This window comes from Cervus elaphus, chromosome 21 (assembly GCF_910594005.1).
Source record: "Cervus elaphus chromosome 21, mCerEla1.1, whole genome shotgun sequence".
NCBI lineage: Eukaryota > Metazoa > Chordata > Mammalia > Artiodactyla > Cervidae > Cervus > Cervus elaphus.
The window spans coordinates 17,808,327-17,952,505 of record NC_057835.1 but is presented as its reverse complement, the minus strand read 5'-3'; the positions used below and the strand labels follow the sequence as shown (position 1 = coordinate 17,952,505).

The following is a 144,179-nucleotide window of genomic DNA, read 5'->3' as shown; positions in this document are numbered from 1 at the left end:
ATGAAAAGGATAGGGTCTCCCTGACTAACACAAACCAAGAGAGAGGCAACGAGGTAGCCCAGACTGAATGCAAGCGCCATCCCAAGAAAGCTTATCCCCAGGAGTTTAACCTTTTGGATATTCATCAGAATGACCCTCACCTGTAGTCCTGAATAGATATCGGAGGTCTTCCAGAGGCTCTCAGGTACATCGGGTATCTTCTGTTTTATTCCATGACTTTACTTGAGAGTGGTGAATCCAGGTGTCATGCCTTGGCAACTTGGCTGCTGTGGAGTTCAAGAGTATTATGGGGTAAGGCCCTTCCGTGTGGGCTGGAGTTGAGCTTTTGGGGACGCATCTTTCTAAACCGTAATGAGTAGGTAGCGGTATATAGTGGAGGTCCCTCAGATTCTTTTGGGTCCTGGTTGACACCCCACAATCACATTTCTTATTGGAATTGCCCAATGACCATAGTGTAATTTCTAAGGGTTTGAGTCTCTGGATCTAAAAAGAGGTCATCAACATAAACAAATGGTCTCTGATATAATCTCTCATAAGCGCTAAAGCCAGCCTGTTCTTTTGGAGCAATGCGAGTATGAAAGGGGCTATTGGTAAAGCCTCCTTCCATACAAGGGAGGTCTCCTGGATTATCTGAGTGCCAACTTTTAATAAGAATTGGTCGGCTACATTTTAGCTGTGCAGTTTCAAGAAATGTACTTGACCTCTCTGTAATTTTTTTTTCACTAGTAAAATCAAAATGCTGATTGTATTTACTTCACCAGCTTGTTGTGAGGATTAAAGTGTTTTGAACAGAAACTGGCTTCTAGAAATCAGTTATTAAGTTTTTGAAATAAATTCTGACGAGTCTGGGAATCACTGGGTCACTTGGATAAGGTCCTAGCTTATCTGAGTCATGAGCATAGTTTTGCTAAGCACTGTGTTTAGTGGACCAGGTTATGCTCTTTTCAGGTCCTTCACACCTTTCTCACAGAATCTCAGTCCTAGAACTAGCTTGTGTTATCTATAAAATGGGGGAAATTAAGCGTTATCCAAAGTCAAGCATTTGAATGAGAAGGTTTCTGGAATATCCATCCCATCTCCAAAACCTCTGATATTTTGAATCATTCTGGATTCTTACAAACTCATTGTAGCTTCTTTGGCTCTATAAAATATGAAAAATTGATTTCATCCCCATTGTATTACTCAAATATTAGGTGAGGATTTAAGAAAGATGCTTCATCTTTGAAGAAGGAGTACTTTGTAAGTCAGGATAAAAATATACCTTGATTGATTGGTTAAACTCGTGGACTCACTTTTCTTTCTCCCTTAAGATTTTTCTCTCCTTTTACCTGTTCTCCTGTATGTCCCTTCCTCCGCTATTTTCTCAAGTCCCAGTCAATATCCTTCAGAATACAGGCTTCTGATAATTCTTCTCTGTCAGAAGCAGGGCATTTAATCTCAGTGCATACTTGCCTGCAGTGTCTAGGGTGGCAGTTATCAGAGAAGCAGAATGGGGGTCTTGTAGAGCTGTCCATCACGCTTCTCCTTAACTAGTATAGACAGCCTGTGTCTGTTGATTGTTGACTTGAGACTTAAACATGGCAGGATATCTGCAACTTCCTGAGTTTCCTTATGCATCTTATGGTTACTTAATCCTCTTTGAACCCAGGTGAAGGAACTCAGAATTCCCATGGTGGGTGTGAGCAATATATTCACAAATTGATTCTGAAAGAGAAACTTCTTAAGGGTCAGGAAACTAGCATCCTGTGCAACCATAGTTCCCATTCTCCTGTATTAATGAATGAGGCTTCCCTGAGCACTATGCCAGGCTCTGTGCTAGGTGCCAGGGATGTGAGTGAGCAAAACAAGTCCAAGTCTCTGTGATCACAACACTGGTTTTCTGGAGGAGACTTATTGGGTAAGGAATTACACAGTTCAGTTCAGTTCAGTCGCTTGATCATGTCTGACTCTTTGTGACCCCTGGACTGCAGCATGCCAGGCCACACAAAGTATTTATCAAATTACAGTGGTGTTAGGTGCTATCAGAGAAAAGTTGCACAAATAATTATTTACTCCTATTGATGTGGAGTGCTAAAGAAGATTACAGGGTGATTGGTTCATCCTGTAGTTGTACTTACCCCAAGTCCTTACACACACCCAGGTGACAAAGTTTCAGTGTTGCTTCTTGGTTCAGGAATTTTTGCAAAGAAGAAACTTCAGATCATGGGTCTAGATGAAATGGGGTTTGAGATTTCAATAAGGAAAGAACCTGGGAACAAGGGGTAGAATCTTCTACCATGAGCTGATGCCTCTAGGTGATTGGCTTAGCTCTGGGGACTGGAGAAACACAGAGCTTGGGTGGTGACTGACATCTGGACTCATCAGATTCACACAGGGACCCTGAGAAAAGCTTTGAAGTTTGTGCAGGGGAATCCCAGTAAAAAGTATCCTCTTGACTGAGGAGCTGACATATAGCTAGGATGGGTATTCTCTCATACCTGGCTTGCAGCTTTCAGATGGACATTTAAGGAGTCGGGGTGGGGGGTGGCTTATCAGGTGTACCTTTCCAGGGAGCCACACAAGGCATCTCAAGATCTGTAGGCTGACCAATGTTGCAGCCTTCTCACCTGGCTGACTCACTGACTATTAGGAACAGAAACGTGTTTGGGGTGATTCAAGTGAGTGGTTCTCATACCTGGAACTGGAATCACCCTGAACTTATAAAAATAGAGAAACCCAGGGCAGAGACTTACTGGGACAGATTTAGGATGATCTCAAGAGATAAGGGTTAGGAATCTGTATATTTTTATATGTTCAGACTAAATGCCAAGTAAGGGGAGTCTGTGGGCAAGCATGAGCCCTGATGGCTCAGATGGTAAAGAATCTGCCTGCAATGCAGGAGACCTTGATTCGATCCATGGGTGTGAAAATCCCCTGGAGAAGGGAATGGCAACCCACTCCAGTATTCTTACCTGGGGAATTCCATGGACAGAGGAGCCTGTTGGGCTACAGTCCATTGCATTGCAAAGAGTTGGACATGACTGAGTGACTAACACATTATTCTGTTCATTAATTTTAAATATAGTTATCACTACTGGAATATTACTTAGGAAATCACAATTTAAATCTTTGCATAAATGTATGATTCTCAGAACCAGATCAGAATACTTTTAATACTATTTCTCTTTGGGAAACTAAATGCCTCTTCCTAATCCTGAGGATGAATTTTTAGTTAAGGTGCTCACTATTTCTGTGGGGAAAGTGTGTGTGAGTGTGTGTGTGTGTGTGTGTAAGCATGCTCACAGAATGTTTTCAGTAGTTGTTTCCAAAGAGCAGGTGAGGTGAGCCCTGTCATTTCAGATGTCATTTGATATGGCCCAGTGTGGGTTCTCTCAGCTCCATCTGGATTGCACAGAGGAGAGGCAGAGCAGCATATAAGTGAGCTGCTTTCTTCAGTGTTAAAGGCTATTGTCTGTATTTGCTCAGTCATGTCCAATTCTTTGCTACCCCCATGGCCTTTAGCCCGGGGTAGTCCACCAGGCTCCTTTGTCCATGGAAATTTCCAGGCAAGAATACTGGAGTAGGTTTCCATTTGCAGGTTTCCATTTCCTTCTCCAGGGATCTTCCCTACCCAGGGCTCAAACCCATGTCTCTGCGTCTCTTGCATTGGTAGGTGTATTCTCTGCCACTGGCCCCACCTGGGAAGCCCCTTAAAGGCGATTATTGTTGACCTAAAAAGGACACTATTTGCCATCATAACTATTGTAAAAGGCATTCATTGATTCCATCAACAATTAACAAATAGTTAGCCCAGGTCACATGCCAGATAACTATTTCTGTTCTAGGGATTCAGAGATAATCAAGGCCTGGACTTTAGTCATATGGGACCACCAAGGTTTTGAGTTTAGTTGGGGAAGTATATTTAGGTTAAAAGGTTGTTGCTCCACTGCAGTGTGGCTAGGTGTTTGTACTTAATTCTCTAGCCCCACTGCTTACAAAGTGTTCACTGAATGCAAAGAATACACTGAGAGTAAAGTGGACCGAGCACTGGGAGGTCCAGCACCTCTTTCAAGCCCTCTGTTCCCCACGGGCACTTTGGGGAACTAATTCATTCTCCACTAGTAACCCAGTCTCTATGGCTCCTGTAGAGCAGGGCTGGGAGCTTCTAATTCAGACACACACATGCTGTTTTCATAGTTATATGATCAGAGTGACTAATTTATCAAAAGTAAGTTTCTAAAGCCTGGTGGAATAGTATCTATGAGCTGATACACACTTCCTTTAAAATTGATACATTTTTTTTTATTAAAAAGTACCAAAAATAATCTGGGAGGTCTTTAAAAGTCATTCAGTTTATTCCCATTTATTCCATTGCTATGCATGAGGAATACGCTAAGAGTTTTACATAGGTGATTTTAATTTACAACAATTTTGTGAGATTTTTATTATCTCCAGATGGGGAAATAGAAGCATAGATCGCTGAACTAATTTGCCCAAAAGACAAAGAGAAAATAACAGAATCAGGATTCAAATTTAAGTGTGTCTAATTCTAAAGTCCACAGTTTAAAAAAGAAAACTTCTCTACGCTGTCTATTTGATTATATATACACACATATGCATGTAGTATTAAAAGCTGTCATTCATCATCTGAATTTAGGACCACTTAAAGAATATCTGATCTTGAGTCTAAAATATAAATCCTGTCCATAAAGATTTTGATTTGTCTTCAGACATATAGCAAGCATCTACTGAGCAAGTATTTGACATTGTGTGTACATACATGCATGCTCATGTGCACACGCATATGGATACAGCCATCAAAAGAGCAACTGTGCAGCCAGAGACACAAAAGACAGGATAAGATTTTTTTGTATTGCAGAAATATCATCCAGATTATCAGGCATCCCCTATGTTGGACTTTGCAGATTATCAAGATTTCTTGTTAGTCTTATTGGTCATGCTTTCCATGTTCCACAAACAGTGTGTATAATATTCTACATTTTGTGGAAAACAAAGGATGAGATACACAGACACACATACACACATATGTAATTTTTTTTCCCATGATTTTTGCACATATAGACTATCTGTAAGTTTACTTAAAAAACTCATAAGCATGGTTGCCTCTGTGTAGGAAGCTAAGTGCCAAAGGTGGGAAAGAGAATAACCATGCATTACGTTCTCTTTTCTAATATTTAAACCTTTTAATCACAGATATGGATTCTTTATTCAAAACAATAAACTATTAAACATAGAAACAAACAAAGATAAAAACAAACTATGTTCCTGTGTCCATTTTACCCTTTGATGTTTCTATATTGATTCCTGTGAGTGAAAGGTTGATTCTGAATGTGATTTACTCTGAGAGCATTTATGATATGGTTGGAGGCTGTTTATAGTTCAGGGGAGAGAAGCAGATTAATGGAAGACCGTTGGAGGTGGGGAGGATGGAAATACTCCAGAGGAGGAAAATTCCTCCAGCCTCAGCCAGGAAAGGCCTGGGAGTGATGTGTCAGTAATTCCAATAAACTGGTTAAGAAATAAACTGGACTCTTCATCTTGATACCTGACTGAAGTGGGAGTATCTAGGAGTATTAGGAGATTTGAACTCAATTTAGAGAACTTTTTTTTTTTTTTTTTTTAAGATAAGATGACTATACACTCCAGAAATTTGTCTCTGGACTGACCCATGGACATATAACTGAGATGCAGACTTTAAAAGGACTAACTGACTTTGTTCAGTACTTGCATGTAGCAGGACAGCTGAGTTGTCATTTTGCTGGTCTCATCTCATTTAACCTTTAAATAATCATATCAAGTAATATCCCATTTTACCTGTGCAGAAATTAGGACCCCAGAGTTAGGGGTTGATCAGTTGGCCCAAGATGTCACAGATGATATGCTGAGGTCCCAATATGGCACCAAGGACTCTGATTCCAAACCCGGGGCTCTACCTAATGCTGCCTGGAAGAAAAGAAGCCAGGGCTTACTTAGTCACAAGAAACTGGCAAATAATTATTCTAAGGTAGTGGCTGTCAGACAATGGCTACATCAGAATCTCCTGCAGAGCTTTTTAAAGCACTTATTGCTAACCCCCATGTTAGGGAAGTGAAGCAGATAGTCCTGTTTAGGCTTCAGAGACAAAGCAAAACAGGCCTCTGAACTTGCTTCTAACCTGCCTGGACACTGCCCTGACTGTGAGTGACTGCTTGCTGTGAGTGCAAGACTTGCAGCTGCATAGATAAGATGGGGGATGAATCTTGAGATTGTTGAGCCCCTGGAGGGGGGCTGGCCAACCAAGCCCCAGTCTTGACAACATTCGAAGTTGTACAAGACAAACAGCATTAACATGAACCCAGGCTTACAATTTGCTCACAGATTGATGATATCAGTTTGGGTCCTGGGATCATAAGCAGGAACCCCTGAACTACAGTCTTGGAAGTCTCACCCACTGAGCAGGCTCGCTGCCTGGGACCTTTTCCCAACTGGTGCTCCAAATGTGCTGTGACACAGGACTTCCCAGTGCTGTTTAAGTCTGGATGTCGAAACCAATTTGGTGATGTATCCTCGGCTGTTTCTATTTCTATCTTCTTTTAATGTTAGTATATTGAAAGTAAGCTCTATAATTCTCTAATAAATATTTGTATTATTTATTTGTATAGAATGAGTGGCTTATTTTGTTAACAAATCCTTTGAACCTGAGAAGAAAGTGAAAACTTTTGGCAAAATACCCCACCACCATGGTTTGGATTCAGTAGGTTTGGGCCGGCCTGGGAATTCACATTTCTAACAAGTTCTCCAGAGATGCTGATGCTTTGGTCTGGGGCCTCCACTTTGAGAGCTAGTGCCATAAAGTAAAGAGATTAGGGGCTCTTAAGCTTTTTTGGGCTGTTTTAGGATCACGTATGGGAACACGGCAATTACACGCTCTTTGTATTTCTTGTATGTGTGTTTTATTTATTTATTTGGACTTTAATAAAATACTTTTTGGAAGCATCCACTATCTCATGTATTTTAAGAGGGAAAATGAAAATGACTTTGTGTCTGCCGGCAAATCAGAGAGTAAAGGGGGGTCAGGCACCTTAAGGTGTGGAGTTCAGAAGCAGCCAGAGGACTCCCCAGAGGAAAAGCCCAATCACTAGTCAGGACGCTTCTGGCCACAAGTGACAAAAATCTAACTTAAATCACTGTGTTTGGCTTTGTATAACTGAAACTCAATCTACACAGTGGTCTTGGAACCAAGTTTCTGATTATGTTGTACAGTAATGAAACCATTTACCACAGATTGGGACTTGAACCCATATCCTGGGACTTGAAGCCAGCCAAAACCCAGTTTTGGACTCGAACCCACATGGCTGGAACTCAAATCCAGTCACAACCCATGGTACTTGGTTTCTGGATCTAATGAAGCTCAGGTTCTTGATGTCTCATCACAGAAAGAATTCAGTGAGAGACAAAGTGATAGGTAAGAAGTGGATTTATTCAGATTTAAAGAGAAACACACTCCACAGACAGAATGGTTTTTATAGGCTGGGTAATTTCACATGGTAATGAGTGGGAGGATTATTCCAACTATTTTTGGGAAGGTGTGGAGATTTCCAGGATTTGGGCCACCACCCACCCTTTGGTCTTTTAACACTGCCTTGGAACTGTCAGGGCACCTCTGGATGTGTCATTTCACTTGCTGATTGAGGATCAAGGTCTAGTCTTGCCTGCCGTCTTGGTCCAATTTAATTCTAATTGGTTTATGTTGTGCCCCTGGGGTGTGTCATTCTTTGAGAAATTGTGCTCTGCCACTTTCCCTCCTGTTACAGTAACACTTTTGGAGTTAGATGGTCACCGGCGTTGTTTTAGAAGCTCAATAATGTCAGATCTGATGTCTCTTTTATATTTTACTCATGGCTTATTTACTCATTTTCCCCCCTTCATTCAATCAAAGTGGCTGCTGCAACGCCAGTCATCACTTCTGTGTTCTAGTAAGAAAGAAGGTAGAAAGTGGAAGAGGTATGGTCTGTCTCATTGATTGTTCATATCCTTCTCTAAGGCTTCAACTGTGTCATGTGATCATATCTACAGAAAGAGAAGTGGATGGAGTGAGTAGTTACTTAGGTACATTGCTTCCCTACACAAAATGAAGATTTTGTAGTCAAAGGAAAAGGAGTGATTGGCCATTAGGAAGGCACTTAATCCTACACAGCAAATTGGACAAAATGGGGAATATATTGCCTTTATGAGAAAGGCAAGGATAGAGTACCTTCAAGAAGGCTGTATGAGCCAGCTTTGTCTTCATAACAAGCCACTTCAAAACCTAGTGACTTTTAGTTTAAATTCAAACAAATATTTACTTGATGATGAATCTGTGGATTGGTGACTTGGGCTGGGTTCATCTGGGAAACTCGTCTCTGCTCCACGTGGTATCACCTGGGTGTAGTGTTACTGCTGTGACCTTAGCTAGATGGCTGGGATGTTTGGGATACCTGGGCTTTTTCTTTTGCCTTCCATCATGGCGTGACTGGGACCAAATGGTTATGATGATCTTTTTCATGTCTGGCAACTGTTGCTGCCTTTTGGCTGGGTCATCTATCTCCCCAGGCTGGAGACCAAGTTCTGAAAGCAGCGAGAGAAAGTGTAGGTCCCAGTGTGCGAGTGCTTTTCAAACCTGTGCTTGCATTGCGTTTGCTGATGGCCTATGGCCAAAGCAAGTCACTTGGCCAAGACCCAACTAAGTTAATGCAGAAGGGGACTGTGCAAGGCTGTGTGTCCCAGGAGGCATGGCTTATTGGGGGCCATTATGTATCAATCTACCAAATATACCCTAGACCAAGGACCAGAATGTCTCCTTATCATGTCTTTGCCTTTCTCTGCAGGTCACCTTCATTCCTTTACACAAAGCACTTGCCCATATCTGGAGTCCAGGGATCACTTCCTCAGCTTCCCACTCAAAGGGAACAGATGTTTCCTCTTTAATTATATTCTGAAAATCACTGGAAGAACTTCGATTGGCCTGCTATGGGTCAGATGCTAACCCCGGCGTTAAGCAATTGGGATATGATCACTGGTGGTTCCCAACGGAGCCTCATATTTGGCCAGAGGTTGCAGAAGGGGCAATTTTAAGAGACATCATTCTAAAAGTGAATTGAGATCCTTTCTGGAATAATGGAGATATACTGACCAGAAAAGACAAATAGATGTGCAATGTTGGGAGGAACCATCAAACAGAAAACCTCACATGCTCTCCTTCTGGATTTTTTTTAAAATATTTGTTTTGTTAGTTGATTGAGAGAGTCTGGATTTATAAGAACTTAAGCTAATTTAAAAATCAATTTCTATTATTCTCCAAAACTTTAGCTTATTAAACCAATCTACATGTTTTCCTTATTTTCTTTGGAAAAATTCAGATTAACATCCACCATTGGCCCCCATAGGAAGCTTTCTGAGTGTTCTTTGTGGCCAACATACAACAGAGATTACATTATTTGTCACTCACCTCTGTTTGCAGTTGTGTTGGGAAAAGAACACAGAAAGCTAAAGAATAAAGGCTTGCGTCCTTTAACTGGTACATCGGTCACATCACTGAGGATCTATTTTTTCCCTCCAATCGTGTAAGGAATTTAAGAGCATGCTCACAAGGCATCCCTGGTGTCTCTCTGTGTGTGTGTAAATTTTCTCTTCTTATAAGGACACTGAGTAGATTGAATTAGATGCCCATGTACCATGTGAAAGACCACGTAAGACAGCAGGAAAGCTGCTGTCTGTAAGTCAGGGAGACACCAAACCTTCCAGCTAGTGCCTTAACCTTGAACATCCAGCAACCAGAACTTCGAGAAAATTAAGTTCTATTGTTTAAACCACCCAGTCTACAGTACTCTGTTAGGGCAAACTGAGCAAAGTAACACACACTGATATAATTTTCTGGCAAAGACTACCTTATTTTAACTTAATCTCCTTTTTAAGGACTCTATCTCCAAAGGTAGTCACATCCGGAGGTACTGGTTGTTGGGGTTTCAATGCATGAATTTGGGGGGCACCCAATGCAGCTCATAACCCTGTGTCATCTTGAGGTCGCTGTCTGTTGATGGTCTTTTCTTAGTGGATTGAGGATTTCCTGGGTCTTCATATGCTGAGTAATCTTGAATTGTACAATATCCTGCACATTTCATATGTTACATTGGGAGACTCTCGACCTCAAAACATAAATATTCTTGTTTTATCAGACAAGTGACCTAGTTAGGTTCAGGCTACAAGTTCCAATCTGATAATTAGGGTAGTGAAGAACAGAAAGAAGAAAGCTGTGAATGCTTGAGTCTCCTTAATGGGAAGAATAGAGGTCTGAGAAAAAACATAAATCGTATTATTCCTTGGTGACCATGTGGTGGCACTGGTGGCATGAGACAGCTTAGTGCTGTCATGTCCAAAATAGGGTGTGTACATTCTAAGAATGTGCGAGGTTGTCCCTTAAGGTGCCTGAAGAAAACATTTCGTTGTTGTTGTTCAGTCGCTGTCATGTCTGACTCTTTGTGACCCTGTGCACTATAGGCTGCCAGGGTCCTCTGTCCATGGGATTTCCCAGGCAAGAACATTGGAGTGGGTTGCCATTTTCTTCTCCAGGGGCTCTTGCCCACCAAAGGATTGAACTAGTGTCTCCTGTATTGGCACACGGATTATTTTTACCACTGAGCCACCAGGTATTAGAACTCCAATTTCTATTTAGTTTCTATTTTGGGAAAATAGAAATACACTATACTTTGCTAGTATTGAATATATGATTGATACTGGCTCCATCACTCAATAGCTAGGATGGATGATTCTGTGTCACTGGTCTGCAAGAGAAGTGGGAGCTCTGTAACTCAGAGTTGGCGATGGCGATCTCATTCTGAACATACAGTGACATGTTGTCATTTACATGTTCTTGGTGAGATGAATCTATACACTATATTATTGATTATGATAAATGAACACTTTAAAATGTACGAGTGACTTAAAATATTTTCTGCAAAGAATCTACTGGTCAAGATGATCCTAATAATTTAAGTCAATAATAACAACAATGAAAAAATGGAAGAAAAGCATGGCCCCTCTGGGTCTGAACTCTTTCTCAGATACATTGTGAGCTAAAAACAATAGCTATTGGTGATATGTTATCTAGCAGCAATTTTTTTGGACAAAATATGCCCGCTTAACCAATCTTTTTGAAATGAAAGTGACATTTTTCACAATAAATGAGAAAATAATGGCTTTTGAAAAAAAAAAAAAACTCATGCTTTGGAGAAAGAATTTTGAAAGCATATGTAAAGAAATATTTTCATCACTATGGGACTTTTGTTCCTGATTAAGACTGATTCATTTTACCTGTAAAACTCTCATATTTCAATGTTAATAATGTTTTGAAAGTGAATTTTCTAATTTCTTAAAAATTGTCCAAATGAATACTTCAGGTAGGTGTTAAGATCATCTGTAAAAATATAAATATTAAATACTTTCTTTTAATTTGTAAAAAAAAGAGATTAACATTATAGAGGATGGAAATTTATTGATCAAACATAAGACTTATGTGAAAGTGGAAGTTGTTCAATCGTGTCTGACTCTTTGTGACCCCATGGACTATACAGTCCATGGAATTCTCCAGGCCAAAATACTGGAGTGGGTAGCCTTTCCCTTCTCCAGGGCATCTTCCCAACCCAGGAATCAAACCCGGGTCTCCCATATTGCAGGTGGATTCTTTACCAGCTGAGTCACAAGGGAAATCCAAGAATACTGGAGTGGGTAGCCTATCCCTTCTCCAGGGGATCTTCCCGACCGAGGAATTGAACTGGGGTCTCCTGCATTGCAGGTGGATTCTTTACCAACTGAGCTATCAGGGAAGCCCCAAGACTTGTATATGAATATACTTTTCCATAAGGACCTGTGTTTCTTTGTGAAGTATATTTTTCAACTAGACAGCCATTAAAAAACTAAAATAAATTTAGAACCAAGCCATCAAATCACTGTTTCACAAAGTTTTATACCCAGGCTTTAAAAAGCAGTGGCACGGGGGGAGGAGCCAAGATGGCGGAGGAGTAGGACGGGGAGACCACTTTCTCTCCTACAAATTCATCAAAAGAATATCTGAACGCAGAGCAAACTTCACAAAACAACTTCTGATCGCTAGCTGAGGTCATCAGGTGCCCAGAAAAGCAGCCCATTGTCTTCGAAAGGAGGTAGGACAAAATATAAAAGATAAAAAGTGAGACAAAAGAGCTAAGGACGGAGATCCGTCCCGGGAAGCAAGTCTTTAGAGGACGTTTCCAGACACCGGGAAACCCTCGCACTGGCGGGCCTGGGGGAAGTGTTTGAATCTAGGAGGGCAACCTGGCTGGGAGGGAAACAATAAATAAAACCGACAGATTACGTGCCTAAAAGCAACTCTCAGCAGAAAAGTGCCCCGGACACCCGCATCCACCACCAGCAAGTGGGGGCGGCACGGAGAGGAGCGGGCGGCCTTGTTTGGGGCAGGGTCTGGGCCTGAGTGCCCTGAGGACAATCGGAGGGAGCTTTTGTGAGTTGCCGGCTTGAACTGTGGGAGAGCAGGGAAGAGAGAAAATTGACCAGCCCGAACTCGCTGCCGGCCGTTCGCGGAAAGCGGGGACCGAGAGAGTCCGGAGAGGGGCTCGCAGACTGCGGGCCGGCCCGGACCCGCCAGAGGCAGGAGCAGGTCGCGGCGAGACACAGCGCGCAGGCACCCGACCGACGCGGGCGGGGACGGGCTGGGGGCAGAGGGCAGAAGGCGCACACACCCGACTGGCGCCGGCAGAAACCGAGATTGGGACCGTGGGAGAGGGTGCGCCGCACCCGGAGAGAGTGCGCCGGTCAAGCTACTGGCTGCCTGGAACGCTCTGACGGGGAAGGCACAAGAGCGGACTCAGCCTTTTGTTCCGCGCTTTTGTGGAGCACCCGAGGGTGTGGCGGGATCCTGAGCAGCGCAGACCGAGAAACCAGCGCCAGCCTCTCCCGGCAGCGCCAGCCCATCCCCGCAGCGTCAGCCCCTCCCAGCAGCGCGACAGAACTAGCTACCTGAATAAGAGTCCACCTCCGCCCGCCTGTGTCAGGGCGGAAATGAGGCTCTGAAGAGACTGGCAAACAGAAGCCAAATAAACAAAGGGAACCGCTTCAGGAGAGAGCGGTGCAACAGATTAAAATCCCTGTAGAAAACACCGATTACACCGGAAGAGGCCTGCAGATATCGAGAACTGTAAGCTGGAACGAGGAGATATCTGAAACTGAGCCGAACAGACACTGACCGCAAAGCTCCAGAGAAATTCCTAGATATGTTTTTACTCTTTTTTTTTTTTTTAATAAGAAAAAAAAATTTTTTTTTAAACTTTTTCTTTTTTCTTTTTTTTTCTCTTTTATTTTCCTTTAAAATTCCCTATTACTCCCCCATCACTCCTTAACTTTCATTTTCATAGATTTTTACAATTTTTTTAATTAGGGAAAATTCTTTTTTTTTCTTTCTTTCTTTTTTTTCTCCTTTTTCTCTTCTATTTTCTATTTTTCTTTTTCTCTTATTTCTTTTAAAGTCCTCTAGTACTCCTCTACTACTCCTTAATTTTCATTTTCAATACACTATAACCTTACCAAAAAAAAAAAAAAAAGAGAAGCCCTATGTTTTAAACTGAACTTCATATATATTTAAAAAAATTTTTTTGTGTGTGTTTTGGTTTTTGTTTTTAATATAGTATTTTTAAGAGTCTAATCTCTACTCTAGATTTTTAATTTTTGTTTTTCAATATATGATATAAATTGTGAACATTTAAGAATCCAATATTCAGTTCCCATTTTTATTCAGGAGTGTGTTGATTTTTCTCTCCCAATCTTGACTCTCTGTTTTCTACCTCAGAACACCTCTATTTCCTCCTTTCTCCTTTTCTTCCCAATCCAATTCTGTGAATCTTGGTGGGTGTCTGGGCTACGGAGAACATTCTGGGAACAGACAACTGCGTAGATCTGTCTCTCTCCTCTTGAGTCCCCCTTTTTCTCCTCCTGCTCAACACTATCTCCCTCCTCCCTCTCCTCTTCTTCATGTAACTCTGTGAACCTCTCTGGGTGTCCCTAACGGGGGAGAATCTTTTTGCCACTAACCTAGAAGTTTTATTATCAGTGCTGTGTAGTTGGAGAAGTCCTGAGACTACAGGAAGAATAAAACTGAAATCCAGAGGCAGGAGACTTAAGCCCAAAACCTGAGAACACCAGAAAACTCCTGACTACATGGAACTTTAAGTAATAAGTGACCTTCCAAAAGCCTCCATACCTACACTGAAACCAACCACCACCCAAGAGCCAATAAGTTTTAGAGCAAGACATACCAAGCAAATTCTCCAGCAACGCAGGAACATAGCCCTAAACGTCAACATACAGGCTGCCCAAGGTGACACCTAACACATAGACCCATCTCAAAACTCATTACTGAGCACTCCATTGCTCTCCAGAGAGAAGAAATCAAGTTCCACGCACCAGAACACCGACGCAAACTTTCCTAACCAGGAAACCTTGACAAGCCAATCGTCTAACCCCACCCACTGGGTAAATCCTCCACAATAAAAAGGAACCACAGACCTCCAGAATACAGAAAGCCCACTCCAGACACAGCAATCTAAACAAGATGAAAAGGCAAAGAAATACCCAACAGGTAAAGGAACATGAAAAATGCCCACCAAGTCAAGCAAAAGAGGAGGAGATAGGGAATCTACCTGAAAAAGAATTTAGAATAATGATAATAAAAATGATCCAAAATCTTGAAAACAAAATGGAGTTACAGATAAATAGCCTGGAGACAAAGATTGAAAAGATGCAAGAAATGTTTAATAAAGACCTAGAAGAAATAAAAAAGAGTCAATTAAAAATGAATAATGCAATGAATGAGATCAAAAACACTCTGGAGGGAACCAAGAGTAGAATAACGGAGACAGAAGATAGGATAAGTGAGGTAGAAGATAAAATGGTGGAAATAAATGAAGCAGAGAGGAAAAAAGAAAAAAGGATCAAAAGAAATGAGGACAACCTCAGGGACCTCTGGGACAATGTGAAACGCCCCAACATTCGAATCATAGGAATCCCAGAAGAAGAAGACAAAAAGAAAGGCCATGAGAAAATACTCGGGAAGATAATAGCTGAAAACTTCCCTAAAATGGGGAAGGAAATAGCCACCCAAGTCCAAGAAACCCAGAGAGTCCCAAACAGGATAAACCCAAGGCGAAACACCCCAAGACACATATTAATCAAATTAACAAAGATCAAACACAAAGAACAAATATTAAAAGCAGCAAGGGAGAAACAACAAATAACACACAAAGGGATTCCCATAAGGATAACAGCTGATCTATCAATAGAAACCCTCCAGGCCAGAAGGGAATGGCAGGACGTACTGAAAGTAATGAAAGAGAATAACCTACAACCTAGATTACTGTACCCAGCAAGGATCTCATTCAGATATGAAGGAGAATTCAAAAGCTTTACAGACAAGCAAAGGCTGAGAGAATTCAGCACCACCAAACCAGCTCTTCAACAAATGCTAAAGGATCTTCTCTAGATAGGAAATGCAGAAAGGTTGTATAAACATGAACCCAAAACAACAAAGTAAATGGCAACGGGACCACACCTATCAATAATTACCTTAAATGTAAATGGGTTGAATGCCCCAACCAAAAGACAAAGATTGGCTGAATGGATACAAAAACAAGACCCCTATATATGCTGTCTACAAGAGACCCACCTCAAAGCAAGAGACACATACAGACTAAAAGTGAAGGGCTGGAAAAAAATATTTCATGCAAACGGAGACCAAAAGAAAGCAGGAGTCGCAATACTCATATCAGATAAAATAGACTTTCAAATAAAGGATGTGAAAAGAGACAAAGAAGGACACTACATAATGATCAAAGGATTAATGCAAGAAGAAGATATAACAATTATAAATATATATGCACCCAACATAAGAGCACCACAATATGTGCGGCAAACGCTAACGAGTATGAAAGAGGAAATTAATAGTAACACAATAATAGTGGGAGACTTTAATACCCCACTCACAACTATGGATAGATCAACTAAACAGAAAATTAACAAGGAAACACAAACCTTGAATGACACAATGGACCAGCTAGACCTGATTGATATCTATAGGACACTTCACCCCAAAACAATCAACTTCACCTTTTTCTCAAGTGCACATGGAACCTTCTCCAGAATAGATCACATCCTGGGCCATAAATCTGGTCTTGGAAAATTCAAAAAAATTGAAATCATTCCAGTCATCTTTTCTGACCACAGTGCAGTAAGATTACATCTCAATTACAGGAAAAAAATTGTTAAAACTTCAAACATATGGAGGCTAAATAACACGCTTCTGAATAACCAACAAATCATAGAAGAAATCAAAAAAGAAATCAAAATATGTATAGAAATGAATGAAAATGAAAACACAACAACCCAAAACCTATGGGATACTGTAAAAGCAGTGCTAAGGGGAAGGTTCATAGCATTACAGGCTCACATCAAGAAACAAGAAAAAAGCCAAATAAATAACCTAACTCTACATCTAAAGCAATTAGAGAAGGAAGAAATGAAGAACCCCAGGGTTAGCAGAAGGAAAGAAATCCTAAAAATTAGGGCAGAAATAAATGCAAAAGAAACTAAAGAGACCATAGCAAAAATCAACAAAGCTAAAAGCTGGTTTTTTGAAAAAATAAACAAAATTGACAAACCATTAGCAAGACTCATTAAGAAGCAAAGAGAGAAGAACCAAATTAACAAAATTAGAAATGAAAATGGAGAGATCACAACAGACAACACTGAAATACAAAGGATCATAAGAGACTACTACCAGCAGCTCTATGCCAATAAAATGGACAACTTGGATGAAATGGACAAATTCTTAGAAAAGTATAACCTTCCAAAACTGAACCAGGAAGAAATAGAAGATCTTAACAGACCCATCACAAGCAAGGAAATCGAAACTGTAATCAAAAATCTTCCAGCAAACAAAAGCCCAGGACCAGATGGCTTCACAGCTGAATTCTACCAAAAATTTAGAGAAGAGCTAACACCTATCTTACTCAAATTCTTCCAGAAAATTGCAGAAGAAGGTAAACTTCCAAACTCATTCTATGAGGCCACCATCACCCTAATTCCAAAACCAGACAAAGATGCCACAAAAAAAGAAAACTACAGGCCAATATCACTGATGAACATAGATGCAAAAATCCTTAACAAAATTCTAGCAAACAGAATCCAACAACATATTAAAAAAATCATACACCACGACCAAGTGGGCTTTATCCCAGGAATGCAAGGATTCTTTAATATCCGCAAATCAATCAATGTAATACACCACATTAACAAATTGAAAGATAAAAACCATATGATTATCTCAATAGATGCAGAGAAAGCCTTTGACAAAATTCAACACCCATTCATGATTAAAACTCTCCAGAAAGCAGGAATAGAAGGAACATACCTCAACATAATAAAAGCTATATATGACAAACCCACAGCAAGTGTCACCCTCAATGGTGAAAAATTGAAAGCATTTCCCCTGAAATCAGGAACAAGACAAGGGTGCCCACTCTCACCACTACTATTCAACATAGTGTTGGAAGTTTTGGCCACAGCAATCAGAGCAGAAAAAGAAGTAAAAGGAATCCAGATAGGAAAAGAAGAAGTGAAACTCTCACTGTTTGCAGATGACATGATCCTCTACATAGAAAACCCTAAAGACTCTACCAGAAAATTACTAGAGCTAATCAATGAATATAGTAAAGTTGCAGGATATAAAATTAACACACAAAAATCCCTTGCATTCCTATATACTAACAATGAAAAAACAGAAAGAGAAATTAAGGAAACAATACCATTCACCATTGCAACAAAAAGAATAAAATACTTAGGAATATATCTACCTAAAGAAACAAAAGACCTATACACAGAAAACTATAAAACACTGATGAAAGAAATCAAAGAGGCCACAAACAGATGGAGAAACATACCATGCTCATGGATTGGAAGAATCAATATTGTCAAAATGGCTATTCTACCCAAAGCAGTCTATAGATTCAATGCAATCCCTATCAAGCTGCCAACGGTATTTTTCACAGAACTAGAACAAATAATTTCACAATTTGTATGGAAATACAAAAAACCTCGAATAGCCAAAGTAATCTTGAGAAAGAAGAATAGAACTGGAGGAATCAACCTGCCTGACTTCAGACTCTACTACAAAGCCACAGTCATCAAGACAGTATGGTACTGGCACAAAGACAGAAATATAGATCAATGGAACAGAATAGAAAGCCCAGAGATAAATCCACGAACCTATGGACACCTTATCTTTGACAAAGGAGGCAAGGATACACAATGGAAAAAAGACAACCTCTTTAACAAGTGGTGCTGGGAAAGCTGGTCAACCACTTGTAAAAGAATGAAACTAGAACACTTTCTAACACCATACACAAAAATAAACTCAAAATGGATTAAAGATCTAAATGTAAGACCAGAAACTATAAAACTCCTAGAGGAGAACATAGGCAAAACACTCTCCGACATAAATCACAGCAAGATCCTCTATGACCCACCTCCTAGAATATTGGAAATAAAAGCAAAACTAAACAAATGGGACCTAATGAAACTTAAAAGCTTTTGCACTACAAAGGAAACTATAAGTAAGGTGAAAAGACGGCCCTCAGATTGGGAGAAAATAATAGCAAATGAAGCAACAGACAAAGGATTAATCTCAAAAATATACAAGCAACTCTTGAAGCTCAATTCCAGAAAAATAAATGACCCAATCAAAAAATGGGCCAAAGAACTAGACAGACATTTCTCCAAAGAAGACATACAGATGGCTAACAAACACATGAAAAGATGCTCAATATCACTCATTATCAGAGAAATGCAAATCAAAACCACAATGAGGTACCATTACACGCCAGTCAGGATGGCTGCTATCCAAAAGTCTACAAGCAATAAATTCTGGAGAGGGTGTGGAGAAAAGGGAACCCTCTTACACTGTTGGTGGGAATGCAAACTAGTACAGCCGCTATGGAGAACAGTGTGGAGATTTCTTAAAAAACTGGAAATAGAACTGCCATATGACCCAGCAATACCACTCCTGGGCATACACACTGAGGAAACCAGATCTGAAAGAGACACGTGCACCCCAATGTTCATTGCAGCACTGTTTATAATAGCCAGGACATGGAAGCAACCTAGATGCCCATCAGCAGATGAATGGATAAAGAAGCTGTGGTACATATACACCATGGAATATTACTCAGCCGTTAAAAAGAATTCATTTGAACCAGTTCTAATGAGATGGATGAAACTGGAGCCCATTATATAGAGTGAAGTAAGCCAGAAAGATAAAGAACATTACAGCATACTAACACATACATATGGAATGCAGAAAGATGGTAACGACAACCCTATATGCAAAACAGAAAAAGAGACACAGAAGTACAGAACAGACTTTTGAACTCTGTGGGAGAAGGTGAGGGTGGGATGTTGCGAAAGAACAGCATGTATATTATCTATGGTGAAACAGGTCACCAGCCCAGGTGGGATGCATGAGACAAGTGCTCGAACCTGGTGCACTGGGAAGACCCAGAGGAATCGGGTGGAGAGGGAGGTGGGAGGGGGGATCGGGATGGGGAATACGTGTAAATCTATTGCTGATTCATGTCAATGTATGACAAAACCCACTGAAAAAATAAATAAATTAATTAAAAAAAAAAAAGCAGTGGCACATGTTCAATTATACTTTCTTGCTAAAATTAATTTTATTAGTAATAATTTTAGTTAAGACAGAAAAGTTTATATCATTAATCAGTACACTAAAATAAAACTTATTTAGCTCATATTTCTCATTTTATTTAAGGTTTATTTTTGTATATTTTCTTATAGACACAATCATAGTTAATTTTGGTGTTTTATCACTTTCTTGTGTACCAGATACTGTTACAAATGCTCTACTTATATTAATTAGTTTAACTCTCACAGCACCTAATATATATATATATATATATATATATATATATATATATATATATATATATATACTATTGTCCCCATTTAAAGAATTAGGAAGCTGAAGAACAGATAGGACTAACTAAGATCCCACATACTGTGTGGCATTGCCAAAAAACGAAATCAAAATCACCCACATAAACAACAACAGCAACAAAAAAGGTTAATAGGGATGAATTTGGGTAGAATTAGAACAGGAAAAATTGAAGAAGTGAGGAGACAAAAGAGAAGTTTGTTGTGCTCACCTAGGCATGAGAGGTAAGGGTCAGAATGAGGGAAACTTGAGGGAAGGAAAAAGGGAGTGCAGATGAAAGATAGCCTTCAAAAGAGAAGTCAGCAGGGTTTGGACACATTAAATGACAGGTGAGCAAATGGAAGAAGACAGAATGACACCAGTATTTTCATTTAAGTTGGTATGGTGTGTACGATGACATTGAGAAATGGGAAAGTAATATTTAGACGGGCAATGATAGGTTTGACATTTTTATGTTGAATTTGAATTAATAGAGAAACATATTTAAGTAAAAATGTCTAGGGGCATTTGGAAATCTTCGATTGCTCTGGCCCAAAGATAGAGTTGAAAGTCATCTGCATGGAGGACAGAACTGAAGGAGGTCTTTATTATCCAGAGATATATAGTAAAAAGATTATTTAAATAGCTTTATACAGAGCACCACTATATACCAGTATATAGTGGAAAAACATAAAAAGAAAAAAGTGATTACAGTTGTATCCTATATTTAAAACAATTTATATCCCAATTCCAACTGGCCATTAATCCTTAGAATGAACAAAGAATTTCTTGTTGTTGCTGTTTCCATATACCCAGTAAGTCTGTGCACTAGTCTCTGAGAATCTACACTCCGTCTTACTTTCTAAAAAACTGTATAAATGCAGACTTATTTTCTAGTCTTTTTGTCATCACCAAGTGTTTTTATTTAAAGAAATCACTGGTATATTGATTTGAGTTTTGTGGTCTTTTATGCACAAATCTCACACATAGTAAAAAAGTCAGTCTTGGACTCTTCGACATGGAGTGAAACTTCAAAGACTTTGGTAACCTATCTGAATACAAGATCCTTTTAGATTTTTATCATTGTTTCCCTTGAGCTATCTTCTTGATATTTTTAAAAAATTGTGGTAGAAGACACATAATATAAAATACATTAATACCATCTCAGTCATTTTCAACGGTGCAGTTCAGCAGTGTTAAGTACATTCACATTGTTATGCAAACAATATCCAGAAAGTTTTAGTCTTGCAAACTGAAACTCCATAAGCATTCTCCTTGCCCTTAGCACCTAGAAACCACATTGCGACATTTTCTTTTCTTTTTTTTCCTCACTTTTTGACCACACATGTGGGATCTTAGTTACCTGACTAGGGTTTGAACCTGGGCTCTCTGTGGTGTGAGTGCAGAGTCTTAACCACTGGACTGCTAGGGAAGTTCCCATTGCATTATATTTTCTGTTCTCAGAGTCTGAGTACCTAGATACTTGCTGCAAGTGTAATCAATCACACAGTATTTGTCTCTTTGTTACTGGATTATTTTAGTATAATGCCTTTTAGGTTTATGCAGGTTATAGCACATGTCAGAATTTCCTTTTTTATGGCTGAATACTATTCTTTTGTATGCATGCATCACATTTTGTTTATCCATTCATATAATCAGTGGACATTTGAGTTGCTTTCACCTTTAGGCTTTTGTGGGTAGTGCTGTTAGGAACATGGGTTTACAAATATCTCTTCATGACCATGCTTTCAACTCTTTTGAGAGTATACTCTAATTGGTGAACCAATCAGAAATTTAATTTTTAATTTTTTGAGGAACACCATACTCTTCCATTGTGACTGCACTATTTTACATCCTATTAATAGTCCCAAAGGCACCTTCCTGATGGAATGGTTAAGAATCTGCCTGCCAATTCAGGGGACAAGTGTGCCACAAGGGTTCCCTGGTCCGAGAAGATTCCACATACTGCAGGGCAACTAAGCCCATGGGCCACAATGAAGACTCAGTTCAGTCATAAATAAATAAATATAAAATAGTGCACAAAGATTCCAATTTTTTTACATTCTTGTCAACAGTTGTTCCCTTTTTTTATGTCTTTTTATAATAGCCACTTTAATGTGTTTTTGATTTGCATTTCCCTAATGACTAGAGATATACATCTTTTCATGTGTTTATTGGCCATTCATATATCTTATTTGGAGAAATGTTTATTCAAATTCTTTACTCATTTTTGAATCAGATTGTTTTTGTTTCTGTTGTTGTTGAAACCTAGAAGTTTTCTGTATATTCTGGATTTTAACTCATTGTCAGATATATGGTTTGCAAATATTTCCTTCCATTCCATGGGTTGTCTTTTTACTCTGTTGATTATGTCATTGATGGACAAAAGTTTTACATTGGTGTAATCCAATTTATCTCTTTTAACTTTGTCTATGCTTTTGGTGTCCATGCTACACTAAAATATGTTATCTTGGCATATTTTGTACTCAATAAATGCCAGCAAATTTGGAAAACTCAACAGTGGCCACAGGACTGGAAAAGGTCCGTTTTCATTCCAATCCCAGAGAAAGGCAATGCCAAAGAATGCTTGAACTACCGCACAATTGCACTCATCTCACATGCTAGTAAAATAATGCTCAAAATTCTCCAAGCCAGGCTTCAGCAATACGTGAACTGTGAACTTCGAGATGTTCAAGCTGGATTTAGAAAAGGCAGAGGAACCAGAGATCAAATTGCCAACATCCGCTGGATCATTGAAAAAGCAAGAGAGTTCCAGAAAAACATCCGACTATGCCAAAGGCTTGGACTGTGTGGATCACAATAAACTGTGGAAAATTCTTAAAGAGAGGGGAATACCAGGCCATCTGACCTGCCTCTCGAGAAACCTGTATGCAGGTCAGGAAGCAACAGTTAGAACTGGACATGGAGCAACAGAATGGTTCCAAATAGGAAAAGGAGTCCGTCAAGGCTGTATATTGTCACCCTGCTTATTTAACTTATATGTAGAGTACGTCATGAGAAACACTGGGCTGGAGGAAGCACAAGCTAGAATCAAGATTGCAGGGAGAAATATCAATAACCTCACATATGCAGATGACACCACCCCTATGGCAGAAAGTGGAGAGGAACTAAAAAGCCTCTTGATGAAAGTGAAGGAGAAGAGTGAAAAAGTTGGCTTAAAGCTCAACATTCAGAAAACTAAGATCATGGCATCTGGTCCCATCACTTCATGGCAAATAGATGGGGAAACAATGGAAACAGTGGCTGACTTTATTTTTTGGGCTTCAAAATCACTGCAGATGGTGATTACAGCCCATGAAATTAAAAGATGCTTACTCCTTGGAAGGAAAGTTATGACCAACCTAGACAGCATATTAAAAAGCAGAGACATTACTTTGCCAACAAAGGTCCATCTAGTCAAGGCTATGGTTTTTCCAGTGGTCATGTATAGATGTGAGAGTTGGACTATAAAGAAAGCTGAGCACTGAAGAATTGATGTTTTTGAACTGTGATGTTGGAGAAGACTCTTGAGGGTCCCTTTGACTGCAAGAAGATCCAACCAGTCCATTGTAAAGGAGATCAGTCCTGGGTGTTCATTGGAAGGACTGATGTTGAAGCTGAAACTCCAATCCTTTGGCCACCTCATGAGAAGAGTTGACTCATTGGAAAAGACCCTGATGCTGGGAAAGATTGAGGGCAGGAGGAGAAGGGGATGACAGAGGATGAGATGGCTGGATGGCATCACTGACTCGATGGACATGGGTTTGGGTAGACTCTGGGAGTTGGTGATGGACAGGGAGGCCTGGAGTGCTGTGAGTCATGGGGTCGCAAAGAGTTGGACACAACTGAGTGAATGAACTGAATTGAAGTTGAAAGAATTTGAGAAAACAGCAGAAGCTTATTTTGACCCTCTGGTCACCTTTCACCCTGAAGTAGGTCATAGTACTCTTAAGTGAGAAGTGCTTTCCCTGTAGAAACAAAGGTGCGTCCTCACCTCCAAAGACAAAATGATGCCAGAAAGACTCCAAATAGGCCTTGCTAAGTTTCCCCCAGCATACTACACTCAGCTCATGCTCCTCGGCCTGTTATATTTCTCCATGAGTATCCACTCTTCATCAAATCTAGTGTGAAAATTACTCAGGTTTCACTGTTTCTTCAGATCTTGATTTTTTTATGAAGACTAATGTTTCTTAAGACTTACTTTAAGTAAATTTACATGTTTTCTCCTACTACTCTATCTTGGTCAATTGAATTTTCAAAGCGAGCCAGGGATCCCAAGAAGGTGGAGTAAAAAAAAAAAAAAAAAATTCCCCTAAATTTCTAAGAAATTACAATGAAATATGTCCTGAAGCTTTTCTTTGGTCTTTTCTTTTAAGACTCATAGATTTAGGTCTTGCATTTAGGTCTTTGATCCATCTTCAGTTAATTTTTGTGTATGGTGTAAGGTAAGGGTACAATTTATTCTTTTGCATGTGGATATCTAGTTTTCGCACAACCATTTGTTGAAAATGTCTTTTTTTCTATGGAATGGTCTTGGCTTCCTTATCAGGAATCATTTGACTATGATTGTGAGAGTTTATTTCTGGGCTCTCTATTCTATTCCATTGTTCTGTCTGCATTCACGAAAATACCACACTTTTGATTACAGTGTGAAAGCATGATAGTCACTCAGTTGTGTCTGACTCTTTGCTACCCATAGACTGTAGCCCTCCAGGCTCCTCTCTTCATGGTGTTTCCCAGGCAAGAATACTGGAGTGGGTAGCCATTCCATTCTCTAGGGGATCTTCCCGACCAAGGGACTGAACCATGGTCTCCTGCATTGCAGGCACATTCTTTACTGTCTGAGCCACCATGGAAGCTTTGCAAGAAGCTTGAAATCAGAAAGTGTGATATCTTTAAGCTTGTTCTTCTTTTTCAGAATTGTTTGGCTATTCAAGCTCTCCAGGTTTACTGTTATGACACAGTTATAAAGAGGACAAAATTTGTAAAACATTTGTGAGGGTTCATCAGTTTTTTCTAAGAATCTTTCTTAATTTTTTGATACTCAAATCAATGTGAAGTCTTTGAAGTATCTGTCGTGTCATCACCCCTGTAAATTTATCTTCATTTGTTCACTGGAGTAACTCTTCTATATGAGTGCCTTTCTAAGTGTCTGAATTGTGCTTTGATATCATGAAATCCTGCATCTTTTACAAGATGTAAAATTCTTTTTTGAAATAGATTTGCTCTCATATTTTGTGGTGCTAATAGATGTATACCTGTGCTAACCAGTGTGTGCTGCCTCAGTTGTCTCAATACATTAGCAGATCTTTTGTTAAGTAGGGAGGGATCTTAAATGTAGACTAATTGTTATAAATTGTCTCTTGTGTAGTGAATATTTTTTACAGAATTAAACTTTGTGAGTTTGGGGTTTCTGATGGTAAGTACTCAAATTAAGGATAAGTTGTCATTGTTGAGGCTATGAGAATGGATATGTTCCTGAGAATAAAGTGCTTTGGGAGAGCTGGAAAGAAAACCAAAGTGCTCACGAATCCACTGACTTTTAGAGAGTTGAGGGCAAAAACATTGAGCATTCATTCCTGGGGAATGAGTTCTTAAGGAATTATGACAAGAATTTGACTAATTAAATAAAAACTGATATTAAACAAAGAATTTCAGATTAATTTCTCAGGAAGAATGATTACTGAGGAAAGAGAAATGTGGGATGTGGTATCATTCTGTAAGAAAGAAAGAGGAAAAAAGGATGATAGATGGAAAAGAACCTTGGGTTTCAATTTCTTTTAGAATAAAATGGAGGTAAGATATGTGTCTCCCATTGAGCTCCCATTGTCACACATGTTCTTTTTTTTCTTTCATGTTCTTATTTTCATGCACAAATTTTTTGCAGAGAGACGATTAGAGACCATGGAAAGCCTCTCACTTTGAATTTATCTTGAGCACTGTCGCATCTCCATGCTTCCTGCCCCGTGAGCTACTCCTGCAGGGCTTTCCTCACAGCTCGCATCCACCCACCCTGACGTTAGTTACTAACAGCTGAGAGTATTTCCCCTCAGAACTACCTGCAATTTAATGAGGGATTCTAGACATTTAGTAGAACCATATACAAAACAAAAGTTATAAATATATATGGAGGCGTTTCAAGCACATGTATAAAGTCATATTGTTTTATTCATTCTCTACTCATTTCTACTGAGGGTGTTTATTGAGTTTTGTGCTCACAGTATTAGACTGAGAACACAAAAATAAATCAGTCCTTAAGAAGTTTGCTACCTAAGTTCTCAACCAGGAGGCATAATAGTACTCTCCCCATGTTTGAACATATCTGGGGGCAGTTTGGTTTGTTCCAATGACTTGGGGGACATTACTGGTATTTAGTGGGCAGAAACACTCTGGAAAGATTTGCATAAAGAAGAATTATCCAGCCCTAAACAGTGGTGTCTCCATTGATAAACAAATGCTAGAAAAAGAATAATACTAGTAGCAGTGATTTATTATATACCATACTGTCTTAAGCACCTTACCTGCATTGTTTAACTTCAACTTGACACGTTGGACTTCCCTTATGGCTCAGCTGGTAAAGAATCCGCCTGCAATGCAGGAGACCTGGGTTCAATCCCTGGGTTGGGAAAATCCTCTGAAGAAGGGAACAGCTACCCACTCCAGTATTCTGGCCTAGAGAGTTCCATGGACTGTATAGCCCATGGGGTCACACAGAGTCGGACACGACTGAGCGACTTTCACTTTCTCACTTTCACTTGACATTTTGGAGTTAATACTACACTTTTTTGAATAGCTGAAAGGATAAACAAGTCTTTCATGGTTATGCTGCTAAGTAGATGGTAGAACCAGATTTTAAACCATGTTCTAGATTAGACCCCAGGACCTATAATTTTAATGACAATTAAATAACTTTTTATTATATTATTATATTCATAATTATAAAACTTATTTTAATAATAATTTAATAACAATTTTAATAACTGGCACATAGAGCTTCTTAAGGTAAAGGTAAAACAGAACATGGAGATCTGCATGCATGAGCATGCAGAACATGCATGAGCAAACCCAGAGGGCACAGACTATGATTCATTCATCTCTCTTCCTTATGCCTAGTGCAAGGACTGCCAAAATTCCTCTCCTCTACCTGTCATTTTTGCCTGGAAAATCCCAGGGGTGGGGGAGCCTGGTGGGCTGCTGTCTATGGGGTCGCACAGAGTTGGACACGACTGGAGTGACTTAGCAGCAGCAGCAGCAGCACCTGTCATTTTATTTAGTTCAATAGGCTTTAATTCACATAAAAAAAATTTAAAAAACACCTCACCTCAGGGTGCCTCCCCATGGGGGAAGGAGCACGCCCAGCTCCTGCAGGATATTCAGGAAAGGCATCCACACAGGGACCTGAGCACACTGCACACTGGCTGGTTCACAGGACTTATTATCCTATCCTAGACGTCCTGGTTCTATTAGCCCTAGCTGCAGGGACCAAAAGTTTCCTCTGCTCCTTCTGAAATATTAGATAATGTCAGTGCAGGGGGATAATACACTCTTTCTGCATTTCTGCCCTGCAGTGCAGCAACTGTTGCTCTTGGGGATGATTGTGCTAATTCTTAGCTCATTAACGCCAAGTACTACATGCCTACACACTACTCTAACCAGAGAGAATGCAAAACAGTGCAATACATCTTTCTGGAGCATGAAGTTTAATAAGATTGAACCAAGGGAAGAACCAAGGAGTTGGCAATAACTATCCTCTCCCGCACCACATGGAAGACAGAAGTGTGGGGGATGGGGACATGCCCCAGGGGACAGTCCAGTCTCTGAAGTTTCACCCAGCAGGGGAGGAGGGGCAGCCAGGCCAGGGTGGCGCCTCTTCTGGTCGCCCAGGTCCCTTCAGAGCATCCTCTGTGCTGGCCAGGGTTTTGGACAAGAGGCTTCCTGAAGGGGTGGAGGTGCTGGGTTTGAGTCCCATCATCCAGGTGGGAACATGCTCAGGTCCCAGAGGGCTTGGCAGGTCATCCACTGGGTGTTTCTGGGCTCACTTTATTATTACCCCTCTTGCTGGGCAGCCCAAAACAAAGATGTTTAAGTATACCTCTCCAGATTCTCCCAGCCACCCCCTTCTTCTTCTGGGTGAGGCCAGGGGGAGTGACTGTGGACATATTCTTGGGCTGCCCAACACGGGTGGAGCTTCCCGCATCAGGCACATCTGGGGGGCAGTGGGTTCCTTCAGGGATTTTACTGATGTCATGGGTGTTCCAGATGTCACAGGTGCCCCTGGTGTCCCGGGTGACGGTGGCATGAGGATCGTGGGTGCCGTGGGCACCACCGGTGTCATGGGCGTCTCTGGTGTCCCTGGGGACACTGGTGCCGCAGGTATCGCGGGTGCCACGGGCATCTTCTATGTTGCAGGCCCCAGTGGTGTCCTGGGTGCTTAGGGCGTCATGGGTGAGGCTGGTGTCACAGGTGAGGCTGGTGTCACACGTGAAGCTGGTACCACTGGTATTGCAGCTCTCGCAGGTGCTGCTGGTGTCGCAGGCGTCTCTGGTGTCCCGCGTGAAGCTGGTATCACGGGTGTGGCTGCTGTCACGCCCACCGCAGGTGTCACAGGTGAGCCTGGTCCCGCATGTGTCGTGGCGGTCACCGGCGTGATCGGTGGCTTGGGCGCTGCTGTCATCACGGGTGTTGCCAGTGGAGGGGGCTGAGCTGGGGGTGACGGTCCTCGCCTCTGGGCAGGGTGAGGGAGTGGCAGGCTCTCTGGTCTTCTCCCTTGACTCCTCGTTCTCCTGCTCCATGGTCTCCCAAAGCCAGTCGGGAATAAGCATGGACACTTCAGGGCTGGCGGGAGGCGTATGTTCTTGGCTGCTGAGGTCGGAGGAAATGGCCGGCCTCACAAGGATGGTGCGGGCCCCCACCTTGGGTTTGTTCGTGTCAGTGCCACTGCTTGTAAGCTAGCCCTGGATCTGGTCCCTCCACCAGCCCAGCATCATCCCCACTGTCACCCCAGGGTGCTCTTCACAGGCTGGCGGGAGTGGTTCCTCCTGGCCCATGTTCACCCATGGATGCTGCCAAACCTCATCCAAAGTCCCTCTGTTGGCAGGGTTGAGCATTAGCATCCTCTGTATTAAGTCTGTTATTTCCCTTGATAGGTGTTTGGGCACATGGTATTGCCCTCTGAGGATGCATTCCCGCAGCTCCCAGAAATCTCGTCCCATGAAGGGGAGGGATCCAGTTACCAGGGTGTACAGGACGACGCCGAGGCTCCACACATCCACCTCTGGGCCTGTGTAAGGCAGCCCCAGGAAGAGTCCTGGGGCTGTGAACATGGGGCTGCCGCAGAAAGTGTCTAGCTTCTTTCCTGGGTGCCACTGGTTGCTAAGGCCAAAGTCTGAGATCTTGACGTTGTTGTTGGCATCGAGGAGAATGTTGCCCAGCTTCACGTCCCGGTGCACCACGCCCCGCTGGTGGCAGTGCTGCAGAGCCGAGACCAGCTGGCGGAACGCGCCTCGGGCCTCCCCCTCCGTCAGGCAGCCTTGGGTCTCCAAGTAGGTGGATAAGTCTCCCCCACTGAGGTACTCCATTACTATAAACAGAGTCTCCTCTGTATCTATAACCTACAGGAGTTTGACGATGTTCGGGTGGTTCATGATTCTCATAGTGTTAACCTCTTGAAACAGTTGCTGGAGGTTGGTGAACGTCTGATGTGTCTTCTCAATGACCTTGATGGCTACCACTCCCTTGGTCAGAACATGCCAGGCCAATTTCACTTTGGCGAATTGGCCTTCACCAATTGTGTGAAGGATCTCATAATTTTCGATACGAGCCATCTTGTTAGCGGAGATGGCTATGAAGTCCTGCATCCCTAACTACACTACCACTAAGCTATACTAATGACCTAACTATACTAACTCTACCACTAACTGTACTACCACTAAGCCCTCACTAAGAATGCTAACTGTTCTAACAATACTGCGTATGCTAACAGTACTATACAACTATTCTAATGCTAACAACTAGTAACAGTGCTAATACTAACTATGCTAGGAAACTGTTAACTATACCTACTGCACTAACTATGCCGAGAATACTAACTATACTACCTATGCTAACAAACTATTAGCTATACCAACTATGCTAACTATATCAATGATACTCTCTATACTAATACTAGCAACACTAACTAAAAATAATAATAATAAGATAAAATGAGAAAAAGAAGTAAGGGAAAAAATGGGGAAAAACAAAAAATGAGGAGGAGAAACTAAAAATGAAAGAAAGAAAGATAAGACATAAATTTAAAAAATGAGAAAAAGAGAAAGAAAAAAAGAGAAAAATAAAAAAGAGAAAAAGGAAAAAAAATCAACAAAATGGCAAAAACACGGAAAAAAACTCGCTAGCTGTAGGTCCAGCCGTCAGGTCACCAAAATCAGCTTCCTGGGCTCTGTGGACAAAAACCTGCACCAGCTGGGGTCTTATAAAGGGTTCTGGTGAGTTTCACGACAGTGATGCCCTGTGAGGTCAGAGCAAGAAATGGACCAGTCGTGGCTGGGGATAAACCCAGTGGTTTTTCTCCCTTTTCAGCTTTAAGGCCCCTTTACACTTAGGTAAAAGGTCCCAAAGAGATTTTTCTTTAAATATATTAGAGACTGGTATTCACTTTGTTAGAAATTAAAATCTGTAGGAGGCTTCAGCAACTTTTTCATTTCTAGTTTGAAAGTTAGTAATAATTTTACAGACCTCATAATGTCTCCACTTGAAATATTCAATTCTTTTTCCTTAAACTCTGGTCGCAATGTGATGATTTAATTGACTTGATGAAACTATAGGAAAATGTTCTATTGTGTGAGACACTGGTAAAGCACATTATTAATGTTTATGAAGGTGAGAGAAGATTTGCCGGGAGGATCAAGAGCAGATTTCTCATCGGGAGCCTCAGAAGTCAGATGACATGGGTCAGTGTCTTTGAAATGTTGAAGGAAAGAAGGAAATGTTAACCTAGAATCCTATGTTTAGCAAAACTGTCATTCGAAAATTAAACAGTGATTAAGGCATTCCCAATTCAGGAGAGTTGAGAGAATTCTCAACCACCCGATCTTCCTGAGTCAGGGAGTCCTTCAGGTTGGAATGAAAGATCCTCAGCAGTGACTCTAAGCTTTATGAAGAGATCAAGATCTCTGGTAAAAGGAGGTAAATGGATGATTAGAAAAGCTAGTGCTACACTGCTGTAATTAAAATGGATAACCAGCAAGGACCTACTGTATAGCATAGGGAACTCTGCTCAATGATATGTGGCAGCCTAGATGGGAGGGTAGTTTGGGAAAGAATGGATACATGTGTATGTATGGCTGAGTTCCTTTGTTGTCCACCTGAAATTATCACATTGTTCATCAGCTATGTTGTGTCACCTAAGTCACCTAAGTGTGTCCAGCTCTTTGTGACCCCATGGATGGTAGCATGCCAGGCCTCCCTGTCCCTCACCATCTCCTGAAGTTTGCCCAAGTTGATATCCATTGTGTCAGTGATGCCATCCAGCCATCTCATCCTCTGACACCCTCTTCTCCTTCTGCCCTTAATCTTTCCCAGTTTCAGGGACCTTTCCAAAGAGTTAGCTATTTGCATCAGGTGACCAAAATACTGGAGCTTCAGCATCAGTCCCTCCAATGAGCATCCAGGGTTGATTTCCCTTAAGATTGACTGGTTTGATCTCTTGGCTGTCCACAGGACTCTCAGGAGTCTTCTCCAGCACCACAGTTTGAGGGCATTAATGTTTTGGCATTCTGCCTTCTTGACGGTCTAGCTCTCACAACCATACGTGACCACTGGGAAGACTATACAGACCTTTGTCGACGGAGTAACATCTCTGTTTTCAACACAGTGTCTAGACAAAAAGATATGATACCGAAAGATGAGTATAAAATTAAAAGTTAAAGAAAAAGAAAAGCCAATACTATTGTAACTTTGATTTGAAGCTCCAGTTTTTGTTTTCAATTTGATTTGAGACTAATATATAATAAACATTTCTAATACTTTTTTTTAATTTGGGGGAAAAATCTGATTGGTCTCTAAAATAAATGTATGTTTCTGACCTCAAGGATAGCATTTGTAAGTCTTTGTCCTCCAATATGAAGGTAAACCAGGATGGGATCCCTTTGAATGCATCAGATAAATGACAGAAGCTACAAAATAAACTGATGTGAGGCAATAATTGCAATAAGAGCAGACTTCAAGAAATGTAACTGAGGAACACTAGCAATAGGTGCAGTAAGGTCTCAGAACCCGTATTCCAGATACCACCTTGAATAATATAGTAAAAAGTATCCAGTAAAATTTTTTTATGAAATGTGTAGACCCTGTATTAGTAATAGTCTGTGTGCATATGTGCTAAGTCACTTCAGTCATGTCCAACTCTTTGTAACCCTATAGACTATATAGGCCGCCAGGTTCCTCTGTCCTTGGGATTCTCCAGGCAAGAATACTGGAGTAGCTTGCCACGCCCGGCTCCAGGGGATCTTCCCAGCCCAAGAATTGAACCAGCATCTCTTGTGTCTCCTGCCTTGGCAGGTGGGTTCTTTACCACTAGCGCCACCTAGCAAGCCCTAATAATCTGCAGGGTACCATAACAGAAAAGCACACACTATGTGCCTTAAACGGCAGAAATTTATATTTTTTCACAGTTCTAGAGACTTAAGTCCAAAATCAAGGTGTTGTCAGGGTTGGTTTCGATCAGACTTCTCTTACTGACTTGTACACAGCCGCCTTCTAGTATTGTTGTTGTTGTTAAGTCACTAAGTGGTGTCCGATTCTTCTGCAACCCCATGGACAGGACTGTAGCCCACCAGGCTCCTCTGTCTACATCCTCACATAACCTCTTCTCTGTGTACACACAAAAAGAGAGTGTTCTGATGTCTCTTCCTCTTCTTATAAGGACACTGCCTATTGGATTAAGGCCCCACCCTTTGGCCTCATTTAACCACTAACCTCCTTATAAAGCCTATCTCCAAATAGAATCACACTGGTGCTTAGGGCTTCAGTATTTACATTTTGAGGGAAAATGGTTTGGTCTATAGCATTCTGCCTTTTGTTTCCCCCAATTCATGTCCATCCTCATGTGCTATTAAAATACACTAATCTCAATATCCCTAGATGTCTTAAACCATTCCAACATTGATTCCAAGTCTAAAGTCTCATTAAAATGTCACTTGATCAGGTATGGGTGAGAAGTGATGCATAAAATTAACCCTCACAGGACCCGTAAAGAAAATATAACACTTTCTTGAAACATAAATAACAGAAAAGTTGAACAAGTAAAGGTACTCTCAGTGCTGTAATGGAGCCTATTCCATTAAATGAACTGAAACAGGTATTTCCAATTCAGAGTGCTGTAGAATTTTTTTTTTTCAGAATGTAAGATAATTTTGACATTTATATGGGAGAATGAGTAAGGACAAGAGATTTTGAGAAAAGCAAATTATTGGAAGTATAGAAAGCCTTCCCTTATCTGATGTCAGAGGGTCCTGCAAAGCTGTTGTAAGTAAAATAGAGCAGCATCAGTGGGTTCTGAGTAGACATGAGTAGACTCAAAATAGACATGAGTCATGGAGTATAATTAGAATACAGAAACAGACCCATGTTAAATGAGTTTAAAGTTCAAAAGCAGTTTATCATAGAGGGAAGAGTTTTAAAAAATGAAAAGTATAAAACCATAGGAAAGTTTTAAGGACATTAAAGAAGACCTACTAAATAAATGAAAATACATCACATATTGATGGATCACAAAACTTAGTTTTATTCACATGACAGCAAATTGATCTGCAGACGCAACACAATGCCTATCAAAACCCTAACTTCTATGCAGAAATTGACAAACTGAACCTAACGTTCATACAGAAATATAAAGGACCCAGGATAGCCAGAACAATCTAAAAAAAGAACAAAGTTGGAGGGCTCAGACTTCTCAATTTCAGAACTTAATGCAAAACTGTAATAATCAAGATGGTATGGTACTAACATGGGCTTCCCTGGTAGTTTAGTGCTAAAGAACCTGCCTCCCAATGTAGGAGATGTAGATTTGATCCCTGGGTCAGGAAGATCCCTGGAGAAGGAAATGGCAACCCACTGCAGTATTCTTGCCTGGGAAATTTCATGGACAAATGAGCCTGTTAGGCTATAGTCCATGGGATCTCAGAGTCAGACACAATTTAGTGACTAAACAACAAAAATAAGACCATTTCCACTTATGGAAACTTGAAAAATAGCACAAAATTCCCATGTACCTTCAACCAGCTTCTACTAATGTGGGTATCTTACACATAACAGTGCTTAAAATCAGGAAATTCATATTGATGTACTAGTTATTATAGACCATATTTCAGTTTTACCAGTTATTCCACTGGACTGGATCAATCTTTTTTCCAGTCCAGGATCCAGTCTAGACTCCTTCTTAAACTTGGTTATCTGTCTTTTTAGTCTCTCTGTGAAATCCTTGGTCTTTCATTCTTTTTTTTTTTTTTTTCTTTTCTCCCTTCCTTCCTTCCCTCTTCTGTCCTTCCTTTTACCTTTCTTTCTTTCCTTCTTTCCAATGACTGACATTTTTGAGGAGTACTACGTAGTAGTTTTGGGCTTCTCTGATGGCTCAGTGGTAAAGAATCCACCTGCCAATGCATGAGATGTGGGTTTGATCCCTGGGTTGGGAAGATCCCCTGGAGAGGGTCATGGCAACCCACTCTAGTATTCTTGCCTGGGAAAGCCATGGACAGAGGAGCCTGATGGGCTACAGTCCATGGGGTTGCAAAGAGTTGGACATGACTTAGCAACTAAACAACAACAACCTAGTAGTTATCTTATCAAATATCCCTCAGCCTGGATTTGTCTGATTAGGAGGGATAGAGCATTTTTGGCAAGATCACTACTGAAGTGAGGTTATGACCTTTATCCTCCCCTGTTCATCGCTCCAGAAGTTGCATGCGTGCAGTTTGTGCCACTAATGATATCGATTTGGTTATGGTTATGATATCACTTGGTTAAGATGCTGAATGATAAAATTATCCACTGTAAATGTGTTTTCACATTTGTCATGAATAAATACCTTGTGGGGAGATACTTTGAGACTATTCAAATGTCCTGTTTCTCATATCACTTTCGCCCATTAACTTTAGCATCCTTCAATGATTACTTCTCTGCAACAATGTTCACTGTGGTGTTTACTAATGGTCATTTTTAATTTTCATCATTCCTTATAAAATTATTAATTGAATTCTGCTGTAAGGAAGAGCAAGTCCTTCATCTCCACTTACTTATTATTCATTTATTTTTTGTATTAGTATGGATTCATGGATATTTATTTTAGCCTATGGGTTATAGTCTGTTACTAATTTTATTTATTTTTTGCTCAAACTGTCCCAGATTTAGTCAGTGGGAGCTTATTCAATTTAATCCATGTGTCTTTCTCAACATGTTCACATCATTTATTGAATATTTCCTTCTTAATTTTTGGTGCCATAAATATTTCAGGCTCATCTTATACATGTAATTTTTAATGCTCCTGTCCTCCAATTTCCTACATCCTCAAGGATCTCTATTTCCTTTTATCAAATATACTTAGAAACTGAAAGATGTCCACTAGATATCCTATGTTTTTGCTGCTGAGATGTTATTGCTTCTAAGATTTCTCTGGAAAGATAACTTTAAAAAGTATGTATTTACTTATTAATGTAAAATATGCATATATATTTATTTCTGTATCTATCTATGCATACACACATGTTAAAACTATGAGTTCATACTAATAGTTTTAATCCCAGTCCCACATCACTAGATTTATTGTCAGTTTCTTCCTTTCCTTATTTATAACTCCTTTCTTCAACCGGGAGAAACTTGGCCCTCATTTTTCACCTCATATTCACTTACTATAATCCAAGTATACATGTGAAATAATTTCTGAATTTCTAACTCATACCCTTGCATCAAATACAAATTTACTAATGTTAAAGAAAAAATATATTCAATGATGTGTGTTAAAGATTGTAAGGCAGACTTTGTTCAGGACCATCACAGCAGGTGGAGGGGCCACTGTGGTGGGATTTTACAGCAGAGTCATGAGATTGGGCTCAGCTCTGCGTACGACCTGGGCCAATGGGAACTTGTAGCCAAAGAGTAAGGCGGTGGGTGAGTAAACATTAGGGGGAGGGGGCGTCTGACTAAAGTGACCTAACAGGATTCTTGCTATAATATACTCTACAGAAAACAGTTTAAACAGCTCTTTTTCACTTAAAAATCAGATCATTAAAGTTAGTCCATACCAATTCAGGGAAATTGTCTCCCCCCCACACCCCTTTTTTAATGGCCACCTAGCATCCAGTGTATGGATGGACTATAGTTTATTCAATAACTTTTCAATTTATGGACACTTAGGTTGTTTCCAGTATTTTGTATATGCAAGCAATGCTACAACAAAAAATGTTCATATTTATTTTCATATTTTTGGAGGTGTAGATGTTGGATAAATTACTAGAAGTGAAATTGCTGAGTCAGAACGTTGGTGAATATGAAATTTTGTTAAGTATCTCCAAATTCCCTTCCAGATGGAGCACACCAATTTTCATTTCCACTAGCAATGTTTGAAAGAAACTGTCTCCTTTGGGAATTTATTTAATGGTCAGAGACTGGGCCACATAAACTTCTAGGATACAGACATTTTAAAATTCAATTTAATATTGTTGAAATATTTTCTTGCTTTGTTCCCCTGTATGTGTAAGCCAACAGTTTATTAACTGTGACTTTGGGCAAGGTACTTAAAAAATAAAACTTGGCTTTATTGTCTAAAAATATGTAAAGTAATATAACTTGTTTTTAAAAACTTTTTTTAAGATAGCAAATGAGATTATGTATGTCGGGAGTGTAATATATCCCAAATGAAAATTTGGGATGAGTGAAGTGCTTCATAAATACATAGTGAAATAAAGTATTTAGTTTTGTCCTGGCATCTTTGCAGAGCACAAATGCCTGAATAAAGTGACTCTTCTTCATGGTAGTTCTCTTATGTTTGTGTTCAGAGATATTAGGACCCATCCTTTCCTTTAATTTTTGGGACCCCAATTTTAGCACAGCATCATATTCAAATATTTACTCAAGAATGTGGTACACCTTAATTTAGCTATTTGTCCAAAATATCTACCAAATCCACTATCTCTTCTCTGTCTCTGAAGACACTGCCCTAATCGAGGGCCTCACCTGTGACCTAGTCTCACCAGTTCTCCTGCCTCTGTGCTCACTTCTGCAACTCCTCTGCACGGCTCCTGGAGGATTCCACTGTGACCTGTTTTGTGTAATTTTCATGGTTAAAAACCTTCCTTTGACTCCACATGACTTAGGGATTTAAAAGTCCTTAAGTATATTTGCCTTTTCCTAAAAGAAGCAATGGAAACAGTGACAGACTTTATTTTTTGGGGTTCCAAAATCACTGCAGATGGTGACTGCAGCCATGAAATAAAAAAACGCTTGCTCCTTGGAAGAAAAGTTATGACAAACCTAGATAGCATATTAAAAAGCAGAGACATTACTTTACCAACAAGGGTCCATCTAGGCAAAGCTATGGTTTTTCCAGTAGTCACATATGGATGTGAGAGTTGGACTATAAAGAAAGCTGAGTGCCGAGGAATAGATGCTTTAGAACTGTGGTGTTGGAGAAGACTCTTGAGAGTCCCTTGGACTGCAAGGAGATCCAACCAATCCATCCTAAAGGATATCAGTCCTGAATATTCATTGGGCAGACTGATGCTGAAGCTGAAGCTCCATTACTTTGGCCACCTGATGCAAAAAACTGACTCGTTTGAAAAGACCCTGATGCTGAGCAAGATTGAAGGCGGGAAGAGAAGGGGACGACAGAGGATGAGATGGTTGGATGGCATCACCGGCTCAATGGACGTGAGTCTGAGTAAACTCTAGGAGTTGGTGATGGACAGGGAGGCCTGGCATGCTGCAGTCCGTGGGGTTGCTAGTGTCAGACACGACTGAGTGACAGAACTGTACTGAACATATTCCTTGGGCTTTCCCACCTGTAAGCTTTCTGGCATGTTTTTCCATTGGCCTAGAACTCCATGCCTGATCTTTCAGCCTGGTGAAATCCTTGTGAAATTTTAGCTTTGAGAAGGCATCCCCAACTCTGCTTGCTAATGCCAATGGCACTTTGAATCTTCACCCTAGCTCTTAAGAGCTGTATTAAACTGAGCCATCTTTTCTGCTCTGGCCCCCTGCCTAGACCTGAAGTACAAAATCTAGGTTTTGATTATCCTTGTTTCATCTACAGGTCATATTCCTTAATCTTTCTTGTTCTCTATCAGTCTCTTGAGCCAGACTTCCAGGCACTTGAGAGCAACAGTGATGGTTTAATCATCTTACCATCTGTAAGATCTCGCACAGAACCTGGTCCAAAGTGAGGGATTGATGCATGCTGCTGAGTGTGTTTGCTATGGGCCATGGGGTCAGGGAAGAGAAACTCCAATTTTCAAAAGCAGACGAAGTCTGTTCTCCACACTGATGGGACAGGCATAACTCGCTCCCACCTGTTTTCTTTCTTTCCTGCTATGGGAGGCCAAGGCTCCCAAGACCAGGCTGTTTGTACTGAAAAGTGCTGTGTTCTTTTCTGTGTTGCCTTAATGAGCACTCATCCGTGCCTCTTTAACATGAAGTGTTGAAGTTATTTTAATCTTGTTAGTCTTATTTTTTTTTGGGTAGTCAGCCGAACACCAATCCATGTGTCTTACACCAGTGGTTCTCATTTTTTTTTTCTTCTCCCAGCGCCTTATCCTACAGTGAATTTGAGGTTTTGTCAGACTAGAGCCTGGAGGAATGTGAAAAGGGGTCAGAAGTCTTTAGAGATCACCAGCACAGCCCTCTCTCTTCCTCCTAGCCAAGCGAACTCACTGTTAGAAGTGAGATAATCGGAACTGCATTAGAGGAAGCCTACCACTTCACAATACACAGGAATCTGGTTTTATATTAAAGACCAATTTAGACATCATCAAAGTGCATGTATTAGGATTGCAAGGATAAGTGCTTTGGAAAATATGTTATCTAAAGAAGGTGATATTAATCTTCCTTATCAAAGAGAGGACTTGTGGCAACGTGGTCATCTTGGGGATGGTGAGTGGCTTCAGGAGATGCTTGAGCTCATGTCTTGTTGCTTAGAGTTTGAAAAATACAAAAGTTGTTAATGCCACTACTGTTCAAATTTAGCAGATTTAACTTTTCCTTGTTTGTTTCAGATTACTCCCTTTAAAGATAGAACGAGAGAGAGAGACAGCCCAAGAGTCACCTTCTTGTCCTTAATTTATCACCCTTTAACCAACCATTGGGCTTCCCAGGTGGCACTAGTGGTAAAGAACCCACCTGCCAATACAGGAGACATAAGAGACACAAGTTCGATCCCTGGATTGGGAAGATCCCCTGGAGTAGGAAATGGCAACCCACTCCAGTATTCTTGCCTGGAGAATCCCATGGACAGAGGCGCCATGGGCTCCTGATGGGCTATGGTCCATGGGGTCACAAAGAGTCAGACACAGCTGAAGCCACTTAGCTCAGCACACAACCAGCTATTAACCCATCTTTAGAAAAATGAGCGATAAAAAGGCAATGTCTCAGCAGTCTGTAGAAAACTAAAGAAGGACAAAGCAGTTAAATCTACACATATATGCAACATTTGCCTTATTTATATACACTAAGATATATAGTTTTCTTTTTTTTAAGTGAAAGTAGACAGCAGGAAATCATGCTATAATCTAAGATTCTCTTTTTAGCATGAGCTTGTTTGGCCTGAGAAACCACACGAATGCTCTGAAGAGACTTGTCCTGATTTCTGGGGTATTAATCAGTGAGGAAAGGAGCCTAGACTGGGAGTCAGGCCCCGGATCTGACTCTGCCACCGTTCTGATGGGCAAGATTGAGTCACAAATATCATCTCTTCAGTTCTCAGTCTTTTCATTAATCAAAGGGATATAGTGGATTAGAACAGTTTCTCAACCTCAGCAGGGTTGATACTTTGTGAAATTATTATGGAGGCTGTCCTGTGTGTCCTAGGGTTTTACCAGCATCCTTGGCCTCTCCCAGATAGACCATAACATCGGTCCTCCCCACCCCCTCCTCACGAGGTGTGATGACAAAAAACCTCCAGACACTGTCTAATGTCCCTTGGGAGACAAAAAATGCTTCCAGTTACACCACTGGCTAGAAGCAGATTTTACATCCACTGGATATTTATTGAGAATGCCTGACAGGAAAGGCTCTGAGCTATGCACTGGGGACATGACAGCGAAGAGAGTCAATGCTCTTCTGTCTTCAGGGAGCTTCGGTCTGGTGGGGAAGGGAAGTCTCCAGGCTGTGGGGAGACACTGGAATGGGTGTTGTACTTGGGTCCTGGCAGGAGTCAGGGGTCCTCTGGACCTATTACTCTGAGGACATGTAAACCCTGGAAGGACTCGATCACTTCTCAGTACATCATGTTATCTTGACCTGTTGGTCCCTCAGATGAGTGGGGAAAATGAGCACTTCCACTCAGGGATAGAGAGCTTCTGCAGCACAGGCTCATAAGGAGCTGGAGAAATGAAGAGTTGAGTGTAAAATGGGCCCCAGAGCAGAATAAAATAATTCTTCGTGCTTACATACCATATACCTCTGGGGTGATGATTTGGGCATTTTTAAAAATTCTTTTCCTCTTGGCTACCATACCCATAAGTAAGAATGTCATCTGGGAGAGCCAGATCTGGTGCCTGGTATTATCTCTCTTAGCACTTGATTTTCTTTTACAATCCAATTTTTTGTTTTAGTAAAATCAGAATACACACAGCACCTGCAGTGCTATTAGCACTCAGTGTTTTCACACTTCTCTGAGGTGTTTATATTGTAATAGGATTACCAGGACGTTCTAAACACAGTTTCCCTTGAGAGGGTAAAAAAGGAAGAAAGTGGTTCCTTCCTTAAAAGGGGTGCATTGACAGGATGTTAACTTGCTAGGCACCACAGCCGAGAGATGAAGAGTGCAGGTTAACAGTGTGGGCTATTTGGGTTCTGGCTCAGCTACTTTTTAGCTGTGCAGTTTCAAGAAACTTACTTCATCTCTCTGAATTTTTTTTTTTCCACTAGTAAAATCAAAATACTGATAGTATTTACCTCACCAGCTCACTCTGAGAAGCAAAAATATTTTTGAACAGAAACTGACATATGAAAATCACTTATTAGGTTTTCAGAACAAATTCTGATGAGTCTGGGAATTACTGGGTCACTTGGATAAGGTCCTAGCTCACCTGAGGCATGAGCATATTTTTTGCAAAGCACTGTGTTTAGTAGACCAGGTTATGCTCTTTTCAGCCCCTTCACACCTTTCTCACAGAAGCACAGGCCTAGAACAAGCTTGTGTAATCTATAAAATGGGGGAAATTGAACATTATTTTGGAGAAGGGAATGGCTACCCACTCCAGTATTCGGCCTGGAGATTTCCATGGACATAGGAGCATGGTGGGCTACAGTCTCTGGGGTCACAAAGAATAGGACACAATTGTGCAACTAGCATTATTACACTATCACACTATCACATTAAACATTATTTATCCAAGATCAAGCATTTGAACCAGAAGATTTATGGAAGGTCCACTGCCAGCTCCAAAACCTCTGGTATTTTGAATCATTCTTGATTCTTACCAAGTCATTTTAAATTCTTTGGCTCTATAAAATATGAACAACTGATTTCATCCCCAGTATATTGCTAAAATATTAGGCGAGGTTTTAAGAAAAGTGCTCTAGCTTATGGGAAGAAGGAGTACTTTGTGAGTAATTTGGGATAAAAATATACCTTGAGTTATTGGCTAAACACTCTTGGACTCACTTTTCTTTCTCCCTTAAGATTTTTCTCTCCTTTTATTTGTTCCGGTGTGTTTCCCTTCCTCCACTAATTCCTCAAATCCAAGTCAATATCCTTCAGAATACAGGCTCTGGATGCTTCTTCTCTCAGAAGCAGGGCATTTAATCTCAGTGCATACTTGCCTGCAGTGTCTAGGGTGGTAGTTATCAGAGAAGCAGAACAGGGGTGTTGTAGAGCTGTCCATCACCCTTCTCCTCAACTAGTATAGACAGCCCGTGTCTGTTGTTGACTTGAGGTTTAAACATGGCAGTATATCTACAATTTCCTGAGCTTCCTTATGCATCTTATGGTTCCTTGATCCTCTTTAAACCCAGGCAAGAAAAAAAAAACAAAAACCAAAAAACCCAGGTGAGGGAACTCAGAATCCCCATGGTTGGTATGAGCAATATATTCACAAGTTGATTCTGAAAGAGAAATTTCTTCATTTCAGTTCAGTTCAGTCACTCAGTCATGTCCGATTCTGTGAGCCCATGGACTGCAGGATGCCAGGCCTCCCTGTCCATCACCACCTCCCGGGGTTTCTTCAAACTCATGTCCATCAAGTCAATGATGCCAGCCAACCTCTGTCAAAGTTATGTCTCTGCTTTTTAATATGCTGTCTAGGTTTGTCATAGCTTTTCTTCCAAGGAGCAAGTGTCTTTAATTTCATGACTGCAGACACCATCTGCAGTGATTTTGGAGCCTAAGAAAATAGTCTGCCACTGTTTCCATTGTTTCACCATGTATTTGCCATGAAGTGATTTGACCAGAAGCCATGATCTTAGTTTTCTGAATGCTGTGCTTTTCAGTTCAGTTCAGTTGCTCAGTCATGTCTAACTCTTTGCGACCCCATGAACTGCAACACACAGGCCTCCCTGTCCATCACCAACTCCTGGAGCCTACTCAAACTCATGTCCATTGAGTTGGTGATGCCATCCAACCATCTCATCCTCTATCATTCCCTTCTACTCCCGCCCCCAATCTTTCCCAGCATCAGGGTCTTTTCAAATGAGTCAGCTCTTCGGATCAGGTAGCCAAAGTATTGGAATTTCAGCTTCAACATCAGTCCTTCCAATGAACACCTAGGACTGATCTCCTTTAGGATGGACTGGTTGGATCTCCTTGCAGTCCAAGGGACTCTCAAGAGTCTTCTCCAACACCACAGTTCTAAAGCATCAATTCTTCGGTGCTCAGCTTTCTCTATAATCCAACTCTCACATCCATACATGACTACTGGAAAAACCATAGCCTTGACTAGATGTACCTTTGTTGACAAAGTAATATCTCTGCTTTTTAATATGCTATCTAGGTTGGTCATAACTTTCCTTCCAAGGAGTCAGCATCTTTTAATTTCATGGCTGCAGTCACCATCTGCAGTGATTTTGGAGCCCCCAAAAATAAAGTCATCCACTGTTTCCCCATCTATTTGCTATGAAGTGATGGGACCGGATGCAATGATCTTAGTTTTTTGAATGTTGAGCTTTAAGCCAACTTTTTTAGTCAGCTTTTTAACTCTCCTCTTTCACTTTCATGAAGAGGCTCTTTAGTTCCTCCTCATTTTTGCCATAAGGGTGGTGTCATTTGCATATCTGGGGTTATTGATATTTCTCCCAGCAATCTTGATTCCAGCTTGTTTCATGCACGCTGGCATTTTGCATGATGTACTCTAAATTTAAGTTAAATAAGCAGGGTGAAAATATACAGCCTTGACGTACTCCTTTCCCAATTTGGAACCAATCCATTGTTCCTTGTCTGGTTCTTGACCTGTGTACAGATTTCTCAGGAGGCAGGTAAGGTGGTCTGGTATTCCCATCTCTTGAAGAATTTTCAAGTTTGTTGTGATCCACACACGCAAAGGCTTTGGCTTAGTCAGTGAAGCAGAAGTCGATGTTTTTCTGGAACTCACTTGGTTTTTCTGTGAACCAACAGATATTGGCAATTTGATCTCTGGTTCCTCTGCCTTTTCTAAATCCAGCTTGAACATCTTGAAGTTCTTGGTTCACAGACTGTTGAAGCCTGGCTTGGAGAATTTTGAACATTACGTTGCTAGCATGTGAGATGACTACAGTTGTCGGTATTTTGAACATTCTTTGGCATTGCCTTTCTTTGGGAGTGGAATGAAAGTTGACCTTTTCCAGTCCTGTGGCCACTGCTGAGTTTTCCAAGTTTGCTGGCATATTGAATGCAGTACTTTAAAGCATCATCTTTTAGGATTTGGAATAGCTCAGCTGGAATTCCATCACCTCCACTAGCTTTGTTCATAGTGATGCTTCCTAAGGCCCACTTGACTTCGCATTCCAGGATGTCTGGCTCTAGGTGAGTGATCACACCATCGTGGTTATCTGGGTCATAATATCTTTTTGTATAGTTCTTCTGTGTGTTCTTGTCACCTCTTCTTAATATTCTCTGCTTCAGTTAGGCCCATACCGTTTCTGTCCTTTATTGTGCCCATCTTTGCATGAAATGGTCCCTTGATATCTGTAATTTTCTTGAAGAGATCTCTAGTCTTTCCCATTCTATTGTTTTCCTATATTTCTTTGCATTCATCAGTTAGGAAGGCTTTCTTATCTCTCCTTGCTATTCTTTGGACCTCTGCATTTAAATGCGCATAGCTTTCCTTTTCTCCTTTGCCTTCACTTCACTTCTTTTCTCATCTATTTGTAAGGCCTCCCCAGACAACCATTTGCCTTTTTGCATTTCTTTTTCTTGGGAATGTTCTTGATCACTGCCTCCTGTACAATGTCACTAACCTCTCCATAGTTTTTAGGCACTCTATCTATCAGGTGTAATCCCTTGAATCTATTTTTCACTTCCACTATTAATTATAAGGGATTTGCTTTAGGTCATACCTGAATGGTCTGAATATCTAAATATCTGAATATCTGAATGGTTTTCCGTACTTTCTTCAATTTTCCTGTATTCGTGTATGGATTTGAGAGTTGAACTATAAGGAAAGCTGAACTCCAAAAAATTGATGCTTTTGAACTGTGGTTTTGGAGAAGACTCTTGGACTGCAAGAAGATCAAACCAGTCAATCCTTAAGGAAATCAGTCCTAAATATTCATTGGAAGGGCTGATGCTGAAGCTGAAACTCCAATACTTTGGCCACCCGATGCAAAGAACCAATTCATTGGAAAAGACCCTGATGCTGGGTCTTTGACAGCAGGAGAAGAAGAAGATGACAGAGGATGAGATGGTTGGATGGCATCACCGACTTGATGGACATAATTTGATCGAGCTCCGGGAGTCGGTGATGGACAGGGAAGCCTGGCATGCTGCAGTCCATGGGGTCACAAAGAGTTGGACATGACTGAGTGACTGAACTGAGTCTAACTGAATTCTGAACTTTGCTATAATGAGTTCGTGATCTGAGTCACAGTACTCCTGATCTTGTTTTTGATGACTGTATAGAGCTTTTCCATCCTTGGATTCAAAGAATATAATCAATCTGATTTCAATGTTGACCATCTGTTGATGTCCATGTATAGAGTTGTCTCTTGTGTTGTTGTAATAGGGTGTTTGCTATGACCAATGCATTCTCTTGGCAAAACTCTGTTAGCTTTTGCCCTGCTTAATTTTATACTCCAAGGCCAAACTTGCCTGTTACTCCGGGTATCTCTTGACTTCCTACTTTTGCATTCCAGTCCCCTGTGATGAAAAGGACATTTTTCTTTTTTTAATTTTAGCTCTAGAAGTTCTTATAGGTCATCATAGAACTGTTCAGTGTCAGCTTCTTTGGCATGAGTGGTTGGGGCATAGACTTGGATTATGTGATATTGGATGGTTTGCCTTGGAAACAAACAGAGATCACTCTGTTATTTTTGAGATTGCACCCAAGTACTGCATTTGGGATTCTTTTGTCGACTATGAGGGCTACTCCATTTCTTCTAAGGGATTCTTGCCCACAGTAGTAGATATAATGGTCATCTGAATTAAATTAACCAATTCTAGTCCTTTTAAGTTCACTGATTCCTAAAAATGTCAATGATCACTCTTGGCATCTTATGGGGAAGGAAACTAGCATTCCATGCAACCAGAAGAAGACCCATAGTCCTGTATTATTGAGTGAGACTTCCCTGAGCACAGTATGCCAGGCTATTTGCTAGGTGCTGGGGATGTGAGTGAAGCAAGTCCAAGTCTCTGTCATCATAACACTAGTCTTCTGCAGGAGACTCATTGGGTAAGAAATTACACAAGTGTTTATCAAATTACAGTGGTGTTAGGTGCTATCAGAGAAAAGTTGCACAAATAATTATTTACTCCTATTGATGTGGAGTGCTAAAGAAGATTACAGGGTGATTGGTTCATCCTGTAGTTGTACTTACCCCAAGTCCTTACACACACCCAGGTGACAAAGTTTCAATGTTGCTTCTTGGTTCAGGAATTTTTGCAAAGAAGAAACTTCAGATCATGGGTCTAGATGAAATGGGGTTTGAGATTTCAATAAGGAAAGAACCTAGGAGCAAGAGATAGAATCTTCTACCATGAGTTGATGCCTCTAGGTGATTGGCTTAGCTCCAGGAACTGGAGAAACACGGAGCATGGATGGTGACTGACATCTTGGACTCATCAGATTCACACAAGGACCCTGAGAAAATCTTTGAAGTTTGTGCAGGGGAATTCCAGTAAAAAGTATCCTCTTGACTGAGGAGCTGACATATAGCTAGGATGGGTATTCTCTCATACCTGGCTTGCAGCTTTCAGATGCACATCTAAGAGGCGGCCTAATGAAGTCAGATGCCTATTTCCAGGGAACCATACCAGGCATGTCAAGATCTGTGGGGTGACAGATGTTACGGCTTTCTCACCTGGCTGACTCATTGACTATAAGGAACAGAAAGGTCTTTGAGTTGATTCAAGTGAGTGGTTCTGACACCTGGAACTGGAATCAGCCTGAAACTTCTAAAAATAGAGAAACCCAGAGCATAGACTTACTGGGACAGAATTAGGACGATCTCAAGGGATAAGGATTGGGAATCTGTGTATTTTTATACATTTAGACTAACCCCCATGTAAAGGGAGTCCATGGGCAAGCATGAGCCAGTCAAGCATATTTGGTGAATGCCATCATTCTGTTCATTTTTTTAAATATAGTTACCATTTGTGGAATATTCCTTAGAAAATCATGATTTAAATACTCGGCCTAAGTGTATGATTCCTGGAACCAGATCAGAATACTTTTTATACTGTGCCTCTTTGGGAAATTGAATGTCTGTTCCTAATCCTAGAATGAATATTTAGTGAAGGTGCTCCCTATTTCTGTGGGAAATGTGTGTGCATGTGTGTGTGTGTGTGTGTGTGTGTGTGAGTGTGTGTGTGTAAGCATGCTCACACAGTGTTTTCAGCAGTTGCTTCCAAAGAGTAGGTGGGGTGAAGCCTGTCATTTCAGATGTTGTTTGACATGGCCCAGTCTGGGGGTGTCTGAGTTCCACTTGGATTGCACAGATGAGAGGCATAGCAGCATGTAGGGTGAGCTGCTTTCTTCAATGTTTAAGGCTATTATCGTTGACCTTAAAAGGACACTATTTGACAGCATGACTATTGTAAAAGATATTCACTGATTGTATTAGCAGTTAACAAATATTTAGTTAACTCAGGCTACAGGCCAGGTACTAATTTTATTTCAGGGATTCAGAAATTATTAAGGCCTGGACCTTAGTCATATGAGGCCACCAAGGTTTTGAGTTTAGTTGGGGAAACATATTTAGGTTTAGATGTTGTTGCTCCATTGCAGTGTGGTTAGATTTGTGTACTTCATGTTCCAGCCCCATCGCTTACAAAGTGTTCACTGATAGCAGAGAACACCCTGAGAGTCCAGCGGACCGAGCATTAGAGGGTCGGACACCGCTCACAAGTCCTCTCTTCCCCACGGGCGCTTTGGGGAGTTAATTCACTCTCCACTAGCAACCCAGTCTCTATGGCTCCTGTTGAGCTTCTCATTCAGCCACATATATTCTGTTTCCATAGTTATATGATCAGAGTGACTAATTCATCAAAAGTACGTTTCTAAAGCCTAATGGAATAGTATCTATGAAATGATGCACCCTTCCTTTAAAATTGATTTGTTTTTTCTATTTTTTAAAAAAAATTAACAAAAATAATCTGGGAGGTCTTTAAAAGTCATTCAGTTTATTCCCATTTATTGCATTGTTGTGCATGTTGAATATGCTGTTTTACATAGGTGGTTTTAATTTACAATAATTCTGTGAGATCTTTATTATCTCCATTTTACAGATGGGGAATTAGAAGCGTAGACAGGTGAACTAATTTGCCAAAAAGACAAAGAGAAAATAACCAAATCAGGATTCAAATTTAAGTTTATCTGATTCTAAAGCTCACAGTTGAAAAAAGAAAACTTCTCTACACTATTTTGATTATAAATACACAGATATGGACTTCCCTGGTAGCTCAGCTGGTAAAGAATCCACCTGCAATGCAGGAGAACCCAGTTCAGTTCCTGGGTCAGGAAGACTCCCTGTAGAAGGGATGGGCTGCCCACTTCAGTATTCTTGGGCTTCTCTGGTGGCTCAGGCAGTAAAGAATCCACCTGCAATGCAGGAGACCTGGGTTTGATCCCTGGGTCGGAAAGATCCCCTGGAGAAGGGAAAGGCTACTCACTCCAGTATTCTTGCCTGGACAATTCCATGGACAGAGAAGACTGACAGACTATATAGTCCATGGGGTCGCAAAGAGTTGGACACAACTGACTGACTTTCACATCACTTCATACACATGTATGCATATAGTATTGGAAGCTGTCATTCATCATCTGAATTTTAGGACCACTTAGAGAATATCTTGGAGAAGGCAATGGCACCCCATTCCAGTACTCTTGCCTGGAAAATCCCATGGACGGAGGAGCCTGGTAGGCTGCAGTCCATGGGGCCACTAGGAGTTGGACACGACTGAGCGACTTCACTTTCACTTTTCACTTTCATGCATTGGAGAAGGAAATGGCAACCCACTCCAGTGTTCTTACCTGGAGAATCCCAGGGACGTGGGAGCCTGGTGGGCTGCCGTCTATGGGGTTGCACAGAGTTGGACACGACTGAAGCGACTTAGCAGCAGTAGCAGCAGCAGCAGAGAATATCTTATCCTGAGTCTAAAATATAAATTCTGTCTATAAAGATTTTTGACTTCAGACACATAACAAGCATCTACTGAGCATGTGTTTGACATTGTGACAAACACTGAAAACCTAACACTGAGAATTCACATGCAGTCTAATAACACATACAGTTACAAAAATAAAATCAAATATTTGCAATTCTGTGATTACTGCAAAAGATAAATCCTAACTTCTATTAGTCCTGGGAGGACCTGAACAGCAGTACTAACTATAAAAGCCCATGTTAGTACTTACAGAAAAAAACCCTGGACTGGGGGCACAGATAAAATCACACATAAGGGAAAATTTAAAAAATGGTACAGCAACTACCTCCCTCCACTTCATCTTGAGCACATGTTTCATGTTGAGTGAATAAGTCACATGAACTTGAAAAGGAAGCATGGGTTTTAGAAAAATGAGTTTGTGTGCAAAGGCCTCTATTGTTTCCTGGGATCAATGCTATTGATTTTGCTCTATAGCACATAGGAGTCGAGGCTTTGAAATGTGGATGTTGACTAGCAGCAAAAAGCCAAGGATAACAGCTTGGTAATGAGAGAGAATGACTTAAAGTTTCTCTGTATACAACAGGAAGACTTTGATTTATCTCTGTTCCTCCAGCCTCAGAGTTTAAAGCAATTGTACATGTAACACTTTAAGCAGTGAGCCTCCCAGGAGTGACAAGGTTATACTTGGAATGTCAGGAGCAGTTTTTGACATTTAAGAGAGGAAAAGGAGGGTGGTAGTAAGGACAAGAAAATTGTCCTTACCTTGCCTGACTGTAATGCTCTTTGACCTCATATCAGTACTATGGCCATAATTTTGTTGCATAACAACCACCTTACCAGGGGAACTTATTGAGCTTACCTGCCTTCTGTCAGTTGGGTGGGGGTCAGCTGGTCTAGACTGAGCTTGACTCATAGGGTATCTGGTCTCCTGTCTCAGTTGGGCTGACATGAGAGTCTGTGGTCACTTGGGAGTCATCTATTCTGAGCTGATCCCAGCAGGTTCACAAGCCTCTCATCCTTCTTCTGGGTCAGCAATTTAGATAGGACACATTTTCCTCATGACAGTGTCACAAGTGCAAGAATAACTCTAAAGACTTTTCAAGCTTTAATTCTGTAGTGCTCACTGATACTCCATGGCAAAGAGTCAAGAAAGGGTGAAGAACTGGAACCATCCTTGTGCTCTGTCCTATATTTCCTATTAAATACATTAAGCATAGTATTTTGAATCAGAATCTCTATGAAAGGTGCCTGAGTCTCTGACTCATCATCAGGCAAATTTGGATCTACAATAAAAATCATTTTAACCTTATTTTGACATGATCATATATGTATTGTGGAGAAGGAAATGGCAGCCCACTCCAGTATTCTTGCCTGGAGAATTCGATAGACAGAGGAGCCTGGTGGGTACAGTTCATGGGGTCGCAAAGAGTCAGACACGACTGAGCAAACACTCACTCACTCACTCACATATATGTATAGATGAATTTATGTGCAATGTATCCAATCATTTTGGAAAAGGCAAGCCAACAAAAGTTCTTTCCAATGAAGCTTTGAATCTTTTCCCAGTAATTTTTTTTTTTTTTTTTGGTGACAGTTTTTTGAGAGAACTTACATACCATACAATTCACTCATCTAAAGTGTACGGTTCAATTGTTGTTCAGTTGCTTGGTCATGTCCAGCTCTTCGAAACCCCGTGGACTGCAGCTTGCCAGACTTCTCTGTTCTTCACTATCTCCTGGAGCTTGCTCAGACTCATGTCCATTGAGTCAATAATGCCATCCAACCATCTCATCCTCTGTACAATTCAATGGATGTTAGTATATTCCCAGAGTTGGGCAGCCGTTACCACAATCAATTCTAGAACATTTTCATCAACTCAAAAGGAAACCCATACTCTTTAACTGTGACTCTTCAAAAACCTCTTTTCTCAGTTTCAGCCAAGGGTTCCAAAAATTTCCAAAAGACATTTTTTTTTTTCTGGCTCCCCCAGAGTTTTGGAAATAACTGCATTATAGCATTTTTCACAGAGCATGGCTATTAGTGCTTTCTTTTTCTGTCTCTCCTATGAATCTGTAACTTCCTTGAAGAATACTGTGCCTAATTAAAGCTTTACAGCTATACATTCAGCCTATATCTTGGGGTTCAAATAATGAAGGAAAGAAGGGAGGTAGGAAAAAAGGAAGAAGAAAGAAGGAAGAAGGAAAGAAAGAGGGAAGTTGTAATCAAAATTTTGGTTTCACCTATAGGGTATGGTCCAGAGAAAATATCTCCATGACATATTTACATATTTTGGCATATATTCCTGAAGTTAAAACATAGTATTTTTTTTTCCAAAGAGAAAAATTTTGAGTTTTGAACAAAATTTTTTTGTACTAGCCACATTCTGGTAGTTCTAGAGTTATTTCCTTCAGAACCCCCTAGGATTCATCACTATATCATCATCATTTGTTTACACTGGTTACAACTATATTATATATATATATATATATGTATATATATATACTATATTATATATATGTATATATTATATTATAATATATATTATATATTATTATTTTATATATGTACTATAATATATATAGTATATATATAATATATATATTAATATTATTATTATATATATACTATATTATATATATATATGTGTATATATATTCAGTCGCTTCAGTTGTGTCTGACTCTTTGCAACTCTATGGACTGTAATCTGCCAGGCTCCTCTGTCCATGAGATTCTCTAGGCAAGAATACTGGAGTGGGTTGCCATGCCCTTCTCCAGGGGATCTTCCCAACCCAGGGATTGAACCTGCATCTCTTATGTCTCCTGCATTGGCAGGTGGGTTCTTTACCACTAGCACCACATGGGACGCCCCAATCTTCTAAAGAGACAGATTTCTAACTCATTTATTTTGAATCTTTTTGTGATTAAACAAGTTAAAAATGTATTTGTCTCTAACATAGCAATCACTAAGTAGATGGTTCAGAATTGATGCAGAGGCCTTGCTCCATAAGATTATCTAAGAAGCCTGTCCTGTGCTTCATCATTTCCCAGGGTACCACCTTCAACTGTACTGTCTAGGATGACCCCCCAGTGTCTCTGTGTTCCAGTCAGTTGAGGAAGGTCAGGGACTTTAAGAACATAACTTGGAAGTTATAGCATCACTTCCAGGTACACTCTTCTGGTGGAATTAATTATATGGTCATACCTAGGAGCACAGGTGGCTGTGAAATATGCTTTTTACTCTAGTTGGCTCTGTATTCGGCTACAGATTGAGTGTTACTTTCCTTTCTAAAGGAAGAAGGAGATACTGGATGTTAGGAAGCAAGTAGTCGTGCATTCCATGCTGCTTTTACAGATACTAACTGGCAACATAAAACTGAGGTCCTATTCATTTTCTTGATTTTAAATTTTGTATCTTAACCAAACTGAGGCCTGAAAACTGACCATGACTTTTAAATGTATTTTTGCTCTCCCTCCATGTTTAGACGTGGTTTGTGGCATTTTAAAAACATCAATGCCTTTACAGCATTGTTTTCTACTTTTGTAGTTGAACATGTATTTCAGTTAAATTATGAAATAAATGGGTTTTGGTGAGCTAGCCTGGAAAACTTACAAACACAATATTGTTTCTATGGGAAAAAGATTTCAAATTCTTAAGAGAATCTGACAAATGTGCTTTTGAAAGTGAACACATTTGAAAGTTGGGAACTGCTAAATGTACTCAGGTTTACACAAATGAAGTAACAGATGAGGTTTACTGGAACATTTTCTCAGTAATGCCTTACCCAACACTCCAACAGCCTCAGTGCTCGGCCAGAGCTAGCCAAGTCCAGATCCAGTTTCCTCCTTTCTCCATATGTTCATCAGGCACACAACTGTTGGTTTCTCTTTTTCACTTCAAACATTTAGCCTGTTACCGGAAAGTTGTTTAGTTGGGAAGTTGTAGCAAGACTATAAATAGAAGATTAGATAAGGATAGCTTAAGACCTTTGAGTTATAAGTTCAACCTAGACTTTAGAGACCATTCATTCAGCTCCAATACTTTGGCCACCTGATGCAAAGAGCTGACTCATTTGAAAAGACTCTGATGTTGGGAAAAACAAAAGGAGAAGAGGGCAGCCAAGGATGAGATGGTTGGATGGCATCACCTATTCAATGGACATGAACTTGGATGAACTCAGGGAGATGGTGAGGGACAGGGAGGCCTGGCATGCTGTAGTCCAAGGGGTCACAAAGAGTCAGGCATGGCTTAGCAACTGAACAATAACAATACTTAATTTTAATAAATGTAATGATGGGGCTTCCCTAGTGGCTCAAAGGTAAAGAATCTGCCTGCCAATGCAGGGGAAACATGGGTTCCATCCCTGGATCAGAAAGATCCCCTGGAGAAGAAAATGGCAACCCACTCCAGTGTTCTTGCCTTGGAAATCCCATAGACAGAGGAGCTTGGAGGGCCACAGTCCAAGGGGTTGCAAAAGAGTCAGACATGACTTCATGACTAAACAACAAGAAAAGTAATCATGGCCTTCTTACTCTAGAAAGAAAATGGTTATGGATTTTACTTTTTTATAAGTAACAAAATGCTTATGGATCCTAATGTTAAAATAGCTACTTATGGAATAGTTTGATTTCAAATCTCTGAATAAGTTTGTCAGAGGAGTTCTATGCTTTTAACTGTCTCCTCTCCCCCACCCCACTATGTGCTTAAGCACGCGCTTAGCCTGAGAATTGAATAATCCAATGTTGACTGTGGATTTTAGCTCCCAGTTCAGTCTCAACCAGACCAGGGAGTTTTCTTTCATGTATTGAACAAATTATTTATTACGTGCCTGTTAACAAAGCATTTGAATAATGTTCCGAGTACTGGGAAGCAGAGGTTAGGTAAGAGTCACAAACCTTGCTCTCAGTGAAGCCTGTTCTCTGTTGGGAAAGATAAACAGTAAGCAGCTAGTTACGACAGGTGTGAGGAGGGTTATACTGGGCGGGGGGCACAGGATGATGTGGGGACAGATGGCAGGGGTGGATGCTTCAGTTTAAGGGTCACAGGAAACTTCCCCCAAGAAAGAATGAGTCAAAGTATAAAACAAATTCCCTAAGCAGAGAGCAGGTTACCTCATGTTTTATTCAGAGATTACATCACTGCCAAGTGGCCTGTGAGAGGAAGAGAAGAGGTTTCTTAGCACCCATGGACTCACCTCTGGGAAAACATCTGGCATAGCACTTGGCACAGGAATGTCAAAAACCTGAATCAGTGAACGGTGGGATTTCAGCCAGTCTTGCTGATGACAAAAACGTTTTCTGCCCATCCCAAGGGAGTAATGACCTATCACCTTCTTCCAGACAAGATTAATCCTCCTTAAGTTTGCTTAGAAACAGTTAAGCTGGTCAGAAGTTCAGGAATTTAAGGGAGGGAAAAAAAAAAAGCCCTGTTGAAGAGATGATAATGAAGCAACTATAGGATCGTAAAATCAGAGTGTCAGAACCAGTAGGCTCTCTAGAAGCAGTATCTTCCATTTTAAATGTAGAAAATAAAGTCCTTAAATATGTATATGCATGTATATGTGTGTGTGTGTGGGTGTGAGTGTGTAAGGAATTTATAAGCTTTAGAGTGGAGAGCTCTGAAAATGTCTTCTACTAAACAAGAGGAGCTTTAACAACTTAGAAATAAAACGAAAATGCTAAATTCAAGTTTTGGCCAGAGAGAAGGATATTTGAAGGTGAATTGGATGATGACTCTGAATTAAACACGAGGATGAATGAAGGAAATAGATTCCTTCCTCTCTTGTAAGGCACTTAAGGAGTTAAAGCACTGGAGTAAACCATCTCAAAACAATATAGAAGAAGTTGAGATTTCATCTACTCATTTTTAAAGTCATTAGTTGATTCGTTCCTTCAATGGTATTTTTTTGAGCAAATGATAGCATTGAAGTACTGTGGTTATTTGTTATTGGATAAGACAGGATTTATATCCTCATGGAATGTTCAATCTAGTGGGAGATGATAGGAGATTGAACTCAAGTGTTAAATTCTAGGATGGAGGGCTCTGTGACAAAGGTACTTACGGACAATATGGTGGTATGTGTATAAGGGATTTCCAGTGAGGGCTTCCTGGAGGTGGTCACCTATAATTGCATGTCTGAAAGATGAATCGGGCATAATCAGGTAAAAACAGGCAGAGGATAATGAGAGCTCAACATCTAAGGAATAGCTTATACAAAAGCACAGAAGTCAGAGCATAATAAGTTAGGGGCCAGTAGAACACGCAGACAGTTAGTTGATTCTAGGTACAGTGCTAGGTTTAGGTTCTTAAGACAAATGAGATGCGATTCCTGTTTCTTTGTAACAGGCCACCTTCTCCACCCCATCCTTCCACCGGGATTTTTTACATAACCTTGTATATAAAAGGCTTCCCTGGTGGCTGAGTGGTAAAGAAACTGCCTGCCAATACAGGAGATGCAGGTTCAGTTCCTTGGCTGGGAAGATCCCCTGGAGAAGGAAATGGCAACCTATTCAGTGGTGTTGCCTGGGAAAGCCCGTGGACAGAATAGTCTGGCAGGCTACAGTCCACGGGGTTGTTGCAAAGAGTTGGATATGACTTAGCCACTAAACCACCACCACTATAGCCGATTAACAATGTTGTGACAGTTTCAGGTGAAGGGACTCAGCCATACATGTGCATGTATCCATTCTCTCCCGAACTTCCCTCACATCCAGGCTGCCACATCACACAGAGCAGAGTTCTGTGTGTTACACAGTGGGTCCTTGTCGGTTATCCATTTTAAATACAGCAGCGTGTACATGTCCCTAACTATCTTTCCCCCTTGTCTACCTTCCCCTAGCAGCCATAAGTTCATTCTCTAAGTCTGTGAGTCTCTTTCTGTTTTGTAAGTTCATTCGTGTCATGTTTTTTTTAAGATTCTACATATAAGGAATGTCACACAGTAGTCCTCCTCTGACTTATTTCACTCACTGTGGCAATCTCTAGCATTCTCTAAGCCAGGAAATTTTACAGCACAGAGCCCAAAGTACAAGTGTTAGAGTCCCCGGATTTCCCAGGTGGCTCAGTGGTAAAGAATCTGCCTGCCAATGCTGGAGACGCAGGTTCAATGCCTGGGAAGATCCCCTGAAGGAGGAAATGACAACCCACTCTGGTATTCTCGCCTGGGAAATCCCATGGACAGAGGGGCCTGGTGGGCTACAGTCCATGGGGTCACAAAGAGTCAGGCGAGACTTAGCGACTGAATAGCAACAGCAGCTACAGATGGCATGTCTGTGTCCCTGCCTAATGCATGTTGAAACCTTACCCATAGTATGATGATTTTGGAGATGGAGGTGGGGCCCTCGTGAATGGGGATAGTGCCTCTTTTAGAGGAACCCCAGAGAGATCTCTCATCCCTTCTGCCATGTGAGGCTGTGGTAAGAAGGCTCCCACCAGATCTGCTGGCTACTTGATCTTGGACTTCCCAACCTCTGGAGCTCTGACAAATTTCTGTTGTTTCCAACCCACCCAGTCTGTGGAATTCTGTTACAGCAGTCTGAATGGACTAAGATAACTGTCTTGGTGGATTTTCTGTAAAAGTCAAATCAGGGCTCAAACAAACAAACCAAAAAGGATAAACATGCAACAGGAACAACCAGGGACCGGCCAAGCCAGGCTGGTGGCAGGAGCGGTCTGTTGTTTCCTGGAAATCCTGTCTGGTGAGAGACAAGTGGAACGACAAGCTTTTGTATGAGCTTCACAGACCTTAAACATCTTAGTGGTCTCCCTTAGTATCTAGAGAGGAAGCAGGGGACAGCACGCCCACACGACATCACTGTGCTTGCTTCTAAAGAACAGAAACCTCTTAAAGCCAGGGTATGTGGCTGGATGTGCTCCCAATGATTTTTTTTTTTTCAATAACTTATTTATTTATTTTTGGTTGTGTTGCGTCTCTGTTGCTGCCTGCAGGCTTTCTCTATTTGTGGCGAGTAGGGGCTAGAATCCAATTGTGGTGCCTTGCCTTGTCATTGCGGTGGATTCTCTCGCTGCAGACCACAGGCTCTAGGGGCACAGGCTCCAGTTGTAGCGACATGTGGACCCAGTAGTTGCAGGGTGCGGGCTCTAAAACCTGGGCTCAGTGGTTGTGGAGTGTTGGCTTCGTTGCTCTAAGGCATCTGGAATCTGCCCTGCCCAGGAATCGAACCCATGTCTCCTGCATTGGCAGGCGTATCCTTATCCACTGTACCACCAGGGAGGTCCTTCCAATGGTTCTATAATAAGAAGAGAAACCTGATGGAGCAAGAGTTTTAACTTAGTACTTGGCTGCTCCAGTTAGAGGGTCTGTTTGTGGTTATTTGAGTGTGGTGCAGAGTGTCCATTTAGAACGCATCCCAGTTTTCTTGAAACTTGCTCTTCTTCACCTCATTACCAACTGGTAGCCGTGCATCCAAATGCTAATTTTTCTTAATTAAATATATGACAGTTTATAAAGATGACTTCTCTTTCCATTCTAGTTAGATGTAAGTGATTCTGCTATCTATGCTAATTACTGTATATCTTCATCCTAAAGACTATATATGTATATGCATATATATAAAACTATATATGTATTTATATGCACATAAGCATATATGTGTGAACATATGTATGTGAAAAATATATATATATACACACATACACGCACACATATATAATTGAAATTTTAATAACCTGCCTCTTGGGAGAATGCATCATTTATAAAAATATCCCTGCCTTGGGTTGGTAGTTTTCTGAGATTTCAATTTCAATAGCTTCTTCCATATTAGGCTGCTTTCATCTCAGAGGAAATAATTATATCCAGGTTTGGCTCTGTTCAATGGGGCATGACTACACCAGAATGGGTCTCTTCCTGAACAGAAAAAGAAAATTAAAAAAAAATAAAAAATAAAAATCTGACACACCAAACTCCAAATTATCTAAATCCATTTTCAATGAAAAGCTTGGTGGCTTGGTAAAGATGATGACTTTTGAAGGAAAAAAAGGTCCATTGAAAAATTCCATTTCCCGTGCTGTAAGGTTAGGAGAATAAATTGCACCCGGGGAAGAGGCGCGACACTCCTTTCGACATGTAATAAAGCAGGGGGCCTCATTTGAGTTTCCCATTAGGTCTCCTGGAGTGATCTCAGAAATGTGTTGGCCCTGCACACTGTAGCTCAGCCTGGCTCTCTGACCCCAGGACTCAAACAGCTTTTCAAACAGCAGAATGAGAGTCTGGATGACTGGAAATGTCCAGCAGAACGTTGTTTGTTATTGTGCTGGGTTTCCTATTTGCCATAGAATATTAAACAGGTTTCTTATTTTCCATAGAATATTAGTAATTGGATTTGAAAGTGGGCAAGTGTCTTCCCTCCCAACCAGCCTTTTCTTTCTGTCCTCTCATCCTGTTTTCCCACCACAAGGATTGGTGGGGATGTTTCCACCCCATGTCAGGGAGGGGGCTTTCTAGATGGAGCATCTGATACTGACAGGTTTTTGTCTAAAGCCAGAGACTATCATTCCAAATGGAGGCTTTCCCATGAAAGGTGTGATAAAGAAGTCCATGGAGAGACCATTACATTCCTTTGTTCATTCGGCAGATGGATTTTTTATTATTTATTTATTTAGTTAGTTTTTGGCTGTGCTGAGTCTTTTTTACTGTTCGGGCTTTTCTCTAGTTGTGGCTGGTGAGGGCTACTCTTTAGCTGCGGTGCGTGTACTTCTCACTGAGATGACTTCTCTTGTTGCAGAGCATGAGGTCTAGGGCACCAGGCTTTAGTAGCTGTGGAACGCAGTTTCAGTAGTTGCCGCATGTGGGCCCTAGAGCACAGGCTCAATAGCACACAAGCTTAGTTGCTCCACAGCATGTGGGATCTTTCTGGACCGGGGTCGCACCCATATCTCCTGCACTGAGCAGGTAGATTCTTTACCACTGAGTCATTAGGAAAACCCCTTGGCAGATGAATGTTGAAGAAAGCTAAACAATATAACCAACACGTCCCCTATCCTCATGTGGTACACAATCAGAAGAGAGAGACAATAAAGAAAAGAGTTAAAAGCATTAATTAATTGAAAGTTTGAAAAGTTCTATGAAAAAGAAGTATAAGAAGCAATGAGAAAATGTATCAGAGGGACTCAAAAGTATAGTTGCCCCACACAAGCTAATAATTTGGTATGCTTACGAACTTATTTATTGGCGGTAGGAAGAAACTGACTTAGAAAAAAAAAATCCTTCCATTTTAGTAGTTCAATTCAGTTCAGTTGCTCAGTTGTGTCTGACTCTTTGAAACCCCATGGACTGCAGCACTGCAGGCCTCCCTGTCCATCACCAACTCCTGGAGCTTGCTCAAACTTAAGTCCACTGAGTCAGTGATGCCATCCAACCATCTCATCCTCTATCATCCCCTTCTCCTCCTGCCTTCAATCTTTCCAAGCATCAGGGTATTTTCTAGTGAATCAGCTCCTTGTATCAGGTGGTCAAAGTATTAGGGTGTCAGCTTCACCATCAGTCCTTCCAATGAATATTCAGGATTAATTTCCTTTAGGATTGACTGGTTGAATCTCCTTGCAGTCCAAGGGATTCTCAAGAGTCTTCTCCAACACCACAGTTCAAAAGCATCAATTCTTCAGCACTCAGCTTTCTTTATGTTCCAAGTCTCACATCCATACAACACTACTGGAAAGACCATATCTTTGACTAGATGGACCTTTGCTGGTAAAGTAATGTCTCTGCTTTTTAATACACTGTCTAGGTTGGTCATAACTTTCCTTCCAAGGAGTAAGCGTCTTTTCATTTCATGGCTGCAGTTAACATCTGCAGTGATTTTGGAGCCCAAAAAATAAAGTCTGCCACTGTTTCCATTGTTTCCCCATCTATTTGCCATGAAGTGATGGGACCAGATGCCATGATCTTAGTTTTTTGAATGTTGTGTTTTTAGCCAGCTTTTTCACTCTTCTCTTTCACTTTCATCAAAATGCTCTTTAGTTCCTCTTCACTTACTGCCATAAAGGTGGTGTCATCTGCATATCTGAGGTTATTGATATTTCTCCCAGCAATCTTGATTCCAGCTTGTGCTTCATCCAGCCCAGCATTTTACAAGATGTATTCTGCATTGAATTAAATAAGCAGGGTGACAATGTACAGCCTTGATGTACTCCTTTTCCAATTTGGAACCAGTCCATTGTTCCATGTCCATTTTACTAAAGATCTTCTCAGGATGTGTATGTGAGTGAGAATGCATATTAATGTAGTAGACAGGCATGGATTTATCACTGTGCTTTGTGAGATGATCTCAGATCTGTCACTAGCAACTTTTTTCAGAGTGACAGATCCACAAGGTCAGAGGAGTACAAATCTGTCTTCTATCTTTGTTTAGGCTGGTGACCCAGTCCTAACATCTGCATTCTGGATGCACCATTTCTTCTTGTACCATAGCTGGGAAGGTTACAGACTCCTCCAAAGCATCTCACACAACCTAATGGCTTTCTCGTTTTAGTTCTTGCTACAACTATGGAGCCCCCATATGACATTGCTAGGGACTCTCAGCAATTATCTCGCTATAACTGAGTGAGATATTTGGTGGTGGGGGGTGGGTGGTTGGAAATCATGCTAATTAGTAAGGGAGGTCGAAAAGAGGCAAGAATTAAAGGAAAGCATTCTGTTCCTGGCAATGCGGCCCCATCTATAACCCATGGGCCAGTAAAGAGCTATAACTCTATTAACCAACCAACTGATATAATGGGCATTTGTGGGAGAGCCTGGGGGAACCTGAACTCATGCAAAATCTAAATACTTTTTCCTTTTGCTCTGGTCACCCATGTTCTCCAACAGCGCCCTTACTCTTAGCCCTTGATGTCTTCCAGTGCCCCGGTATTGGCTTCCCATGTTGCTCCGTGGTAAAGAATCTGCCTGCCAAGAAGGCGATGCAGGTTTGAGTTTGGTCCCTGGGTGGGAAAGATTCCCTGGAGAAGGAAATAGCAACCCACGCCAGTATTTTGCCTGGGAAGTCCAATGGACAGCGGAGCCTGGCGGGCTACTGTCCACAGGGTGGCAAAAGAATCAGACGTGACTTAGTGACTCAGCAGTAACAACAGCAGTGCCCTGTGTAACCTCTGCCTAGGTCCAGACAGCCCAAGCAAGGCTCCGGCTGCAGGCTGACTGCAAGGATGCACACGGTTCAGGGCTCCACGGCGTAGGTGGTCCTCGTATGTGGGTGCGTTCCTCAGTGCTGCGTGTCATTTTGATTCCTTTGAATTGCATTCCATGTGTGAGTATTACCTGCCTCCTTACCTGATCAGGGAGATCCTTATCGGTAGACTCAGTGTTTCATTCACCTGTGTCCCCCGACCCGTAGTAAGTGTCCCAATAACGGCTGAAGAATAAAGAAAACTTCCTCTGTCTGCCTCTTGCTAGGCTGCAGCAGACACTGGAAGCTGGTGGGAAGTCTGTGTATCCAAACATAAAACTGATAACAGCAGAGCCTGTAATTTGGCTTGCCTGAGAGAGGTGGGTGGGACAAACGGAGGGCATGGCCATGGAACCTGTGGCTTGCCTGCAGCCAGACTTCCGAGAAACTTATGCTAGATTAATTAAAATTGCATACCAAAATAGCTCCATCCATTAATTCACTTCCACTGACTGAAGCAGAGTTGATAGTTTTGCATACTTTCAGCAAAATGTTTTCTACATTTCCATAGTTCTTATTCTCACTTAAGTTTTCTTTTGCAATTTCCCAAGACAGCATCTTGTGAAACATGTTAAATGATCCAATATGTGGATATGAAAATAATTTGCTCTGATTTCACTCCATGGATAGGGAGTCCAGATATCAGCTGACTGCTGATAATATGTATCTTTTTTTTTTAACATTTATTTATTTATTTGGCAGCGCCCTGTCTTAGCTGGGGCTTGTGTGATCTTTGTTGCGACATTTCAACTCTTAGTTGTGGCATGTGGGGTTCAATTCCCTGACCAGGGTCTAAATCCAGGTCTCCTGTATTGAGAGCAAGGGGTCTTAGCCACTGCACTACTCGGAAGCACCCCCCCCCCCACCTTTTTTTTTTTTAATTGATTAATTTATTTGGCTGTGACCTGTCTTAGCTTGCATCTCTTAAAAAATATGCACCATAGGTGGGCTCAGCCCAGCAAGAAATATTTGCTTCAGTTTACACTCAACATATGATTAACATTTCTGAAATTAAGACTGGTTTGTGTGTTTTGTTAGTTTACTGTGTAAACCTGAGTTAACTGCTTCCAAAGTTCTATATTTCAGTGATGTCCTAGAGGAAAGGTCAGCAAACCATGGCCCACAGGTCAAATCTAGCCTGCCACCTGTTTTGGTGAATAACGTTGTTTTGGAACCCACAGCTACACCTATTCGTTTATGTATTATCTGTCCTGGCTTTCACACTACAGTAGCAGGACTGAGTAGATGTAACAGTACCTATATGACCCATAGAGCTGAAAATATTTACTATCTGGCCCTTCATAGGAAAATGCGCCATTGATATTTGAACAGCCTATATTAATTAGTGCCCCGTGGCTGCCCAGTCTGATGAACTCACCTAATCTGACATGGCAGGAAAAAGAAGCTCAAAAGATAAGTAGTGAAAGTGAAAGTTGCTCAGTAGTGTCTGACTCTTTGAGACCCCATACAGTCCGTGGAATTCTGCAGCGCAGAATACTGGAGTGGGTTGCCGTTCCCAACCCAAAAGATAAGTGGAGATGCGTCCTGTATTCTTGGGCTTCCCTTGTGGCTCAGCTGGTAAAGAATCGCCTGCAATGCAGGAGACCTTGGTTTGATCTCTGGGTTGGGAAGATCCCCTGAAGAAGGGGAACGGCAACCCACTCCAGTATTCTGGCCTGGAGAATTCCATGGACTGTATAGGCCATGGGGTTGCAAAGAGTCAAACACGACTGAGTGACTTTCACTCACTCAAATACTTGGCAGGGGGAGCAGTCCTGAGCCTGGAAAGCCATCAGTCAGGGAGGAATCTGATGTATTTGAGGAAACAAAAGGAGGCTGCCTTGATCAGAGCTGAGAGTCAGAAAGAGTTGTTCACAGTGAGACTGTAAAAGCCCGCCAAAGCCATATCACGCAAAGCCTTGTAAATCATGAACTTTCCAGATATTTTGACCACTTTAGACTTTCAATGTCCAGAGAATGCATTAAAAGTTAAAACTACAGAGGTGTGGTGTCTTTTGTTACTTTCGTAGCTTGTTATGTCCGTGAGCTTGAACTTGGAGCGCTGTCAGCTTTCTCCTTGCCAAGGTGGCCGCTGATGTTTTGGGATTCACCCCAGTCAGCCTGGAACATCTCCTCTTGTTATTCTGGATGTGCGGCTGCCCTCCAGGCCACCGTGGGAAAGCGCAGTGGGGCAATCGACCATTCTCTGAGGGCTGGTGAGCACAGATCTGGCCAACGCCTTCTGGCTTCACAGGTCTCCATTCCAGAGCTTCCATGAACCTGGGAGACCATGTCAGATTTGACTGGAGTGGGCATGAGAGGGGAGAAGTCAGTCCCACAGAGCCTGGTCCTACTGTGTCAGCTCTCAAGTGCTGATGCTATGGGATCCACTGGGCACAAAAGCAGCCTTTCTTCTTGTCTCTGTTTTCTGAGAGTTCAGCCTGAATAGAGGCTCCAGGACAGCAAACAGTTGATGACAAAGGTTTAATATATGGGAAATTAGTTAGAAGGAGATTTGAGTTTTAACTTTCAACCTCCCAAGCTGTGTGACGTGTAGGCAAGTGGCTGCCTCCCTCTGAGCCTGAGTTTCCCCGTCTATTAAAGGGGGCACCTATATTAAGCTGGTAGAATTATGATGATTATATGAGATGAGATGCTAGTGCAGAGTCTGGTGGCAGAACCACTGGTTATTGATCAGGGATGATCTCACTGGCCTTTGGCTAGATTGTTTGCAGATCTTTTTCTCCCCCTCCTCTGAAAGGACACATATTACATGGAATGTTTGGCTGGACTGGGCTGGCACTGGAGCCACATCACGTGCTTGCACTGGGCAGCCCGGGATCACATCAGAGACAGCACCCGCGCCCGTGCTCCCCCCGTGCGTCACTCCCCGCCTCCAAACGAGGCCTCCTCTGTCTGTCACAAAGTCCAAGAAAAGGTTCCGGTCCCCTGAGGTTGGAGAAGAAAGCAGTTGCAAAGAAACAAGCTATTAATATTAATGTTCCAGGAAAAGGAGAAGAGAGAAAGGACACGGGCACCCAGAAAGAATGACTCCATCTGGCTTTGATGTGTTCCTTTCCACAGGATGGCAGCAGCCCGGAGAATACTGAATAGTGAGGAGGAGGGAAGAGAGGAGGTGGAGGTGGCCTGGCAGCATCTGAGGGATTACGTGAGCTGTGGGGAGTCAGTTCTGTCTAGACAAAAAGTCAGCCAGCCACGCCGCCATCTGCAACTATCAGAGAACAAGCCAGCAAGGGAAGGGGGAGCCCCTGCCTGGGCGCCCTGTTTGTTCCAATGAGTGGGTGTAGGATATTCTCTGTAAAGGACTATTGTTGTGCTAAACCCTGGGAGAGGGGGCACCTGGTATTTTGAGACCCTTCCCAAAGGTCTGCTTTTTTTGTGGATCTCTTCAGGCAAAGGTTTTCTTTCTTAGCCTCTCCATTGAGGTCCTGTGGTACCTTTTAATTTCTCACGTGGATATCTTGTGTGATGCTTAAGAGGTCAATCGGTAGTTTGACCTAGATTTAGTTCCTACCTGTATGTCTCTCTGGCCTTGCATGGTGGGCAAATCCCTCTGAGGGCCTCTGTTTTCTCATCTGTAAGCAGTGTAAGAAGTAGTGAGGTAGTAGTTTGTGTATCGGCTCTAATAGCAGTGGCTGGTCTTACGACTGCTAGAGCCTGTTTTTTCTCTTCCCCAAACCAGAGACAGCAGAGGGCAAGGTGGTGAAGGAGTGACAGCAAATGGAAACGTCTTGGGATAATCACTTACTAGCCGCACAGATGTTTCATCTTCTGTTGAAGGAAGCAAGCTTCCTTGGAATCCTTGAGGTAAAGCCTCTGTATGTTGAGTGAAATTTGACCCTTTTACTCAGCAGAAACGGAGACTCAACCTGCCAACCCCACAAAAGTAATAAAGATCTCGACACACGAAGAAGCGTTTCAGACGAGATCACCGGGAAGGTATGACGTTAAATTAACAGAATTTAAGAACTGATCATTTGTGATGTGTGGGAGGTGTTAGCTAATATGATTAGTGCGATAATCACATTGCATAAGTAAACGTATCAGGTCAACCTGGTGTGTGTCTTAAACTTACACAATGTTGTTTGCCAATTATATCTCAATTTTAAAAATAACTTAGAAAAGGCAAAAGGAAGAGGAATTAGATGAGAGCTTAGACTATGTCTGGCTAACTATTTTCATTTCCTTCATGAAGAGGAATGATGGTTGGGTAGCAGAAACCCACCAAACAGTATCTGTAGTCTGTTGTACAATATAAAAATTTAGTCCTTTGTTCAGTAAACCCTTTCTATTTGCCATATTATATAGTGGCAATAGTCTTGTTCAGTTAGATCTTTTGATCGTCTTTGTAGAAGCTCACATTAAAGAACCCTTTAGGTATGAGATTCAGCTGGTTAGGACCATACCTGAATATTGTTGACAACATTCAGTTGCCCAAAGAGAGGAAAATCTTATTAGACAAATCCCCTTAAGAATGCAGCATTAGAGAAAATATGTCCTTAAGCAATCTTGGAATGGAGAATTTCCTCCTAAACAATCATAAAACCTAAAAGGTCTAAGAGAAAAGACTGAAAAAATTGGCTACATAAAAATATAACATTTCAGTCCAGGAGAAAAAGTGTAATGAATGACACTTAAAGGACTGTTTTTCTCAACAGATAAAGTGAAAGTGAAAGTTGCTCAGTCGTGTCCGACTCTTTGCAACCCCATGGACTATACAGTCCATGGAATTTTCCAGGCCAGAATACTGGAGTGGGTAGCCTTTCCCTTCTCCAGGGGATCTTCTGACCCAAGGATCAAACCCAGGTCTCCTGCATAAAGAGCTATTTCAAATCAGTAAGAGATCATTTGATCAAAAGAAACATGAATAAGCTGATTGATTAAAAAAAGAAATAAAATTGGCTTATTAGCATATGGAAAAATTCTCAGCATCATGTATAATTAAAGAAATGAACATTACAACACCAATGAGGAGTTTGTCAAGGTTGGATTGGTTTGTCAGTTTGTTTATCATCATATTGGTGAGGTGTGAAGAAATAAGAATTTTTATCAAGAATGGATACAGATTTTTGGAGGGCAGTTTGACAGTAACTATCAAATTTAATACAAATGCTTGGTCCAGGACTAATATTTTATTTTTATTTTTTGAACTACAAGAATTCCTTCTTCATTTATTCTTCAGAAATTGAGACACAGTGGGGAAGAGTAGATGCATGCCTTTGCTTTCTGGCCTCCCTGGAATCAAAGGAGGAAAGAGAACACTGACTGCTATCACTACAGAAAGTATTTTTATAGAAGGGAGGAGGAGCTTTCCACCCCACTCGTAAGACCTGAAGGAGAGGGGCCAGAGCCCAGGGTCCTTTTGAAGGACTGATATTTTAAATAATTTATTTTACCCATACATATGCACATATGAACGTGTACTTAGATTGTTTTGTAGTATGTAAAGTAACACCAAAGACTAGCAGCGAATTCAGTTAGGAGATACTGTGAAGTAAACTCCTGTAAATCTGTAAAATGGAACACTACACAGCCCTGACAAAGACGACAGAACAACATGTGTGTGTGTCTGAAACACGTACATTGTGAGGTGTGTCTATGAGACACATACGGTCCTGAGACTCAGTTAAATCACATCCTTCTGTCGCATCTTTACCCTTTCTCTGTTGCAAGTGTGCTACACATGTAAAATTGCACAAAGCAGAATACACAGCTCAATGAGTGAGAACAAAAGGAATGTCATGTCACTGCTAATCTGATCAAGAAGCAGAACTCTGTCTCTACCCTTTCTTTTTGTCTACAAGCTCATGGATAATTTCTGTCATTCAAAGCTTCTGTTTCCTTACCTATGGTTGGGAACACTGAAAATTGTTAACACCACTGTTCTCTCTTATCTCACAATGTATTTGTGATAATCACATGACTTAATGTTACTGTTATTCTTCTAAGTGACAGACAGCTCTGCAAATGAGGTTGAAGATGGCCATTCAGTCTGATAGATGTGTGAAGCCTGCAAGGACATCATGCTTGCAGTCATCCCTAAGCCTTTCCTTCCTTGGGAAGACAGACTGTAAGGAAAAGAGTGGTATTCTGAATGAGACCATCTGTTGGTCATCATTCTTCCAGTAAATTTGACTTTAAGCCCTACAGTCCAAGCTGGGAATGAGAATGCACAAGCTTGCTAATTGTTCTGAGTCTCTAACTTTTAGCAGAACACTGCCAAAACTGCAGCCATGCAAGCTTTTGGGAGACTTTCCCAGAGCCATGCCCTTGTGGGAATGGTCTTCAATGATCAGGGGAGAGGGTCCCTTACCAGTAATTGCTAGGGATGTGAAATCATACATGTGCCCTGCCAGGTTCCATTCTAGCTATGTGACCTCTGACGAGTCATTTAACCTCACTGAGCCTGAATTACCTATCTTCTTGAGGATATACATAACCCCAACCTACCTAACCCTAACCTCACAAGGTGCTGTGAGGGTCCCCGTGAGATGGTTCATATAAAGTTCTCACTGAGGTTCCTCACTTGGTCAGTACTCAGAACTGTTTGCTGTGTAAACTGTCTTGGAACATCTAACTGGGTCATCACGGTGAGTGAGACTGCAGCATGTGGGCCTATATACTTCTTACACATGAAGGCAGGCGGCCAGGTATGGACCCGGAGAGTGGGGTGATGGTTTTCTGACTCAGAAAACCATGATTTAGCACTCAGCTCTCCATTGCTCCTAAGTAGGTCTTTCATGTATGAAGTCACAGAGTCTTTGTCCACTCAAGATAGTGACACATGGGGCTTGCAGTGCAAAGACCAGGATCTGTCAGGCTTACGTAGAAGGAATAAGAGCATGAAGTGAATGCTCAGGCTTTATGTTTGTATGGGTAGGGTGTGGAGAGCAGAGGGGAGAGAGATAAAGGCACAGAAGTAGAAATGTATAAAGCTTGACTTTGGCACCAGAAATATTGGAATGGAATGTTCTTTAAGAGGAACATTAGAGAGCCCAGCAAGATGTATATTTGGAGGACTTAACCGGAAGTCTTTGATGCCAGTCTAGACATTTAGAATTGATCTCCTAGATAGTAGAAAAGAACCACTGAAAGTTCTTAAACAGGGATGTGACAGGTCTCAAGCCCAGGAGGTAAAACTGAATTAGCAAATTAGTTAGGAAACAAGATAGTTATTATCTACAACTAAGGCATTATTATGTTCAGCTCAAGAACAATTCCCTGGCACGGAGCCTCATGTTCTCAACAGATGCCTGCTGAATTTTTATTTTGAATATAAAATTACTGTAGCCCAGATGTCATTTGGCCTCCCCAGCTTTTTTATATAAAGTGATGTGACATTTTAAATCTGAAGCAAATGACTTTAAATCTTTCTCTTGCACAGACCCAGTCCAAAGGGTGAGATGAGGTTAGACATGACAGCAGCCCTCCATCCTCCTTACTCCCCCTCAGATGGGCCACTGGGGCCTGGGTTAAGCCCCACTTCCTGTTCCTCTGGTTCTTTCTCTGATACTGCCTATCGCCGTGTGCCAACCCCTCCAGCTTTCCAGAGTTCCACAGCGAGTGGGGTGCAAGGCTCTGATGTGAAGTAAACGAAACAGGACAAAAGGCCATGAAGTCAGGATCACACAGTGGCACCACTTGAAGCAGGTGTCTGCCTTTGAAAATATCCATGAGGTTTCCTCTGCCGTGGGCACAGCCCTGTCATAGGAGCTGATGAATAAGAGAACAGAATGCATAAAATACAACCCAGTCTATCCATCTCAAGCCATTGACATTTTACTCATGGTGTCCTAATTAACTCTGGATGCTTTTTATGTCCTTTTTGCTTTTTTATATCATAGAAAGTGAACTGTGTTGCTTGCCCCACGTCATTTGTAAGAAAATTGTGGAAGCTAATTAAAAATAAAACCAAAAGCCACAGATGTAATTATTACATAATGAGGTAAGGATAACATTATCAGATGCTATTACATATACCAAGAGTGAATTTTAATTAGAACCCCAGGTGGTTACTGAGAAATCAGGTATAAAGAAATTCTAGCATGACTACCTATTTGCAAAATAATCATGCATCACAATTATTGCTTGGGTATAAATCAGATTCCTTGGAAATACTTCTTAAAAGGAAGACAGTTCTCTGGTCTTGGCCTGTGCAAAACAAATAAATAGAATACATGCGTTATCAAGACCAGTTTCCTCAATCTGATACTGCAGGCACAGAAGATTTAGGACCTTCTGAAACATGTAATCCTCTAGTATCAAAGATTAGATTCATTCTTTCTAGTTTCTATAAAGTATAAATATGAGATGTGTCTGTAATGGCAATGAAATAAATATTTTAAGGCATATACTCCTGTTCTTACACATAATTTATAATCCTATTTTATGACTCTGCGTGTGTATGTGTATAAAATACACAATTCGTTCCAGTGCAATATGTCACAATGACAGTAATATACTTGTATATATTGTGAAATAGTGCCAAGCAACTGGTAAAGCTTTTCAGTAAGTCATCCCTAAAGACTTTTTCTAGAACTTAAGCCATGTGTTGTCTCCATCTTGTGGACAGGTGACCAGGAGAAGACAAAAGAGGCAATAGAATAGAAGGCAGGTAGGCAGATTAATCTCTTTAAACATCTATTGCTTGATGCAGGCTGACTGGAATGCCAGTCCTGGTCCGGCGGAAGGTGTACCACTGATGGATGATGGCTGTCTTCTGTGATCTTGAAGGTGTTGTGGCAGGTGGTGGTGATGTGCTTGGAATCAGTTGCCTGTTTTGTGCCTAATGAAAACATTTGCTAGATTCAAATCCAAATTTTTGTGTTCTAACCTCAGCCACCTGTCCCCTCCCAGCCCAACAACTAAATGGCTGCGTGACCTTGGGCAAGCCCTCTAACTTCTCTGAACCAGAGCTTCTCTATCTTTTGAATGGGAACTGTGATACCAACTCAGTCCTCCTAGTGTAGCATGAGGTCACCATAGGATGAACAGTTTAAAATGAGTGGATTCAAACTTTGATGAGCTTCCTAGGCGGTGCTAGTGGTGAAGAACCCCCCTGCCAGTGCAAGAGATGTAAGAGACACAGATTCTGTCCCTGGGTTGGGAAGATTCCCTGGAGGAGCGGAGCCCAGTGGGCTACAGTCTGTGGGGTCACAAAAGAGTTGATTATGACAGTGACTTACCAGCAACAATAAAGGAATTCAGTGACATTTGAAGTGTCACGTATGCTGAATGCCACGAAGGACAGATACAGTAGGACTGGGGAGAGAAAGTGTGCCGGTCGGGAGGACATTGTTTCGGATAAGGTGCTGGAAGGGTCTCAGGATCCACATTTGATCGCAGAAATAGATGTAGTCAGGGAGTGGGTCACATGGCTACCTGGGGGAAAGCTGTTCCAGGTGGAGGGACAGCAAATGCCAGAATTGTGTTGCACGGATTCAAGGGCCAGGAACAAAGCTAGTATGGCTTTTCCATTTCTGCATGCTTTTCCCTTGGAGTTCATTTTGAGGTGTAGCCCTAGCAAATGACCATGGATCTCAGGGGCCAGGAAAAGTCAGATGGTGGTGCTTACTCACTTACACAGCACAGTGCCCAGGGCCTGTCATCTCTTGTTCCCCTGCTCATTGATTTTCTGCCTTTCCTAGTACATGTATATTTAAACCATGATGAAGTTACTCTTGGGGCTTCCCAGGTATCTTAGTTCAGTTCAGTTGTTCAGTCATGTCCAACTCTTTGCAACCCCACGGACTGCAGCATGCCAGGCTTCCCTGTCCATCATCAACTCCTGGAGCCTGCCCAAACTCATGCCCACTGAGTCAGTGATGCCATCCAACCATCTCATCCTTTGTCTTCCCTTTCTTCTCCTGCCTTCAGTCTTCCCCAGCATCAGGATCTTTTCCACTGAGTCAGTTCTTTGCATCAGGTGGCCAAAGTATTAAAGCTTCAGCTTCAGCATCAGTCCTTTCAATGAATATTCAGGACTGATTTCCTTTAGGATTGACAGGTTTGATCTCCTTGCAGTCCAAGGGACTCTAAAGAGTCTTCAACAGAACAGGTCAAAAGCATCAATTTCAGGTGCCTCAGTAGTAAATAAGCCACCTACTAATGCAGAAGACACAAGAGACACAGTTTTGATCCCTGAGTCGGGAAGATCTCCTGGAGTAGGGAATGGTAACCCACTGCAGTATTTTGCCTGGAAAATTCCATGGACAGAGGAACCTGGCGAGCTACAGTCCTTGGGGTTGCAAAGAGTTGGACACGACTGAACACACATGCACAATATTACTCTTGCCCTGTAAGTAAATAGGTAAATCAAATCTTTTTCTTTCAGTAAATAAATAGTGTACTGTTACACAGCCTGATTTATGGGAGTGGTAGAAACAACCCAAGAACGTTGTTTAAAAGGTACAGTCTGTCAAGCAGTTGATCCTGCAGTTGATCTCCTGCAGGGGTGTGGAAAGAGGAGTGTCACATTCACCCCTGCCCCCCACCTCTTTGTCTTCCTCCTCCTGGGCAGTGCTTCTTACTCAGCCTCCGGATTTATAAGACCAGCCAGCCTTTGTTGCTTTCCCACCATGTGCTCTATACAGTTTACACACCTTTGCTCAATTCGCTTGATCCTTATGGAAGTGTAACATTAAACTAATCACATAAGACTGAGACGGTGAAATGCAGTAACATACACTAAGTGTTAGCACAATGCCAGAAATAGGGTAGGTTCCCCCAAATGGTAGCTGCTACTATCACAACATTACTTTATTTAGTCCTCCTACATACCTGAGGAAAGGAGCATTATAATCCTCAAATTATAGGTACAGACAGGTTAAATAACTTCTCCAGGGTCACTCTGCTGGTTTCAGTCCAAGATAGGGTTTAAAGCTCTATCTATCTAGTGCTAAAGAATGTGTTCTTGTTCTTCACATACTACCTCACTACTCTACAATTTCCTTATATCTATAAAATGGATATGACATATATATGTGCATGTATATGTGTATATATATATATGTATGCATATGTGTACCCATATGTCACAAAGGTTATTATTTATAAATAAATTTATATTTATTTATAAAATATATAAATATAAAATGGATACTTAACATGTATTTATTTTATAAAGGTGTATGTGTACCTGTACATCTGTGTTCTCGAGATGGCATTATTTGAGTAAAATTAAAACATTATTATTAGTTGAAATAGTTGTTCATTTGAATCTGTCATTAGGCTATTGGAGCCCCTGACCAGGAAATGATATCTGGTAATGGAGGGTCTGGGCTTTCCTGGTGTCTCAGATGGTAAAGAGTCTGCCTGCAATGCAGGAGACCCGGGTTTGATTCCTGACTCAGGAAGATGCCCTGGAGAAGGAAATGGCAACCCATCCCAGTATTCTGGGAGCCTGGCAGGCTGCAGTCCATGGGGTCAGAAAGAGTCAGACGTGACTAAACAACTGACAATGTAGGGTCTAACCAATAACTGCTGGGTATTGGTTGTAAGCAGCCCAGCCTCCTCAGGCCTTGGCTGGAATATTTCTGGGGCAGGCATTGTATGCAACTTCCCATATATTTCTGGAGGAATGATATTCTGGTTGTTCTCTGTGGTTACTGAATATGTACCAAACCCCTCTTTGCCTTCCTCCTCCCGTGTCGCCATGCCATCGCCCTGCCAGCATCTCTGCCCCTCTAAAATAAACCACATGCTATTGCTTCTCTGTTCAGAGCTTGCTTCTGTAGTTGTTGTTGAGTCACTTAGTCATGTCCAACTATTTGTGACCCTATGGACTGCAGCATGCCTGGCTTCACAATCCCTCACCATTTCCCGGAGCTTGCTCAAACTCATGTCCATTGAATCAGAGATTCCATCCAACCATCTCATCCTCTGTCATCCTCTTCTCCTCCTGCCTTGAATCTTTCCCAGCATCAGGGTCTTTTCCAATGAGTTGGCCCTTCATATCAGTGGTTAAATACTGGAGCTTCAGTTTCAGCATCAGTCTTTCTAATGAATATGCAGGATTGATTTCCTTTAGGATTGACTGGTTTGACCACCTTGCAGTCCAAGGAACTCTCAAGAGTCTTCTCCAACACCACAGCTCAAAAGCATCAATTCTTCAGTGGTTCAGCCTTCCTTATGGTCCAACTCTCACATCCATACATGACTACTGGAAAAACCATAGTTTTGACTAGACAGAGTTTGTTGGCAAAGTAATGTCTCTGCTTTTTAATATGCTAAGCTTGTCATAGCTTTTTTTCCATGGAGCAAATATCTTTTAATTTTGCAGTTGCAGTCACCATCTGAGGTGATTTTCGAGCCCAAGAAAATAGAATCTATCACTGTTTCCATTGTTTCCCCATCTACTTGCCATGAAGTGATGGAACCAGACATCATGATCTTAGTTTTTTGAATTTTGAGTTTTAAGACAGCATTTTCATTTTCACTCTCCTCATTCACCTTCATCAAGAGGATCTTTAGTTCCTCTTCACTTTCTGCCCTAAGGGTGGTATCATCTGCATATCTGAGGTTATTGATATTTCTCCCAGAAATCTTGATTCTAGCTTGTGCTTCATCCCGCCCAGCATTTCACATGAGGTACTCTGCACATAAGGTAAATAAGCAGGGTGAAACTATGCAGCCTTGACGTACTCCTTTCCCAATTTGGAACCAGTTCATTGTTCCATGTCCAGTTCTAATTGTTGCTTCTTGATCTGCATACAGATTTCTCAGGAGGCAGGTCAGGTGGTCTGGTAGTCCCATCTCTTTAAGAATTTTCCACAGTTTGTTGTGAGCCACACAGTCAAAGGCTTTGGCACAGTCAATGAAGCAGAAGTAGATGTTTTTCTGGGATTCTCTTGCTTTTTCGATGATTCAACAGATGTTGGCAATTTGAGCTTTGGCTCTTCTGCCTTTTCTAAATTCAGCTTGAACATCTGGAAGTTCTTGGTTCACATACTGTTGAAGCCTGGCTTCGAGAATTTTGAGCATTACTTTGCTCGCATGTGAAATGAGAACAATTGTGCATAGTTAGAGCATTCTTTGCCATTGCCCTTCTTTGGGAGTGGAATGAAAACTGACCTTTTCCAGTCCTGTGGCCACTGCTGAGTTTTCCAAATTTGCTGGCATATTAAGTGCAGCACTTTCACAGTATTGTCTTTTAGGATTTGAAATAGCTCATCTGGAATTCCATCACCTCCATGAGCTTTGTTTGTAGTGATGCTTCCTAAGGCCTACTTGACTTCACATTCCAGGATGTCTGGCTCTTGGTGAGTTATCACACGATCGTGGCTATCCCGGTCATGAAGATCTTTTTTGTACAGTTCTTCTGTGTATTCTTGCCACCTCTTCTTAATATTCTCTGCTTCTGTTAGGTTCATACCAGTTCTGTCCTTTATTGTGCCCATCTTTGCATGAAATGATCCCTTGGTATCCCTAATTTTCTTGAAGAGATCTCTAGTCTTTCCCATTCTATTGTTTTCCTCTATTTCTTTGCACTGTTCACTGAGGAAGGCTTTCTTATCTCTCCTTGCTATTCTTTGGAACTCTACATTCAGATGGGTGTATCTTTCCTTTTCTCCTTTGTCTTTAGCTTCTCTTCTTTCGTCATCTATTTGTGAGGCCTCCTGAAACAGCCATTTTGCCTTTTTGGGTTTCTTTGTCTTGGGGATGGTTTTGATCACTGCCTCCAGTATAGTGTCACTAACCTCTGTCTATTGTTCTTCAGGCACTCGGTCTATCAGATCTAATCACTTGAATCTATTTGTCACTTCTACTGTATAGTCGTAAGAGATTGATTTAGGTCATACCTGGGTGGTCTAGTGGTTTTCCCTACTTTCTTCAATTTAAATCTGAATTTGGCAACAAGGAGTTCATGATCTGAGCCACAGTCAGCTCCCACTCTTTCTGCTGACTGTGTAGAGTTTCTCCATCTTCAACTGCAAAGACTGTAATCAATCTGATTTCGATATTGACCTTCTGGTGATGTCCATGTGTAGAGTCGTCTCTTGTGTTGTTGGAAGAGGGTTATTGCTATTGCCAATGCATTCTCTTGGGAAAACTCTGTTAGCCTTTGCTCTGCTTCATTTTGTATTCTAAGGCTAAACTTGCCTGTTACTCCAGGTATCTCTTGACTTCCTACTTTAGAGACCTGGCTTAAAAAATGGGTCTGGGGGCACAGAATGTTCGAGGCTGGCCATCTCTTTAGAGAAATTATGTAAGCTACCCACATTGCCACTGTTGGCTCCTCCACCTTGGTCTCCATTCCCTCAGTGTCTGGGATGGGACTATAGTACCCACTTTTCACAGGTGCTCAGGAGGTCTTGGAGTAAATCTCATAAAAATGCTTTGCACTTGCTCAGCACTGGAAACAAGTGGAATTTTCTGGGACACCATACCTCTTATTAGCTCTGTTACTGAATACCAACTCCTGCTGGTCTCTGTGTTATAAGCTGGTATTAAAAGCACTCAGAGAGATGTTTGGCTACAGAATACTTCGAATATCTATATCTATACATATATATAGATATACCTCCCTGCTGTTGCTATACTGACTTATGAAACGCATCAAACAGTTCTACCACTGCGGTGCCTGTTGAAAAAGAGGAACAGGTAAGCTCCCCTGGGCATCAGTGACAGGGCCTAATAGCTCCTGTTTTTGTTGCCATCCAGCTGGTTTATGTGTTTGGCATTTAGCCTCAGCTCTTTATATGGTATTTATCACTGTGATTAAGTAAGGGGCAGAGACATTTGGAATGGCTTTGCCCGAGAAGTCACCTGAGCCTTGTTTTTATGTTGCAGTAATGGAGCACAGGCATTGTGTGTTCCTGCTGATCCTGGGCAGGCCAAGATATGCCATTCAGGCAGGAAGGAAGCAAGTCTGTGATGCTAACAAGAATTTATCTCCAAGATTAGAGTCCTCACAGTGCCTTTTCCTTACCCCACTGTCTACTGAACTCTTTAGGATAGTGTCTATTAATTATAATCCCTCATGGAGGGCATCCTTTGTGTTGCTGTTGTTCAGTCTCTTAGTTGTATCCAACTTTTTGTGACCCCATGGACTGTAGCCCACTAGGCTCTTCTGTCCATGGGTTTTCCCAGGCAAGCATACTGGAGTACGTAGCCGTTTCCTCCAGGGGATCTTCCCCACCCAGGAATCCGACCCGCATCTCCTGCATTGCAGGAAGATTCTTTACCACTGAGTCACTGTAGAAGCCCTCTGTGCATTGAGCGCTCACCATATCTTAACCTTCTCAACATTTCTATGTAATGAGAAATAGCATTATTTCTATTTTGTTTAAATGAGCTAAAGGACTCTCAAATAGTCTAGGATTGTTTACTAAGGGATTTAGTAGATCCTAGATATGTGGACAATGGGCTAGATTTTGGGGGATAACTAGGAGTTGACAGGCTAAGGGTGATGGAGAATCTTCAAATAAAGTCACTGACCACACTCTGTAAACTTAAAGGGTCAGGCAAATAAAAGGCATCTCAGGAAGAGAAAAAATGTTCTATAAAATCTGTGAGATTCAGGTGTCCTGGTGTGTCATCCTGGCTTTAGTCATGGTTAGCAAGTCTCTCATCTTTTTTAATCCCACCTCCTTTTTCTTTCTTTCCTTTACTTTCCACCTCCTTTCTTTCTTTTCAAAGGAGAGAACATGCCTATTCTCCTGTCCTCTGGGCATGATGTGCTATACTCACTGCTCACATTATATGGGTTGAAAGTGTTATAAAAAGCAGAGAGCATTCATTAGTTGTGGCTAACATATCTGGCTCTGTATTGGCACTGTGAATCCAGTTCCATGATCTCATTATTCACATATCTATAAAAAAAAAAAAAGCTTGGCTTTTTCTGATAGTCATGTGTGAATGTGAGAGCTGAACCATAAAGAAGGCTGAGTGCTGAAGAATTGATGCTTTCAAACTGTTGTCCTGGAGAAGATTCTTGAGAGTCCCTTGGACAGAAAGGCAATCAAATCAGTCAGTCCTGAAGGATTCAACCTTGAATATTCATTGGAAAGACTAATGTTGAAGCTGAAGCCTCAATACTTTGGCCACCCGACGCAAAGAGTTGAGTCATCGGAAAAGACCCTGATGCTGGAAAAGATTGAGGTCAGGAGGAGAAGGGGACGACAGAAGATGAAATGGTTGGATGGCATCACTGACTCAGTGTACATGAGATTGAGCGAACTCTGGGAGATAGTGAAGGACAAAGAAGCCTGGCATGCTGCAATCCATGGGATTACAAAGCGTCGGACACACCTGAACCACACCACCACCTCATCAGCTCTGGCTCTATATTGGCACGGTAAACCCAGTTCCATGATCTCATTATTCATGTATCTATACAACAAGGACCTCTTTGATGGACAGAGTCCTACCATCTTTAATGCTGAGACAGCTGGGTGGAAACTTTTTGCAGGACTGTTCTGTCAGCTCAGTTCACAAGTTTTCTGTCAGTAGCTTACTAGCTTTTCCAGGATGACACTAAGTGCGTTAATGGGTAGGGAGATGTGTGAGCATACAGGAAAAATAGGGTAGCGTTTAAAAGGAAAAGGCGGCTGCTTCCGTGAGACCGCCGGCTCCTGGTGTCCCTCCTCCTCTCCTCACTGCTCTTTCTCAGCCTCTCACGTCTCTCGGTTCCTGCCCACAGTGAAATGTTGCAGCTCGGGGGTACCGCCGTTTTGGAACCTTTTCTGTTCATATTCTAAAACTTACAGTCATTACTTTGAAAGAGTAGATTTCCCTGGAGTACAAGAGAAGAGAACTTTATTTCCTTCTGCTTTCATATCTGCTCTCTGGGGCTCATTTCTCCTAGCCCTGAATGAAATCCAAGGCCATCCCATGATTTTTCTGATCACTCTGAGGTGGGGCTATGTGTCAGTCCTTCAGTCATCTCCTACTCGCTGTGACCCCACGGACTGTAACCCGCCAGGCTCCTCTGTTCATGGAATTCTCCAGGCAAGAATACTCGGGTTTGCAGCCATTCCCTTCTCCAGGGTATCTTCCCAACCCAGGGATCAAACCCAGATCTCCTGCACTGGAGGCCGATTCTTTACCATCTGAGCCACCAGGGAAGTCCCATAGCATCTGTTAAAACCAAGCATCGAAACTAACTGAACCTAGAACCAGACATTTAAATGACTGTATCATAGAGGATTAAAGCAAGATTTTTTAAAGGACACATTTGTTTTCATTCATTAAAGGATAATTTTCAAAAAATATAAAATCATACAAAATGAACATGTCTTAAAGATTTTATCTAGTTTATTAATTAAAACAAGAATCCATAAGATGATTAATACAATTCAAAGGAAAATCTGAAGAGCAGACATATTTACAGTCAATCAAGAATGCTAAAATAAATTTGGTAATGCTTACAAAACTGGTTAATATCCTGTAAGGCAGCAAACTGTGGGGTTTTGCTGGTAGCTCAACGCTAAAGAATCTGCCTGTGAATGTAGGAGACTCAGGTTCAATCCCTGGGTTGGGAAGATATTCTGTAGAAGAAAATGGCAACCCACTCCAGTGCCTGGGAAATCCCAGGGACAGAGGAACCTGGTGGGCTACAGTCCATTGAAGAGTTGAAGAAGAGTCAGACATGACTTAGGAGTGAACAGCAACAAGGCAGCAAACTGTAGTTTTCTATGGGGCAGAAATCAGTTGCACCTCTGCTAGAAGCAATTCATTTGCATTTCTATGGGTAAAAATAATTTGCATTATCATCATATCCTTACAATTAATGGAGTTGTAAAATAGCCTCCTCCAACCCTGGTGGCTCAGAAGGTAAAGAATCCGCCTGTAATGCAGGAGACCTGGGTTTGATTCCTGGGTTGGGAAGATCCCCTGGAGGTAGGCATGGCAACCCAGTATTCTTGCCTGGAGAATCCCCATGGACAGAGGAGCCTGGCGGCTACAGTCCTTGGGGTCACAAAGAGTCAGACACAACTGTGTAGCTAAGCACATCACAGCAAGACAATCAAAGATGCAAAGCTCTATAGAATCAGATAACCTTGAAGGGTTTCCTAGACAATGCTCAGCATTCCACTGAAAGGATACCTAATAATCTTTTGTGCATTTTAAAGACTTTCACAATTTTCCTAATTGCAGTACTCTCACAGGAATATTTGTCGTATTATTTTCCATGATATATATGACTGCCAATTTTGGTGGTATTAATAAGCAAATTTAAAGTTATTTTAAAGCAGTTTTCATTTCATTTCTATTTCAAACCATTGCATTTTGTATTTCTGTCTATGCTTTTTAATGTATATGAAATAGAACTTACAAATACCTTATACAAAAATAAACAAATATATATTAACTATTTGTAATTAAAAAATATTTTACCAGTGAAGTACCAGTGCAGATGTACTGTTGCAACTTTGAAGATCACTGTTCTGAGACTAAGGTAAAAGCTCCCAGTATCTACAGAGACACAGTCTCTTGGCAAGAGCTCTCAGTCTCTTTTCCCCTTGTCAACTACACAGGCTATATCCCACACTATTAGCTGACTTATTAGTCAGAATGGTTAGCTTGCTCAAGAACCACAGTCTCTAGCATTGAAAACTGGCTTCTTGAAAATATCTCAGTAAGGGAGATCATTATATTGATAGAGTCTTATAGATTTATTGGAGGAGAGAAGGCAAAGAAACAAATGTGTGAGGCTACTAGGGTCTGTTTTAATGTGAGTCATTCAATGCAAGGGTTTTCTTGGGTTGGGCAAAGAGGTGACAGAATAGTTCAGGATCTGTGGCCAAAGCTAGGTGGTGATTTCTAAGTAAATATTGAAGAGACAGTTGTTTGATGTTATTTATTGCACCAAGAAGGGTGTTTTCACTCGAATAGGGATAAACTGACACTAGAGTAGTCAAATTAATGGGTTTTTAGGCCGTCCCTTATAATAGTTTCTTGAGGCTATAAAACAAACTGCCCCAGACTTAAAACAACAGAAATCTATTCTTTCAGAGTTCTGGAGGCCAGAAGTCTAAAGCCTATGATTGACAGGGCCACACCCCTTACAGAGGCCTTAAGGGCGAACCCTCTCCTCTTTGAGTGCTGGCTTTCTCTAGCCTGTGGTTGTACCTCCCTCTGTTCCATCATCAGGTCAGCTTCTCCTCCATGACTGAGTGTGTCTCTTTGCCTCTCTCCCTTTTTAAAAAAATGATTTCATTTATTTTTGGCTGTGCTGGGTCTTCCTTGCTGTGTGGGCTTTTCTCTAGTTGCGGTGAGCAGGGGCTACCGTAACTTGCGGTGCAATAGCAGAGCTCCTCCTTGAAATGGCTTCTCTTGTTGCGGAGCAAAGGTTCTGGGGCGTGCGGGCGTCAGTAGCTGCAGCTCCTGGGCTCTACAGCAGAGCCTCCGTAGTTGTGGAACTCCATAGTTGTGGGGAAAGGCTCTAGGGTGTGCGGCCATCAGCAGTTGCGGCTCCAGGCTCTAGAGCACAGGTTCCATAGTTGTGGTGCATGGGCTTAGTTGCTCCACTGCATGGGGCTCTTCCCTGTAGGGATGGAACCCACGTCTCCTGCATGGGCAGGCGGATTCTTTACCACTGAGCCACCAGGGAAGCCCACCTCTCTCTTCCATCTCTCAAAATCCTTAATTTAATTACATCTTTGACCATCTAACATATTATCCATTCCTTTGGTGTAGAAGGTAATATTCCCAGGTTCCAGAGATACAACATGGATGTCTTTTGGAAGATATACTGGGTTTAACAGTATCCCCTCCAAGCATCATGGCCACCTGGAACTGTAGAACATAGCTGTATTTTAAGTAGGATCTTGGCAGATGTAAGTAGTAATGATGATGTCATACTGGGCTAGGGTGGGCCCTAATCTAGTGACTGGTGTCCTCATAAGAAGAGGAAAAAGACACAGAAGCATACATGGAGGGGAGAAGAGAATACCTTGTGCTGAAGGAGGCAGAGATTGAAGTAATATGTCTGCAGGCCAAAGAACACCAAAGACTGCCAGAGCCACCAGAAAGTAAGAGATCATTTTATAGGTATCTCTTTAGAATTGGAGGTAACAGGCTAAGAGACAGATGGCTTTTGAGGAATCATGCCTGTAGCACAAAGTTCATGCCCCATTTCCCCTTTTCCCTCTGTTGGAGCCAGTCAGGCAGAAAACTAAAGATCCTCTCTGATTGGGTGACATTTCCAGCCTCTTGGCCCTGCTACAATTTGTGTATTCTTAGTGACTCTTGAGAAGTTCTATTTGTCAACTTTCTCCCATCTTTTTTCCCACATTCCCATAAAGTCAAACACTACAGAGCAGACTTGGGTTGAGGAAGGTGGCAACATGCTGGTTATTCTGCTCCTCTGCCCAGATCCACCCTCCACTCTTGTCCCCTGCTCTGTGTCCCCAGAGCCTGAGCACATGACTGAATTATCAGAATTAATATTGGTTTTCCTTCTTTCTCCCATCTTTCTGGCTCTCATGAAAGGAGCCATGGGTAGAAGAGGATTCCCAAACATTGAAAATAGGCCTGTATCTTATCCACTGGCTTAGACAATGGCATTGTTTTTGCATGTGAATACATGTGTTTGGTTTCCTTTCAGCAGGAATTGTTTTGACATCTTCTCTTGTCCTACCTCAAGTCAATATTTTCAAACTATATCTAACCCTGGCCCATTTTCCGTCTGGTTGGCAACCTGTCCTTTTTCAGCCTGGTGCAAGGTTTAGGAAAGAATGCCATTCTCATACATTCCAAGGAGTCACATGGAAATGGGTGTCTATTGCTCTGTTCACTGTGGAGGTTCAAGTGTGTGTGTCTGAAACACCAGCCTGCTGGACATAAGTTACATCCTAAACCCTGTATCTCCATAAATAACCCCTGGCAGTTTCATTACAGCCTGGGGTACCCCAGCTAACACTGGCAGCTAACTTAACACCAATCAATCTTTCTAATGCCTTTCATGGTTTGGTTTCATTAACAGCCGAAGCCATCATTCACCCATGCCTGCTTGGCCACCATGTTGATTTGTGTCTCCTTATTGTGTGAACGAATATGCATCCCCAAAGACCCGAGATTTCCTCAGAAAGACAGTGCTGCTGAGTGCTCCCTATTTATGGCTTAGCATAAGAATATATATTGCCTTTTATTACATGGCCATTAGAGAGTAAAATCTGGGGAGAGATTTCCATTGGAGTATAGTGAGCATAATTATAAATTTGGAGATGATGTGAAATATGCCCTTGCTAGAATATTCACTGAGTTATCAAAGAGAGTTTTCTTCTGGTGACACCAATTAATCATGGCCCCTGTGAGCCCATGATACTCCTCCCTCCTCGTTATTCCTGTTTTCCAGGCTTTGTTTAGCCCTTATCTCTGTCCTAGTATCTAGCCAAGAACTGGCCAATTTGAATGAAAAAGAGACCATCAGATAGGTTTCTGGTAAAACCTCAGCAAAAGGAGCGTTTCTCTGTCATTTTTGTGTAGGATTCTGAGGTGAAAATCTAGGTCTTGAGGGAGAGAGGAAGTAAAGGGAATGAAAAAAATGCTTCTGTAACAGAGAGTCCAGGAACCATTTTATTCAGCTCAGCACAAATACCTGCAGCATGGGCACCTCAGCCTGCCCCCCAAAGCCCCCCATAGCACCCCCTTAGTGAAACTGGGGGCGAGGAAAATTGGTACTTAAGTTAAAGCTTCAACCAAGCAGTTTTTGATTACATAGCTAGAATTTGCTCACCAGATCCTCATGGCTCATTCTAACCTTGGCAGGGTCTCAATGGCCATTTTTCACACTTGACTTATTCTTGAATAATTTCTGAAACACATTAAGCATAGAAAGCTTTTCCTCTAACCTCACTCATGCGTATTTTTCTTTGCCTCTCTGCATTATCCCTAAGCCTCTTCAGGATTTTTATCATAAAGGCCACAGGAGAGACCATTCATCTTTTTTGCCTGCATTTGTGTGTCCACTGTGGCCATCAATAGGTGGACTGAAATGGGCTTACTAAGGCATGCAACTGAGGAGTGGATAGAACCTCATCTTCCCAGCCTTGTCCTTTCCCCCCACCTGCTCCCTGAGCTTGTGTCAGCAATGAGCTCTGCCTTCCCCAAACCTCCATCCCTTCCATATCCCTAGTGTCTTCACACAGCTAGCTCTCCTCTGTAATCCCTTGCTTCTCTGTCCATCACACAAACACAAACCTTGATTAGTCTCTGCACTCTCTACGACAGAAACAACACAAAACTAAATACAAATAATTATAGCAACAAACCCTTCCGGTTCCTTTGCTTTTTGAATCAATGATTTGTGACTGAGTGTGTGTGTGGGGGTGTGGGGGTATCTTAGGATGATGTTGAAAAAATAAAATCAGAATCTGTAGTAAGGGAGTATACATTGAAGGCCATATTTAGCATTGTGATTTTACATTTAGAAGATACAGCCTCCCTAGTAAAAACCTGGTTTTATTATCTATATTACACAATGTAAACAAAATTTGATAAGACCTGGAGAAAACTCCAGGAAAATGTCTTCTTTTTTCATTTTATGAAATGAATTACACAATATAAATATGATTTGGAAAAACTGGACAAGAAAGAAAAGTAGTTATCTGCCATTACCCAAGGGAAGGGTCACACTGCCTTGATGAAGGGATAAACACTTTGAGAGAGTGTATAAGGATTGTGTTTATCCATTTGTTTCACTCGTTGGGTCTGTTTGGTTAATGAGTTACCCCTCATCATATCCTGTTTGTGGTGAAATCCTAGTAATTTCTATTAACAAAGCAGTTTGATGGTAAGGGCTGAAAAACCAGAAATGGTGGCAACTTGAGCACTGAGCAAGTTTTCTGATTCATTTCTTCAGGTGTTGAGAAGTTTTCTATCCCATGCTCAAAAATGACCAAAACGTCAAGTTTTAGTCACTATCAGCTCAGAGTGATGGGGTTCTGTCCTAAGAACAAAAGGATATGAGCAAAGCCTGGGGAGGGTGTTAGTACAGTGAGCAGTTAAAAGAGGGAAGGGAGGTGTTCAGATTGATTTCTGTGTGTGTGCCAGTACTTCTCTGCTCCTTATATCCTTACTCTTTGCCATGTAACATAGTAGTTTTTCCCTTAAAAGGATAGGGTCAGGGGGTCTGCAAGGAGATCAAGCAGTCAATCCTAAAGGAAATCAACCCTGAATGTTCATTGGAAGGACTGATATTAGGACTCAAACTTCAACATTTTGGCCACCTGATGAGAAGAGCCGACTCATTGGAAAAGACCCTGATGTTGGAAAAGATTGAAGGCAGGAGAAGAGGGCAGTGGAGGATAAGATGATCAGATAGCGTCACCAACTCAATGGACATGAATCTGAGCAAACTCCGGGACATAGTGAAGGACAAGGACTTTGGTGTGCTGTAGTCCACGGGGTTGCAGAGTCGGACACAGCTGAGTGACCAAATAACGACAGAGGAAAAGTTTCATGACAGTGGTTTGGGCTACAGTTTATTAGATATGGCACTAAAGGTTCAGGCAACAAAGGAAAAAACAGATAAATTAACTTCATCAAGATTAAAAAAACTTTTGTTGTATCAAAGAATAATATGATAAGATCAGGCACATTCAGGGTGATATAACCTTAGACAAAAAGAATAGTTTAGACAGAGTGGAAGGCAACCCATAGAGTGGGAGAAAATATTTTCAAATTAGATACATGATAAGAGATTAATTGGAGAAGGCAATGTCAACCCACTCCAGTATTCTTGTCTGTAAATTCCATGGACAGAGGAGCCTGGCAGGCTACAGTCTATGGGGGTCACAAGTTGGACATGACTTGGCGACTAAACAACAACAGATGAGATTATTATACAGAATATTTAAACAACTCCTACAACCCAAAACAACAACAAAGCAAACATCCCCATTAAAAAATGAACATGAGACTTGAACTGACATTTTTTCCAAAGAAGATGTACAAATAGCCAGAAAGATGCTCAGAATCACTAATCATTAGGGAAATGCAAATCAAATCCACAATGAGCTACCACTTAATACCCATTGGGATCATTATTATTAAAAAAACATAAAATAACAACTGTTAGGATATGGAGAAATTGGAACTTTTATGATGTGCTGGTAGGAATGTACTGTTATAGCCACTTTGAGGAACTGAAAAATGGCAGTTCCTCAAAAAAATTAAATTGAACTACCATATGATTCAGCAGTTCTTTTAACTATGTACACCAAAATTGAAAACACAGATTCAGATACTTGTACACTCATTTCTATAGCATTCAGTTCACAATTGACAGAAGGCAGAAGCAACCAAAGTGCTAGTTGATGGATAAATGGATAAACAAAATGTGGTGTAAACAAAGAATGGAATATTATTCAACTTTATAAATGAAAGAAAATCTGATACATGCCAAACATGAATGAACCTTGAAGACATGGTGAGATAAGCCAGTCACAGTACTATGCACTTAAAAAGGTAAAATTTTATGTTATGTATAAGAAAGAAAGAAAGTGAAATTGCTCAGTCATGTCTGACTCTTTGTGACCCCATGGACTGCAAGGCTGCAGTCTGACCCTGCAAGCCAGACTCTTCTGACCCTGGAATTCTCTAGGCAAGAATACTGGAGTGGGTAGCCATTTCCTTCTCCAGGGGATCTTCCCAACCCAGGGATTGAAACTGGGTGGGTCTCATACATTGCAGATAGATTCTTTACCATCTGAGCCACAAGAAAAATATACATAACACACACATATATATGTATACACACACATGTTATATACATATATGTATATAGTATGTAATATGTATATATTATGTATATTTTGCCGCAACAAGAGGTGGGACTAGCCATAGAAGAGGAGGAAGTGGTATTCATTGGAAGGACTGATGCTGAAACTGAAGCTCCAATACTTTGACCACCTGATGTGAAGAGCCGACTAACTGGAAAAGACCCTGGATGCTGGGATAGATTGAAGGCAGGAGGAGAAGGGGACGACAGAAGATGAGATGATTGGATGGCATCACTGACTCAGTGGGCATGAGTTTGAGTGTGCTCTGGGAGATAGTGGCAGACAGGGAGGCCTGGTGTTCATGGGTGGCAAAGAGTTGGACACAACCGAGCAACTGAACAACAACCACCACCACAGACGAGGAGGAAGTGATAGGGTGCAGGGCTGACCCTAGACTTCACGAGGGCGCCTGTGCTTCTACTTGCTGTTCTGAGCCAAAGCCAGAACATAGCCATTGGGATGCCCTTTCAGGCTGAGCCCTAGAATGACTAAGCATGCATGGAGCAGAACTGAATCCATGCCTCAGCTAGGAGCCAGGATATCTGTATCCACAGTTTAAGGTGGAACCATCTAGATGAACCCTGCCTAGGTTAGCCAACTCTTGATGACCTGCAATTGGTTAAATGAGTTTAATAATTATTATTGAAGCCTCTAGTTTTGGAATAGTTGTTACACAGCCATTTTGGGAAGCAAGAATTAAGGTGGAGAAGAGAAAGTCTAGTAGAGTACTCCATGAAAGACCAATATTTTTGGCCTCATAATTGTCCCAGTGGCCAGCCATTTCTCCTGTACTGAAGGTATCTTTAAATCAGGGTTATTGTTGAGGATCACCAAAATTTCCCTTGCTGCTTCATCCATCATAGACTAAAAATAGACTCTTAAGTGTGTTAGTTCTGTTCGATGCCTATGTATCAGCCACTAGCTTTGTCAAAACACTATTTACGTTGTTTCACGTGGCTCTTCATTGCTCTTAGGATAAATTCCTTGCCTGGTAACTTCCTCTCCAGCTTCACCTCTTACTCAGTCCCTCTCATTTTTATTCCTCCTGTAATCTCTTAGTCTCTCTGTTTCTCTTTCCTTCCCTGATTTTTTCTCTCATTCTTTCTTTGGGCTTTCAGATTTGGTACCCCTCTAACTAGAACATCCATCCACTCTGATATTTTATCAAACTAGTCCCTAATCATCCTTCCATTAGGTCTTAATTTAAGTGTTACTTTTTTCAAAGGGTCTCCCATGAACCCTCAGACCAGACAAGATGGCGCATACTGTGTGCACTGCCGTCACTGTGTGCATACTGTGTGCACTGCCGTCACTGTGTGCATACTGTGTGCACTGCCGTTACTGTGTGCATACTGTGTGCATACTGTGTGCACTGCCGTCACTGTGTGCATACTGTGCGCATACTGTGTGCACTGCCGTTACTGCCTGTAGCATCCTAACTTTACAAATAATATGCTTGTGCTCAATGTGTCTGTTTTGTTCACCCCATCTTCTCAATTTAGCTGGTACCAAAACATAGTGGAAATACAATATACTTTAGTTTAAAATACTATAATCAGATGAATTAATGAATCAAAGTTGTGGCTCTGAAATCACTGTGTTCTCTTGTCAAGATTCACTAATGGATTCTATTGATAGAAATTGTTCACTCCAGTTTATAGAAATTTAAATTGAATAAAAACTTAAAGATCATATAATTCAATTCCAAATAAGCAAACTGAAATTTCTTCAAAGATAATTTCCTGAGAGGTATTTCTGTGGTATTTCTAAACTGGCTGGTTCAAAGAGAATTATAAAATAAGTGTTTTGCCCCTAACCTCTGGATTTACTAAATGGAGCATTTATTCTTGAACCTGCCTTTTAACTGAGTAATGCAAGTCAGGGGCCCATAGAAAAGGAAATTTATGGGCTTATGAATCTTCATTTGCAGTTCTTGAGAGTATAATGATGACTTCTGATTTAGACATTCCTCAGAGATGCGGCTGAGCTGGTGCTAAAAAACCTCAGCTATTTACTAGGATATCAATCCTTCTCATCAGGACATTAATTCCTAGGAATGTTTTAGTCTCTCAATTGGTGATTTCCATCACTCATTCCATGACTAGCAATTAATATTCATTAAGGGGCCATAGGACACCTAATTCTCCCCTGTACTGGGCATGTATCTACTGGGGGTAAGAATTTGATTAAAGCACCAAATCTTCCTAGGTCATCTTATTAAACAGCCTTTTTTTTTTTCAATTTAAGCCAATTATTTTACACTGTGACCTGATACACACACACATACACATTTCCACTCAAAGGGTCTACTTGATTCATCATTGTGTTACATTATTATTCACTAAGTAATATATTATTTAATTACATTATATATGCATATAAATGAGATATATTAAATATTACTCATTAAATAAGAATATAATAATTTATGGGAAAGTAATTTATTTTGTATTATTTTGTATTATTCTGAAGAATAATATACATATTTCGTGAAAGTTCTCCTAAGAACATAAACTTGTTAATCAAATTCAGAAATATGAGGAAAAGTGGGCCTTCAGGACAGACAAACTGATCTGATCGTGTCACTCTCTGCTTGAGAATTCTTCAAGGGTAACCTTGGCATTGTAGGTGAGACCCAAATCATCTTTCCGGGCCTACTCCTCCCCCACCCCTCACCTTGTGCCTTTGAGTTCTTGCTCATCCTCTCCCCTCAATCTAGGCAGCTTTTCCATCTAGTGAACCCTTGTACCTTCCTCAAGGCCTAACCTGAAGTCACACTGTTCACAGGCCTTCCCTACCCTGTACTCCTGGTGGAAGGTATTCCTCTTTGTACACGTTCATAACGTAACACACGCAGTCTTGGGACAGCCCCTCTGCATAGTGACAGACGTGTCTCATTCATCTTGCCGTTTCCCAGCCCCTCAAAGAACGACTACTCACAATGCTAGTTGCCTCCCATCTTGCAGTATTATAACCAACAAGGGTGTCCTTTTCTTTCCAGAAACGGTCCCTTAAGCTTATGGTTGGTTTCAGAACAATGGGCCGGAGGGATGCTGGCCAGGGCTTGATCTAGGTTGGCCATTTCATATTGCAGTGACTCCAGAAATTGGGGGCTTTAGGAAATAGACAATTCCAAGAGGCAGGGGAGGACCCTGTATCCCACCTGGATATAGATTCCCATGCAGTGCACATTCACCATCATCCCCCAGAGAGATTTGGAAAGATCTGCTGTCATCCTGGGGCTTCCCTGGTGGCTCAGTGGTAAAGACTTCTCCTGTCAATACAGGAGCTGCGGGACATGCAGGTTCGATCCCTGGGTCAGGAAAATCCCCTGGAGAAGGAATTGGCAACCCACTCCAGTATTCTTACCTGGGAAATCCCATGGACCAAGGAGCCTGGCAGGCTATTGTCCATGGGGTTGCAAAGAGTCGGATACTACTGAGCATGCATGCAGGCATGCCATGATCTTACTAGTATGGATAGCTCTGTTTCCGCAGGTACCAGACCCTCCCCACCTGGAATACAATCACTCTTGCAATGATAGTACTCTGAGCCTTGCTCAGAAATGAGGAGGAAAGGAAAATCTCGTTTGTGGAGCACATGCTGTGTGTTTATAAATATCAGCTCATTATTCATAGCATTTGACAGATGAGGTGACCAAAGTGCAGAGGTAAAGATACTTGATTAGGATCACATACCCAGGGAACGGTGGGAACTCCAATCAGTATAACTCAGTCTCATCTTTTTCTACCCCCTTACCTTTGGAGAGATGTCTTATAAAATTCCACTCTAGTCACTTGATTAAATCTCCCTGGAAACTTACCCTAGACTTTTATGTTCCAAAGCAAAATGACAAATGACTAAAGGGGAATAGAAATCATCTTTTAATCATCTTTAAGGCCATAGATGCACATAAATGACTTTCTGGGGGGAGTAACAGTGCTTTCAGAGGGCAGTCTAAATTCCGGCTGAATACCATCAATAACAATAACAATAAAATAGAGAAAGCAGGGACCATGTGGAAAAGGCTGGTGAGGGCTTTAACACAGTCAAAAGTTTATATTCAGTGAGGGAAATTAATATTTTACATTCACTTTCTTTATTAGCTTAGACATCTGAAGGTCGCGGGGAGAGTTTTTCAGGTTACCAGCTTGGCAGTCTTTATCTGGAGATGAGACACTGGGGACTCCCAAGGTGAGACAGAAGATATCCTCCAGGTAGCCAGATAAGATGACTAGCAAGGGATGGTGCATAATAATTAGCAAGCTCATTACCACATGCCATTTCAGAACTGCCTATCAACCTAGATTCATTTGATGTTCAGTTGCTTTTTGTGAAATGAAGGAGAAGGGTTTTGATATTTTTCTGAAGGTCCACCTAACATTGTGACGTCAGTGTGTGTGTGTGTGAATTCCTGATCAGTTGAGAGCTGCTCCAGTGGGGGCTGTCTTATTTTTAATTATACTTCGAGTGGAGATTAATCAGTTAAATAGGATTTCCTGGGGCCCTTCTGGAATGTAGAACATTGAAGAAGATGGTGAAGCCACTTAGGAAGCTCAGCATGGACCTTTTAAATATTTTATAAGGAAAAAGGAAATATTCTTTAATAGCGACACCTCTACAAGTATTGAATGGGTGAGATACACATGTGTTCATATGACTTTGCTCATGGTTGGATTGTCAGCTGCGTAGTCAGAGTTGGATGAGATACAGCCTTTCATGGAGTATTTGTTGAGAGCCAGGAAAACTTAGGAAGATGCCTAGAAGATGAACATTAGAGATGAGCAGGGGTGCAGGGGGAGGATGCAGCTCATAGTTCTGCTTGTCTGTTTATCCAGAGACAGAAGGTTAACAGTTGGTTGGCTTTCGGCCCCTCTGTGTTGGGAAATTTGGAAGACTAAATGCACTGGCTTCAGTCCCTGAGGTAGTAGAGGCTGGCATTTATTCTATTAATAGCTATGCTTTGGTCTTTGCATAGATGAAGAAATCACAATGCCCTGCACGTCCCATGTTTCCATGTTGTTTCCTTCCACCCACATAAGTACTCTGGGTTACAAGTTCAATAGTAGAGGGTTCATTTATTCTCTTGATCATTCATTTACTTACGTGTTCATTCTATTTTTCAGCACATATTTTACTCAATAAACTATTTTGGACAATTTATTCTGTGCCAGGCATAGCATTAACTCCTGAAGACACAGAAATGAAAAATGCACAATCTTGTCCCTTGGGGAACACAGAGGCTGTGCAGATAGTATATGAATTTCAATCTATCTGGGGAAAATCTCCATAAGCAACTGTTCTTCTGGTGTCTTCTGTAATAAAGGCATATAAAATACACTTCAAATGCATAATTTCTATTATCACAGGCCTTCACTGATGCTGTTCCTTGCCTGAAACATCTTTATCATTCTACTTGTATGCCAGAATCTTCATCTGGCCCCGTTCCCTCCACAAAGCCTTCTGACCACTTGGGTAAGACTGTTTCCATCTCCATTCACTGAAACTATTTCTGATCAGTCTTGGATGTGAACTGCCTTGCATGTGACTTAATTGCTTTAGAGGATCATACTCTGGACAGCAGAAATCACACCTAATCTTATGTTTCTATGCCTTATAGCACAAAGTTTGTAACACATTCTGATGCTTTTAAGCAGTTAAAATTCTTTGACCCACCTAATTTCAAGAGGTGATGCCTCATACCCTTACCCTCGCATATGGGCTGTACTTTGCCACTTGCTTCTATTAAACAGAATAAAGCTGAAGTGATGGTGTGCAGTATCAGAGACTAGGTACTAAAAGACATTGTGGCCAATTGCTTGTTGTCTTCTAAGTCTCTACCTCAGGGAGAAAGCAGTGACTATGTCACAAGGACACTCAAGCAGGCTACAGAGGCCAAAACAGAAACCGTGGGCTCCTACCAACCATCAGACTAATTTTCCATTGGTGTGAGGGGGCCACATTGGAAGCAATTCTTCCAGTTCCACTCAGGCTTTCAGATGATGGTGCCTGAACTGATATTTTTGACTACAATCTCATAAACAATTCTAAGCCAGACCACTCAGTTAAGTCATTCCTGGATTTCTGACACTCAGAAAGTGTTGAGAGAGTAAGTGTTTGTTATTTTAAACTATTCTCTGCAACTCTGCGTTCAGTTGGGTATATCTTTCCCTTTCTCTTTTGCCTTACATTTCTCTGCTTTTCTCAGCTATTTGTAAAACCTTCTCAGACAACCACTTTACCTTCTTGCATTTCTTTTTCTTTGGGATGGTTTTAATCAACAATTTTAAGCTATAAAATGCTGACGTATTTTGCTATACAGCAATGGATTACCAATATCCAATATTCATGTATTGTTGTTGTTATTCAGCCACTAAGTTGTGTCCAACTCTCTGTGACCCCTGGACTGTCGCCAGGCCTCCCTGTCCCTCATCATGCCCTAGAGTTCACCCAAGTTCATGTCCATTGAGTCGGTGATGCCATCCAACCATCTCATCTGCTGCTGTCCTCTTCTCCTTTTGCCTTCAACCTTTCCCAGCATCAGGGTCTTTTCCAATGAGTTAGCTCTTCACATCAGGTGGGCAAAAATTAGAGCACCAGCTTCAGCACCAGTCTTTCCAATGAATATTCAGGGTTGATTTCCTTTAGGATCGGCTGGTTTGATCTCTTTGCAATCTGAGGGACTTTCAGGAGTCTTCTCCAGCACCATAATTCAAAAGCATCAATTCTTCGATGCTCAGCCTTCTTTATGGTCCAACTCTCACATCCATACATGACTATTGGAAAAAGCTATAGCTTCGATTGATTATAAGGACCTTTGTGAGCAAAGTAATGTATACTTGCTCATTAGACCACTAATGACATCCATGTTGCTGAATCCTATGGATACTTTTGAGTCTTCATTTTATTTGTATCAACGTGGCACTCAACACAGAAGTTGAATCTGTCTTCCTTCTATTTGAAGAAACTTTATGAAATATTCCTGGTATATAATTCAAGGCTTTCATTAATCCCATTCTCCTCCTTACCTCCCCAGAAGTAATCATATCTTTCTACAGATTACTTTCTTGTGAGTGCAGCATTATTAAGTTTATTCAAATTCATTAATGTCTATGTTGACATATGTAGTACTAGAGCATTCATTCTAACTGGTGTCCAGTATTCATTCTGTGGCTATGCCATACTTATTTATTTGTTCTCCTGTGAAGGCATTTAGATGATTTTCAATTTTTCACTCTTATTAATACCACTGTGTTGCCATTCTTGTAGATGAATCCTTAATTCCACATATAAGATTTCCCTAGGGAACATATTCATCTTTAACTTTCTAGTTATTATCAAAATAGTTTCCAATATGGTTGTGCTAATTTATGCTTCCATCTGATGTACATGTTAAGTCTTATTTTTCCTCATCCTTACAAGCCTTTTATATTATAAGGCTTCTTTTTACCCCCTCTTTCTTCCTTACTTCCTTTGAATCTAAGTTATAGTTCTTATTTAATCATTCATTCTGTGTTTCTTGGCTAGTTACATTTCTTTATCTGTGACATTTATTTATATATTGCCCATTTTTTGCCTTTGGTCACATCCATTTTTTGGATTGATTGATGAGAGTTATTTACATATTTTATATACTAATGTTTTCTTAAATAAATGTATAGCTTGTCTGAGACTTGGTTTATTTAAACTGTGATATATTCTATATGTGGAAATTAAGGATTTTATGATGTCGGCAATTGTAAAATCTTTTGTAGTTTATGCATTTTGTGTCCTGTTCATTCCATGGCATGAAAAGAAGTGACGGTGTGCAGTATCAGAGTCTAGGTCATAATTATAAATTTTTGTATACATACATTTACAATTGTTACACATTTTTGTATATGTAAATTTTATTTCTTCATATTTAAGTGTTTACATATAACGTTGACATGGTTCACAGATAACATTATGGAAGTTTAGGTATACAGTTGGTTAATTAATTACTAATTATTTGTGACTGCACTGGGTCTTTGCCGCTTTGTGCAGGCTTTCTCCAGTTGTGGTGAGTGGGGACTATTCTGGGTTGCGGTGCACAGCCTTCTCATTCTGGTGGCTTCTCTTGTTGCAGAGCACAAGCTTTAGGCGCGAAGGCTTCAGTAGTTGCAGCACAGGCGCTCAGTAGTTGCGGCTCGCGGGCTCTCGAGCATGGGCTCAGTACTCGTGGTACAGGGGCTTAGTCGCTCTGCGGCATGTGGAGTCTTCCCAAACCAGGGATCGAACCTGTGTCCCCTGCACTGGCAGGCCGATTCTTATCCACTGCACCGCCAGGGAAGTCATACTCATTCACTTTTGTTTCCTCAGGTCTTAGTGCAAGGTTCACTTTTTCTAGGAAATCTCTCATGACATGCTTATGTTTGAAGTATCCATGAAACCTGTACTCCTATGATAGCACTTATTCTGTTTTAAGCTGGTACTTTAAAGATTATCTACCAACACACTGGACTCGAAAATTCTGTGTGGAAAGTTACCACACAAATCTGACTCACACTTATTTTCCAAGAGCCTAGCCCAGCATTTAGTGCTCAGTCAATAGGCTGGCAATGAATATACTTTCAGTCGGCGAGTGCATATATTTTCCCTTATAAGCACAAAATGCCTTTGCTTCCATTAGACCGGTAACTATCGAAAACTTTGGATGGAGACTGAGGTGGGCATTGCTTGGTATAGTAAATGTGTTTCTCAAGGAGTAAATTGAATTACTTTTAAAAGTTCTAAAAGAGATTGCTATTTAAAGGATCCATTTAGTAGATCTTTTCATGAAGTGAAGAATGTGATTATAAAAGTAAGCATTGCTTATCCTTTTGCATCTCCAGGCTTTTAGAGTCTGCAGAGCCTTGGGGTGGGGTGAGTGTGCCTGCTTGTGGTTGTGGGGGTGTGGGGATAGCAGTTCTTATTAGACCTGGGATAAGCTTAAACACAGCTTTGATCATTAGCCTAAGTGGTGCATTGTAATCAAACCAGACAGAATTTTCATCTCCTGTAACAAAGAACCTGCAGGCCAGTGCAGGAGGCATAAGAGATAACACGGGTTCAATCCCTGGATCAGGAATATCTCCTGGAGGCACGCACGGCAACCCACTTCAGTTTTCTTGCCTGGAGAATCCCATGGACAGAGGAGCTTGATGAGTTACAGTCCATAGGGTCACAAAGAGTCAGACATGACTGAAGTGATTTAGCATGCAATAAAGACCTAATATTAATATTTTGATCTTTTCATTTACTGATGAGAAAACTGAGACCACTTATTCTTTTCTTGGAAGAAATCTAGTATTTATGGGTAGTCCCTAAAATGACCACATCTCAGAATGTCAGGACTGAGATCAACCTGTTCAACCCCCTCATGATACAAATGGGGAAACTGAAGCCCAGGTGGTAAGGAACCTTGTCAAGTCCAAATGATTATTTATTGATTAGCTGGTCTGCAACATAGATCTTAGATCTCTTAGCCCAATGCTTTCTCTAAGAGTTGATTTTCTGTTCAGAAGTTAATAGTCCCATGATTCAGACCCAAGTGCACATCCTGGGTGAGAAGTCACAATTTGGAATCAGAAAGACCTAAATTTCAGTCCAAACTCCCCTACTGAACATCTCAGTGACTTTAGGTAATTTACACTCTTCTGTTAGTGAGAGCCTCAATTTACTTGTTTACAAAATAGAGACAGTTATAATGTTACCCACACAGGCTTCCCTTGTGGCTCAGATGGTAAAGAATCTGCCTGCAGTGCAGGGGACCTGGGTTGGGACGATCCCCTGGAGAAGGGAATGGCAACCCACTACAGTATTTGTGCCTGGAGAATTCCATGGACAGAGGAGCCTGGTGGGCAACAGTCCATGGGGTTGCAAAGAGTCAGACATGACTTAGCGACTAACATACATACACATATAGTGTTACCCTTTAGAGTAGTTATGCCTCTTGTGAGGCAATGCATGTGAGAAGCTTGCATGAGGGCCCAGTGTACAGAGGGAGCTCAGAAGCAAAGATAATGGTAACAGTGACGATGATGATGATTTTAATGATGTTGGATCTCTTATTACTTCTTCTCATCCTTAGAAAAGGGTGACACAAGTCCATTTTCTGTAATCTAAGATTTGGTCATAACTAAATATGGCCAAAATAACTAAAAAATGAACCCTGATTCAAACAATTGGCTAGAAAGAGATGGTTCTTACTCTGGAATAGAAAGATATTGACTGCATTTAAACTTGTTAAAAGTTAATGTGCTGCTAACAGCCTCCAATCTAACAGAGCTGCTGTCTAGCTCCTGCATCAGAAAAAGTACTGAAGAGAGACTTACATGTTTTTGTTTTTGTTTTTTTTCTTTTTCCCAGTTCTGTTTTCACCTCTGCCTTAAAATAAACAAATATCCAGCCCTCAAATTAGTAAGTGGTTCAGATGGCAAAGAATCTACCTGCAATGCAGGAGACCTGGGTTCGATCCCTGGGTTGGGAAGTTTCCCTGGAGAAGGAAATGGCAACCCACTCCAGTATTCTTGCCTGAAGAATTCCATGGACAGAGAAGCCTGGCAGGATACAGTCCATGGGATCCAGAGTCAGACACAACTGAGGGACTAACACTACTACTACTACTACTACTACAAATTAATAAAGCAAAGCCTTACTTTAAATCCAACTCCCTGCAAAGGTCAGAAAAACATTCTCTAAGTTCCAGAGTTAAGGATGCTCATATTCTGACTGTCTTCTCTTCTTTTGTCTTCCAGCTTTGAATGCTAGGAAATGTGAGAGAGGAGAGTGAGTTTTGCAGCTTCAGGGCAAGCTGATGCCTAAAGCTTTCTGGTTCCCAAGAGAACATATTCTAAAGATCACTGTATTTTTCTTACACAAAATCCCTATTTCTGCCTCTATACATTTTAAAAGAAGATTTACCCTCTTGGCTGTTTCCCTAGAAACTATCAGCTCACAATACGGAAGGAGAGGACACTGTCTTGTATCATGAGATGAAACTTGAGCATGACCATGGTCATTTGGAAGAGTGTCACAAAGTATTGAAGTGATCAGTGATGGCATTTAGGCTATGGTAATGAATTTCTACCTCGAATCTGGAACAGGTTCTGAAGCATTAAATGACTTATGTTCTCTCTGCCATTCAGGGTGACCTCAGATGAGGCAGACATCATTCAGGGTAAATACCCAGTAGTCACATTGTCATTGATTACCTGGCTGAATTGAGTGGTACTTACTCCTCCAGCTTTGGCATCACCCTTGCTTGGATTTTGGCATCTTCTTTTATTCTTTCATGTTGTCCTTGACTGTCCACAGTGACACTGCTACTTGGATGGAGAACTGGTCCCATTGCTGTCTTTTAGATGCTGGTACTGATGTTGCTCAGTGGTTGTTTGATTCCTTAGTCCTTCAACACGGTGAGTGAAGCTGTTCGGTGTCCTAGCTGTCCCATACTTCTCACCATTCACCAAGTGTGTTGTTTTAACTCACCCATCAGGTTACTATCCCTTCTGCTTTAAGGATGCCAGGACAGTCCTCTTTCAAGGGCTCCACTAAAGAGACAAAGGATACATCCCAGTCTAAGGGAAACAAAGCATGGGGTGAGCAACAACAAATTAGATTTCTTTTTGAAGTTTGCAGAATGAAACAGACTGTTTGTTTGTTTTCCCTAGAGAGTTTTGAGAAGAGAAAGTTTGTATGGAGTAAGAGATCTAGGGTTGGGTGTAGGTGGCCATTTTAAACCATGTGCAACTGATGAGTAAGTGGAACAATAACAAAACTAGAACAGAGAAGACACATGTAAAAAGACAGAGATGACATAAAAGAGAAGTGAGTGGAGACTGCCACTTGTGTATTAGAGACAGTAAAAATGGCCACACTCCCCTTGTGTGTATAGCCCCCTGGAGGCCTGGGAGTCAGACTCTACACTTTCAGACTCTCTTTTTCCTCCCCTACTCTCCCTCCCCCTGATCTTCCCTCTCTTTCACTTCTATCTTTTTCTTCTCTTCCCCTCTTTCCCTTCCTTCTTTTTTTTTTTTTTCTTTTGGTTTGGATAGATTAAGTAGGTTTGTTTTCCTTACAATGACAGTTGTCTTTCCAAGCGCACATGACATATGCTTCCATGAGCTTTCTCTCTGCATATGCCAGTTCTCTTTGACATTTCTGCCTGCCCGCCTTTACTACCTGAGAAACCCACATGCACCCAGTCATTCTAGTCATTTAGTCAAAAATAGTCCCCAGTCATTTGCTTGTATATTCTCCAGAGAAGGAGTCTGACTGACGGGCTGCGGATTAGTCCCCATGGGTCAGATTTCACCCCTAGTAGTGTGTCCTCTCCTCCCTTCAGTAAGCTCTCTCATCTCATCCCTCTCAGCATAGTCATGCCTAACACTGGGATTGGCAGAGCTCAGGTGCTTGCCACATGCAGTGAATGACTGCTAGGACCTGAGGGGGAATAAAGACAATGTGCCTCCAAGTTACCATTTTCTTTCAGTTTACAGTTTCATTTAGGGAAAAGTCTTTGCATATATTGATTAGAAATCAGTACAAACAGTGAAGAGAAGCCTATGATAGATGATATTCATACAAAGAAAACATTGCCATTCTTACAATGAAAAAACTTAAACAAATACTGGCAAGAGAATCAAGTTTCACGGTTATCTGTCTTTTCCACAGCGGCGAAACCCTTTAAGGCAGAAGCAGCTACCTCCTGGGCCATTCTTCTTGGGTCTCACCACAGCCGTGGGGTTGCAGTGGTGGTCTGTGGTGACAGCACCTGAGCTGGCTAGCGGGGCTGGGGGTGTGTGGTCAACTGCACTGTGTGTGCTCAGAGGCTCAGTCGTGTCTGACTCTTGGCAGCCCCGTGGACTGAGCCCACCAGGCTCCTCTGTCCGTGGGATTCTCCAGGCCAGAATACTGGAGTGGGTTGCCGTGCTCTCCTCCAGGGGATCTTCCCAACCCAGGGACTGAACCCACATCTCCTGCATTTCCTGCATTGCAGGTGGATTCTTTACTGCTGAGCCACTAGGGAGGCTAGGTCAATCTAAATTTTCCTCTGAGAGTATTTTGACTCCCCAAGAGAGGGAAAGTGGTCATTCATTTTGGGTCAAGTTACAAGGGGTGAAGTCTGAGAGTATCCAGCCACCATATTTCATCTATATTTTGCCTCCACCAAAAAGATAAAGCCAGTATGAGAGGCTAAACCTGATTCTATTCCAGGAGAGAGAAGCAGAAATGAGAAATGGATGGTGGCTTGGCTTCTAATTATTCCTGAGACCTGCTGAAGCTCAGCCCTTCATGCACTTAAATGGAGTTTGCAATCAGTTGTCCTTTGTGTTAAACATAAACCTACCTAAAGTTAAGTTTCTGTCACTAGTCACCAAGTATTCTGATAATATAGATGCTAACTGTACCACTAGCCCCTTAGGACTGGCTATGCCTGATCTCTTTCCTGGCATCTTGATTCATTTTTCACCAACTCAAGAATACACTTGAGAACACAAGATAGCCACAAATATTGGCAATACATTGCTTTTTGAAAAGCTCACTATTGATCATGATAAGCCATTATGCTGTGGCTATAATGGTTTAGACCCTGCCACTAACTACATGTGATGACCTAGGCCAAGTCACTTCTCTTACCTGGGCTTCTGTTTCATCTGTAAAGTGGAGTATGAGAATTAGATGCCATATATCTTCCAGTACAAGTTTTCATGGTATTAAATGAAAGTATTCAGAGACTAACAAAGGTTCAAAATCTAAACCAAGGATTGTCAGTGGTCAGGCATCATGTTCTCTGGGGCTGGAGCTATGGAGGAAGCATAAGAAGGAATCTGAAATATTTGCTTTTTCAAGCATGCCTTCCTCTCATCCCTCACCCATTTTAATATACACCGTGCTGGATCTTGGGAGAGAAGTTTGAAATAAACACACAAATTACAGGCTAAAAGCACATTTATGAAGCAGGGGCTGAAAAGGCTCTGGAAGCGATAAAACCAGATGAAACAGCCTTTCTCAGCCCAGATTCGTGTTGCTCTGGCCTCTTGGTGTATCGAGCTACTTTGGATCTCTCCATCCTAGTTTATCCTTCATATTGTTACCAGGGTGATACTGCTGAAACTCAAATCCTACTGCAGCATCATTTCTGCTTAAAATTCTTCAGAGATTCCTTTTGCCTTCAGGAAAAGCTCAAACTTCTTTACAGCACATTCAAAGCTACAAGGCCCCCATCACCATTCTCATAGCTCACTGTGCCTGCCCCCTGCCCCACACACCGCAAGGCCTTGTGATTGCAGGACGTACTGGACAGCTCCCTGCTCATGAACAGGCTACGCTGTTCATCACCTCTGTGCCTTTGAACATGAGCAGTTTCCTCTGCTTGAGACTCTCTTCCTCCTTCCCACCTTCCTCTCCCTTTCCTGCCTAGCAAATTCCTCTCCATCTTCCTTTGCAGCTAAAATAGCATCTTCCCCATGGAACAATTCCTCACCTCTCCTCTCTCAGGCGATCAGTCTCTGCTTCTGTTTTCACACTTCCCCTGACTTATTGTTTTTATTAATTTGCCTCTCTGCCTCCCTGCGAGACTGTCAACAACTTGAGGGCCTTGTTCATAGTAGGTAGTCAAACACTCATTGATACATAAATGCTTCTGAGATATAGGATCAACCTAATTGTCTTCTTACTTATCTAAAAAGCAGGAGGCTAAAATGTAACAAGCATATGGGTTCCCTAAGGAAATCTTGTGAAGAAACATCAGTAAATGTCAAGAATTTGGCTTTGGGGTCATGGACAAAGCCCAGAATATATGTTTTTGGTTTCTGGTTTTTCAGACTCCTGGGGCCAATGACTTCTAGAAGCTGAGCTATTTGACTGCATTAGTAATGATGGCACATCACCTGGTGAAAATCAAAAGGCTGCAAATAACCTCTGTGTTGGTAGTGTTAGAAGCGCTCTTTCTTACAAGTAGGATTTATGAAAATTTTAAAGGACTGTGGGAGAGGCACACTCATAGAGTGCGTGATATTCAGGTAACACTTTCAGAAGATTATGGCCCTTCTATCAATCACTCTGACACTGAGTTTAATGGCCTCCACCCTCTTCTTGCTACCTTCTTGTCTGATACACTGATAAAAAACAGGACGGAAAAGAATAATAAGATGTTTCCATGGTTCTGAAAAAAGGAACGTGTCTCTTACCTAAAACTGTCAAGTTGTGTGATGGCACCTTCCTCCTGACACCCAGGGCCAGGCTGGTCTCTCTCCACCGTGTGCTCACGGTCCTGCGTACCTTTCCTTCCTGGCGGTATATCCAGTTTTCAATGTACGTTGTCGGTGCAAATGTTTGCTTACTGCTTTTCTCTTTCAGCGGATGGTACACTCCATGTGGGCAGGGGTCTCATTCTTAATACCCAGCACTGAGTCTGCCACTCAGTCAAGTCTTGCTGAATAAAGCAATGACTAAAACATCCTGTTCCCACAGCATGTGTATGTATGTATATGTTGTGCATCTATGCACATGGGGTGGGAAGTAGGGACTTGGGAGGTGGAGTACATGTAAGTGATCTGAGAAGCCGTATCTGTTAATTCTGGCCCCTTGATGCAAGTCGACAAGCTTCTTCTCCCCAACCCTGCCAGTTTACAAAAGCAAGCTGCAAATGCTCATTAGTATTCTTGGCAAATACTCCTCAGACTGCCTTTTCTGCATGAAGAGTACCCCATGCTTTACTTTCTGTAGTTTATGTTATGAAAATAATGGATTTTGTCAGCAGTTGTCCAATAAGAATGTATAAGATCATTTGGAATGTGCTTTTTAAAAAATATGCAAGTGTCTCTTCCCTGTTTCCTTAACGACATAAAACAGGTTCATGGCAAGGAATGCCCTCTGCTTTACTGATTGAAAATCACTATTCCAGGTGACGGCTAAAGGCAAGCTCCAGATTCCTTGAGGGCAGAGACCATGCTGCCTCTGCTTACCATCTCATCCTCGTTGTGGTATTTGGAAGAGTGCCTGACATGTGGCAGATGCATAGTAAATATTTGCTGGATGAATCACTGATTCTCCCTCTTAGCATCGTCTGTATCTGTACCTGCTTTGAGTGGTTTGGTTTGAATTCTTGGCTCTGTACCTTAATACCCCTCTCTGTATCCCTAGGACGTGACTCTCATCTCGGTTTGTTTCTTGTCAGTTTACACCTCAGTGCTCTTTCCTGTGGTTTGATCCATCTGTTTGTATCATCTTGGCATCTTCCCTCATCTCGGGAGAGCACCCCCTGCCTCAGCACCCTGATTTCCTGGAACAGGTATTTGCTCTTGCCATTTGGCTATGGTCTAAGTCTGATTATCTCCCTCTTCTCCTCAGGGTGTGAGATCTGGAGATGTTCAAGCTCCTGGAGCTGTGCAATACACACAAGTGATGTTTGCCTACTTAACAAATGCACTTAGTGGCATTTGCAGTCAGGTCATTATATGTTGAAAGGACACTAGATATGAAGGCTCAGGACCCACATCCTAGTCTAAAACCTTCTCCTTGGACAGTGCGGTAGTCAGAGTTCTCCAGAGAAAGGAACCAATAGGATGTGCATATACTGTTGTTGTTCTTCAGTTGCTAAGTCATGTCTGACTCTTTGAAACTCCATGGACTGCAGCATGTCAGGCTTCCCTGTCCTTCACCATCTCCCTGAGATTGCTCAAACCCATGTCAGTGATGCCATCCAACCATTTCATCCTCTGTTGCCTTCTTTTCCCCCTACCTTCAATCTTTCCTAGCATCAGGGTCTTTTCCAATTAGTCGGCTCTTTGCATCAGTTGGCCAAAGTATTGGGGCTTCAGCTTCAGCATCAGATCTTCCAATGAATATTTAGGGTTGATTTCCTTTAGGGTTGATGGGTTTGATCTCCTTGCAGTCTAAGGGACTCCCAAGAGTCTTCTCCAATACCACAGTTCGATTTCTTATAAGGAAATGGCTCATGTAGTTTTGAAGGATGGGAAGTACAAAATCTGCAAAGTAGGCCAGCAGGCTGGAAACAAGGGATGAGCTGATACAAATCAAGTCCAAGGTTGTCTGCTGCAGTCTTCCTTCTTGCTTGGGAGAGGTAAGCCTGTTGCTTGATCAGACCTTCAGCTGATTGGATGAGGCCCACTTACATTATGGAGGTCAGTTTGCTTTCTCAAAGTCCACAGATTTAATGTTAATTTCACCCAAAAGCACCTCTCAGAAACTTCCAGAATAATGTTTGGCTATGTATCTGGGTACCATAGCTCAGTCAAACTGACCCATAACATTAGCCATCACAGGAAGTCTCCATGTAATCCTGGGTCTCAGTTCTTTTGTTGAAAAATAAGAAAGTGGAATTCTAAGTCTTCCAACTAAAATAATGAATTCCGTGTTTAGGAACAAGGCTAACCAGACAGAGTTCAGGATTCAGGGACAAAGGATGTTCAAACAGGTTCTGCCTCTTTTGATGTCTGATATCTAACACTACCTGATGCCTGTCAGGGAATCACTAATACTTTGAGGATGGGGCCGGAAGACCTGACTTTGAAAGGAGCCCCCTCACACTTTTTGCTAAATGTCAGTGGGTATCATCTTCCCATATCAAATGAGAAAAAAAAATCCTAATTTTAATTTTAGATGTATTGCGATGATTACATTGCCATTATTGTTCCTTGCCTCTTATTTTGCTCATTAATTTCCACATGATTTAATTGGCCTTTTGGGTTTTGAAATCAATTTGGTGTCTGTACCCTGGCATCTTCAAGAAGTGTTTTTTTCTGGTGCAGTTGACTACAAATCACCCCTTTGGGGCCTGCCACCTTTTGGTCAATGCTATCCCATTCAATAGAGAGGACACATTTTTTTTTTTTCCCCTTCACACTTTGCATTTTCATCGAAAGTCCAGTGTGTGATAAATTGCCAAAGCTATGTGGCCTCTATTAAAGTATGGGCCTTGTACCTCTCCAAGAAAAGAAAAATGACCCATGATAAATAGAGGAGTGTTTGTCCAGAATTCAGAAGAGGCTGGAAGAGAAGTTAAAGTGTAAACACCAGTGTCCGTTGAATATTTGTGCAGCCTTTGTAGTCAACTGATGCCACAGGGCAAGTGTGCAGATTTAGATACTACGGAGAGTTACTAGACTAGGAGCAAGAACTCCTGGCTGGGTGTGGTCTTTGGCAAACTGTAAAAGCAACCACTCAGTTAAAAAAACAAAAACAACAAGCAAACAAAAAAACTCCCTTGTTGCCAGGTGGAAGTGGGAACACAGTGCTGCTGGGTTTTTCAATCAAAACCTGAAATCTGGGGATCTACGTAAAGTGTAATTTTTTAAAGGGCTAGCAGTTCATTCAAACTGAATGTGGGAATCCTATGCGAACCAACACATCTTGTCTGTAAGCCTGGTCCCAGCCTGCCAGTGGCTGGTTTGTGGCCTCCCTCTGTCTTAAACTTCACAAAATTGAAATAATGTGCGAGACTGGGGTAAAGAGACATTCCAAAGGTGTTTGTTCCTTTTCAATATATAAACAGGATGTTAAACCCAGGACTCTGCCATCCACCTCTGTGTTGGCAGGCAGGGAAGACAAGATTTATCCTGAAGCTGGTAAAGCAGAAGCTTCAGGATTCCTCAGTCACAGGGCCCCTTCCAAGGCCCTGGGAGAGCCTTGGCAAAGAGGTTATATGATTTTTCTGTTTTTGTAGAATTTGCAGGAGTATTTAAAATATTCTAGCTGCAATACTTTAGGACCATGGTCTATATCCATGCTGGGTTTTCACTTTTTCATATTTCCCCCAATGTGCAGTGGTGGTATAGCAATTAGGAGAATATTTTGGAATTCCAGCTAGCAAGATCCAACTTGAAGGCATCTTAGTCTTGGCACCCTTGACATTTGGGGCTGGATAATTCTTTGCTATGGGTGTTGTCCTGAACATTGAAGGGTGTTTGCAGCATTCCTGGTCTTTATCCACTGGGTGTCAGTAGCAACCCCCATCCCTACCCACTCCTACAGTTGTGACAAAGTCCCCTGGAAGGAAAAATTGAACTCCAGCCACCGCGAACATTGACCTGTGCTAGATCTCCCTTGCATTAGAACATAACCATGCGGCCCAGGGTCATATTTGTGTCCAGGTTACAGTATTGCTAACGCTTTCAGTACAGGCATGGCTTCCGCAAATACGTGGACTCCTCTTAGTGTCAGCTCACTCACTCACCCTCATGACACAGGAGTGCAAGCCCATGATGACAGTATGGAAGTACACGGGACAGAGTAGAAAGACAGGTTAGACGTGATGGCGTTAGAGGCCAGTTTAGAAATTTCTTCCAAATCTTACAAATCATGTATGAAGGCAACTTGATGGAGGTTTTCCAATGATGACAGCAAATCCCCCAAATATGTGGTTTATTATGAATTTGAACCTATCAATAATAAAAATAAATTCCAGAGGAGAGACTGAATTATATTTCTTTTTCACACTGTTGAAAGTAGTATAAAGTTGTCTTATATAGAGGAGATAAAAGAGTCTATGGCTAAAAACAGAAAAAAAGTGTTAGTAGGGTCAAGTAGTTAAAAGCAATATTATTTTCTAAGTTTTATGTTTGTAGTATTTGTCAGCTTTTTAAGTATTTTGTTGTGATTTATTGTCTAATACAAAATAAATATTCATTTTGCACTTAGTTTTGTATTCATAGTTGTGTGTATATATATTATATATATATATATATAGATAGATAGATATGTTTTTTGTTTTGGTAAAGGCACATCTCCACTTGAATTATATACACTTTAGACCCCTTAAAACCTGGTTTGTATCTGAATTTTGGATATCAACGTGAGTGGAGAGGAATCTCTGGAGTATATATGAAAGTAATTTCCTGAGAGAGTTGTTGGTGTGCTGTGGGTCACCCCTCCTATCCCCTGCCAACCCTACTCTCCCGTCACCAAGGTGAGGGAAAAGGGTGTTCTTCTTTTCATGACAAATGGAAAGAGGATGACTCAGAAAGCCTGACATTTAGCTCCTACAGCTGATGTGACAACAGGACCAGTAAGTGACTCTGTGTATGTGTGTGTGTGTGTGTGTTAGTCACGCAGTCGTGTCTGACTCTTTGCAACTGCATGGACTGTATGTAGCCTGTCGGACTTCTCTGTCCGTGGAATTCTCCAGGCAAGAACACTGGAGTGGGTTTCCATGCCCTTCAGGGATCTTCCTGACCAAGGGGCTGAAACTATGTCTCTTGCGTCTCCTGCACTGGCAAGCATTCTTTACTCCTAAGCTACCAGGGAAGCCCACTTGTCTCTAGGCTGGAACCTAAAAGGGAGAGTCAGGTAGCTAGCTGTTCAGGCAACTGCAGCCAAGGAGGGGTGACTGCATTGATCTGTTTACACTCACAGAGCTTATTAGGGGTAAAAATGCCCCAGCATTTTCCAGGAGCCAGAGACAGACCAAGTGCAGCTCTCTCAAATCCTGCCCAGGAGGTCACTGTAGAGAATGATGGAGCTCCACGGACAGAGTCCATGTGGAGTGATCTATGGAAGAATCAGGGGCTGAGGGGCCACTTCTGGCCAAGGAAAATGTGGCAGTGCATCACAGGAAGTCCAGCTAAGTGTTCCCAGGGGAGAAATCTGAAGATCCCTAAGGGTGCTCAGACAATCAGTCATGGACAACTCATTTCAGCCCCATGGACTATAGCCTGCCAGACTCTTCTGTCCATGGAATTCTCCTGACAAGAATACTGGAGTGGGTTGCCATTTTCTCCTCCAGGAAATCTTCCTAACCCAGGGATTGAACCTGTGTCTCCTGCATTGACAGATAGATCCATCACCCGTAGCACCACCTGGGAAGCCCTCCAAAGAGGAGAGACCCCCAAAGGAATACCAACTAAGACACACAATCTTTGAACACCAGCCAGTCCCAGATGTGTGGGGCAAGGGTAAAATGGTGCCAGTTAAGTAAAAATTGTCCTGCTCCCCTCCCTCCCCTTCCTCTCCCCAGTTCCTCTATACTCAAGGTCAGCTAATAGTTGGGAAGGAGTTAAGGAAGAAAGAAAGAGGAAGACACATTTCTTTCCACATTCAGGGCAGCTAGCATTCAGAGTGACCATAGCAAACCTGACTATCCTTAGAGGAGCTGCTTATAAAGCTGGTCTTTGGCTGGGTGTCTGGGAGCTTGGATTTCAGGAGGGCTCCTGTGCCTCCATCTCCCTGGAGTAGCTCATGGGGCCTGGTCTGTTTGTGCAAACAGTCTGCTTTATGCTGGACTCCTGCTTTCCTCCTGGGACCCCTGAATTTTGCTACACGCTAGGCCAGGGTACCCATGAGGCAAAATCCTGAATAGTGTGTCTCTAATGAACTTCCTCAGTTGGCAACCTTTCACATATGTCATCACAGCTCATTGTTGGGAGAATTAATTCCATGCTGTGTGATTCCACCAGGAGAGGATGTGGAAGCTTGTGTTTAATTTGCCCCAGATTTTTGCTCTGTGTGCCTTTCCCTTTGCTGATTTTGCTTTGTATCCTTTTGGGTACAGCACAACTATATGCAAATCCTGTGATCGATTCTAGGAAATCATTGAATCAGAGAGGGTCTTGGGGACCTCCCGATCAGGTCCTGGATATGGAAATAGAGGGAAGTTTTGCGTGTGAATGAAGGTCAAAGCTCTGCTTATTAGACAAACTAGATGCTGAGTGATTGAACTGACACTGTATTTTTGGCTTGAAGTAAACAAGAGTGTCATGAGATCAATCAAGTTTTCATGCAGTGATAGAACAACCAGCCTTATAAACCAGTCTTATAAAAGACTAACAAAGTGGTAGAAAACAAGAATAAAATTACATTCTGCTTGCATCCTGTAAGGTAGGTTTGTTCCATATGTCGATGCTGTGCCTATTACCCCACTGAATTCTCCTAGTAACCAATGGAGACAGGAAGGACTTTACAAACAAGGAAACCAGTATAGCTAAGAGTTGAAAAGACATTCCTAAGCTCACATGGCAATGGAAGTATGACCCAGATATTGCAATTTGGCCCTCTGCCTTTAAAATTTGATTTTTTCCCACTTTGCCACATTGACTTTGCTATTTAATATAGAGTGATGGGATCAACCAAAAATCTATAGTTCTCTCCTCTAAAAATAAAACTGACATTATGCTCTGTGGACTGTCTCTGCTCACATCCATTAAACATGTGTCCTTTGACATATATTTACATCCTGTCTGGGGGCTTAGTTTGAACAGGCTCATCTGCCCTGTTTGAACGGATGACCTTGGAGCAAACCGGCTCCTAAGGGAATAGAGCCTGCACCTTTGATCCTGTAGACTCAGAAAGCTCTGCGTAGTAGCCTGTGTATGTTTGTGCTTACACGCCTGCTACAGAGTGGGGTGTGACTCTGTCCCACCGGAAGGGTACACTGAATGTGTCACGTCTGCTGTAATCGTCATCAGTAGACACAAAGTCTAGTCTTTCCTTAGATGCTACCAGTTATGGCCTCAGCTCGATGACTTCAGCAAGAGCAAACTGCAAACCAACTTTCTCAAACTTTAACCTGTCCAACAACCGGCCAGCCATTTTACTAGATATTATGCTCGATGCGTGCAATGCAGTAACGAACACAGCAGAGCTGCTGGCCGAGGAAGTTCAGGGTCTCGTGGCGAAGACAGGCAAGAGAGTCAAGTAAAATCTCAGTGGGGTGTACTATAGCAGAGTCGGCTGGACAGATGGGTCATTTGTCTGTTTAGTCTTAGATTTTTATTGGCGTACAGTTGATTTAAAATGTATTAGTTTCTGCTCCACAGCAAGTGAATCAGGTATACATATACATGTGCATATGTGCTTAGTCTCTCAGTTGTGTCCAACTCTTTGTGACCCCATGGACAGTAGCCCGTCAACCTCCTCTGTTCATGGGGATTCTCCAGGCAAGAATACTGGAGTGGATAGCCCTGCCCTCCTCACATATATACATACATACACTCATATGTTGTTCAGTCACTTGGTCATGTCCAACTCTTTGTGACTCCATGGACTTGCAACTTGCATGTCCAACTCTTTGAGACCCCCAAGCAGCTTGCCAGGCTTCCCTGTCCTTGACTATTTTCCAGAGTTTACCCAAACTCATGTCCATTGAGTCAGTGGTGCCATCCAACTACCTCATTCTCTGTTGTTCCCTTCGCCTCTTTCCCTCAATCTTTCCGAACATTAGGGTCTTTTCCAATGAGTTGGCTCTTCGCATCAGGTGGCCAAAGTGTGTATGCATATACATATACTTTTTAAAAAGTTTTTTTTCCTATATAGACCATGGTAGAGTATTGAGTAGAGTTCCTTGTGCTATACAGTAGGTCCTCATTAGTTATCTATTTTATATATAGTAGTATGTGTCAATCCCAATCTCCCTTTTTCCTTACTGGTAACCATAAACTTGTTTTCTACATCTGTGACTCTATTTCTGTTTTATAAATAAGGTCATTTGTACATTTTTTTTAGATTCCATATATAAGCAATATCACATGTTATTTGTTTTTCTGTCTGACTTACTTCGTTCAGTATAACGATCCCTAGGTCCATCCATGTTGTTGCAAATAACATTATTAAAAGTTATTTTTATGGCTGAGTCATATCCCATTGTATATAAGTACCACATCATCTTTATCCTTTCCTCTGTCTATAGACATTATGGTTGCTTCCATGTCCCGGCTATTGTAAATAGTGCTGCAATGAGCATTGGGGTTCATGTATCTTTTCAAGTTACGGTTTTCTCCAGGTATATGCCCAGTAGTGGAATTGCAGGATCACATGGTATCTCTATTTTTAGTTTCAGGAACCTGCATACTGTTCTCCATAATGGTTGTACCAATTTACATCCTCAGCAACAATTTAAGAGGTTCCCTTTTCTCCACATTTACCTCTCCACATTACCTCTCCAGCATTTACCATTTGTAGACATTTTGTTGATGGCCATTCTGACCAGTGTGATGTGATATCTCATTGTTTTGATTTGCATTACCCTAATAATTAGTGATGTTGAGCATCTTTTCATGTGCTTTTTGTCCATCTATATGACTTCTTTGGAGAAATGTGTATTTAAATCTTCCACCTATTTTTTGATTGGGTTGTTGGTTTTTTGATATTGAGCTGCATGAGCAGTTTGTAAATTGTGGAGATTAATCCTTTGTTGATTGCTTTGTTTGCAAATGTTTCCTCCCATTCTGTGGGTTGTCTTTTCATTTTAGATAGACTGCTTGCTTTGGGACATATCCTATCTCTATTTTCTAGCTTTTTCAGCTTGGGCAAATTGCTTAACCTTTCTATACCTCAGGTTTATCATCTATAAATATTCAACCAACACTGACTCTGAGACTGTTTAACTGCATGTGAACCAATGATATGTGAGACTCTGGGTTATAATTGTGATGGGATCAAGTCTTTGCTTTTGGGAAGTTCCCCTTCTGTTGATGATATGCACAAGCAAACAGGCAGCCATTATGATCAATAATAAGACCCCCATGGGGGAGACTCAGAGTGGTGTGAAAACATATCACTACTTAGTTGTAAAGGCTGCCCTTTGTTCACTAATTGTTCTGTCAAATTATAGGCAGAGAGAGAGACCAGGCACCCTCAACATATTCAAAGGAGAATCAGCAGGATGGTGAAGGATTGCATAACTGGGTGACATGAAGAGCAAGGACATGGATTAAGGAGATTGTTGAACCTGAGGAAGATAAGATTCTGGACACGTGAGGGCAGATTTTCATTATCCGAAGGCCCTTCATTTGAAAGTTTCCTGGTGTGGGTCCTAGCCCCCATCCTCACATACAGCGGCTCCTGGGAGACTGATCTTACCACAGCCCTCCCCGTGTTGTGTGCACACCCCACACTGCTGCCTCTCTGGCCTTTCTGGTTCCTCACTCACCCTGCCCTGGCCACACGGGCACCTCTTGCTCCTGACGTCCTCCAGGAACATTTCCTCCTAGGATCTTGGTGTTCACAGTAACTGCCCTCTTCCCCAGTTACCTGCCGACAGACTTACCTCTTTTGGAACTTACTCAACACTGCAGGTCTCCGGGTTGCCCTCCTCTGTTTTTACCTCTGTAAAGTACATCTCTTCCAACCCAGACCAGATAGTTCCCATAACTCTCTTTATTGTCTGTCTTTCCCAACTGGAATGTAGTTCCATGAGGGCAAAGATATATGTGTAATTTATTTAATGCTGGGTCCCAGAGCCAATGACAATACCTGTTGGTGGGAAATGCTCAGTTCACATTTGTTAGATGAAAACACATGAGAATAGATGCTCTGACAGAGCTTTTGGAAAGGCTGTTTGAGAGCTTTGGGATAAAGTGAGAACACTATCATTGGAGGACTTCAAGCTTAGGCTGGACAAACCTTGGCAGTGACATTGTAGAGAGTATTGAGAATTAAGTGGTAATTAAGTGTTTTGTTCTTTTGAAGCACTCACTGTGTTTAGTTTCTAATTAGATGAAGGATAATTAGTAACATATTTTATTAATAAAAGAGCAGTGCTCTTCCTGTCCGGATCTCAGATTGTGCTGCTAACAGAAAGACACCTAATTGCTTTGTTGGTTGGATTTAAAAATAATTAGCAATGATTAAATATTTATAATTTATTTTAATACATGTCAACTATTGAATCATGTTTAATGATTAAATAATTTCACTAATCAAATCTTTTTTTAATAATTAAAAAATTAAGTTGTGCTGGCTCATTTCAGGTAGTTCATACCATCTTAAACCCAATCTTTTGGGCCACATGATCCTGACACAGGCATTACTTACCCCCAGTGGTATTTAACCTTAAGTGCATAACCCAGTCTTAAACAGGCCTCTTGAAATCCAGAGATATAAAATACACTGGCAAAATAATAACAAATATATCAATCTGTGTTGTGTGTTCTGAATAGCCATTCTTTTACATATTTGATTTTCTTAATGGACAGGCAACACTCAATTTTAAAAGTATATTACATGTTAGGAGGATAGGTCATTTACTCATATTTTTTTCTTAGTTTTCAAATTACTTATATTTTCTTCTTTTCCTATACTTGCAATGGCCCTAAATCTCTGGCCCGTCATTTCATACACTTACAGAAACACCAAGTCTTAAGCATTTTGAGTTCCTCCCAATTGAAAAGCTTGAGCATTTTCCTACACCAAATGACAATAAAGTCTATAGTTGGTTTCCTAGGGCGTGGCTCATATACTGTATTTACTATAGGCACTTTACCCCCATATCTCACCTGTAAACCTGTATGAGACCTCTTGTGTGCAAAGACAAGAACTACACAATTTTTGGAATTTCCAAGAGTTTTACATTATGTGTAACTTATTGTTGGTGGTGATGTATGTATGTGTATGTGCAAGTGTTTTAATCCCATTCTAATTAGTTGAATGTTTGAAGCATCTTAATTGTCAATATAAGCTCTAAATTAGTTAGCCTTTGAAACACTAATCAGAAGCCCACAGATTAGCAGTTCTGTTGGAAGGATTCAATTTTCTTTGATCAACACCAGAGAGTCTGTTAATTAGTACAATTGATGTTAGGCGTGATTTTTAAATTGGTGAAATGACCGGGTCCAAGATACATAGATTGGCTAGATGGCTTACAAGGCCTTCTAATCTACTGATAAAATTGCTTCACTTTGAGATAAAGCCTTGTCCTTGGGATTCTATCCAGGTCTGTGTGTAGCTTGCAATGAGGGATTCCATCACCTCCTCTCTTCTGGAGGGACAGCTGAATCCTGCCACTAGACTATTGTGTACTTGTCTCAAGAAAGCCTTTCATCAAATGCATGAGTCAGAGTATGGAAAAGATAAGAGAGCAGAGATATTATCAAGCTTGCCCAACTTGTTATGTGACTCTGGTTTCTTGTGGTTTAGTCACTAAGTCATGTCCAACTTTTTGCAGTCACATGGACTGCAGCACACCAGGCTTCCCTGTCCTTCACTGTCTCCCAGAGTTTGCTCAGACTCATGTTCATTGAGCCAGTGATGCCATCCAAACCTCTCATGCTCTGTCACCCCCTTCTCCTCCTGCCCTCAATCTTTCCCAACATCAGGGTCTTTTCCAAATGAGTCAGCTCTTTGCATCAGGTGGCCAAACTATTGGAGCTTCAGTTTTAGCGTTAGTCGTTCCAATGAATAGTCAGGGTTGATTTCCTTTTTAGTTGGCTGGTTTGATCTTGTTACTGTTCAACAGATTCTCAAGAGTCTTCTCCAACTCTGGTTACTGCTAAACTAGTAAACACTTAAATACCTGATCAAATTTGCTTAGAGATTAGCTTTTGTGTAAATATGCCAGTTGGTAGAAAAACTGTCAAGGAGTATACCCATCACTGCAGACTCCAACCATGGAAGTCACTCATGTCTAATTTTTAATTGTCAACAACCACATTGGCTAATGCCAATGAAGGTATGCCCTTCATGGTCATTGAGAATTTCAAGAAGTTAAAAGTCCCATAAAAGTAAGTATATGATAAAATTACAAATATTTTCTAAGAAATAAGTAAAACAATGAATCATATGATTTATACAATATCAAGTGAACTAAGGATTTTCTAAATAAGCTACACTAATAGCTTGTATCCAAGTAGAAATGATCATACAAATGAATTATGTCCCTTAAAATGGGAGAGAGATTTCTTTTTTTCCTCTGTGTTAATAGACCTACTCTTATAGAAAGCCCAAGAAATTAGGATCGTGTGGATATTCAGAAAAGTTGCAAGGTGATAAAGGAGATAGAGGTTCTTGAAATAACTGAATACATTATGGAGAGAGGAGAAAATAAACTTAGCTAAGGGGAATGTATATAGTTTGGAAATTTTAAAAAAATGACCTAGGATGGTATTAACTTAGCTATGACTAGAGGTGAGAAGTGGAGAGGAACAAGGGAACAGGATGACTTGGGTGATTTGTCTTCATGGGAAAGAAGAGAGGAGGTTGTGGCAGGAAAATCTTTCTAGGGAATAGGTTTCCACGCTCATCACTGGGGCATGGTTAGCTGGAAGCAAATGTCTGCTTTACAGCAGTGAAAACTGAGTCATTGAGCCGTGGCACGGTGGTGCATGCAGCGGTCCCATCTCCTTTCCGTTGCTTGGATTTGTCAGTCAGAGACTTTTAGTATACCTAGAGCGGAACTTATTCTCTGCTTTCAAAACGTCAGGTTTAAACCTGGGGGTCCTAAGTTTTCGGCTTAATACTCATTTAAAATAGGTTCTACTTGTGACCTAATTTGCAATTAAATACAGTCAAATTTCAATAATATTTCTGAGACAGCCACTAAGCAATGTAAAGCAAAACAAAACAACAAAACTATTGACTTACAACTAATTTATAAATTGATGTAAGTCCTTGTTTCCAAAAATAATATCTGAAGACAGAAATAAGAAGCGATTGACAGCATTTAGAGCAATTAAGTACCTACTATGTAACAGACACAGTCCAAGGGATGGTGTAAATGCTGATTCCTTCATTTAAAATTCTCTAATGAGGAAAGGAGGGTGTCAGAGGATGAAATGGCTGGACAGCATCACTGATGCAATGAACATGAACTTGGGCAAACTCCGGGAGATGATGAGGGACAGGGAGGCCTGGCATGCTACAGTCCATGGGGTCACAAAGAGTCGGACATGACTGGACAACTGAACAACAGCAATGAGGATATTATTTTTTTCTCCAATATAAAAACAAAAATCAGATAAATCACATGGATAGAAAGCAACACATACAGTTGAATGGTAGTTCTTGAATCCAGCACCCAGAGCCTGTGCCATGAAGACATGCTATTCTTCACTGCATTAAGTTCTTAACTTCATCACCAGACACCCATTACATCCAAAGGAAGAAAGGATCTATCACACTTGACCTCAGAAGGCACGGAAATCAGTCGCTTTTTAGCTTTGGCGAGTGAATAGTGAGTGGGGTGGCAGCTGTTGATTGCTCTGTTTGTCATTGTTGTCAAATACCACGGCCAGACTGAAGCTCCATTCTAAAGGACCCATGTGTCCAACTGAAACAGACGATGACCCTGTCATAAGCAAGGCTGGGAGGAAGTTCTGTGCCTGCCGAATGACCAACAAACAGTGCCAGTCATGGTTGATGTCAAAAGCTCTATGAAACCAGGGGATGTCATGCCAACCCTGGTGCTCACATGCTAATGGAACTCATTAACACACCAGCGGTTCTGGGCTTTCTCTTTTTTCATGAAAGAAAGTGCTAAAATTCAAAACAAATGGCCAAGTGCATTTTATATTTGTATCAGTCTAGTTTTCACTTGAGCATAAATGAAATCTTCCCACATATGCTGATGGAAACCAGTTTTGATTTTCTGTTTGTCTCTGGGTTTACTTCCTAGAAAAGAGAAAAAAAAAAAAAGTTTCATTCTCTGTCATCAAGGGTAATGATTTCAGGAAATCAAATCTGAAAGTTAATAATAACAATTCGTTGCTATAAGTATGTATTGAATGGTGCCCATTCTTTCAACAAAGATGTCTTAAGCATCTATTCTTTGCAAATCCCTTAGAGGATACAAATATGAATAAGACATAGAGTGTCCCTTCAAGAATTCCAGGCTTTAGAAAAGAAGATAAAGAAATTCACATAAATAGCTCTAATAGTGGGTAGAAATGATATCTGCATTATAAAAGAAGCACAAATAAAATGCTAGTGTTTGTGGTGAACTTGGAATTTAAAAAGCAGTGTGTGGGCTTTGGGATCTAAAATACCTGTGTTAGTCTCTTGCCTTGGTCATTTTTTGTGACATTGGCTATGTTGTTGTTCAATTGCTAAGTTGTGTCTGACTCTTTGCGACCCTGTGGACGGCAGCATGCCAGGCTTCCCTGTCCTTCACCATCTCCTGGAGTTTGCTAAAACTCATGTCCATTGAATCAGTGATGCCATCCAACCATCTCATCCTCTGCTGCCCCCTTTTCCTCCTGCCCTCAATCTTTCCCAGCATCAGAGTCTTTACCAATGAGTTGTCTCTTCCCATCAGGTGGCCAAAGTATTGGAGCTTCAGCTTTAGCTTCAGTCCTTCCAGTGAATATTCAGGGTTGGTTTCCTTTAGGATGGACTGATTTGATCTCCTTGAATATAATCATGCTGCATCTCAACCCCCTATTTCTCTTTAATGAAATGGTCTAGCAACACTTACCTCATTGTCTCAGGGTTAAAGGGCATAATGTACGTAAATTGCTTATACAGAACTAGGCAGAGATTGGTATTATCAAAGATAAAGAGGTTATTTCATGCTGAGACCATTAGGAAACATTTTATCTGAGTCTTAGAAGCTGGACAGAAAGAATTACATCATCAAAAAGCTGAGGTGGAAGGACACTTGGCACATTCAGTGAACAAAATGTTGCTCAGTTTTTCAGGAGTATCTTGGTGGCAAGGACTTCCGTTTACCCAGCAGTGGAGAGGATCTGAATGGGTTTATTGGTCCAGCTTGGAGTACAGGTATATAGTAATGACCCTAAGCAAGGGGAAAGATTGGGAAATGGTCCAAAAGTTGAATTACCTGGCTTATTTCCCTCTGCATAGCAACCTGGAACTAGTTCTCTAAGCAGATTTGCTGTCCTGGGCTGCCACTATCTGTCTTTCTTCCTCACAGGACAGAAATCCTTTGTGAAAAGCAAATATTTATTTTCATAGAACTGGTATAACCCTAGATGAAGAGGGAATATTTGGGGATCTAGGTCTCAGCTAAAAAGAGGCCAGCACCTTGCCAGCTCATCTGTCTCAGCGTTAAATATTTCAGAGACACCAGACACCGGGCAGCATTATTTACAGACCATTATCAGTAGCAGCCAGAAGAAATTAGAGAAGGCTTATCAGGCTGAGGTGCTTTGTTTATGACTAGTCATTAAAAAAATCATAATTGCTTAAAAACTTTCTATACCTTTTGCAATTTTTAGATACACCAGTGTTGTTTTGCCATAAACAATATTAATAATACTAAGATGGGTTAAATGGCACATGAATATTTATTATTGTGCAGATATTGTTATTATATATTTATAACACAGTTGATTCTCATTCAAAGCAATGGCTTCTATTGGCATGGCATTCATATGCTTGGCTATTCCATGAATTTCTGGATTTCAAATGCTGTTTTCAGTTGTCTTGACAAGTTCACTATTCTTTTGGTGAAGTGACCTGACCTTTCTGTCGGGTAGATATAGTTATCGTGCGTCTCTGGGGGTATAGTTGTCAAAACTGATTTGTTGGGTTGTAATATGAAGAATTGCCTGGTAATGTGGTTTTCTAAGTTGCAGAAATCGGTCCGAGGTTCTCCGAATGTTTTAACTAGTGCAGTGCTGGCTTCGCCGTTTGCCACGCATTGAACTTAGAGCAAATGGAGTGGACCCACTGGCTATCTATTTCATCCCATCTCTCTCTTCCCTCTTATGAGCACCTTACTTTTGTTCACATATACACCTCTCATAATTGTATTCAGAAAAAACTGGCACCATCCCCAGCTCTAGGAATGGTCTTTATTACTTTTAGCATTCTAGCACATGACATTCCTTAGGAACAGATATTGACTCAGGAGTTACCATATGACCTGAGTTGTCCCCATCAGCTTGAGGGGAAAAACAGACAGATTATACCAGGAAAGAGAAGGGTTGTCTCTCATGCTGAGAAACAAGGAAATGTGTTGCTCAAATTGTCACTGACACATCTTATGTGAACATCAGGTGGTACAGGTACAGGACAGAGCTGACACTGAGAACAGAGGAAACAGGTCCTTGTATGACTCCTGGAAGACTTCTGGCCACTGTACTCTCAGTTGCAGGCAGCGATGCATTCCCCTGTTGATCAGGGGTTTCTGATAGTTGTGGCCAAAGCATTTTAGTGGATGGTTAAGTGTCCTGGAAACTAAGCTCACTCATTTCTAAGCATTCATCTCACAGGCCTTTTGTGAGGATTATTTGGGAATAAGTGCTCAATTAATTTAGCAAGGACTCTTTTGTGTCCCCTTAGTAGGCGACTTAGCAGCAGCAGCAGCAGTAGATAGTATTGTTCTGGGCCCAAATAATAGATCCTTCATCATATTTGTTGATTCACAGTTTATGTGAAACCTGCTCTACTTGCCAACTGCTCACTTGGCTTTGTTTTGATTTTATGTTTGTTTCTACATTTGCTTCAATAAACGGTGATGTTGAGACTGGCTTTTAGAAATTAACACTCCTCCTATTTCCCAAGTCTCTCTCTTTTGTCCTTTTTCCAATCTTTAAAATGAGATAGAAACTTAGAAAAGAGGTTGATTTGTCCAGAGTCTAGTGAAAGAGCTAGTCAGACGAGAAGAAGATAGTTTTTACATTTTGTTTCTTATTGTGAGAATATTTTTATTTAGATACACTATTAGCAGCAGAGTTAAAGCTAGAATCCAGCTCATGCCCCTCCCCTTATTTTTTGGTCCATTTTTATTTTCTTGTTTGTTTCCCCACCTTTTGGATTCTTCAAATAAGTCAATGCTGTCAGGATAGCGCTAACAATAAGCTATTGCTAGTTTTATTAATTTGCGGAATGTACAGTTGGTTAGCTTGCATATGTTAATCTGCCATTATAATTCTCTCCGTGTTCATATCATCTTTCTTGTATTAGCATTTGTTTACTAACCCACATCTGGGGCTAACTGTGGGTGTGTAATTGAAATCACGTTGTTAGTCTTTGCTGGTGTAGGCCACAGAAACCCAGGTGGCACAGTCTTGGGTAATGTGTTTAATTGCCTTGTTAAGTTATATGTATCTCCTAGACCTTTCATTAAGTAAGTTCCCTTTGTCACATGCTTATGACAATTGCTCTAGGCCAGTAAATTTCAAATTGCCATTACTCTAGGGAACTTTAGAGGTGCTTTGGGGAGTCATAGACTAAAATGAAGAGGAAATCAAAGTTGTGGGATGCAAAACTGGTCTCTGATAGTAGTCACGAGGGGATTGAAGCAAGATAAAGTCTCATTATCATCCTAGGTATAACATCATTTTAAAAAGGCATCTTGGAGGTTGGTTAAAGGGAAGAAGGAGAGGTGTAGGAGGAAAATGAGGGTTCAGAGAAATCTGGCTGCGAGTTCTGACTATAGGGGACAACATCTAACCCTTATAGTTAATCAGTATTAATCATGTGGCAGACATTGCACTAAACCTTCTAAAAACAGTATTTCATTATGCCCTTATCCCTAGGCATTATCTGTTTCAAAGAGGTAAACCAATTGTTCAAGGCTATATATTATAATTTATAAATAAAGGAACAAAGGATAGGTCTTCTGCCTGGCTTCAAAGCTCCAACTGTTTCTTTTAAAAGATCATACTGTGTTCTAAATATGAGAGATGGAGTTTGTTGGCTTCTACTTTTTGTAGTGAGAAATTAATGGGAGCAGGGCCTGGAAAATTGCAAATTGGAATATGGATATCAGGCACTATAGGGGTTGACTTAAGTTGAGAAACAGCTTATCTGGAGACTAAATGCACTTTCTCTTTTCATATCAGTCACAGAGACTGGTCAGTGTTAACCAGCCAAGTCACTTTGTGGCCTGGCTCTTAAGTGCCACTTCCATGTTGAAGGTTCTCATGACCATTAATTCACAATTAAAAATAGCCCCAGGTCCTGGTCCCTGGCATTGGCCCCATCCTCCTGCCTCTTCTCTGGACTAGTCAGGCTTTGATCTTTAACTTTTCTCCTTCTTGTGGCTCAGCTGGTAAACAGTCCGCCTGCAATGCGGAAGACCTTGGTTCGATCCCTGCATTGGGAAGATCCCCTGGAGAAGAGAAAGGCTACCCACTCCAGTATTTTGGCCTGGAGAGTTCCATGGACTGTATAGTCCATGGGATCACAAAGAGTCGGACACAACTTTCCGACGACTTGCGACTTTCACTTGCACTTTCCTGCCTCTTCTCCGGACCAGTCAGGCTTTGATCTTTAACTTTTCTCCTTTAGACCCCTGACCTACCAACTATGTCATTTGCCTGCCCATGTATCAGGCCATGTCTCTTCCAATGGAAAATGGATAGTCAGGTACATGTACTAAAGTTCTGCTCACATAGAACCTTAAGCTCCCCACTGTTCCCAGGGGGCACTCTCAGTGTCTTCAGTTCAGAAGTAGACTATTTTCAGCTTCAGACCACATACCAAGCCAGCCCACAGTGAACCAAGCCTAGCTCTTTTCTCCCTCAGTCCGCCGGTCACATGGTGTGAGCAGTGGAGGCACCAGGGCAGGAGCGGCGGGCAACCTGAGGAAACGGACCGCCTCCTTAGAGAGACTACCGGAACCTCCTGACCGTGTCCTCTTTGCTTGTCTTTCTCTAACTGTGAGCTCTTTGGGAGCAGAGAAGGTGACTCTGAAAACTCAACCCCCAGAAGAGATCCTGACACACAGTGGGTCTTTAATAAATGCTTATTGAAATGAAGTTAATGATTAGTGGGTGACAGAGATAGGACAAAGGGCCAAGTGTACACACTCAGTTCAAGGTGTCTTCCACCACATATTCTGAAATAATCACCCATGAAATTCTTAGTGGAAGGGCTGAGGGGCAAAAAGGGTGATGGATATAGTGGAAAATGAAAATGTTAGTCCCTCAGTAGCCGACTCTTTGCAACCCAATGGACTGTGGCTCCTTGGTCCATTGAATTCTCCAGGCAAGAATTCTGGAGTGGGTTGCCATTCCCTTCTCCAGGGGATCTTCCTGACTCAGGGATCGAACCTGGGTCTCCTACATTGCAGGCAGATTCTTTATCATCTGAACCACAGGGAAATCCAGATATAGTAGGAGCAAGGGTGTTTCTCTGTGAGGCCTTGGTGATCATCCTAACCGATCAAATGACCTACTTTTAACTCTGGAGCTCCTAGTTCTCTCAATAATAGCTCAAGGAAACCCACAGAACGACCATAACTTCTGCCTTTTTTAGTTCTCTTTGCAACCCAATCTGTGAGAAGCTTCAAGCACCAAAAGAACCCAAGCCAGGTCTTCCTCCTTTTCATTTTCTTTTTACTTCTTCCCTCTTTTAAAAATGTCTTCCCTTGTGAAGTATTGCTGAGAACACAAAGACTGACCAAATTGTTACATAATTAAATTAAATGCTCTTAATGTCTGTAATAGAGATTATTTAATAGTGTATAGTGAGGAAAGTGAAGTCACTCAGTCATGTCTGACTCTTTGTGACCCCCATGGACTGCAGCCTCCCAGGCTATTCGGTCCATGTGATTTTCCAGGCAAGAGTACTGGAGTGGGTTGCCATTTCCATCTCCAAGTGTATAGTGAGAGGCAATAGGATTAGAGGAGTCCTCCCCAAGGAGACTTGAAGGTTAAAAAGACTTTATTAGAAGTGCAGCCACACCCTGCAGTAGGAAAGGAGTGTGGCATTTTTTAGAAAGTGACTTAAAATAGCTGGAGTCTAGAGATGGAGGAACAAAGATAGTGAAAGTGAAGTCGCCTAGTTGTGTCCGACTCTGCAACTCCATGGACTGTAGCCCACCAGGCTCCTCCATCCATGGGATTTTCCAGGCAAGAATACTGGAGTGGGTTCTTCTTGACCCAGGGATCAAACCTGAGATGGAGGAGGAGATGTACTCAGTTACAATGGCGAGTTAGGTTGATGTCAGATCATGAAGGGCTGTTGCAAGCTGTGTGAATTTTTATCTTTATTCTTAAGAGTGTTGAAGAGACATGAAAGTATTTTAAGGAAGAAGTTACATTTTTTTAAATATCAGATTTAGAATTTGTTATCATTATAACTAGTCTGGAGAGTAGACTGGAGGGAGGCTAGAGAAACTGTGTGTGGGGGTCTAGTTAGGCGGCTATTGTTAAAGGAACAAGATGGCTTGGATTAAGTTGGTGGCATGGGGAGAAGAGGAGTGATTCGAGAGAAATAGATTCAACCTGATATATTAATTGGAGGTAAGGCCCAGGGAGAAGGAGATGCCAGTTTTATGTTCCAGTTTTCTGGCTTGAGTAGTTGGATGATGGTGCCAGCTACTGAGCTCAGAATGTAAGGAAAAGGAGCAGATAGAAGGACCAAAGCATGATATTCTGTGTCTTGCTCATATTTACCTGTTCCAAGGTTTGAGGCATAGACAGATCTTCTGGGAGGTCATCATTAAACCCACTATGTTTCCCTAGAGAATTCCTAACTGTCTTTCAACACCCACTCGCAAGTCTTCCTGCAGTGAAGCCTCTGGACCTCAGCAGACCACAGGGCCACAGAGTCCTCACCCGTCTTTGGTGCCAGTGCTGTTCTTGTAGAGTTGTCTGTTACAGCACTTGCTGTATTTGACTGCAATTTTTGTTTTTCTGTCAGTCTCCCTATAGGCTTTGAGCTCCAGGAGAGCAGAACCTCATCTTTTTTTTTATCCGTGGTCCCAAACCATCCATTGCATATGCTCAGTTAGTACTGAATCAGATGATAAGAGAGGGGCTGGCGGGCATTGGTGTCTAGAAGCTATGCTCTCAGGCAAGAGTTAATCTCTTGTGTAGAAACCTCACTGGGGATGAGTCATATTTATACTGTCTTTTCGTACTCAGTACCTGAATTTGTCATGGTAGTCAGACAATCGGAGGTTTGAAAAGAAGTCTCCCTGGAATCCTCAATGATTAACAAAAAAGCGTTAGTTCATCATCATCACTGTATGGCCTGGAGGAAGTCATTCATTATCATCTCAGTTTTTCTATTTAAAAAAATGGAGGGGAAAAAAAAAACCAACTTTTTTTTTTTAAACTTGGCTCTTTGTATCCTAAGAGCTTTATTAAACAGTCCTGACTACCTACTACATCACACAGCCACGAAGTGACAAAGCCAGGCCTTGAATCCAGACCTATCTAATTCCAGCCGCTGAACTGTACAGATTATTTTCACTCATGGTCTAGCAAACATAACAATGAAGACATCTAGTGGACGAGACAGTTGAAATGCAGCTCAACAAGAGCAAGTAGAGACCACCAGAAGAGTCATAGATTCACACAATACAGAGTATGCTGAAAGAACAATGAGTTAAAAAAAAAAACAGAAAATCATCAGGAAATGTTCTATCCAGTCAACTCTTGAACTTGACTTTTCACGTTTGTCTAATAGATTTGCCTGGATTCTATTTTAGAATACCCTGGGAACACTGGGGCTTCTTGCTTTGAAGGGCATTACAATGATTTCTGGTTATTTGTTTCTCACTGTTCAGGTATGATCTGGGCATGTGCGTCTGTGGAATTATAGCATCACATCTGATTACAATACCATAAGTTCTCAGTCAAGCACACGGTGTACAATGAGCTCGATTTGTTTTTATTCAATGAATACTGCTTTTGATTTATATGAGCTCAGTTGTCAGACATGACTGAGCGAGCACACACGCACAAGGGAAGGAGCAGGCGCTGTGCTAGGGCAGCAAAGGGAGGGGAGTCTGTAGAGATGTCTGATTGGACCTGAAACTTGCTCTGCGTTTTGACTTTAGGTGTCTAGTCAGTCTAAATTTCAGGGCATAATTGATGGCACCATGAGTGATAGGGAAATAATTTCTTAACACCAACACAAAGGTATTAGCAAACAGGTAGGACAAAAATAAAACAAAGGTGACTGAAAACAACCTTAGACTATGTCTATTTTGGAAAATTCAAGTTGCTTTGTAAAACCCCTGATGATATACTTTCAATTTTAGGCTAGAATACCCTCCTAAAGGGCTTCCGTGATAATTCAGTTGGTAAAGAATCCGCCTGCAATGCAGGAGATCCCAGTTCAATTCCTGGGTGAGGAATATCGGCTGGAGAAAGATTAGGCTACCCACTCCAGTATTCTTGGGCTTCCCTGATAGCTCAGTTGGTAAAGAATCTGCCTGCAATGCAGGAGACCCCAGTTCAATTCCTGGGTTTGGAAGATCCACTGGAGAAAGGATAGGCTACCCACTCCATTATTCTTAGGTTTCCCTTGTGGCTAGCTGGTAAAGAATCCACTTGCAATGCAGGAGACGTGGGTTCAGTCCCTGGCTTGGGAAGATACCCTGGAGAACGGAAATACCCACTCCAGTATTCTGACCTGGAGAATTCCATGGACTGTATAGTCCATGGGGTAGCAAAGAGTAGGAGACGGCTGAGTGACTTTCACTTCACTCACCTAAAAGTGAAAGTAATAAAAATCAGTAGAGCCATAGATTTTGAAAGGAAAGAATGTTTATTTATTGACTTCTTCAAAAATCATACAAGTATTTTGGAATATGTTCTGAGATTGTCACTGTATATGACACTTTGAATACATTGTATTCAAATTTATGGGAAGGCATTTGAAAATATGTACAAATGCATCTAGAAAAAGGTGGGTCTCTGTTTCTGGGAAGTGTTTACAATGTTGTTGTTGTTGTTTGCACATTCTGATACTTTAAAACTGAGGTAGCATTAATAAGATACATACATGGGCTTCCCTGGTGGCTCAGTGTTAAAGAATCCACCTGCTATGCAGGAGGCTCAGGTTCAATCCCTGGGTGAGGAAGGTCCCCTGGAGGAGGGCATGGCAACCCTCTCCAGGATTCTTGCCTAGGAAACCCCATGGACAGAGGAGCCCAGTGGGCTACAGTCCATGGGGTCAGGAGAATGTATATTGGACAGTATCAACAGCTCCAATGTATATTGGAACACTGGAATTGGAAACTGGATCTGTTTGATACAAAGAACAAGGACCTTTCCATTATTCTGGGCTGCCCATAGTAACTGGATCCCTATGATTAACTATCTACTCTAGAGTTGGACACTCCTGTAGCTATACCTCCTGATTATCTTTCCTTTTGTAGGATAGCAAACACACCCAGTCACCTGGACCAGGTTATGAATCTGCACCCAGAAAATCCAGGTCAGTGTCTTTGTAGGATGACACAGAGACATCACTTATAAACTTAGGTAGGTGAATAAATCTTGCCTATTTCTTTCTCAACAGTTAATGATTAACCAAGCAGCATCCCCAACCAAATGTTGGTGCGACACTCCCTGTCTTTCAGGATTCTCAGGGACTTAAGGGTATGCACAGGATCAGAAGAAATGAATGTATGGTGCAGATTTTTTATACTACACTGTAATTTTCATTTATTTATTTATTCACTCATTTATTTAGCTAGTATATATGGAGCACATATTATGAACCAGAAATGGCTCACATTTATCCAGATAAATTAACATTAAAGCAACATTATGTAAAATCATACTATATAAAAATTAATTTTAATATATACTTTTAATGGCATAATATACTTTATAATAGTTATATAATATTTGCCTATATACTTAACTTCTTATAAACAAGTATTGATTTTAAGCTATATTTATAGCTAACACACAGGTGGCATGTACACACATTATCACTAAATGTATTTTTATTATTATCTCCATCTTATAGACAAGGGCACTGAGGTTCATGGACTGTAAGTGAATTTCCTGATCAAGCTAGTATTGGTGACTAAATTCAGTCTTTTATTTTTTTAAATTAAAGTTTGTCAGTCATATCCTTATTTGAGGTCTATAAGGTTTAACATGAACAAAACCCTTGAGCTGCCTAATTCTAAAACACATGCCCTTCAGTCAAGAAGTGGCCGTCCAGTCTCCAGGTTCAGTCTGTTGTGTAATTCTCATCCTCTCTCCCTCATTTGTTCTTTTCTTTCTTTTCCTCTTTCCTCTTACTCTAACTTCCTAGGTGGCACAGTGGTAAAGAATCCACCTGTAAATAGAGGAGACACAAGAGACAGGAGTCTGATTCCTGGGTCGGGAAGATCCCCTGGTGGAGGAATGTCAACCCACTCCAATATTCTTGCCTGAGAAATCCCATGGACAGAGGAGACTAGCAGTCTACAGTCCACACGGTCTCAAAGAGTCAGACAGACTGAAGCAACTCAGCATGCACACACACTCCAGCAGGTTTGTTGATATTCAGAGTCCCCAGAAATTCCAAGGCAGATTTTATTTCTGTTAATAAAGCAGTCTGGAGTTTGAAATGATATAAAAGATAACTGGCATCTTGCACAGAGAGTGTAAGAGGATAAAAACATCTGGGAAGTGTCTATAGTAAAAGGGAAAAACTCGGTTTTGATTTCAAGTTCACTGGGTTTAAGGAGGACAGTAGTTGTCTGGCAAACATCCATTTCCTGTCATTAGCTGTTGCTTCCCAATGACATAATTCAGTGGCTACCATCAGGCACAAGTTAAATTCCCAGAAAAGAATCAGTCGCTTCAATGACTACACTGTAGTTCAGGGGTTGGCAAATTTTTTTTTCTATAAAGGGTGAGATACAAAATATTTTGGTCTTTGTAAGCCATGCAGTTTCTCTCAGCCCCTCAGCTCTGCCACTAGAGCTCAGAAGCAGTCACAGAGGATGTGGGAACGTGTCTTATTTCTGCAGAGAAAGTCAGAGAAGGCCAACGTGCCAGGAATAGGGCTGTAGGGGGTGGTTTTTGATGGGTAATGCATCTGCAGAAGTAGGCAAGGAATGGATTACAGGAGATTTTAAAGGAGAATTTGGCTAAGAAATGTTTACATTTTCTCCAAAGCAGTGGGAAGCTACCCAAGGTTTTTAAGCAGCTATGTGACATAATTGGGTTTGCATTCTAAAATAGTTATCTGGTTTGCAGCAGGGACAGTAGATTAGACCACAGCAAGGGTAGACTCTGAGGAGTCTTTGGAAGGCCTGTTAGTAGCTTGGTCTACATAGTGGTAGTGAAGATGGAGAAAAGCAGGTAAACTCAGGAAAAGGTAGGAAGTTAGATTTGATTGGACTTGGTGATGGATGGGTTGATTGTAGGGGGTGAAGGAGGCCTCAGTGAGGGCAGGGCCAGGCTTCTGACTTGCAAACTAGATGGGGGGTGGTGCCATTCACTGTAAGAGGAGATTTAAGGTGGCTGTGTTCGAATATGCTGATCAAGGAAAGTGAAAGGGCTTGCTTTTGCCACATTTGAGATACTAAGTGCGTGTGCTCCTGAGTCAGATGTAAGTCTAGGATTCAGAGGTACATTCTATGCTAGCGATAGAAATTGGCCAGTCATTGGCATGTAGTTGGTTAGGGAACCGAGATATTGACAGATGGACTCTCTTAGGGAAATAATATAGATAAGAGGATATACCCATTTGTTCTTCTCTAAATGGGGTACAAGGACCCCAGAGGAATATCCTCTGTGTCCAGAATGCTCCAGAAATGTCAGCAGGTTTCACATTGTAGGAACCGCTCAAATTCCTACAGCAGCAATTTCATTTGCATCTTTGGAGCGGGGAATCCTGTGGGGCCGAGCGCAAAATTCATCAGGCAAGCACAAGAAGGTAACTAAACTATGTGCTTGAAGCTGTTGCCTTAGTGAAAACCTCAGTTCCCCAGCCTGGGGTGTGAGAAATAACCGACCAAGAGGTTGGCTCACATTTATCGCTGCTTATTAAACAGACACTCCTTTTCTTTCCTTTCCCTGTATATCGTTATTCATTTAAACAGGGAGGGAAGAATGTCCTGCATGCGTGACACCTGCCTGGTGACTCCAAAAACAGAGTTAGTGCACTTTAGTAGATGAGAGAGAGGGAAATTGACTGAAACCCTGCGGTCGAGCAAATGGAATTGTAATCCAAATGCTTCACAAGTAGCAAACTGAAATGTAGGATCCCAGCAACAACGTGGGAGGGCTTCCCTTTCTCCACATTTTGGTCAGCAGTTTCTTTTTCCAGACTTTTTCATGGTGGCCATTCTATATCTTCCCTAGTGATTGCTTGTTGTTTCTGTGAATTGAATTTCTCTACCAATATTGACATTTAGCATCTTTCCCTGTGCTGCTTTTTTGAAATCTGTATGGATGAAATTTATATCTTCAGATGGTCTTCTTGAAAGTCCACCCTTTAATGAATTCTCTGTTATATACCCCGGGACATTTGCTGAGGGCAGTTGTCATTCACAGCAGGAGAGGCCTTTTGAATGGGAAGTGACCTTTGTTGTTGTTGTTCAGTCATTCAGTTGTGTCCAACTCTGCAACCCGATGGGCTGCAGCAGGCCACGCTTCCTGTCCTTCACCATTTCCCTGAGCTTGCTCAAACTCATGTCCATTGAGTCGGTGATGCCATCCAACCATCTCATCCTCTGTCGTCCCCTTCTCCTCCTGCCCTCAATCTTTCCCACCATCAGGGTCTTTTCTAATGAGTCAGCTCTTCGCACCAGGTGTCCAAAGTATTGGAGTTTCAGCTTCAGCATCAGTCCTTCCAAGGAATATTCAGGACTGATTTCCTTTCGGATTGACTGGTTTGATCTCCTTGCAGTCCAAAGGACTCTCAAGAGTCTCCAACACAACAGCTCAAAAGCATCAGTTCTTTGGCATTCAGCATTTTTTATGGTCCAACTCTCCCATCCATACATGACTACTGGAAAAACCATAGCTTTGACTAGACAGACCCTTGTAGGCAAAGTAATGTCTGCTTTTTAATATGCTGTCTAGGTTTCTCATAGCTTTTCTTCCAAGGAACAAGCGTCTTTTAATTTCATGGCTACAGTTACCATTTACAGTGATTTTGGAGCCCAAGAAAGTAAAGTCTGTCACTGTTTTCATTGTTTCCCCGTCTATTTGCCATGAAGTGATGGGACTGGATGCCATAATCTTAATTTTTGAATGTTGCATTTTAAGCCAACTTTTTCACTCTCCTCTTTCACTTTCATCAAGAGGCTCTTTAGGTCCTCTTCGTTTTCTGCCATAAAGGTGGTGTCAACTGCATATCTGAGCTTATTGCTATTTCTCCCGGCAGTCTTGATTCCAGCTTGTGCTTCATCCAGCCCGGCATTTCACAAGAGGTATTCTGCATATAAGTTAATAAGCAGGGTGACAGTTAAATAAGCAGAAGTGCCATTAGGCACTGGTTTTCACGGTGTAGTTATGCCAAGCAGCCACAGGCAGCAGGATTTCCTCCTGCCCCACCCAGCTTGCTAGGGCAAGCAGAGCCTTGGTGAGAGTCCTCCTTCTGGCTTGCAAAGGAGAGCCGAGTGTGCCAGAACAAAAAGCCAAGGCCTGGTGTCTCATTTCTTCCTCCCACTTATTTTTCACCCCGTTGGAGAAATCCCAAAGCCTGAAGAAGCTCTGCTGAGGGTTCTGTGTTCCGTCTGAAGTTTGGGCAACTCTAAGGAAGGAAGCCAGAGGCGGGAACCCCAGCACCAGGAGACCTGGGGACCAGGTGACTCCTCTGCGTTGGTTTAGTTGTAGGAGGTTCTGCTTGTTCTGGACACTGTCATCCAGTTCACAGGGCTCCAGGCACTACAGGTCCACGGGGATCTCATTTGCTGGCACATCCTTCAAAGCTCCTTCAGCCACAAAATAGTCCAGACTTGGGAACCAAGGCTGTTCAGGCGCCAGGCATGTGAGCTAGCCTAGGACACCGGAGTTTGAAGGGAATATACTAGGCATTCCATTTTTTAAAGTCAATTTTTAGGTAATATTGGAGTACAGTGGATTTATTCTGTTATGTTTGTTTAAAGTGTACAGCAGGTTGGTTAAGTTATATGCAGACAGTGCTGTACTTGTTTTCACTTACTTTTTTTTCATGTAGATTACTGCTGTGCTGCGTCTAGATCCCTCCGATATATAGCAGGTCCTTGGCGATTATTCATTTTATATATATATATATATAATATATATATATATATATATATATATATTTGTGGGTATGTTTCAATTCCATCCTCCTGATGCACCCTTGGCTTCCTCCTTTCCCCTTTGGTTAGAATAAGTTTGTTTTCTAAATCTGTAAGTGTGTTTCTGTTAAGAGAATGTGCTTCATTTCTATAAAGTTTTAGTTTCCACCTATCAGTCACAATCAGGCTTCCCAGGTGGCACCAGTGGTAAAGAACCCGCCCGCCAGTGCAGGTGATGTAAGAGACATGAGTTCAGTCCCTGGGTCGGGAAGATCCCCTGGAGGAGGCAATGGCAGCCCACCCCAGTATTCTCGCCTGGAGAATCCCATGGACAGAGGAGCCTGGTGGGCCACAGTCCAGGTAGTTGCAGAGAGTGGGACACGACTGAAGCAGCTGAGCTCAGCGCATCAGTCACATCAGGGGGCGTCCGTCTTCCTCGCTGTGATTGCGTCATCCATAAGGCCATCTCCAAGTCCATGTCTGTTGCTGCAAATGTCATTACTGCATCCTGTTCTCTGGCTCAACAATATTCCCTTCCGTATATGTACTGCGTCATCTTTATTCATCTGTCCATGGACCCTTTAATTATGTGTATGTTCAGGTACTGTAACCCACTCCAGTACTCTTGCCTAGAAAATCCCATGGAAGGAGGAGCCTGGTGTCCATTGGGTCGCAAAGAGTCGGACACGACTGAGCGACTTCACTCACTTTCAGGTATTGTAAGTATCATTGAATGAAGGTTGCGTTTGTCATTTAGAGTTAGCGTTTTCTTCAGATATACATCAGGGAGTGGGATTAGGGACCATTTGGTAGGTTTTTTTTTTTTTTTTCAATTTTACATATGTTTTCTGTAGTGGCTCTCCAATTTACTTTCCCACCAGTAGTATAGGAAGTTTCTCTTTTATTTACACTGTCTCCAGCATTTGTTATTTGTAGTGTTTTTCATGATGGCCATTCTGATGTGTATGAACAGATACCGTCTTGTCATTTTGATTTGCATTTCTCTCATAATGTGTGATATTGAGAATTCTTTTTTATATTGAGCTCCATGAACTATTTGTATCTTTTGAGACTGATCTATTGTTGGTCACAAGTTTTGGAGGTGTTTTTTCCCATTTTATAAACTGTCTTTTAATTGTGCTTAATATTTTTAAAATTTTATTGATTAAAAAGAATAAAATTAAGGAAAGTCATATCTTTCGCCTCACTTAACTAATTAAGCATGTATACTGTGATCATCAACAGAGTGTGTCTATATAGCATATGTTTATAAAAACTGGAAAGAAAATACCAAACTGAATAATTATTATTTATGATTGTGGAAATGTGGGTGAATTTCTTTTTCCTTTGTACTTTTCTGTAGTTAAAAGAAATGTCCTTTAGTAAACACATGATGCCTTTGAAATCCCCAAAAAATGTTTATAAAATAACTTATGGGTTTCTTTTTGCACCACTGGAGGGCACGTCTGTCCCTTTTCCCTGACTTCAGTCTCCTCTCCTGGCTCCTCTGTTTCTATAATTTCATGTATCTCATACAAAGTATAGTTTTATATGACTTGAATTTTTAAAGAAGAATTATATTGTAATATTTTTCTTACTCTTCAGTTATAAGTGATAAGAATGCTAATAGTTTCCAGTCAGGAAGGTTGATTCCTCCAGCTCCATTTTTCTTTCTCAAGATGGCTTTGGCTATTTGTGTTTCCATATAAACCAAAATTTTTTGTTCTAGTTCTGTGCAAATTACTATTGGTAGTTTGATAGAGGTTGCACTGACTCTGTAGATTTGTTTGGGGAGTACAGTCATTTGCTAAGCTTCTGTTTGATCCCACAACCGTGGCTAGTAGCAGAGCTCTGGGGTCCAGCTAAGGGACAATCATATCTTCTGTACTAGTTTAGGAATAAAACCACCGTTCATCGCAATGCCTGGCACACAGTACGGCAGACACTGAATCAGCGTTTACTGGATAAATAACACTTTTCTCTACAGTTCTAAGCTGTCCAGCCATACTTCCCCCCTTGCGCTCCATATCATCTATAACCTCTTGCTGAACTGATTCCTCACTATTCCCCATGCTTACTGCCTCCAACCCCACACTTTCCTTCTCTTGAAACAACTTCTTCCTTGCCTCCTCCCAGCTAAGTTCAAATGTCACCTCCTCCATGAAGCTCCCCCGATCCCTCTAATTAGTAACAGTCCCTGACTCTGAGATCGCTTGACAAAGCTCTTAGAGTAATTCTGTACAGATCTTGTATCGTCCCTGGTGGCTCAGGCAGGAAAGAATCTGCCTGCAATTTGGGAGACCAGGGTTTGCTCCCTGGGTCGGGAAGATCCTCTGGAGAAGGGACTGGCAACCCACCCCCAGTATTCTTGCCTGGAGAATTCCATGGACAGAGGAGCCTGGTGGGCTACAGTCCATGGTGTCACAAAGAATCAGAGTTATTGTTATCACAGTCACACTCACCTCATTTGCCAAGGCAAAAGTTCCCCAGTGAATTGCCACTGATCTTTTTGTCTGAACATCAATGTCAGTCTTTACAGCCTCTTCTGGGACTACATGTTGGTATTTCATAAACCACCTGATAAAACATAGTAATTAATTTATTAAATATGGCCTTTGAAATATATATTAAACTCTACTTACTGCATCTAATCAGCCTTTAAGATTCTGCAAAGGAATAAGTCATAGAAAGGAAAACCATCTCTCTCAATCCACTCTTCTGCTGGAAAAAAATAAGCAAAAATCTTTCTTGTGCAATCTGCTATGCAGTAGATAAGTCTCATGCAAAACTCATGTAACAACTCTATGAAATATATTCTATTATCACCCATATTTTCCAGATGGCTGAGACACAGGGAGGTTAAGTAAGTGTCCAAGGTCACACTATTATGTGTCAGATCCAGGATTTGAACCCAGGATATCTGGTTCCACAGTGTGTTCTCTTAACTATACCAAGCAGTATCCTCATGGGCATCCCATGGGGTCAGCCCCCCTGGATAACTCAGGATCAGACTCTGTTCCCAGAAGGAAAGAAGGGCAAGACAGTTCTCTACAGCTAAGTGCTATTGCATGCCCCGCCCCGCAACAATCTCCATTTAGAAGGAGCATGTTTGCGCTCCTCTCTCTAGTCTGCTTCTTATGTTCTCTCAGCAGTTACAGCCCCACGATGCCATACCTTATACCTACTGCACGGAAAACCTCAAACAAAATGAAAAAGAGACAAAAGCATGGCTTGGGATATGAAAGCCAATCCAGCAGTTGTCACATGATGCAACATGAGGCTTCCAGTGATGGTAGGTAATTTTCTGGGCGGAGGGAGGAGAAAAGAATTAGGAGTCTACAGACACCATCTCTCTGTGTCCTTAGAACAAGACCTTTCTCAGAGGAAGACCAAAGCCTAATCAAGATGCATTGTCAAGATTCCGACAAGCAGCTTCTGTATCAGATTGTTGCAAAATAAGTGAATTGTTTTCTGCCTCCTCCTGACACTTCGACTCTGGGCTAAGTGGCACCTTAACAGACTGTTGATTTATAGCAGGAATTCACCTTCTGCTGCCCATTCTCCCACTTCCGGCTCCTTTCCCACCCCAATACACACATTATCCCTCTCATGTATAATTTTTATTCCAATCACATAAGACTCTAATTCCTAGAAGCAACTGCTGTGAAGAGCAGAGAGACAAAGCTGCCCCCTTTGTGATGAAATAGCAGAGAGGGACATCAAAGATACTCATCTGGAGCCAGGTAACAGCAGGTTCAAGAGTTTTTTTTTTTAAGTCAATACTTTCATAAATCTAATTCAAAAGACAATAGGGAATATATGCCGGATCGAAAAATGATGTTCTCAAGGCATGTTCTTCAATCAGGACAAAGTCAGGACGATACGGTTCAAATTCAAATTGTGATAACAGTCAGTCTATAGCAATGAGTACGTCTATTGACTCTAGAGTTAGATTTTTCTGAGTTTGTCAAGACTGTGGCAACAGCCACTTAATAGGTTTCTCATCAAGACTCTTGCTCCAACCACATTTTCCACCTACTTTGAGCTAGTACAGTTAAAAATAAAAACATTACAGAGTGGTGATATATGTATCCTTATGGCTAATTTCATGTTGTTGTATGGCAGAAACCAATACAACACTGTAAATCAATTACCCTCCAATTAAAAATAAATTGAAGTACAGAGTGGTGACAGTATTTGGTATGATTCTATGTGACATTGTCATTCATGACACTTGACAGTAGGCCTTGGTAAAACACAGAATTGTTCCACACAATGAGTGACTCGAAATGTGAACTTCGGACCTTACTGATGATAAAGATCAATAGTAGTTTATAGATTATAAAAATGCGCCGCATAGTGCAGGAAGTTACTAGCAGGGGAAAGTGTGGGGGAGGAGGGAACTAGGAATTTATAGAAATCTGCTGTACTTTCTGTGGGATTTTTCTGTAAGCCTAGAAACTGCTCTAATAGATACCACTCCCCTTTGCAAATTAAACGCTCAAGTAACCTTTCCCCAGAACAGCTTGACATCAGGGTCCTACCAGGGCCTTTTTGACCTTGTCCTTTGGGGGGCTATGTCTCCAACTTGGGGAGCTTCAGCTCCATTTGTGGGGCTTTGACTCCAATTTGGAGTGTTCTCCCTGTGAAGGGAAACTCTGTGTATAAGGCACTTTGGACAAGGGTCACAGGTCTAGTAGGACTTGGAGGTCACATTTGGGGCAGTTTGCCTTTGACTTTGAAGGTGACTTTCTGGTTGGTGAGGTTTTGGTTTGATTTGATTACTTTAGTTTGATTGGGCTTCCAGGTGGTGCTAGTGGTAAAGAACCCACTTGCCAATACAGATGTAAGAGATGCGGGTTCAGTCCCTGGGTGGGGAAGATCCCCTGGAGAAGGGCGTGGCAACCCACTCCAGTATTCTTGCCTGGGGAATCCCATGGACAGAGGAGCCTGGCGGGCTACAGTCCATGGGGTTGCAAAGAGTCAGCCATGACTGAAATGGCTTAGCATAAAACTGCTCTAAAAAACTAGTCTATTCACTTAAAAAAATCTGATTATATTCCTTCTCTGCATAAATTCCTTTGATATTCTCCTGCTGTTCTGAGAATAAAGCCTGTTTGGAAGAGGTCCTGTCCTGGTAGTCTAGCCCTTGCCCACACCTCCAGGCTCATTTCCCACTCTTCACCATCCTGATGGCGTCTCTGACATAGGAGCCTTAGCTCAGTTCCTCAGAAGTAGCCAAGATCTTCAATCTGTGCCGGGCACCCATCATGTTCTCTGACTGGGTGTTTTATCTCCCTTAAGTCACCTAACTAACCCTCAGCCCCTCACCCTTTGGCTTTCAGATTCAATGACACTTCTTCCAGAGAGGTGTTTCCTTACCTCAATAAATAAAATCACCCCACAGCCTCATTCTTTTCTCTCACATCCCCCTAACACATTCTATCATAATATTTATTGTGGTTTACAAAAACGAGGCACAGCGTCTATCTTATTCCCTTTCCAGTACTCAGCACTTATTGTGGGGGTTGAAATATACAGATACATGGGAAAAATAGCAGTAAAAGTAAAACTGACCTAGTGTTCATAGCATGCCAGGCACAGTTTTAGTCATCTTATCTGTGGTAACATTCAATCCTCTTCACAACTTAATGAAATAGACACATTATCATGCCCGTTTGAGATGAGTAACCTGAAGCCAAGAGGAACTTAAGGAACTTGCCAAAGACTTCACAGCTTGGCTATGGTGGAGTGGAATTCGATTCTAGTTCTCTGGCTACATCTACACTTCGAGCCACTATGCCATGCTAACATTGTCAAGTGAATTAAGAAACAAATGAACTAGTGAGCTTTGCTATGTCTGACTCAAGATTGTGAAGTGAGTCACTTAGTCATGTCTAACTCTTTGCAACCCCATGGACTATACGCTCCATGGAATTCTCCAGGCCAGAATTACTGGAATGGGTATCCTTTCCCTTCTCCAGGGGATCTTCCCAGCCAGGGATCGAAACCAGGTCTCCCACATTTCAGGCGGATTATTTACCAGCTGAGCCACAAGGGAAGCCCAAGAATAATGGAGTGGGTAGCCTATCCCTTCTCCAGTGGATCTTCCCAACTCAGGAATCGAACCGGGGTCTCTTGCATTGCAGGCAGATTCTTTACCAATTGAGCTACCAGGGAAGCCCAAGGCTGTATCAGGGCCATACTCCTAAGCTTTTATTACACTGTTATTGTATTATATTTCCTGTTCCCTGATGGTCACCAAAACTTTCTTGACCATTTCTTTTTTTTTTCCTCTCTCTCTCATTTATCACTTCTCTTCTGAGTTCACAAAACTGAAGTGTCTTCATTATCATCACATCCTCATCTTATCTTCCTTTTCAATTTTTTCAAAGGGCAGGTGCTTTTTAGGTTGTTTGGTTAAGTGCTAATACAGATAATGCTTTTTTGTCAGCAAAGAGTGTTCTGGGTGGTGTTCTGATTTTAGAAGTGATTAGTTGACTTTAGAAAGCACTGAAAGAAAATTCAGTGTGTCCCACATTCAACTACTCTTTTAGTGGGTTTTTAGTGAAAGATCCAGCTGGATTAATGAGGAAAAATACTCTAGAAAAACACTTCTGTGTTATCACATTTTGAGTCAATGAAATGCATTCTGCATTTGTTAGCTTTGGGGCTTTCTGCTCAGAGTCCTTACCTGACAATGTGGGCAAAAAGAGAGAGCAGAAATAATCAAGAAGATATAAAAGAGTTGGTATAGTACTATTGTAAAGACATCTCTATAAATTTAGTTTTAGAAACACAGACAGTAGCATTCAGAGAGGTATCAATTCAGAATAATATGATCCATGGGCTTAACTCAGAACTTTGCCAGAGGGAAGTCATACACTTAAGTGGCTGCTGAATAGTCATGATTTGAATCGTTGTTCTGCTCTGGGGGCCCAGATGACTTTAAAAATAAACTGCAGTTCCTTTCCATTAGCTTACAGCATAGTGGCAACTGCTTCTTTAAAAGATTTATCTAAATAAGATGCCAAGATGACGCATGCTTTTCAAGGAATGTCGGTAGAATGTTCAACACAGCTACGGCTCTGTCTGGCACAATTCAATAGAAGTTCTCAATTTTCTTTGAAGGGAAATATTCCATATGCAAAAAGCCCATACTGTATAGAAATGACAAGTGTAGTTCTCAGATCGAAGCAATATTTTTAGGTATGGTTTTAGTATGTTAATTTAGCTTTTCAGTGGTGGGATTACTTTTCTGGTTAGTTCATTAAGCTTGTATTGTTAGGATGTAGACTTATTGTCTGTATTTCCCTTTGGGCATCTGTGCAATGGAGATGACAAAGGGAAGGTCAAACACAAGCACATTGGGGTTAACATTTTTTAAAAAAGAAAATGGACAGGGAGGTAGGAGCTCTGAGCTGTGATTTTGGTACTAATCAGTAAGCTGTTTGATCTTAGGTAAGTGACAACTTTTCTAGCCCTCATTTTCATAATTTATAAATAATGAAAAATGACCTTTATTGTTGATTGGATTTAATAAAGTTCAGTTGCTCAGTCGTGTCCAACTCTTTGCGACCCCATGAACTGCAGCACGCCAGGCCTCCCTGTCCATCACCAACTCCCAGAGTTTACTCAAACCCATGTCCATTGAGTCGGTGATGCCATTCAACCATTTCATCCTCTGTCATCCCCTTCTCCTCCTGCCCTCAATCTTTCCCAGCATCAAGGTCTTTTCAAATGAGTCAGCTCTTCACATCAGGTGGCCAAAGTATTGGAGTTTCAGCTTCAGCATCAGTCCTTCCAATGAACATCCAAAACTGATCTCCTTTAGGATGGACTGGCTGGATCTCCTGGCTGTCCAAGGGACTGTCAGAAGTCTTCTCCAACACCACAGTTCAAAAGCATCAATTCTTTGGCACTCATCTTTCTTTATAGTCCAACTCTCACATCCATACATGACTACTGGAAAAACCATAGCCTTGACTAGATGGACCTTTGTTGGCAAAGTTAGTAAAGTTAAATATATATATATATAAACTTTGTTAATAAAGTTAATAGGTATATATAAACTTTGTTAATAAAGTTATATATATATATATATAACTATATATATATATATATAAAACTGTGTAACCTTGATATCAGGGATATAATAGTGAGCAAAGAAATACACAATAAGTCCTATTATTGTGCTTATAGTCATTTAGGGTGAAAAATCTTAAACAACTAATCCTGCTGTGTGTGTGTGTGCTCAGTTGCTTTCAGTTCAGTTCAGTTCATTTCAGTCGCTGAGTCGTATCTGACTCTTTGCGACCCCATGAATCACAGCATGCCAGGCCTCCCTGTCCATCACCAATTCCCAGAGTTTACTCAAACTCATGCCCATCGAGTCTGTGATGCTATCCAGCCATCTCATCCTCTGTCGGCCCCTTCTCCTCCTGCCCCCAATCCCTCCCAGCATCAGGGTCTTTTCCAACGAGTCAACTCTTTGCATGAGGTGGCCAAAGTATTAGAGTTTCAGCTTCAGCATCAGTCCTTCCAATGAACACCCAGGACTGATCTCCTTTATGGACTGGTTGGGTCTCCTTGCAGTCCAAGGGACTCTCAAGAGTTTTCTCCAACACCATAGTTCAAAAGCATTAATTTTTTGGCACTCAGCTTTCTTTATAGTCCAACTCTCACATCCATACATGACCACTGGAGAAACCATAACCTTGACCAGATGGACCTTTGTTTGCAAAGTAATGTCTCTGCTTTTTAATATGCTATCTAGGTTGGTCATAACTTTCCTTCCAAGGAGTAAGCGTCTTTTAATTTCATGGCTGCAAACACCATCTGCAATGATTTTGGAGCCCCAAAAAATAAAGCCTGACATTGTTTCCCCTGTCTCCCCATCTATTTTCAGTTGCTTTAGTCATGTCCAACTCTTTGTGACCCTATGAACTGTAGCCCCCAGGCTCTTCTGTCCATGGGGAGTCTCCATGCAAGAATACTAGAGTGAGCTGCCATGCCCTCCTCCAGAGAATCTTTCTGACCTAGAGATTGAAACTCCATCTGCCTGCCTCTCTTGCATTGCAGGCATATTCTTTATCCACTGAGCCACCTAGAAAACCCTAATTCTTCTAATAAAGGTGTAACTATATTCTGAGCTCAGGGCTCGACAATAAAGGAGTGTGGTTCTATGAAGCATAACTAAGGGTACTGACTGGTACAGGGAAGGCAGGGAAAGCTTGTCTAAAAAGCTATCCTTTAGTTGAGATCTAAAAGAAATAGCAAAGTGAAAGAGAAACAATGTCCAACTGAGGAAACAGTATGTGCAAATATCCTGGGGTCTGAAGAATGGTGACTTTGGTAAACTGGAAGAAGGCCAGGGTGACTGGAACAAGAGTATGAATTGGAGCAAGTTTCTGGAGGAGAAAAGAGAGGAAAGCAAAGCCAGGATAAACAATTTCACAGCATATCTTCAGAGTTTTTGTTTTCTTCCCAGTGACAAGAGGAACTGTTTTTTTCAGTTAGATGTTGTGACACTGTATGCAAAATGCACATTTTTGGACACAGAATAAATGTTCATTAAATGAGGCCTAATTGTAATCATTTCAGGAGAGTTCTTATCTAAAGGATTTAGACAATGGGGGAACTATTGTAAGTGGAAATACTGCCTAAATAAAAAATGTTCACAATAGGTCTAAAACATGAACGAATCAAGCCAATGTAGGTATTTACTATCTATCACAACCCAATACTTGTAAGCAGGTTTGACCCATCCAAGGATCATGTCCTTGATAAATAATGAAGTCAATATATGTATGCTTAAGCATCGTAATTACCCCCATGCACTCCTCCTGGCTTTGCACCTGTACTGTCCTGTTCTACTTATCTGTTCACCCTTGGTTGGCATTGTCTCTTGATTTCTGAAACTCCTTTGTTTTTTGGGTTTGCACATTGATTTTGATTTTTACAAATTGACCCTTGCTGTTTTCTGTGCCTAAAAACTGCAATTTTCTCTGCAAGTCTCTTCATTGCTCAGTCACCTTGTCTAGGGTCCTGTCCTTTATTTTTAGCCTACCACATCTAAAACTCTAGAGAGATTCAGATAGTCCTTGTGCTGAGCATTTATGGGGCATTCAATACGTAGATATAGATTGGCATATTGGCTGCAGATTGGAATCATGGTAATCAGTGGAAGCCTAATAATAAATTAATGCAACAAGGTCATTGGGGTGACCCTCAGAAAACCATTTGCTTGCTGTATCATTGATTACAGAGGGGAACTATAACCGCCCCAGGGTAGCTGTGAAGGGCTAATTCACACAATACTGTCACAGTTCTCTGACTCTCCTGTTCATGGACAAGATTCAGTCAAAATTCTTGCTGTACTACATGCTGATGCCGACAAGACCTCTGAGTTGTCACAGAGCTCTCCCGTGAATACAGTGAATTCGGTTACCTGGTGTCCATCACCACTTAAGTGATCTACAGCCAGATGGAACTTAACATGTCCAGGGTACAACTTATTACCATATCCTAACCATTTCTCCTGTACTTCCTAACTCCTGTCAGAAACCTGGGTATCATCTTTGATACTTCCCAACACTCATCTACCACATTCAATCAATCTCCAAGACCTGCCTGTCTTATCAACTAAATAGTCTCTTTAAAATTTGCCTACTTCTCTCCCTATCCACTCAGTTTTCTTCAAATGCATAATTTCTAGTCTATAATTAACACACAAGACTTCCAACTGACATGCTTGTTTTTTAACTTGATCGCTTCATCACCACCCATGCATTCTCCATCCTATATGTATTCAAGGAGGTCTTTCTAAATTTTATACTTGATCATGTCACTTTCCTGCTGAAAAATCTTGACATATTTCCTTCTTGCTATTTGAATGAATTCAGGCTATTTAACATGGAATATAAATTCTTTCATGACTTTTCCTCAGGGGGTTCATCACTCCTAAACTTTTCCTTGCCAACCATTCTGAAATATTTGCTTTTCCATGAATATGTCATTTTCTCTTTTATTTCTGGACCTTTGCTTATACTCTGACCTCCCCCAAAGCAGTCTCCCTCCCATTAAACCTTTTCTAGGCTGGCCCCTAGAGAAGGAAATGGCAACCCACTCCAGTGTTCTTGCCTGGAGAATCCCTGGCACGGGGGAGCCTGGTGGGCTGCCGTCCATGGGGTCACACAGAGTCGGACACGACTGAAGTGACTTAGCAGCAGCAGCAGCAGGCTGGCCCCAGTTATCCTCAGATTTCCATGTCAACATCAGCTCCTCCAGGAAAGGGCTAGTTATCCTCCCCTTCCACTAGTATCCTGTATTTACTCCATCCAACCAGTTGTTGACTTTGTTGACATTATTTGTTTGTCTTATCTCTCTCTCTCAAATACAAACTGGTTAAGAGTGGAGATAATCTATCTTATTTTCATTTTATTACCAGCATCAAATACAACACATGGCCAAGTACTAACTTAAAACACATTTGTTGACTAAATCAGTAAGTGCATGAAAAGTTAATCAAAGATGTGCTTATAGAAAGACATCCATAAATGCCATTTTATTCTAAGATGATTGTATACTAGATACCAAACCAAAAGCATCTCTGGATTTAAAAAATACACACTTAATTAGAATTTGTCCTGGAAGAGACAGATAATCTGGCAAATGCTAGATGCTAATGGGCTGCATTGAAGTAAATACCACAGTCCAGGCAAGTCATGTTTTGTGTGTGTCGTGTAGAGATGCCATCGCTGACCCAATATCATTCATTCGATTCTTTCCACAGATGTTTACTGTTTTCAACAACAACAACAAAATCCAAAGATTATAAAATTCAGCTTTTTCCCATTTCTTGAGAGGCAATGTTGACTTATACATAGAGTTATTTTTGCTATCTCAGTATCTAGTGGCTTATAGGTAGCTAGGTTAAGTAAGAATGTACCTATAATGTATGTTAAAATGTATCAGATTTGGAATGGAATGACTGGGCTTTGCCACTTGCTAGCTAAAGAATATTCTATCAATTCCATCACCAAAAGACATCTTTAACTCCTTTTACGTCTCTTATCTTTCTGTTACTAAGTCCAGTCTTCCACTGTTTATCTCTTAGTCTCCTCAGTAGCCTCAGTTCCCAGGTTTTTGCTTTTGTTTTTTTGTTTGTTTGTCATACGTCAATCCATTCTCCATTCTTCAAATGGCCAGGACTCTCTTTTCAGAGGACACACTTGGTTCTGATATCTCTCTGCTTGAAACCCTTCAGTGACTTCCCATTGGTTTCAGGATAAATTCAAACTCCTTAGCATCATCTAGAAGGGTTTGCATGGTTTGGCCTCTGCTTACACTTTTCCCACCATATTTCTTCCATGTAATACCACATTTCCTCCAGCTCTTTTATTTTTTTTTTTAATTACCCCCACTGCAGTGGGTTTTCTTGGGAAGTCATTTGAGCAATGCTCAGAGTCATTAATATTCCCTGTTGTTTGTGAATAGGTCAAACCTTTTGTTATATAGTCCACTGTCTTTTCCAGGCAGAACTTGGAGCTGCTGTTGCTCTCAGAACAAGGCCTATATTCCCCACATGGTGAATTGTAGAATGCACAGTTCTGAACACAGACAAGCCTGGGTTTAAATAGCTAAGTAAATCACTATTTAATAATAATAAGAATAAAAATATTCACTTATTATTAGTGTAGATACTATATTAAGTTGGTTTTCATGTATCACGTCTTTTAGGCTTCAAAAAACCATACTATATCATTATTCCCAATTTATGCATAAAAAAGTTAATTTTTAAATAGTGTTTTCTCATCTTAAGTGGGGATTTAAAGCAAAGGCTGGTGACTTTAGAGCCAGAACTTAGTTTCTGTCATATACATCATATACAAAAAATATGATTGAATCAGTACTTACCACAGTGCCTAGCACATGTTAATCTTTTATGCTAAATAACTTTCCTTGTTATTTCTCCTTTAGAGGAGGAATCAACCCTTTCCCCTCTCTGTCTAACCACATTCTTTTCTATTCTTCAGTGCTAGGTTCAGGCATCGCTTTTCTCAACCCCTGGTGTCCCCTGAATCCACCACTCATTTTGACTTTTTCTCACTTGGTGTGCAGGATCATAAACTCCTACAGGGCGCTGGTTGTTTTCCATGTATTTGTGGCATTCCTCTCAGCACCTTGCACAGTGCAATGTAATTGTAGGCCAATCAATAAATGCTTGGTGAATGAATGCATTAAACCTTATGACCAATTTTCTGACCTTGAACTCAGTACAATGTTCTAAAGAGCTGAGCTAACTTGTTAGGCCAAGCACAATTAAAAATCATATGTATATATACCTTTTTTAAAGGAGAACTTTGTGATCCCAATTATTGGTGAGCCCAGTGGTTCTTGACTGGAGAGATTTCCCCCCAGAAGACATTTGGCAATGTCTGGAGGCATTTTTGGTTGTCGCAATTGTGGGGTGTACAACTGGCTTCCAGTGTGGAGGGATCCAGGATGCTGCTAAATATTCTACAATACACATCAGCTTCCCACAGCAGAGAATTATCCAGCCCCAAATGTCAACAATGCCAAGACTGAGAAAACCTGGGTTAGATAAGATATCAAAAGAGATGATAAAATTTACATAGAATTTATCGAACAGTTTATAAATATGTACTATGCATCTATGTTGCATGTAATTTTGGATCGTGTATAAATGCATGAGGGCTTCTCCGGTGGCTCAGTGGTAAATAATCCTCCTGCAATGAAAGAGACATGGGTTTGATCCCTGGGTTGGGAAGACCCCTTGGAGAAGGAAATAGCAATCTACTCCAGTATTCTTGCCTGGGAAATCTCATGGACAGAGGAACCTGGTGGCTACAGTCCATGGGATTGCAAGAGTTAGACTTGACTTAGCAACTACACCACCACACCATAAATGCATGAAAAATAGGAAGAAATCTCTACCGTTAAATTCTTTCTGGATCAAAATTTCAAAGCTACTAGGGAAAAATCATATGTAGTTAAACTTTGCTAATTCAGAAGAATGTGAGGGAAAGTCACTCCCTACCGTGTTATTTATATAAGAACAGCCAAGTTTATTATTTGACACAATATACAGTAATTAAATGTGGCAACTAACAAATGATCCTCATAAAGAGATTCTTAAAATGACTATGAATTGCCTGTAATTGATGTGTTTATATTCAAAGGAGTGATGATAAAGAATTTTTTAAATTTTGGGAAGTTTTTGAAATAACTTTTAACACTTCCCTTTCTCGTACCTTTATAAACTCAACTAAGAATTGCAAACTGTGCATCAAATTCCCATCGTTGTTGTTTAGTTGCTAAGGTGTGTCTGACTTTTTTGTGACCCCATGGACTGTAGCCTGCCAGGCCGTTCTGTTCATGGAATTCTCCAGACAGGAATACTGGAGTGGGTTGCCATTTCCTTCTCCAATGGATCTTCCTGACCCAGCGGATCAAACCTGTGTCTCCTGTATTGCAGACTGATTCTTTACCACTCAGCCCCCGGGGAGGTTCCCAAATTCCAATTAGAAGCATCCAAATTAACTAATCATTTCATGACAAAATCATAATCAGATAGTTCTTAAA

General features: G+C 41.4%; 1 long non-coding RNA gene and 1 pseudogene across 1 annotated transcript; one reads left to right on the top strand and one right to left on the bottom strand.

Annotated features, from left to right (window-relative positions):
• Positions 1-28,995: 28,995 nt before the first annotated feature.
• On the bottom strand, positions 28,996-29,904 carry LOC122679078 (annotated as a pseudogene).
• A 34,339-nt stretch (positions 29,905-64,243) lies between these two features.
• LOC122679514 lies at positions 64,244-124,775 on the top strand. Its single transcript, XR_006336423.1, has 3 exons — positions 64,244-64,336; positions 64,927-65,183; positions 124,731-124,775. It is a non-coding gene; the product is annotated as an uncharacterized LOC122679514 (long non-coding RNA).
• Positions 124,776-144,179: the final 19,404 nt, after the last annotated feature.